Source organism: Camelus ferus, chromosome 8 (genome assembly GCF_009834535.1).
Source record: "Camelus ferus isolate YT-003-E chromosome 8, BCGSAC_Cfer_1.0, whole genome shotgun sequence".
NCBI classification, from domain to species: Eukaryota; Metazoa; Chordata; class Mammalia; order Artiodactyla; family Camelidae; genus Camelus; species Camelus ferus.
In genome coordinates, this window is record NC_045703.1 from 35,313,679 (window position 1) to 35,439,905 (window position 126,227).

Below are 126,227 nucleotides of genomic sequence, written 5' to 3' on the forward strand. Positions count from 1 at the left end.
TTAACCAGTGCCTTCATGTTCACCATCAACATCTTTAATATTTATTTTCAGTCATTCAAGAAACATCCAGACATATATTGGAATACCTACTGTACGTGGGAGTCATTACAATATCCTGATTAAGAGCTCAGTCACTGGAAACAAAGTACTGCAGTGTGGGTGGTGTATGAACAACAGAAACTCACTTCTCAGAGTTCTGGAGGCTGGGAAGTCTGCAATCAAGGCACCAACACATTCAGCGTCTGGTGAGAGCCTACTTCCTGATTCATAGATGGCTGTCTTCTCCCTGTGTCCTCACATGGTGAAAAGGGCTAGGGAGCTGGGGTCTCTTTCATAAGGACACTAATCCTGTTCATGAGGGCTCTGCCTTCATGACCTGATCATCTCCCAAGGGCCCCACCTCCAAACACCATCACATTGGGGATTAGGTTTCTGTGTATGAACGTTGGAGGGAAACAAGCATTCAGTCTACAGCCCTGGGTTGATAATTCTGGCTCAGCCTCAAGTAAGGATATGACCTTAAACATCTCTTCAAATCTCAGTTTAAGCATCTGTGAAATGTAGAATAATCATATCACTTACTCAGATGATTTTTGTGAGGATTAAGTGGGATAATGCCTAGAAAATGCTCAATAAACAGATCTTACTGTTATTCTTGTAAGGCAGTAGGCTAACTGGATTGGAGAGAAATAAGCTTTACTCCCAAGGAATTCTCAAGGAATTGGTAAGCAAATAAGTAAACCGTTAACCACAATAGGAATATGAATAAAATATAAGATAATAGAAACATAAACAAAGTGTTTTGAGAAAAGAGAGTATCAATGCTGCCTACGAACATTTGGAGACATTTCCATAAAAGAGGAAGTAGTGTATCTAAGGCTTGATAGTGAATTGGTTCTGCTCTTCAAGGAAAGACTGAAAAGTCGAGCCTACCAGAAGTATAATAACCTCCCAGGCTACGCAGAGCCTCCTGGTGAAGGCCCTTCCATTCCATTCCTACTGAACAGTGCTGCTCTAGGAATGGTACCCAGCACCAAGTCCTAAGGAGCCCACCCCGCCCTGGAGGTGCCATTTCAGGGTTTCTCCACAATAGCTTGTCCCCCAGAAGCAGTCTTTTTTAGAATTCAATCTCTTCTAGGCAATGGTAATTGTATTTGTCAATGTAATGATTTATTCAGTGTGTGTAGGATTTTTTTTTAGAAGAGTGGCACCTTAAGAATCTAATTCAAGCCAGTAGTGCTATGGAAATGAATTCTTTCAGAACTCTTCCCAGCATGTTTGCAGTGTCTGGTCACCTTTTCTCATGTATTAAACAGTGACTGTCACAAAAACCCCAATATTCACAAATATTTAATTTTGACATTCATTGTGGATCAAGGCAAACCAATTCAACACATGAATTTTGAAAGACACGTATTCAGTCCAAAGCATTGTCATTTAAAGCCCTTAAAATCTACCTGTCCCCTGCTCCATCCCACCTGTCTACCCCTATTGTTCAGTATTCTCCAATATATAATCTCTGATTTAATCTGACTTCTGACATCTTACCACACCCATTAAACAAGGTGGAAGGCTTATTCATAACTCTTTACTCGGTGATTCTCTTTTTTGTCATTATCCTAATGTGTCTGCGATTTGATTTTATCTTACTTACAAGCTAATAGCGCATTACTATATCAGGGAGGCTGGCAGAAGAAAAGAAATCTCTGGGTCAATGACAAAAATCTATATTAGTATCAGCAGAGCAGACAGCATGAGCATCGTGTTTGCATTGGTTCCCTTTGCTGCCATGTACTAGGGAGAATAACACAGAAGGCTAAGATGGTTACCTGTACACAATGTGGGTTGTGTTGCTGGAGAGAACACCAAGTTTGGGGCACCCCCATTTTAGAGGAAGTAGTAACCAAGCTGCCTTTTGTCCAAGAGGGAGATTACTTCTCTCAAGGAGGAAAACTGCAAACACAACCCTTTGAAATGACGTGGGTAAAAAGCAAGCAGAGCCTTGCATTCCTGGAATACTAGTAAGACATACAAGAGCATGACAGGCCCATGAAGGACCATCTCCCATCACACAGTATTTTCCATCTTTCAAGCCCCGTTTTGAAGCAGACTTCCTCCTCCATGTGTTCTCTGACTACATCAGTCAATAGTAACTTCTTTCCTCTGAACTCTTAAGATTTTACCTCTCAAGCTCACTGTAGCACTTGATCGTATACTTGTTCGTATCATATTAAAACTATGTGTTTTCTCTTCCCAGCATGATTTTATGCCTTCTGAAGACTTAAAAAAGAGATTATCTTGGCAGGGGAGGATACAACTCAAGTGGTAGAGCACATGCTTAGCGTGCACAGGGTCCTAGCTTCAATCCCCAGCACCTCCATTTAAATAAATAAATAAGTAAATAAATAAATAAGCCTAATTACCCCCCCAAATCCTTTATTAAAAAAAGATATTATTCTGTAAATTAAAAAAATAACAACAACAAAACATAAAAAACAAATGAGAAAGATTAAAAATCTTTATTAAGAAGAAATGAATTTAAACATCATAAATGTTTCTCAGAATTTTAAGACACAAGGCACATGACCATCCATAATATATCAATAATTAGAGGTTGCATTTAGGTAAATACATTATCATTCCTAGACTTGAAAACCATGTGTTCATAAATCGTGTGACTTTTTTAATGTTATTTGTTGGTCTTTTGTGTGTGATACTCCATTTCTTAAAGGCAGATTATAGCAAAAGAAAAACAATGCTACAAATATATTTAAAATTTCCTTGCATTTGGTAAAGAAACAATATTTAAAAGACAAAGAGGTTTTTTTTGTTTTTTGTGGAGTATCCACTAACAACTTGGGTTACTGATGGTCCACAGAACACAGTTTGGGAAACAGTACCTCAGATAATCAGAGGCAGATGGAACATCAACTGTTGTTTGGTTTACTTCACAGTATTCCCAAATCACATAGTCTATCCTAAAATAGCTACTTGAATGAACTCAAGTCTGAGACATGGTCCAGCTGTGGGGCAACATTTCAATGGCCAAGCAAGTAGATGGATACACAGGGGATTCATTAAGCCATAGTTTATTTTATGAAGACTAGATCATCATGTGTCTAGGCATCTTTAAAGGTACTTAAAAGCACTTGGAAAAAGGGCAGTGCATTAAAAAAAAAAAACAGATTTTTTTTCTCTTAAAAATCAAAACAATTCTAACCCCCTTTCTCAGCTTCCAGCTATGCTCAAGAATTCTTGATGAGACAACTGTTTGTATTCAATTCCTGTGCAATCTAAGAGGACTAACTTTTAACGAGTCCACATTCTTTTTTACATCTGCTTGCCACTGTTCATACCAACAGAATTCCAGCCTCCTAAGCACATTTATCCCAGCTAAAAGCTGCCTAACTCTTCCTGCAGATGTGTGGTGAAGCTCTCTCTATAAAAATAGTCATTTTATTTTCTAAAAATCTAAACCTTTATTCTATCCTTTATATCCTCACTCTGATTCAAGATTCAATAATTTACATTTTTAAAAAATAGTACTTGATAAATACCATCATCATTGGCACTGAAAGGCAACCAAATGAGGTTCTTCTAGTTAAAATTGTCGGTTTGAAAGTACATATTAAATCACAATCAAACCCAAGCAAAAAGATCTTTTTTTCATGTTGTAAAGCAACCAGAGAACAGGAGAGAAAAAGGCAACACAATTTCTGGAAGTTGGAAAGCAGATGGTAAATGGTGATTGTCCTACCAGACCTGAGAAATCTGAGTCCCTAGCCAGAACTGGAGAAAGATAAGCACTATGATTTGTATCACGGAATCTATACAAAAGGCTCAGGAATTAGCAGCTCCAGTCTCTGAGAATGGGGCTGGAGGCGGAGTTAAAAGCAACAGCAGTATGGCAAGCTGGGGAGTGTAAATGTGAATCTCAAAATATGTCATTTTATGGAAATCTTTTCTTTAGTAGTCACATTTGCTAGATATGTCTCTTCTGACCTACTGGCTGGAGAATATAGGCCTGAATGCCAGCGTTCTGAGAGCCAGGTTGAGGAGGAAGGCTGTGGAAATAAAAATCAGCATGTATATTTTAACTTTGATTCCCGTTTGTTCAGTATAGTGTCCCTGCCTTCAACTAGTCCATTGTTAAAGGATTCCATGCATCTGCCCTTCCGCAGCTTGAGTAGCAATCCCGACTCCTTGGTGTGCTTACAGTGCATCAATTTAAAATGCAAAATTCTTTAGCCACTGTTTTCTCTCTCCTTCTGTCTTCCCCTCCTTCTAAAGATGAGCTGTTTATCTCAGTTATCATCCCTGCCCCCTCTGAGCCCTGAGATGTAACGCCAGCACTCTTCCACAAATCCAACCTCATTGCCCGAGTGAAATGTCATTTCACAGGAATGTCCCTCACTTCAGAAGATTTTTTGAAAAACTCTCTCTAGAAGACTAAAAGCCTCTTGTTTTGCTCAGGTAGGGAAAAGCAGCTGCCCAGCTGCTTGGATTGGGGGCAGAGATCTGAGCGACCAATTCTTAAACAATCTTTCAGCCAATCCTGTTCTAAACTGTCTCCAGCTCCATTCCCAGAAGTGACTGGAGCTGCGCAAAGCGTAGCAGAGCAGCTGCCCAGGGATACTGTCCCGCCCACAGCCAGCCTGCCTGCTTGCGGGCCAAAGCCTGGGCCCAGAACAGCCACCACCACAAACCATCCTGCACCAAATAAGGATAAACTCAAGAGAGCATCCAAGCAAACAGACCTCACTGCATAGCTGCTTTCTGTGTCCCATAGGAGGGATCTGGCTTTGGGCCAAGAAACACCAGCAGAAACTATTAACACACCCCTGTTACAGCCCCATGAGCCAGATAATGTCCAGAAGCCAAGCTCTTAAGGACCCTTCCCACAGCTACCTTCCTTCCCTAACTCCCTGAAACTCAGTTGCTATTGAGAGAGTCAGAAAGTAGGGTATTTAACTCTGAAACTAGATGTCAAAGCCAGGTCAAGCCTAGTCCAGCAGGGCTGAGACAGAGTGGAACTGGAGTAGAAAGAATATACTTTGATGGACCTTGAAAATTCCTAGTTGAAAATTCACCAAGTTGGAATCTTTGGGAAAAAAAGTTCTTATTCCAATCTATACCCCACTTCCAATGAATCCTCATAAAATGATTCAGAAGAGGAGAAAATAAATTAATGGCTTCCAGGGTCTATAAATCTAAAATTATTCTAAAATTAAAAGTTTATTAAAATAAACAAACAATAAAATAAATCCCCCAATTTATCAACCTATGTTGAAGCCCACAGTCTACATGCTCCAGCAAATTTCATATTTTATTCAATATGAATGAATAACTAAGAAGCTCTAGAGATTTGATAAAAGTATGAAAGACACAAGCCAAAACAAATGAAAAAATTTATTTGGGGGAAACAGAAACTATGCACTTTTAAGAAAACTTAAAAAAAAAAAAACCCTACCATTAACGATTTTAGAGATATAAGAGGAGACATTATCTGTATGAAATGAGAATAGAATAGTATTCAAAACATTTACAGGACAAAAGAGTTCTTGGAAGTTAACAATATCATAGCAGAAATTAAAAATGTAAGAGAAGGTTTGGAAGATGGACTTGAGGAAATCTCCTAGGAAGTAAAATATTAAGATAAAGAGACAGAAAAGAGAGAAAAGTAGAAAAGTTAAAAAAAAATTAGAGAACCAGTCTAGGGGATCTAACATCCAACTAATAAGAGTCTAGGGAAAAGCAAGGAAAATGGATAGAAATAATTCAATATGTTTTCACCAAATGGAAGGTGGATTTCTAGATGGAAGAGTTCATCAGGTGGTCAGCACAGTGGAAGGACACAGATACATCATGGTGCAATTTTGGAACAATGGGGATTAAAAGACCCTAAAGTTTTGCAGAAAGATATCACACACAAAGAATCAAAAATCAAACGGCATTAAACTTCTGAAAAACATCTAGAAGTTAGACAATCATGGTTTCACAAACTTTATCCCCTATTCATCCTTTATCATGAAGCTCCTAGGGTCTGCACTCCTCCAAGAAAGGAAAGTCATAGGATCAAGGAAACAAGGGATCCCAGAGAAGACAGAGGAGAAGGGACTCTCTAAGATGATAGTAAGAGGAAAAGACAAAAATGATGGTAAAAATCAACCCCCATAACACTAGTCCTATATGGATTAGTCAAAGTTTAGAAAGTTTTATGAGTTCCTAATATTTTACTGGAAAATTACTGTGACATCTTTTAAATAGCATGTGGTATTTTTAAAGCATTGTCCATAGATTCTTTGAAACTTCTTCCTTCAGGAGATAGAGATGAATTCCCTGTCTTGATTTGGGGGCTGGACTCAGTGACTCAATTCTAGCAAATGGAAAAAAAAAAAAAAAAAAAGTGGAAGTGAAGGTATCAGTCTTCAGAACCTAGGTCGTAGAAAGAGCTGCAGCCTCTTTCTCTTTCTCTCTCCTGGGTTGCTCTCTGGTGGAATTCAATCGCCTGGTTGTGAAGGTGATGGAGCAGCCTCTAAAGAAGCCCATGTAGTGAGAAATTGAGATTTCCTGCCAACAACCATGAGTGGCCTGTCTTGGAATTAAATCCTCCAGCCCTGGAATTAGCTCTCCAGCCATCTTCAGATGGCCACAGACTTTGCTGACATCCTGACTGTAGCCTTGAGAGAAATCCTGAACCAGAACTACCCAGCTAAGCTGCTCCTAAATTCTTGGCACTTGTGAGATAATTAATTATTGTTATAAGATAATTGATTATTGTTAAATTATGGGGTGATTTGTTACACAGTGAAAAGTAATTAATTCATAGCCTTTTGGGGAGGGAGGTAACTAGGTCTTTATTTCTATTGTTTTTTAAATGGAGGTACTGGGAATTGAACCCAGAGCCTTGTGCATACTAAGCATTCAGGCTACCACTTAACCACACCTTTCCTCCTTATAACCTCTTGAAATTTGCTAACTTAGGTCTCTAAAGTCCTTCCTATCACATATTGCTGTATGACATTACATCTCATTTTCTCTGACCTGAGTGTCATAGGTTGATACTCCTGCTGGCCATGAGACAATTTTTGGAGAGCATTTTACACTGTACTCATGTGCAAAAAGGACTGTGATTTAGATGGTTAAGGAACTGGGATTTGTAAATACCCAACTACTGTCTGGTGATTTCTTCTGCCTTCCTGCACTGTAGTTCTCAGCGATGTCAAAATCTTATTGCAAATTTTGAGTCAGTTTTTCCCCACTGCAATAGCTGAGCAACAAGACAACATTAAAAGGCTTGAGAGAGACTTCTTTAAGAAGATAAATTGATACAGAGCTTAATGTGTTTGAAAATATTGAGAGGAGATTTATGCAATTGAGGGAAAGGTTTAAGGATTAGCGATAAGAATAGAGAAAACTAAGGAAATGTAAAAACTACTGTATTGTTAATTCTAAGGAAAACCAAAAGCTGTAGAGGAAAGGAAACCTACTCTTATTAGTGTGCTGCGTGGTCCAGCGTCCGGAGAGTTTACACAGCCATGTGGTGTAACCACTGAATATTGATCTAACCCTAATCACACCATACTAGAAGAGGTGGAGGTCAGGAAGTTTTCGTATGTGTGTGTGTGGTTAGGATAGAGGCTGTGTGTGAGGAAGCCTTACATTTCTTGTGTGGAAGTGAAAAAAATAATGCCTCAAGCTGAAAAACCAAGAAACAGCTATATGAGCAGTTTATGTACAAAAATGAAGTAAATGCCAGAAGAATTGGTTATGGAAGTAGAAAGGAGGTGCTAATGTGAAGCAGGAAATGGTAGAAGGCAAAAGTGGTAGGGGTCAAGGAGGGGGAGGCAGGCAGGTAATTTGCACACTTACCTGACTCCTTAAATTGTCTGTTTTTTTAAAGGTAAATTTTAAAAGAAAAGAAAAACCAGATAATCACTAAAACAATCACTGAAATGTATGGAGAGAATCTGTAAATGTCATCAATGTTACTAATAGGTGCTTGACATTTTTTGCAATGTCAATTGTAATAGAAAAGAATAAATCTGACTCCATGTTAGATCTGTTCCTTTGGCTTTGACCGCTGTGTCCTGTTGTCTAGGCTTAGTCTTGCTAGCTCTGCACTCACATAAAGATAACAAGTAGCAGAATAGAGAATAACATTAGTTTTGTTGGAGGTTTTGCAGGAGCACCATGAGCTGGCCCACGTGGACAGCCGCAAGAGCAAAGAATGCCTACACCAAGAAGTTTGCAACAACCAACCACACCTCCTCCCCCTTTTTTTTTTATATAAAAGGAGTCTCTATTCTGGCTGGGGGAGGATGGTTCTCCAGAACATCAGTCTGCCGTCCTCTCAACTGCTGGCTTTCTGAATAAAGTCGCTATTCTGTGCCTGACACCTCATCTCTCGATTTATTGGCCTGTCATGTGGCGAGTTAGGCTTGGGTAACAAGATTCTTTTCCAGGGGCCCCTCAAATATGGTCCTTACATGTACAGAAAGGAATATTTATGTGATGTTAACTTTCACTTAAGATCTTCCAGTGTTTTCTGAACTGATTTAAAAAATCCTATGACTGGAGCCAAAGTAATCTGCTTTTTGAGAAGAATATTTTTGTGTTTTGAGATGAAACAAAACTTCTAGTGACCACTTTAATCAATTCTGGAACAGAATTCCATAGACTTGGTGGCTTAAACAACAAAACACCTTTATTTCTCACAGTTCTGGAGGCTGGGAAGTCCAAGATCAAGGTGCCAGCAGATTCAGTGTCTGGTGAGAGTCTGCTTCCTGGTGTGCAGAAGGCTGCCCTCTTCTAGCCTTTCAGGGCTGGGAGAGAGAAATCTGGTGTCTCTCTTCTTCTAAGAGAATTAATCCCATCACGTGGGCCGCCCAGCAAGACCTAATCTAGCCCTATTACCTCTCAAAGGTCCCACGTACAAGTATTCTCATATTGGAGATTATGGCTTCAACATAGGACATTTGGGGAGAGACAAACATTCAGTCCATAGACCATTCTTTCTGCTACATCTGTTTTTGTTTTTTTTTTTTTTTAAGTTTGCCAGTTAAAGGATAAAGGAGACATTGTGACCTGTTGAGGAAGCAGTGTTGAGAATTCTTTTAGGATTAGACATTTGAGCATATTTTCATATTTTAGGCTTACGTATGAGAAAGAGCCAAGAGGAAGGTAGAAACAGGTGAGTGACTAGTAAGGTCCCTGAGGAGGTCATGGGAACTGGAGTGTGCCTGTGTCTCTGTAAGAATAAGCAATTCCATCGATTAGTAGTTATTTATTTAATTTGCTCTCCGCTGAGGTCTTCTTCATGACATCACTGTCAACTTTTCAGGTCTCGGTAACTATATTAATTTTTAAAAAGGAGGACACTTCAGATAATCTCCCAGATCATGTTTGGTACCAAGCTTTTATCTTTACAGCTTTTTCCATAAAATCTACCATCCCAGAGCTAGAAAGAACTTTCTGGGTTATTTCATAGTCTGTCTCCCTACTTCCAAACCAAATTTGCTGCAAACATTTTTACCTCTATTAAGGTAGCTACCAAGCATATCACTGAGACTTGGTTCAACCATGTTCAATTATATTTAAATTATAGAGTACAAATTTTTGCCAAGAGACAACTGGTCCAGTCCATGCATAGAGACACCATCTTAATCAACCACTGGGCCTGGAGAAGTTGAATTATTGGCAAAGAATTGCCTCTCGTGCTGTTTAAACTCAATCAACTAGCTTTGGGCTTCCTTTCCCCTATTCATTCATTTTGATCTGACATCCTCATGAGGGACTCCACTCAGCAGTTGTTTAGAAAAGATGCACTTCTTCACCTCTCAAAGGAATTAAAAAGTACCTTGTTTAGACCTGGAGCTATTCCATATTGTCTGAAATATCTTAGGCAACTACAAGATAGTCATAGGTTATGGTTTTTTGGGACTGCTGGCAAAGGGGGTGGGGATTCTCTTCTTTCCATTAGTTTTTAAGTGTCTCTGCAGCTGTAAAAATTATGTCCATCAACACTTTTTAGTTACTGGCTCTAGTTTTGGTGCTGCATTTCCTGGAGTGTTTTTATCAATAGTGGCGTTTGTCAGCTTTTTACAGGATTATGCATGAACCCTTGGAAAATCTTTCCCAAAAGGGAACAATACCATTTCTTTTACATTTTTGGAAAATTACCTTACAAGCTTTAGTAGTCCAGTTGTGTGGCTTTCTTTGGCTTTCCTCAGTGGGGATTCTTCTGTGTGTACCATCAGCTGTTTCAGAATGCAAGAGTACCTGGGGCAACTTTGTAGCCACAGATCTACTCACTGCCTGGAAGACTTCCTTAAGAGAGCCCACAGCCACATCTCCCAGTCTCCTTCTGAGACAGAGGGAATCCAGCTTATGATCAGTGGAGTCTCAGTGCATCCAGTCAGGATGTTGTGAACAAAAAAATTATTGCCTGCCACTTTAGGAAACAATGAATCAATGACTGTTTTCAGCCATCATCCTGGCAGCTGCTGCAGCTACCCTGGAGGGTGCGCCATGAGGGGAATTAAAGACAGAGAAAAACAGGATACTGGCCCTACACAGTTAAGATGCATATCAAAGGAAGATTTTCAATGAGTCCAGACTCTTGCATCTTCCCATACATAAAATAAGCACTGAAATCATTAACTTGAATCTGTTGTGGGTATTTTTTGTGATTAGAAGTAATCTTTTGATGTTAGACTAAGTGGCTTTGTTGTTTTGTTTGTTTTGTTTTGTTTTTTTCAGCAAAACCTCCTCTGTACCCTGGCTCCTCCTTTACCTCTTTGGACCACTTCCTCAGAGCTGAGAGGTTGTATCCTGCGCTATAGTCCTCAGTAAGGCCAATGAATGAAACATAAGTCTCAACTTCTAGGTTGTGCATTATTCCCAGTTGACAGCGTTTTCCCCGTTGTGTTGGAGTGAGGGCGGAGAATTGCTGGTTAGCGCACAGGGGAAGTAAAGGCGTTGTGTGTTCTACTTCTGGGTGTGAGTGCTGAGAGGACGGGTAGGGGCCTGCCACCAAGACCTTCAATCTTCCTTCACAGGAAAGATTGAGGCCAATGGCCATGAGCTCTATCGAGTCCTCCACTAGTGCGCCCAGGCCCACTTCTCTCTACGCCCGCTCTCACCGTCCCCACTTTTTGCCTCAGAGGAAGAGGTCGCCTTTATGCTGTCCAGAGCCAAATTTTTCTCCTATGATCTGGTCCCCTTCAACATTCTAACAACCTTGCTTCATCAATCGTCCCTCTCTCCTATATTTTCATATGCCTGCATTCTTAAAAAATTAAAAATAAAAGAGTATCTTACATCTCTTTCCATTTACAGTCAAGCAATCATCTGTTCTAGCATCTCACATTCCACTGACCCTTCAGTCCTTGGCAGTGAGGCTGCTGCCTCCGTCTTGCCCTGTAATTACTGGGAGGCAAAGACCTTCTCCTTATCAAATCCAATGTCCCTTTTCTGGACTAACTTTCTTGGCTTTTCTGTGGCATCTAATGCCTTGGCTCACTCTATTCTCCTCAAAATTCTCTCGGCCTTGGCGGCTCAGTTTCTCCCATCTCCGTCTTCCCTTGCTGCCTCTTGAATGGTGATATCTCTCGAGAGTCTAACTTTGCTCCTTGTATCTTCTGAAGTCCATGCTCTCCCTGGATGCTGCCATCCGCATCCTCTGCTTTTACTATTATTATTCCTGTACCGAAGATGCCAAAGTCCACCTTCAGTTCAGACCTCTGAGTGTCTGATGTTTGGATGTCTCAGTCACCTCCAACTCAAAATACTCAAAGCTTGTAACTTCTTTCCTAAGCTGCTTCCTTTTCCTGCGGTCCCTCTCTCAGTCTCCCAAGCTAGATACTCGGGAGACACTGCCAACTCCCTTTACTCACCAACCCCTCGTCTTAACACACTCAAAGCAGACAAATGTAGCCCCCTTTGTACATTATATCCAACCCCTTCTCTCTCTGTGTTACCACCTTCGTGCTTCACAGACTGTTATGAAATTTAAGTGACATACATCTAATTAATGTGCCTAGCAACTGATAAAAATCTTAACTGAATCCAAGAAAGCAGCATTTCCAGGTGCTTCTATTATTGGCATATACAGACGGCTGGGAGTGAGCATTTCCTCCCTTAAATCACTGCAATCTGTGTGATTCACGGGCTACACAGAAATAGAAAGTCACTAAATACAGTCTGCTGGCCTGAAAGATTCAGGCCACTGGGAGGCTCCAGAAATCAGAAAATTGTTCTGACTTTGGAATCCTCAAGTGACTCCTGATGTGATTTAAGTTTTCAGCAGGAACAATTGAAGCTAGGACCTGAAAAGGATGATTTTTTTTTCTTTTTTAAAGAGTTACCACTGATTTAAAATGTCTCCTTTCTTTCTGTGAAATCTCCCTTTTCTGGGCCCTGGGCTGTACAGATGCACACTCTAATGCTGCTTTCTGTCTTCTTTGTCCTGTAATCTTTTTCTCTTTGTGAGGAAAAGAGCTGTTGTAAATCCACATTTTATTTCATTCATGTGAAAAATGTACTAATAAACGTTTTATTCTTTGGTATTCTCCAATGTGTTGCAAATTATCTGACCTGTCACATATTATCATACAGTGAACTTCGTTGCATTACTGTAACAGAAACCCAGCTCTACTCGCTTAAAGGAAAATTGGAGTTATTGCCTCATGTAACAGGCAAGCTTTTCTTCTCTTCAACCCAGTCATCTTTGTTCCCCTCTAAGTCTGCGGAATGCCATTGGCTTAGACCTGGCTGGCAAGGGGGTGGTTTTAAGCCGGGAAAGAGCTGCTGTACCAGGTGACAGCAGTGGAGCTGGGGCTGTGGATGACTTCCCTGCAGTAGATGGTTGCCTAACAAAGCGGGGGCACCTGAACAGAAGAATGTCGTTCTTTTAGGAGAAGGGATGATACAGGCAACCAACAAATGTCCATTACATGAAGAATAATTAAAATAAAGGGAATTAAAGAGAGAATAAAAAAGAAAGTAAAGGAGTTGCAGGGAGATTTCTTTGGAAGAAAACATGAAAGACGAAACTGAAGGAAGAAAAGTAAAGAAAGATTTAATTGGGAAAGACAGAGTCTGAGTTTAAGGGAGAACAAGGAATTATCCTAGGACATTTATTTCTTAACTGTTTGTAGTGAAGGATTTCCAACTGTTGATGTGTTTTGTTTAGCTTGTCTTCTCTTAATGACACACTTGAAAAATAGTATTTTGCTGATAATTGTTGTGGCTATGGCTTGTTTTCAGTTTTAGGGTAACTACTGCTGATTGAATAAGAACTGAGTGTTTCCTTTTCAGAGCATAGATGGGTACATTACACTGGCCACATGCCTTTTCTGCTGATTATTTGCTGTAGCCACTGCTGGTTGACCTTTGGTCATGTCCAGCTAAATTTCTGGAAGGTTTGCCAGAATGAGGAAGTGCAGCAGCTGGACAGATTTTTTTAAGGAATATGCAACCAGGAGGAGTAAACAAAACCTGGCTTTCTTTTTTAAGAGGGAGTCTTTTGTGATGCCAACTTTCTGGGGCTGGGAGGTTGCTTTCACCAGGGACTCCTTCAGTGTTACTGAGGAGAAATTACCACTGCCCAGAGTCTACAGTCCCAACAGGAGAGACTCTTTTTATTAATCTCTTGATTTTTTTTTAATTCTATTTTTTATTGAAGTGTAGTTGTTGATTTACAATGTTAGTTTCAGGTGACCAGCAAAGCGATTCAGTTATACACATACGTACATATGTATTTTTTCTTTTCAGATTCTTTTCCATTATATGTTATTATAAGAAGTCGAATATAGTTCCCTGTGCTGTACAGTAGGTCTTGAAGAAACTCTTAACATTGAATAACATTATATCCTTCAGCAGTAACGACGTTACTTTAACGCTTAGCAGATCTTGGTTATAGTGGCTTCTTTGGTTACAAAAGTTTTAACGTCTTCTTCTCATTTCAAGCATCTGGTTTTCCAAATTTTTATTCTGGTCCTTCATAAACAAGAAGAGGGAACTTTCCACTTATTCAGAACAATCCATTTCAACTACTAAAGAGATCCAGGCTTCCAATAATTCATGGGTGAAACCGAGAGATTTGAGAAGGCAAAAAATGAATGTGCAGGCTGCTGAGGGTAGGCATGTCTACTTCCTGGCAGCTTTTAGTGAATAGGCACTGAGGCAGGCTCCTTCAGTAAACAGCTCAGGCAACCATCTGGTGAGGTCATTTGAATAGTACAAAACTCTCTCTCTGCCCCTAAACCTTTCCTCTCTTTTGGCTGAGCAGAAATGATAAACATCTCTACATTGCTCAAGGTTTTGGGTTCAGAGTGAAGGCTTTTATGAAATTAGAAAAAAAATCATATAACTCTGTAGTTACGCTGTACAGCTTCCATATTAGAAAGACTCAACTTTACATAAAAGCAGTGAAAATACATTTGGAGCCCAGGGGATGGTGTGCAAACTCTCTTTGCTATGAAACCTTCCTCTTTTTCTGGATCACCACTCAAGTTTGTGGAGAGAAAGCATTTCATGGATTTCTGATGATCTCTTTCCCCTGGTTTTCCTTACCTTTTCTCTTTCTTCGCATTTCCTCTTTCTCTCTGTGAACCTGGATCTTCCCCACAGGGAGGTGCAACAGATCTTTGCCTGGGAGTGCTAGACCAGTGCTGTACAGGGAGTACCTGCAGCCATGCACGGCTGCTGAATACTTACAATGTGACTAGTGTGACTGAGGAAATGCACTTTTAATCTACTTTCATTTTAATTAATTTAGATTTAAAAACTGAAGCTACTAAACAACTCTAAACACAGTTTGTTTTGGTAGGACTGCGTTTCACTGTAAGCTTTGAAAATTTAGCCTCAATTGAGATGCACTAAAAGTGTAAAATACTTTGCATTACACTAGAGTGCAAAGATTTAGTACAAAAGGAATGTAAACTGTCTATCATAATTTTTCTATTTGCTAAATATTTTGGATAATTAGTCTAAATAAAATATATTATTAAAATTAATGTTACCTTTAATTTTACTTTTTTGATTTCTTCTATTTTTAAATTTTTTGGGGGGGTAATTAGGTATTTATTTACTTATTCATTTATTTTTAATGAAGGTACTGGAAATTGAACCCAGGACTACATGCATGCTAAGCACACACTCTACCTCTGGGCTCTATCCTCCCCTCAACTTGTTAACTTTTTTTAACCTTAATTTATCTTTTTGCTTTTTTTAATGTGGCTATTAGAAAATCTATATAAGTAGCTGTCAAAATTCTAATGAACAATACTTTCTAGATTCTCACATTCTTCAAGATAGAGCACCTAGTGAATACAAATAAGACATTCTCTTGGTTATATAGATCATCTTTCATAGCGTAAGTTCAGTGCCAGGAGACTTGCTTCCTTCCCCAGGGTGAAGAAAACAGAAAAGGGATGGAGAACAAACCTCACTCTGAAGCCATCACCAGTTCCAACACTCAGCATCATGGAGAGAATTAGATAAGCTGCTTTCAAGGGTAGGGAATGAAGACATTGGGCTAAGGGAATTCTGACGGCTGGGTTGAGGGAGAAAGGAAAGGAGGCTGTAGACAGGTAGGAGAATACTCCAGGGCATGGAACATTTTCAAGACAGCTAGTTGGGTGACGACCTAAGAGGGAGGCCCATAGACATGAATATTGTGGGTTCCTGGAGGGGTGAGTGTACTATTACAGAGAAAGAGGACACTGAGCAGGAGATGGAAATATCCTGAAAGAAGCTTTGGAATGGCTTGTAGGCAAATATTTTTCTTGAAGGCATCAGTTTAAAATACATGGCATTATGATATCCCTTCTGGTATCAGATAACGTTCTTCCAGATACTACTCCTGGTATTCTGCGGAACTGGCTTGAAAATACTTCCGCTGATGCTGCAGCTGCATAAGTGATATTGTTTGGTCCTTAATACCTACCTCAGCGTCCTTTTGAAGAGACATCTGGGTAGGTGAGGAACAAACCATTTCCCCCAGTCTTCTTTCTCCTAGTTTTTTTGACATTTATTATGTCCAATCCTCTCATTTTACAGATAAATGAGACAGAGAGACAGATGGAGAGAGGCTGAGAGATGACATGCCTTGCCCTGGACCAGCCACCAGTCAGGATCAGCTGACACCACTAGAAACTGCACTGGGGCTGCATGTTCAGGCTCCCGAGTCCCAGTTGAGGTCTATCACTACTGTATCACTTATGCAAGTTTTAACTAATGGTTCCCCACTAGTTGTAACTTTTACTTGTAATCTGAGTTCTCTACTTCTGGACTGCTGTATGCTCGTGATCTGGTAAAGATTATTGTTTATTTGTCCAGTACATTTTGAATTTGAAATATGTTCTGGTTACAAACAAAATATACTTTGTATGATTTTCAGGGGATAAAAATGATACCAAAAGGTCTAACTGAATAAGCTTTGAGGTAAGAAAGTATTCTCAAAGTACATTATTTACCTCTCATTTTAGGAATTTCCTGGCCTGACCATCAGCAATATTTCATGAGAAAAGGAAAGGATTTCGTTAATATCAGCTGTCTCAAAATTAAATGAATTAAAATTAAAAGCTATTTTAAAATATTTCAGAATTAGCATATAAGTAAATAGCTTGCCTTGATAGTTATAAACTAAGAGTAGCTTCAGGAGGCTGAAGCTATAAGCCAAACCAATATGAGAAAAATCATCTATCTATAGTTTCTTAAAAATATGGAAAAGTGTTATAATGGCACTGTTTCTATGGGTAGTGCAATATACAATATCTAGAAATTGTCTTAATAGAGTGAACTTTATATTGTATCATTTCATTCTTTTTTCCACTAAGAAGGGATAAATACACCGGCTGTGTAAGTGGTAAACTTTTTTTTCTTACCGTAAGTAAGTGAAATACAGAGACACTCTTAGGACAGACTATGTAATATGTAGAATTCATGCTTGCTATCTTACAAGGAATTATTTGTACATGAAATCTTTTGGACTTGAAATTGAAAATGTGTGATTTATAAGCAAAGAGAAAAAGATTTAAATCTTAATGCTCTGCATTTCAAATTTCTAGCTGATTTATACGCCTTTTAAATTCCATGCTATTAAGCAATTCAAAATTTATATGGCTATATATGTTGAGCTAATATTAATTCCCCAACCAGCCAGCCCGTGGCATTTTGCATGCTATTCTTCATTTTTTCCGTCTGTATTTTCTCTCATCTAACTTTTTTAGAAATGTTATTCCTATTTCTGTCACACTGTCGCCTTTTAGTCTGTCTTGCAAGAATGTAACATCAGCAGCCAAATGAACCTAGGGGAAAAAAAAACAAACAAGTCTGCATCATTCAGGTTTTTAAAAAATTCTAAACTTTTCTGTCTCTTGCTTCAGCTTTATTTACCCCATAAAGAGCTGACTTTCCTTATGGAATGATAAAAAAAGAGATTGTTCTGTGGACGAAGGGCCCTTTACTCTGTGTCCTCCACTGATGGTCTGGCTGTGGTCAGCTCTGTGTGGGAGTCTGCAGAGAGAAGGGTGGACCCGGACAGGCCCAACCTGGTTGATTCTGGGGCAAGCCCAGGACATGGACCCATTTTTGCTCACAGTGCAGGTCTAAACTGTGGATCCATCCCAAGAAGAACACAAGTCCCCAGCTTAAAGATAGCCTTGCCCTGATGCCCCTCGCCAAGCAGAACCTCAAGGATAAAGGCTTCTTAAACGACTCTTCTCTAACTGACTGGCTATAAATCATTCTGTCATTAGATAAATAGCATAATCACTTCTCCTAACAACATTTAGCAATCACTATGGCTTTGAGAGCTTTGAAAGAATACCAACTAAATAAATTATAAGTATAAAATTAAAGATTGAAATTGTAGATGTGAATATTTGATACCCAGGCCTTCTTTCCCACTATAGAGCATTCCTCTTTTCCCAGACATTGAAGTAAGCCCTCAGGGCTTACTGCTCTAGTCATTAAAATACACTCACATAAGAGCAGCGTGTTGCTGAACTATCCTCAGCAGAAGGCCTGCTCAGTTATTTTAAGTCATTGGGATAAATAAGATAAATAAGCAAAAATTACCAAGTAAAAGCAAATCATAAATGGAAAAGGCTTGAGTCTAGTAGGCAATTGGTTAATAGTTATTCAGTCTTATCTGACTCACCCCCCCTTCTCACTAAAAAGTCCTCAGCCAACCAGCCTGGATTTGTTAAACCATAGACTTCGAGAAGCCAAATTATTGGCTTGTACAGGGTGCAAAAATCATGCGTTTGTGTTGCCTGCCATCCAGGAGAAGGATGTATAACGCACTCTGAAATATAGAAAAAAAAAATTCTTTTCCCGTAAGACACTTTTTGTCTTTGTTACAATTTAGCTGAAAATCAATTAAAATAACAAGAAGACTACATTGAAGTTCTTTGGGTATTTGGGGCCACCTGAGGTCTGAAACAGATTTGTCATTCAGCACGTAATCAACTGTTATCCTTGAAAGCTGGAGGCTCCTTTATCCTATTTTGAACTTGGTTTTATGGTTCGTTGCTTTGCCTAGAAGCTCCCAGAACAATTCCCTTCCCCTTTCTTGATTTCACGGCCTAAAAAAATAACAGGGTAGAAGCATGGAGGATTTGTGTGAATAATAAATTATTTTTATGATTTCACATTTTTGGCTTTAACTGTTATTATATCCTTCCCCTAATTATTACATATAAGTGAACATTATATGCATGTCTCATTATTGGGTAGGTCAACACATGTCTAGTCTTTGGCTCCCATCTGGTCTCACCATTTGTAACCAGCTAAACTTCTGGAAAAATGAGACATTGCTGGCTATCACATCTTTCTCTGCTGCCCTTGGCTCCTCAGTCTTTAAAACATCATCTTCTTCCTCTACTTTCCCAAAACACCTTTCACTAAGGTCCTTCTTGATCTTTCGGTCCTTAAGTGTTCTGACTATTTTTCAGATCCTGTTTTACATGCCTCTCTGCTACCCTTGATCTGGTGAATCACTCCCTTTTTGTGAAATGCTCTCTTCCAGTGTTTCTATCTCTGTTCTTTCCTGATCTTTCTTCTACCTCTGATTATTCCTTCTTGGTATCTTTTGCAGCCTTTGTATTCTCTCTTCAACTTACTCATTATGTTTTGTTGCCTCACAGGGCTCCATCTGTTCTTGCCCTACACACAATGCTAGGCGTTCTCTGACAGTCTCAGTGGCTCTCCAGCCCACTTCTGTGACTTCCAGACATGTTTAACAACTGCTTCCTGGATATTGCCACTGGTGTGTGTGTCACACCTCAATCCCAGCAGCTTCCGAATCGAACAGCTCTCTTCGTCTCTCCCAAACCCGGTGTGCTCCTCCTGGGTTGCTCTCTTGGTTAATAGCACAGCCATACCTACAGGTTGCTCAGAACCTAAAAATAATTCCTGGGTCTCTTTCTCAGTCTTCTCTCTTTCAGGCAACTGATGACCTAGTGTTGTCTGTTCTACCTTCTTAATGTTGTTCCAATTGGTTTCCTCCCCTCTTCTCCTTCTCTCAGCGCTTTATTCTGGCTTTTCTTAGAGTTACCATCATGGGCTTCCTAACTGCTCGCCTGCCCCCTCCAGCGTTGTACCCTCCTGTACACTTTCACTTTGTTAATGAAGTAATGAAATTCCTAAAACAGAAATTTCAAGATATCATTCCCCTATAAGCCTATAATGGGAAGCTCTGCTGCTTTCAAGATAAAAATCCAAATTCAAAGCTTGTCATATGAATCTCCCTTTAAAAAAAAAATCAGATCTCTGTAAAGAATGTAAACTTCCTTTTTTCGTGACGATACCTCTCTCGGTCTACATAGGATGCATACTGAACTAATCCAGCTTCCTTTTCCTTGAGTGAAACATTCTTTTTGTGCCTTTGGACACGGTTCTCCTTTCACCTGGAATATTATTTTCCCCTTACCCCAAGACCTTCACCTAACTGCTTTTTATCTTTCAAATGTCAGCTTAGAGTTTTCCTAGGAAGGCTTCCCTGCTCCCTCGACCCCCGCCCCATCCCAGGTCCTCTCACAGCCCTAAGCCACACTTCCTTACACATCTAACTTCTCTCCTGGACAGACGACTCTTGAAGGGCAGCAACTGTGTCCTTGTCTTTGTATGCCCAATGCAACAGATGCATTGTCTTAGTTACATCAATGAACAATTCAGGGGTGGAAGCCAGCCTCCAAAATGGCCAGCAAAGATCCCGCCTCCTATTGTTCACGCCCTAGGTAGTGCCCTCCAAGGCTGCAGCAGAGTTGGCAGCACCTGTTGGAATTAGCTCTATAAGGAGGCCTATGTAACAAGGAACTTTATGAAGCCTTTAGCCCGCTGCCAGCAAGGCATGGAGGCTGTGTGAGTGTTTGGGAGTGGGTTCCCTAGCCTTAGTCAAGTCTTCAGAGGCTGCAGCCCTGACCAGCCTCTTAACTGCATGTGCATTAAGCTGTGAAAGGCTCTGAGTCACAACGCCCTAGCAAAACTGCTCCCAGATTTCTGATCCTCAGAAACTGTGTGAGACAATAAATATTTGTTGTTTTAAGTGGCTACATTGGGGGTAATTAGTTCCACAGCACTGGATGACTGGATGATGAAGCTACTTGGCAGGATAAAGGACGAGCTTTACCATTTCCAGGGCACCTCTGATAATCCCACAGAGTAAATTGCAGTAGCACAGAGAGGATCGGCCAGCGGGGAGCTCTTCCACAAACTCTACCAGAGGATTCTTGTCTAGAATCAGGGAAAATTCATTCCTGCTGGAATTGTTACAGGTCACACTTGGTGTGATCCCCAAGTACATCTTGAAAGCAACCTAATAAAGAGGAAAAAAAAATTACAAAACTTGGTCAAGAACAAATAACTATTAGGAGGGCACCTAAATACCACATACCCAGGGAACAAGGGAAGCTCGGGGAGTCTGTAGTCAGGAAGTGTGGTTCACACTCAGCTTTGAAATTTACGGACCCTATGACTTGTGCAAATCTTAAACCCTTTCATTTTTATGGAATATCCTAAAGGACTAGTTTCCTTTGGAAGCAATATGACTTATGAAACAGCTAAGGCATTATTTCTGAAAAAAAATTTTCAAAAATAAATATCCCTTAAGTGAAATAGGTCAGATAAAGATATACGTATGTATTGCTTATGTGTGGAATCTAAAAAATATCACATAAAAGAAACAGACTCACAGATATAGAGAACAAGCTAGGGGTTACCAGTGCAGGGGGGGGGCCAGTTTGGGGTGGGGGAGCGGGAGGTACAAACTATTGGGTGTAAGACAGGCTACAAGGATGTGCTGTACAACACGGGGAATATAGCCACTATTTTGTGATAACTGTAAATGGAAAGTAACCTTTAAAATTGTATAAAATAAAAAATTAAAAAGATAAATACCCTTTAGGAGCATGAGAAACTAAAATATTACTAATCGTCAGTATACTAGCACGTTATTTGTCACATGAGCCTAGTAAAGGATAAAGTCTCGAATTAGAAGGGACCCAAGACACAGCCACCACAATAGGAAGGGGACAGAGTAGAGGACGGAGGGTGCTGTGGGAAGATTAGACCCAAGGGTGTGTTTTGGGAAGTGGAGGGAGTCATGTCACTAAGGACAAGTCCCTGCAAAGGAGTAAGGGGTAGTGGTGGGAGGCACATAGATGAGTCATAAAGTAGCTTTTCAGAAAAGCCTGCTGTTTTAAAGGGCTTAAAGAATTCTACAATGTAGAGACTGAGGAAATCCTGGAGACTTTCTTTTCTAGCTCCAGCTTCACAAATGAGGCAGCTAGGGTTCAGAGACGTAAAACGATACGGCCAAGTTTATACTAGAACTTGGTTCCTTGGCTTCTAGTCCAAAGGACTTTCTTTTCACAAAATACACAGGCCTGGAATTTAAAGTTTATTAATGGAAGTTTGTCATCCTGATTGTTGTTGTCTTTCAAGTGATTTGATTAATTTAAATTTAAAATGAAAAGCAGTGCAGGACAGAAATGGAGACAATTTCCTTAAATTATTTATAAGTAGAAGTACTAAAGGGTTCACCATGCATTCATTCATTCACTCATTCATTCAGTAGTACTCATTGAGCACCGCCTGTCCAGTAGAGTGCCTGGCACACAGTGGAGTTCAACTACTGTTTGAAAAAAAAAATATTGAGTAAGCATACATTCTGTGCTTGACATCATATTTACACCCAGAACACAAAATTTAATAAGATGTAGTTCCTGTTTTATGTGCGCTCATAGTCTAAAAGCAGTGACAGATGTTAAACAAATAACTGCAATTATGACAAGCACTGCAAGCACAATGTTATATGTTAGGAAGCAGCCCTTGAAATGTTCACAGAGGAAGAAGCTTCTACCCTGTTCATGAATACTGAGTGAGCATTTGCCAGGTGGACAAGGTCAGGTGGGGGAGGTTAGATATTCCAGGTAGAAGGAACATGTCAAGGGCATGGAATACCATGGTGAGGTTCAGGGGAAGTTGGCATCTATCAACAGGCAGTGGGGAGCCCCAAGGTGGGGGTAGGCTAGGGGGAAGACCTGGATTTCTCTTTTAGAGTGATCTCCTTCGTGTCAGCATGGAGGATGGACTGAGGGATGAGAAGGAGGGTGGGCATGAGGTCAAAGGCAGAGGACAGACTGGGAGTTTGAGATTTGTAGATACTGACAGGTATATATAGAATAGATAAACAAGTTTATACTGTATAGCACAGGGAAATATATTCAAGATCTTGTAGTAGATCACAATGAAAAAGAATATGAAAAGGAATATATGTATATTCATGTATGACTGAAAAATTGTGCTATACACCAGAAATTGACATAACATTGTAAACTGACTGTAACTCAAAAAAAAAAAAAAAAAGAAGTTACTATGATAGCTTAGGAAAGAAATAATGAGGACCCTTCTCACTGTGTCTTTTATTCAACACTCAAACTCTCTCTGAACTTTTCCAAATAAATTTCAAATGGCCCAAATCCTAAAATTTAGTTCAAGTCACTATTCAGTTAAAGAGGATATAAAGTGAATCTTCCAAATCTTAAGTTAAAGAAGCAAAAGTCTTCAGTAGCAAGAGAAAAATACCATCATGAAACTCTAGACTTGGAGACTTGATTTGGCTTTCAATCAATTGGCTGAAACCCAGTTTCTGCTAATGTTGATTCCTCTGGTTGGAAAATTCCTAGGCTATTATTATTTGTAAGAGTTGGAATTTCTTTCTGATTTTCAATCCAAGCCACATGGAAATAACATAGAAATGGAGGCTGTTCACTTTGAATTTACTCTCATTCTCAGTGTTTTGGCTCTGGTGTCATGGTCCAGTATCCACCAGGAGGAGGCATTGTCTGAGCACTGTTGGGAAACATTCATTCCTGGGGAATGACACTGCTTCCTTATCTGGCTGAAATCAGTCTGAGAAGGAGGACTGTTGTTTCTAATGAAGAAAGAGCTCCACCCTCGGCCGCTGCCACAGCTTCTCTGCCAATAAATAAGAGCAAAGCCTTTGCCCTCCAAGTACCTCCAAAATGGATGCTTTTCAGGGGATTGTAAAGTTCCTCCTCAACCAGAAGACGGTTATTGGCTACAGCTTCATGGCTCTGCTGACCGTGGGAGGTGAGCGTCTCTTTTCACTCGTGGCTTTTAAGTGTCCCTGCAGCACTGAGAACGTGGTCTACGGACTGGTTTTCCTCTTTGCTCCTGCCTGGGTGTTATTGATCCTGGGATTCTTTCTGAACAACAGGTCCTGGAAACTCTTCACAGGCTGCTGTGTGAATCCCAGGAAAATCTTCCCCAGAGGCCACAACTGCCGCTTCTTCCATGTCCTTGGCCAGATCACTCTGAGTTCATTGGTGGCTCCAGTGATGTGGCTTTCTGTGGCTTTGCTCAATGGAACTTTCTATGAATGTGCTGTGAGCGGGACCACAAGTTCAAGACTCCTGAGACTGATCTGCAAGGACAAACCCATAGAGTGCTGGAAAGAACTTCACAAAGTATCTTGTGGCAAAACCAGCATGACCCCCACAGACAACGAGGAACTGAAGCTGTCCCTGCAAGCCCAGTCTCAGGTAAGAAAGGACAAAGTGCCTTTCTCTCCCTGCAGCGTGAGCTTGATGTATTCTCTCTGTACTCCTTTAAGTCAGGGCTGAGCCTGAATCCTGCTAGAACATTTTGAAACTAAATGGAAACTGGAATGTGGTGCAGCGTTAAGACAATCTCAGGAAATGCTTTTTAGAATTTGGATGGCTAGTAAAATTGCTGATTGCATTGTCTTTTCCATTTCAGAAAAGGAAATAGCCTCTGAGTTATACATATGTAAATGCTTAAGCACTTTAAAACAATCTGTTGGGGCGGACTTTGTAAATAATGCATGAGGCTAACTCATAATAGTGTTAACAACAGAGCTGTAATTAGAAGTTACTGCCTTTTGTCAATTATTTTCAAACTGGCTTCTCAAAAGCACATGTAGCATTCATCTATTAAAATACAGCTGAGCCAACGGGGCTACCACTTTTCAAAGCTGCACATAATACAATTAGTGTAGTGATTCCCTTAATTTCTGGCAATGGCTATCTCTGTGCATAAATATTGTCAAGACTGAGAAGGATTTCCTGTACAAAGTGGGTGCTGGCAGTCTTTAAATAGACTTCAGGGAAACGGGACTATATTCTCTTGGAAGGTTGCATCCTATGCTCTCTGTACTCTACAGCGAAAGAGGTTCTTACGTTCACTTTAGAAGCTCAAGATTTGGGGCATTATTTTCTTTAAGAGAAGGAAATTGCAGCTTTAGCTGATTGACTCAAGGAAGTAGCTTGTCACCCTTCCTGGTATGTGAGCACAAATCCAGATGTGAGCCTGGCCCTGCCTCAGGAAGAGACTGAATTCTTACTTGTGAATAGTAGGAATTCATTCCCCAAACAAGCAATAAGAGTACATAAACAGATTCACAGTTTGTCAGAAATGCTATTTAAGATGAAAGGTGGTAAAAATAGTGTAATTTTACTTTTTCATCACAGACTTGCCTTTTCAACAACATAGCAAGGCAAAATCTTTTAAAATCAGACTTTCCAAAACTGGTTGACAGTATAGTCACACTCTTTTCATAAACTGAGAAACCTAAAAATGCTCCCAAACAAAAATCTTTTGTTTAATGCATAAAGCACATCTTAGATAAAAACATGCCAGGCTCCCATATGTCTTCCCTCTTTTGTTGAAGGAAGGTATTAATTACAAATGTTATGTTGTATGATTTGTGTCCTCAGGCACCAGGCTCCATTCATGTAGTGCCAGATCCAAACTCTTATCACTGTGTGAGCGTTTCTTCTTCTCTAAACACAGGTGTAAGGAAATCATGCACATCCTGTCCTAGCTTAGCCTGGGCACACTGATCTGTTTACCTTTCGGAGGAATGAAGAGGACCTGGGGGCTGATTCCTAGGGGGGGATGCATGAGGGATGTTGGCAAAGGGAGCTATATCAAGAGCAGGTGTTGACCGCAGTGCTTCAGACAGGCAGCAGCAACAAACAGTCCAGACCAACAGTTGGGTATGTGTGTGGGGGTGGAAAAAGTGCCCCATCCATAGGTGGGGCAGAAAAACAAGAATTACAGCTGGATGGCTCTCTATTCTTAAGGAAGGGAGAGTAGAGTAGTGGCAAGAACTCCATCTTGGAATTGGTCAACCTTGGGTTTGAATCCTGATTCTGCCACTCACCAGCTATGGGGCCCAGAGCTACCGGTTTGACCCCTCTGAGCCCCAGTTCCCTCATAGTTGAGGGTAATAACACCTACATTGGAGGGTTGCTGGGAAGTATAGAGTTAATGGGCATAAATGGGCATAAAGCTACTGGCACACTGTAAGTGTCCTAAATTGATGAGAAAAATGCCAGGGTTTGAAGGAGAAGACCCGTGCAGAATGGGACACTATTGAGGGCTGGGGAGGAGCATCCACCATGTCCAGTCAGATTCTGGCTGGGTACCATGAATTAGGGAAGAGCAAGAGGACAGTGTTCAGCACTCAGGTGAGACCAAGGAGAAGCTAAAGTTATCCAGTGGGGGGAAGACGAGTCTGAGCTGATCAAATAGTTTATAATTCAGAAGAATTGGTTCAGATATTGAGGTGAGATGGTCTACTGGCCTACAGGAGGATAGGCTGTGCGGGAAAAGAAAGGTAGAGGTTAGAAAGGAGGAAGATCTGAGGTAGCCAACCACGAGTGATTAAAGTAAACAGAAGGACTTTCACACGATGGGAGCTAAGCCTCATTCATGAGTCATGTCAGAAAGATGCCCTGCATTCAGTAATGCTTCTACATAGACGTGCATACGTTTGAAAAATAGCAGGAGGTGATCGTAGCTGACACTTACTGAATCCCGTATATGTCTACATCACCTCATTTTAACCCCCCCCAATTACCCTCTGAGGTGGGGAACCCCTACTTTACACATACGGAAACTGAGGCACAGAGAATACCCAGTAAAAGGGGAAAGCTGAGATTAAAACCCAGCAAGTGCTAAAGGCACACAAGTGGGGTCTGAGATCCTGTACAATGACCTCCATGGTCTGAGTCAGAGTTTGGGAACCACTGGTTTAAAGCTTTGGAGCTTATTTGTGGTTCTGTTATGGTCTGAATGGGTTCATTTGCAGATTGCTGATTCTCTGTTCAAATAGGCCTATCTGGTGAGAAATACTAAGGAACATTTAACTAACATGTTAAGAGAAATTTTGAAAGAGCTTTGCTAGTTGCCCACACATGAAAGTAACTCCATTTGTGAAAACAAAAACAAAAAAGTTTAGAAGATAAGTTGAGCTGTTTAGACTTCTGTTTTGGGAATTCAGAGGGAAAAAAAAAAAAAAAAAACCCAGCTGAGCCAGATTGTATTCAGAGAGGAATCTGTTTTTTCCAATTACCAAAATTCAGAATCAGCAATGCTGAAGATTCGGAGTGACTCTATTTTTTTCCTTCAGCTTTTATGAAGGCTTCCAATTTTTATAGCCTCAGTTTCCGTGTTGTATTATGTTTGCATTACTGTGTGATGGATAATGAGTAATGGTATTTCTCTCAGGGAGGGTCTGCTGTTCTCTGCAAACAATGTAACACGGGAAAAATCAGTTCGCTATCCATGAATATGCGTTTGTCAAGGCCTGAAAACACCTGGCTAAGGAACTGGTCATTTGCTCACATGACCACATTTACTCATGCACAGAATTCGTTCCTCTAATAGCTAGTACCATTTGAGGGCTTGGCTTGTCCAGTTCTTGGATAATCTCTATTTTTGCTCTTTTCCATTTGCCTGCATTCCTGGGTGTTTCTTTGCAAATCAGCAATGGTGGGTAGGATGGAGACTAGAGGTTAGGAAAACCATAACTTTATTTGACTGTAAAAAACTGTTGTTAATAATTAAGATGAAGGACTTCAACCAAGGTCTGGCAATGACTGTGGGATTAATTTAGCTGTACACTTTCCAATGACACCACCACCGCTCCCTGAGAAGTGACTGAGCTTTGTATGTCCTCAATGTTTCTTTCTTTCTAAGATTCTAGGATGGTTCCTGATTTGTTCAGCATCCTTCTTCTCTCTGCTCACCACTTGTGTCACTCGCTGCCGATCTAAAGTTAGCTACCTTCAGCTGGATTTTTGGAAGACATACGCACAAAAAGAGAAGGAGCAGTTGGAAAATACATTCCTGGACTATGCCAAAAAGCTGAGCGAGAGAAACCTGAAATGCTTCTTTGAAAACAAGAGGCCAGATGCCTTCCCCTTGCCCACCTTTGCAGCCTGGGAGGCTGCTTCAGAGCTGCATTCTTTCCACCAAAGCCGGCAACACTACAGCACCCTCCACAGGGTGGTGGAGGACAGTCTGGAACATAGCCCTGAGGACGATGAGACCACAATGGTGCTTGTGGGTACTGCCCACAACGTGTAGCTCATCATCACTGACTCGCAGTGTCCAACAGTACACTCATTCTGACATCTTCCCACAGTCACCAGCTACCTGAGTATCTCTGCGTTTTCTCACATTTAGTGTTTCCTTACAAGACAATTACCCAAAGGGAAGCAGGTTTACAGCTCCCACTGCAGACAGCGTCAAGTGCTCAGACTGACGCTGAATGACTGGCCAAGGGTGGTGACAAAAGTGCCTTTGCATTGGTTGGGGTTTGGGCTCAGTGGCTTCAAGTTCTAAGATTTTACGATTGACAGTGAGACTCATGCAAGAAGTTCTGCTGCTCTGTGTAAATATTGGTCATGGCATCTGGGGGCAGGTACTCTTAATAGTGAGTGAGCGAGGTACTCTTAACAGACAGCTGTACAGTGGGATCTGCAGTGTAATCACAGTGGAAATCCTTCTGTAAATCTCTCCTACTGCCTTTCAAGGATGTATGAAATTCAATGGCTTGAAATTCATTTCTTTGGAATCTGAAGACCTCGTTTCTCAAAAATAACACGTTGAAAGGATATGATACCTAAAATTCAGAGCTTTTCACATGTTTCAACTCTGTACTGAAAGTAGACCCCTATATTCAGGGCTGTATTATGATTTTTGTGGGCTCTAGGCACTTTTGCCTTCATGGACCAGTTTCTACATTAAAAAGTACATGCATACACATACACACAAGCACACACATGTATACACACACATATATTTATGACTGTATTGATATAAAGACATATACATTAATATTAATGTTAAAACTTTTTTTCAACCTTAAAGTTCATCTATTTCCTTGTGATTTTATAAGAAACTAAAAACTTTTTTGTGGGCCCCTACAGAATGCAAATTTTGCAGTCTATTATGTAATACATCCATGTTAGTTTAAATATATATATTAATTCCCTTTAAATCTCTGAGTGGAATTGATATTTAAAGAAGAGGCACCATGTTGTATGCTGTGACTCACACCTCCCGCCACAGAGAGTCCTTGCCTCCTAGTTGGAGAATCCTGGGAATGAACTCCCTATTACCATGGAACTTTATCCCAGATTGGGGGAAGGACCCTGGAGGTAAAAGACCTGGAACATGTCCTGGGGAACTTGGAGGTGCAGAGTCAGGTTGTGTGTGTAGGTGGGAGAATGGGAGATGGGGGCTGGGAGTTGCAATATTTGAAATATTACTTGGGTTTTAAACATGGTGTGTGATAAAATGTTTAACAACTGGCTCTTTGAGAAAAAAAAAAGCCCTGATTCAAAGTGTTTGCCAATTTCTGTGATGCAATTTCAAGTTACCAAGGTGATGGCACTGAAGGCAGAGTTAGGAAGAGATGCTAACCATGGACTCTATGAGCTGATATGAACTTTCTAAAAAGGTTTAACAGGTAGCATTTTTTTGCATTTATTTTGCTTCTAACCAAGCCATCTTTGGTGCATCTGGGTTTCACTGTAACAAAACCAAACCAAACCATGGTAAATGAAATATGGCTCAATGGCTCCGATTGAGAGATGGGTCTTTTTCCCTTCTCCTTGATTCTGGCTTTAACAAACCAATAGAATGAAGCAGAAGTTAAGCCAGATTGCAAAACTGTTGCAGTTAAGCCTTGGTTTCTGGCAGTGCTCAGCCTGCTGAAAGCCAGCCAGCAGACAGGAAGAGCAATTACCCTGAATTTCCCAAACTCTGAAGAAGACCAAGTTAGCCAAGTGGAGAGACAGAGTGAGGAGAGAGAGAGAGAAAAAGAGAAAGAGAGAGAGAGAGAGAGAGACAGATGGTACTTGGCCAGCCCCAACTGTTCGAGTCGTTCTAGCCTAGGTGCCAGGCATGCGAGTGAAGAAGCCATTTTGGACATTCCAGCCTCAGGAGACATGACGTGGACCAGAATCAGGGAACCCAACCAACAGCCAGAAAAAAGACCCCAGAACTACGGTTTGAGGGAAGTCACTCCAGACATCCAGACTTTTGAGCTACCCCATCTGAGGCTGCCGATGTTATTAAGGGGTCCCGGCTATGTCCTGTCCAAATCCCTGATCCAGAAAATCATGAGCTTAAATAAATGTTTGTTGTTTTAAGCCATCAAATTTTGGAGCAATATGAAGTAAGATAGCCTGAACACTAACACATGAGGATCAGAATTTATTAAAGAGAGAGATCAGAGGCAAATTGCATTGATATATAGACTTATACCAAAATTCGCCCTATGCATAGGTTTTTTCCTTACTAGTTTTTCCCTTTTGATTCCAGTAAGCAGTATCTCCTCCATGAAATGATCTGATAGATGATGAATAGGTACCTCTCCGAACTGTCTCCACCAAAGCCTGAAGTGCAATTTAAATTATTTTGGGTTAAATTTGGTTTGAGAGGAACACACTGCTGTGGGTTAAATTCAACTGAAAATAAACATATTATTTGTCATTAATGTCTAGAAAAAAATGGGAGTGGGAGGTACAAGCCAGGCTGGCCTTGAGCAAGCCAGGAACAGATGGGTCTTCCAGTCTTGCTCCTCAGTGTTGTCTTCAGACCACCAGCATAAACATCACGAGGAAGCTAGTTAGTAATGCAGAATCAGACCCTACCTAGAACTGCTGAATTGAGCCTGCAGTTTAACTAGACCTTAGGTGATTCCTGTGCAACTTAGATTTTAGAAGTGCTGGAGCAGAGGTTCTCAAACTTTAAGCCATGTCAAAATCATTCGGATGGCTTGTTAAAATGTAGATTGCTGCGTCTGACTGTCTGATTTGGTAGGTCTGGGGTGATGTGAGGGAATTTGTGTTTTTAACAAGTTCTCAGGTGCTGCTGCTGCTGTTGGGCTAGGGATCACATCTTGAGAACAACTGCTCTAAGACACAGAGCTGGCCATGCTGGGGAATGCAGGCTACAAGAAAAGCAGAATCTTGGGCCCCGCCCCAGATCTTACTGAACTACACATTATGCTGTCATCAATCTGTCTGAGAACATGGGGTGACTTTCCGTTTATTTTCCACTTACTCAACACTACCTTTCATCCTTTAGGGATATTTTAACGTTTTCCTCACATAAGTTTTGCAAGTGTGCATTTGTAGGTATTCTTTGCTGCTGGTACAAATGGTTTCATTTTTTTTGTGATATCTTCCAAGTGATGGTTACTTGAGTACCTGAAAAAACTATTACTTTCTGTGCATCAATTTTATATGCCTCTACCTTACTGATTCTTGATTATTTTATTATTTGTAGAACTTTTCAGAATTATAAAATAACAATTTTGCAACCCCTAAGGACATAATGGATCTAGACAATAAATAATAATCTCTCAACAACTTGTTGGAAGTGTGATGGGTGAGAAGCATGCAACTTGAAGCCACTTGGAATGCCACTCTGTCTTAGCATCACTAAAAATGGTACAACCGCATATTATGTGCCTCCTAATGTTATGCAGTGCAAGAGTAAATACAAAGTACCACCTGTGAAATACTGTTTCCTGAAAAAAAATTAAATCTGAATCTAATCAAGTATTTAGTTCTTGCTACTAGTTTACAGGAAGTATAGGCAAGAGAAAACAAGTTAACTAGCACCACAAGGAAGCAACCAAGTACATCTACAATATAGGACATTCTATTTGACATGTGACCCAGTTTTCCATAGACCAATGGCATTTATAAAATAGAATAAAAGAGATATAAGATATATAACAACCAGAAGCAACATGTGGGTCTTATTTGTGTCCTGTTTCAAGCAACCAACCAACATAGCATATTTTTGAAATATTTAGGGAACTATGAATGGGTATTAAATGAGTATTAGATGACATCAGGGAATTGTTCATTTTGATATTTATGATAGTAGCATGTTGGTTTACACTTTTTTTTTTTTTTTAAAAAAAAGTCCTTACCAGCTAGAGATGCATGTTGAAATATTTATATATGAATTACAATGATGTCTAGCACTTTCTTTAAAATATTTTAGCACAAAAAAGGGAAGAGCTGAAAGTTGAAATAAGATTGCCAAAATATTAATACTTATTGAAGCTCAATAGTAGGTACATGGTGCTTATTACATATTCTCTTTATATTTGTGTGTGTTTGAAAATTTTCATAATAGTTATGCAATAAAATAAATTATGTGTTCACCACAGTTCTTTTGCTGAAGCTGTGACAGTCAATCCCTGTTTGCCTGGAGTTTATTCTTTAGTATTATTCTCAGAAAAGGTTCTCAGGAATCCTAGTCCCTGAGTTTTACATATTCAAGTTATTGGCCTATTTTATACTTTAAGGACAGTTTTGCTGGTTCTCTACTTGGATATATTTTAAGTGTTACTCCATTGTCCATTGTGATTGAATATTGTTAAGGAAAAATCCAGTGCCATCTTAACTCATTACTAACATGATATTTTTGCCTCTATTCTCACAAAATTCTTTCTTCATCTTTAAAGCCCAGTAACATTACTAAATATGCCTTCAGATAGGTCTTTTGGATCAATTTTCCCTGCCACAAGCTATACTCTTATTATGGAGAAACATTTTCTGTTTCAAGAGAATGGAGTTTGTGAGTTTCCCATTATTCTCCTTGTTATACTGTAAAATTTTCAAGAAACCTTATGGTTTTGGATTCAGAACTAGGCCACTGCTATGTTCCTATTAGAATTTCATTGATTTAATAATAATTTTAAATTACAACTAAGTTATCTTGGGGTCTCAATTTTTGTATCACCTACCCCTACCCTCTCCTTCTCCTTTTCCCACTCATGCAACCAGAATAGAGTCAATACTTGACTTTTTGACATTTGTAGCCCCTCACCCATGAGGTAAATAGCAAGGAGCAGTGGATCTGTTCATGCACCTTTTATGTGGCAGCTGTGAGGGTGAAGATTTTTCTCCTTTGTGTGGTTGCTTCCTTGATCATTATCATGTATTCAACCCAATCCCATCATTGCCCAAAGTCCCCAAGGGAGCCTAGACTGCCCTGAGGAGCTGACACAAGGAAGGATCTGGCTCCAGTTTAATCATTTATAGCATTGGATTCTAACTAAATGTTAATGAAGTACAAAATGTGTGCTGGGACACTGTGAGGTTTGAGGAGAGGCAAAAGGGCAAGCTGAGCTACTGAGGCTGGACTTGAGCATGGAGAGTAACCTCAGGAGGAGGCCGCTGCTACTTGGAGGTGAGGCAAGTGCCAGGGCCTTTGTACTTATAGCTACTTGAGTAGGATTTTGGTCAAGAGCATTAGGTTAGTTTAATCCGTTTTGGAGTTTGGAATATTTTTATTACAAATATAAAATGTCACAGAAGCAACTTAAATGTCCATCGACAGATGAATGGATAAGGAAGATGTGGTGTACACACACAACACACACACACACACACACACACACACACGATGGAATACTACTCAGTCATTAAAAAGAATGAAATAATGCCATTTGCAGCAACATGGATGGACCTAGAGATGATCATATTAAATGAAGTAAGTCAGAGAGAGAAAGACAAATATCATATGGTATCACTTATATGTGATATCTAAAAAATGACCTTATTTACAAACCAGAAATAGACTCACAGACATAGAAACAAACTATGGTTACCAAAGCAGGGAGGAGAGATAAATTAGGAGTTTGAGATTAACATTTATACTCTACTATATATAAAATAGATAAATGACAAGAACTTACTGTATATAGCACTAAATATAAATAGGGAACTATATTTAATATCTTATAATAACATATAATAGAAAATAATCTGAAAAAGAATATATAAATGTATGACTGTATACATATGTATAACTGAATCGCTTTGCTGTACACCTGAAACTAACACAACATTGTAAATCAACTATACTTCAATTAAAAAAACAAATATAAAATGTTTTATTTGAGTCTGGAAAAAACCCCTGCTTTTAGGCAGCTTCAAATAATATTTTCAATGTTCAGTTTGTTAAAATTGAGCTCTGCAGAAAAAATGCTTGTCTAGCTATAAGAGAGATCATATGCTAAATTTTGCTACTCCAGTAAAGATGATAGACAATATTAAAATTTATTAACAAACTATTATGTGCTGGATACTTTGCACATGATTTACATTTAAAATCTCACAAGCATACTCACAAGCATACTGGGAAGGGGGTATTATTGTTTCCACTTTTTATGAATAACACTAAATTTCAAAAAAGTTAAGCCACAGGTAAGAGATAGAGCTTAAATCTGGACATAATTGCTGCCTCAGGTTGATGTATCCTCAAGTGTTCATTTAATCTTTAAAAAAGTTTCCTCATTTGTACTATTAGAGTGTTGGATTAGTACATGTCAGAGTTTCTTTCAATTCTGTTATCCTAAATCTCAAGGCCAGTGGCACATGAATTCCCAGTGAGCTGGCTTCGTGGTGCACTCCAGGGAGTTGATGTCTGTCTCCAAGCTTTCTGGCCTCTGTCTGAGCCCCTGGCCTCTCTTCCTTTCTGCACAGCTTTTTCACCTTTGGTTTCTAGATATTTGAGACAGTTATGTTCAAACTGTGCTTCTAGTTTACTGTATCAATGAGATCCACTTCTTATTTTATTTCCTTAGTTAAAAATGACAACTGATAAAGAAGAAATTTTCAGCAGTGGAAAGTTCAGAAAAGACAGAATAATCGCTAAACTTTAACTTTTATATCTTCTAGAGTACCTCTTTCTTTTTGACCAGCCATCATTTCGTAGTTTCAGATTTCCTGGCCCTACAGTCATACCAATGCCAGAGAAAAATCTTTGAAAGTTTTAAATTGTAATGAAAACTGAAGTTAAACTGGGGAAAATGAATTAATTCACCTAATCACATTATCTACAGCATTTCAAAAGTAGGATAAAGTATCAACTCAGATGATAATGAATGATTTTGCTTAAGAACAATACATCAAAATATACACATCCTTTGGCAGAGCACATAATCTATAAAATGAGTACTGGTTGCACTGTAACAATATTTGATTCTTAGATTTTTAACATAAAGGGATGTGTTCTGCAGTAATGACTGCTGGTGGGATTGAGACGATTTCTCCTGGAGGTTTTGTTGGTATTTGTGCCATGGAAGGACACATGAGGGCTAGTAATTAATGCTTTTAAAAAGCCTTGCTTCCTTAAACAGCTGACTAACTATGAATGGGTTTCACTGACTCTGTGTTTGAAGTAAAGCAGTTAAAGAAATATATGGTTACAAATATACAGTTACAAACTAGTGTTTGATCAATTTCCATGTTCTTTGGAGTGGAGGTCCTAGAAGACACAGCTTCTCTCCCTACCTTCCCCCCAAGACATAAGCTAGTTTTCCCAACCACTGGTGAGTTTTGTTTCAAGTCAAGACTTTCCTTGATTATATCTCTCCACTCTTTCCACTTTTTTTTTCAATGACATTTTATTTTATTTGAAACACTTAAAGGAGATAAAATAAGTGGTAATTCTGGAAGAATTGGACTCAGGGACTGGGAGTAGCAGCTCTCACATGCCACATCGTGCCTACAGCCATCACCTGAGAGCATCAAGGAACACAAAACCCTTGCTCTAAAGGAGTGATGCTCATTAAGATTGCCTGGGCAGCATTTAAAAAGTTCTGATGCCTGGGCCTTATTCCCAGAGATTACGATTTAACTGGTCAAAATGGGGGCATGGGCATCAGGATTTTGTAGGGGGAAAGCTGTGAGTGATTCTATAGGAGCAGTAAGGATTGACAACCATTACCCTGGGGCATCACTGAGAGGTCAGAGCCAGTCTGGACAAGATCCTACTTCTAACACCAACTAAGAGTCACACTAAGCAGGGATGACCCAGAGCATGGCTGGGCTTCCCAGTGTCTCTGAATCCTTAGGCACTGACAGATCTTGCTTTACCCTTTGGGATTTTGTTTCTCAGAATACTTCCTCAACAGTTTTCATCTCCTGGTAAGGAATTTCATTGTAAATAGTTAAATGAACAAAATGCTCCCAACAGTATTGCTATTTTCAATCCACACACTTAGGATTGTTTCATAAGTCAGTCTCTCGTGCACGTCATCCAAATAAGTTAAGCAATAGAAATAAAACCAAGAATCTCCAATGGAAACTTAGGACAGCCTAGATTTTCATGTACTGAGATATCTGGAAGGTTGAAATATTCTCCTGGAACATCTTTGGTAATAGTGCTGAGGAAATGAGACGCCTAGATAAAGCCAGATTTCCTGTAAGACCTGGTCATAAGCAGAAGTGGAAGATGGGCATTCTTAGGTAAGGGGAGATAACTTGCAGAATTTACTGAAAATTGAGCCTTAAGAGGTATTTTTCTCTGTGACTAAAGAAAAATGTTACACAAATGGAGTCATAATAAACGTTTAAGGGTAACTTTCCTGCAGGTGCCTTACCTTTCTACTGTAAATCTGCCCTAAGTAATTGGTGTGGTCTTCTGGGTTGTACCTAGTTAGTCTGCAGAAGCCACAGACTTGTGGTTATGCACACAAGCTTTTCCACAAAAGAAAACTTCCTCTACTTCTCTTCTTTCACCCCTCCCAGAGGTACAAAGGGGAATAGATCAAACTTGTGGGTGTTTATATAAGGCCGTTCTTGCCTACTCAGAGGGGAGAATTAAGCCTAATTGGTTGTTTGTTTAAACAAGTTTCTCATTTTAAATAATTCGTCTGTCATATTTCTGCATCAAATAATAAGAATTTTGAAAAAATTTTATGTGCTCCTTTTACTGATAATATTCATAATTTTTTTTAAATATTGTGAACTTTCAGACTATAAAGGGGTTTTTCTTTCTATTTTTTTCCACTCCCATCTTCCCTGCTTAAAAATGTTAATAAGTAGGAAAATGGCCTGACATTCAGCTAACTGTGAGGCCAGCCTCCTCAGGAATGCTGTGTGGTGCTGTGCTGCGACTTCTGTGGAATTCAATCCCTGTCTATCAAGGGCTCCCACTTATTTTAATATCATACGTTGGAAAAAGTCAGGCAATTCAACGGGCCCCTACCACTAAACTGTGAGTTAGGCTTTGAAAAATAGTAATAGTGAAGAAAGGTGTTCTATTTAGGCTTAATCTGATTAGCCTCCACTGTTTGGTTGAAGGATGAAAGGAGGCAGTGATCCTAGGAAGATGCTGGCAATGAGGCCCGGACGGTGCTTCAGCCCTGGGACTCGCCCCTGCCTGCTCTGCGCTGACAACCGCTCTCTGACCTGGTCTCCAGTCGCCACCCGGCTGGTTGTGAACCTGACCCTCCGGGTCTGCCCAGACTCTTCGGATTAACGCCGAGCGTGCCACTTGGCTTCGCTCCACCCTTTCAGCTCCCTACACGGGTCACAAGTGTGGAATGCCTGGCTCCCAAATGCAACCTAGACTCTTAAGGGCTCTACCATTCCAGGACCTGTTTCCCACTTCAACCTTTTGGGTGCGGGTGGGAAGCCCGTACCATAATGGTAGAGTCTCAAACATCTGTTCACGAATTATTCTAATGTAAAACAGTGGCAAGATGCCTAAACATTTTAGGATGGGGGCGGGGTTGTCTTTGTAACTAACAGAGTCACAGCAGTCGGCTGTCTGATGGAGGGGAAATGAGTGGGAGCCACCCTGCACCCTCTCCCCCTTCCCACCCCGCAGTGTGGGGATTCCTGGCAGGTTATCTTGATACAGCTTTGAGTTGCCTGAGGCGGAGTAGACTTCAGCTGAGTGGATGTTGGTCTCCACTAGTGTGTGTGGGGGGAGCACAGAACGGGGAGGCTGAGCCAGGGCATATTACCATCTGGTGCTGCGGCCCACTCGGCGGGGGTCGTCGTGTGCTCCCAGCCCCGAGGCGGTGAAGGCACCACGAACGAGCTACCTTTTGAGAGGAACATCACAGCAAAAAACCAGTCCTCCACCGTAGGGAGAGATTTCAGCAAAGGGCAAGCATTGCCCAGCAATAAAAATGTCCCAAGTCTCCCTCCGTTTTATGCCGTTCGGTCTGCATTTCTTGGGCTTCCCCTTAAAGTAAGTTGTGCATAAGAGGAAGGTGTGGGTGTGGGTGTGGGTGGGTGTGTGAGCGCTGTCGGGGGAGGGTGTGGGAATGGAGGCAACTTTAAAATTGATTTAAATTTTCATCCTGGTACAAGAAAAAAAATGTTCAAAGAACAGAAAAAAGCATCCCCATTTTGTGCGCCAATTATGACGTCAACACAGTCTGCGAGTCGTGCGTGGTACTGGGTGCAGTCTATTTAGGCTTATGCTCACAACTGTGAAATATGGTGACTTCTAGGGAAAGTATCTCTTTTAAAAATGTGCACGGTGAGACACTGAGAATCAGAAAAAAAAAGGAGAGAAAGTAAACACAGAAGCATAAGGAACAAAACTGTTTGCTTTGTCTTGTTCTTAAGAAAAAAGAAAACAAAACAAACCCCTAAGATACAGTGATGTCTGTGACTTGAAAAGTGGTTCAAGTTCATTTCACCTGGGCTGTTTTCCTATTCACATAAAAAAAAAAAAATCAGGTCATCTCTGGTAACATTCTCTGAAAAAACACAAAATGCCAAGAGAAAGAACTGCAAAAGATTTAGAAAAAGAGAAACAAAAGTCCCATAGGATTAGAGGACCCAAACAAACTTGTTTTTTCTTTTTATAACAAACTTTTATGATTGGTTCCTTTGTAAGAAATTCAAAAGAAAAACAATATTATCTGTTGTAGTACAACATCATTTTTCTTAGGAGAATTTGGTTATCTCCCTTCTACCAAAACATCCCTCTGACTTTCCTGTTCTGAGAAATGTCTGCCCAACTCTGGCTAATGGTCTAAGATGTTTACTTTCAACCAACAATGCAGTTTCACTTGGACTGCTTCCTAGGGGAAACATCTGCTTTTTGGAAAGGTTTGCTTACTTGATTATTACCTGCAAAATGCGTAACAATGATAATTCTCTACTTCAATACCTTATAGTTAGCATGCTAAACGGAGCCAGCTACACTATTCTGTACAGGGATTTTAGCCTCTGGACCACAGGAAAACAAACACCAGCATCAGTAAGATGAATAAAGTGAGCAGAAGTTTCATGGGTAAAGTAAGGCCTATCAATTACTGCTACTGATACTAACTACTATATAAAAAATAGACAACAAGGACCTACTGTACAGCACAGAGAACCAGCTGCAATATCTTACAACAAGTTACAATAGAAAAGAATTAGAAAAAGAATATACATGTGTGTACGTGAATCACTATGCTGTACACCAGAAATTAACACAACATTGTAAATCAACTATACTTCAATAAAAAAAAAGTCATGCCAAAAATAAAATACTGCTACTAATTTCCTAGAAAGGAAGAACAAAGTCTTTGCCAATTATTTTACCCCAGTTTGGGAAATCTCAGGATGTTTTTCATACCCAAATCCTCTTCCTGAGGGGTTCCCTATGATGGCCATGCTCTGTGTCTCGTTACCCTGTTGTTTGGCCACAGGTAATGGACTAGGATGGGCATCTGAGAGCATAGATGGTCAGTCCATAGTCTGGCTATGGGCCTGGAAGTAGCTTAGCATGAAAGCTCTACCCAGAGGAGGGGTAGGGATTGACTGCACAGGCTACAGACTCTCTTTTTGGGAATATGAATATGAGACACACAGAGAGAGTCACAGTTTGGGTGATTGGGCAGAAGACAAAAAAATACCTGGAGAAAAGACAGTAAGCAGAAATCACAAGGCAGCAAAAACTGGGAGGCAGCAGAATTACTGAGGTGAAGAGAAGATAAAGAGAAGAAAGCTATTAGTACGTAGCTGTAAGAGCATGATAATCAGAGAGTGGTTGAGTCACCAAAGTGGCCCAAGACAGAAGTAACGAACCATAAATGTCACCTGCTGGGATTACAAGATGCAGTGAATTTCTGTTCTTCCGTGAGGTCCAGCTGTTGTGTCCCAGAAAGTCCTTACAATAAACCCCTTTGACCTGCATAATCCAAATGCGAGCAACATAAAGGAGTCTACCTAACACAATTTGGCTCCATGGTAAGTTTCAGGATACATTTCACATATTTTCCATAATAAATAAAAATGACATTTAAACAATCAAGTTTGTCTTCTAGCTTCTCTTAATAATAAAACTTACCATAAGTGTGTTTGGAAAGCATGAGATATATTTTTGTGTAACTAAGGAGATGTTCTTTAGATCTCAGACCAGAGAAAGGTACAATTGTATTTTCTATTTGCCCTCATAATAAACTGGAAGAGATATGTGCCCACTAAGTAACTTAAGTGAAATATAATATTTGATGATTTGATTATCTATTTAACGTTTGCATTTTGTAATCAGAGTTGACATCAGTGTAGCAAGAATGAATCTTCCTCTTCTCCTGAAACTGTCTACACTCATATAAGTCATGGAAAAAAATAAACGTTTCAATAAAATTATAAAGATGAGTTCACTGTCTATTATTTAATGATGGTCAGTTATTTTCCTGTCCAGGGTCCTATTGTAGTTCAAATCTTGTTATTGCTGATTTGTTATTGTGAGCAACCGGACACTTTTGGAGCATTGGATTTTTCACTGTAGCAAATATTGCTTGAAATAAGGAGATTTTGCAGGTAGTGAGAATGAGGTGAGAGGGGAAGGGGTAGGAGTCTTTGCTTTGGAGATGAGTGTGGATCACTGCCCTCTTCTGGACAGAACAGGAGGAGCGACAGTGTGTCGATGTTAAAAAATCTTCAAATATTTTCTAAATTCACTTCAACAATGTTTAATGAATGTCTACAATGTGCTGGTTTGTCGTGGCACGGTGGGCCAAACCCCAGGAATGCCTGAAATTGTTCCTCCCTTTGAAAAGCTTACAGACGTGATGGGGAGATGAAATTTCCCAGAAATGAACTATAACTTCACTGGATAATACAAGAAAGTATTAAGTCAAATTTTATGTGTATTTTTGTAACTCGAGAAAATTTTATATTATTTCCGTTCTTCTTCTTAAAACATTTTTGCTTCACATGGATGGAGGATAGAAATACATACAAAAGAAGCTGGTCAGCAGCAAATTCTTGGAAGAGCAACAGGCACAAAACGCATTGTATGTGTTGTATGTCTCAGAGTGACTGAAACACTCAACTAAAATGCAGACTTACGTTGCTCTATTTTCATAATAAAGATGTTCTCAGTAAGGTTGATCATGAGTTCCCTTACCTTTCTAAGATTGTCCTGCTATGTTCACTTACTCATTTTGACTCTGCAAGTCCTGCCTCCAGCAATGCAAAGTACGTGTCACCTTTTGGCCCATGAAGACCTATGGACATTCCAGAAAACGAACCTGGTTTCTGTAAAACCTATGAGATGCTTATACAGCAAAGGAGTCAGCCTCAAGAACCTGCTATACCTTTCACTGGGTGGCAGCTGATGTTCTATCTGCCTTTGTGTCTTGCGTCTCCCTTCCTTGGACTTCCAGAGAAGCAAGCGTAAGTTATTGGCCAGCTGTATTCCAGGGTTTTTGGCCCACAATGTCATTTAGTAGCACTTAATGATAGTAATAAAATAGAGTAGATTTAATAGTTGTGTGGGAGAGAACATATATTTTGTTAAAGAGAAATTCATAGGAAAAAAAACAGTGTTCAGGGAACTATATTCAATTTCTTGTAATACCATATAGTGGAAAAGAATCTGAAAAGAAAAAATACATATGTACGTATGTGTGTAACTGAACTGCTTTGTTGTATACCTGAAACTAACATTATAAATCAACTATACTTCAAGTAAAAAAATAAAATAAAAAACCAAACAAAAACCAACCAACCAAACAAAAGAAGCAGTGGCTATATTTCATAAATTTCAGTGTTCAACAGGAAGTCTTTACTTCAGAAGAAAAGTTTTCATATAGAAAATTGTGGTTTCAGTCTATTCTGCATTTCAGTTGCAGGATGTTGGTCCCACCCTGCTAAGCTGCACTTAGAGGCAAGACTAGTTCCTGTGTGGGCAAGCAGTTTGGGTGGGGTCAAACGTAAGGCCATGGAAGTAAAAAGTGGCCCTAGAAATGTAAGGAACAGTCACAGTGGCTCATGCCTCTGTGCTGGTTGTCGGATTATTGCCTCTCAGCTCCAAACCCACTCTTCATTGCCTGGCTTGTGATGCTGGAGGTAGATCTTACACACATGGCTCCTTTGCCAGGAGAAGATTGTGTAGGGACACAGCTGAAAGAAGGGACTTCTCTTCCTTGGTTTTCTCCTGTCAGATATGGTGGCTGGCAGTGCATGGGACACCCAGTGGCACTCACTTCCCAGCTGGCTGGTTCCAGCCCATGGTTCCCTCACTGCCAGCCTCGGCCCACTTATACCCCCGTGGGGGTTTCCTGTTTACGGTTTTGATCCTTAATTCCCTGCCCACCAGTCTCAGCCTGGCAACCAAGAGGCCTTTTCTCCCATCCATGGGCTACAAGCATAGGTCTCCGAAGATACTTGAACTCCAGCCCTGGGAAGAGGGCCCGCTTCAAAATGTGTTCCTCCTTTGGGTATTCTCTCTCAGCACTACGGTATTCTTTAGCACATTTTTCCTTTCTTAGTAGCCTGTGCCTTGTAAATAATTAATAATGTTCTATATTAAACCTTTCTTGTTGGAATGATTATGTGGTTTCTGTCTCCTGACTAGCCCCTCACTAATTCACCTTCTAAGCTGTGGCACACCCCTCAGAAAATGTCTAATAAAGTTAGATTTGGATGTCCCTGCTGAAAAATTAAATCAGTGCTTCTGTGTACAGATCTGTATTGGAAATTGCAATTCTATGGCTGTGGAGCTGCCACCATTCTAAAGTGACTCCGGAGTGTTAGGCTTCAAAATATTTGAATTACTTGAGTAGAATCAGCCTTGGCAGCTTTGTGAATTCAGATCAGAAGCAGGATAAAAGAAACATGACCAGCAAATGTAATTTGCTGGAATCCTGTACAGACTCAACCCTAATCTTAAACAGACCACTTTATTGAAATAAAAATGATTTATTACTTGGGAAAAAATCCCTCTGCCATTTAGATTCCTCTCTGGATTATATTCCTAAATCTTTTGCCTTGGAATTTATGTTTATAACATCCTCCATTTAGATTTTCTTCCCTGCTTTTAGACATCTTCATTTATATTGTCTCCTATGAACATTTTCTTTCAATTATTTCATTGATTTTATATCACTCACCAGGAAAAAAATCATTGCTCACATCATTTAATTATAGTAAAATTTCAACTTATTCTGTTAAAAGGAAAAGATCTCATTTTTGCTTTCCAGAATTTCCAACAAGCACAATATATTGGGTTCTAATTTTTTAACCTAAGAATCAGAATTTCAAGTTTTAGGGGTTTTTTTTTTCTGTTTTTAATGTATTTTATATCATATTTTTTCTCTGTTTAAAAACTTCACGTTCTAGTGACAGCACCAATGATCTGATGTTTATACTGAAAACTGATAAATTTCCTGTCTACCCCTTGGAGCAACCATCATAATTGACATGGTTGACCTGATGGTAAAAAGCTTTCCCAGCTTTGATGAACAGAGCTTGTACCCAGCCAAGCAGTTGTAAACACTGTCAGTAACTGGCAGGAATGGCTGCTCTAAGGGATGCTTTGGAAGATACAACCAACACACTGAGCTATTTACGATTATAGCTCTGTGTCCAGAGTTTAGCTCGGGAAAGCAACACCTGAAAATCAGAACTACCAGTGAAAGAGGTCTCATTTGGCAGATAAGGAAATCGAGGTTTGGACAGGCTAAATGACTTGCTCAGGGTCACACACCAGGAATGTGGCTGAGCAGCATGTGGACTCAGATTTTAATCTCTACTACATTAGACTTGATTAGACTATTGCTCTGAATCTGATGAGGATCAGAGCTTCTCCTGTTTAAATTACTTTTAAAAGGTAACATTATAATACTTCTTGTCAAGCCTACCCTTTTGGATAATCTTGATTTAAATGATCAAGTTTAGCTCTAATTAGCTTCTCCTAATAATAAAACTTTTATCATAAATGTGTTTGGAAACCAAGAAATATATTTTTGTGTAACTAAGGAGGTTGTTTTTTTAGACCTTAGACCAGAGAGAAGTACGATTGTATTTTCTACTTGCTCTTATAATAAATAAAGAGATTTATGCCTGTTAAGTTACAGTTCAACTCTCTAATATTTCATTACTACAATTAAAATCAGCTATGGTAACTGTACTGCAAAATCCACATTCTCATTTTTGATCAGAACAATGATTATAATAGGAGAAAATCTTCAAAGGTATATTTTTAAAAAACAATTTTTGGAAAAAGCACTGGAATAAGGTGAGAAGAGTTAAATTCTAACTTGACTTTCTACTATGTGTGGTGACATCATCTAAATCTCATTGACATCATCAGTAAAATGGGGTTGATGACAGATGCCCTTTTCACTTCACAGGGCTCTGGTAATGGAAAAATAGATAATAGGTGGGAACTACTTTGAGCTTTTCTGAAGAAAGGCGCTGTATTACTCACGTTTCTAAATACCATATGCTGCAACATATCATGTTATGATGCTGCTGACAATCTGTATAAAATGTCTTATTTAAAATCTGAAGTTGTGCTTTGAGGCAATAACCACAAAAAGTAGACTTGTATATGACAGAATCACATTTAAAAATGGATACATTTTAATGTTGCAGGAAGATGACTTTAGAAATAGCCTATCTCTTTTTTTGTGTGTAAAATGTAAAGCTGGCAAATATTTATTGGATGAGTGAGGTTGCTTTTCATCCCAGTAGATGGCACAATTTCAGGTCCAAAGCCTGTCAAAAGAATTTGTTTTAAGCCTAGTGATAGAGTGACCGTCTGTCTGCCTTTTGGAAAAGGCAAAATGAGGAAAACAAGAGAGAGGGGAATGTTATTAATGCCTGAAGTCACATAGCTGAACCCTTTCAGAGGCAGAGGAGGGTAGGCAGGGCATAAAGTCAGGAGACCTGTTCCTCCCGCAGTCTTTCACTGGCGAGCCCTTGGGAGTCACTTCACTCAGATGGGCATATGTTCCCTCATCTAGTCAGCCCCTTTCAGATACATCCTCTTTCTCTGTTTCCCTCTCTTTCCTTCTCGAACCAGGACAGTGATCATGAGTTCTGTGGAAGCCACGGTATGTAGGTATACAGTAGGCACCGGGGAAGGATGGTAATGGTGTTCTGTGTAAGTGCGTGGTCTGAGAGGGCAGCCAAACAAAAGTCACACCGTGGGGGTCTGTCCTGATTCTGCTGTGCTCCTCGCGCAGCGTGTGACTCTGCAAACTTCCTCTGGCCTTGCCCCACTTCTCCACAACATACAGCTCTGGTTCATTATACACCTGCGTCCTCTGAGGAGAGTTTACAGGCATTAATGACATAATGCCGCCGAAGGCCAGACCTTCTAATGAAAGCTACTAATTATAAGCAAAGCGTTAGTGGGTGAGTGTGTAACTAGAGTCTGACCTGTCATCTGTGTGAAATTGCTCCTGAACTGGGTGACATCATTTTGCTGCAGAAGTGAAAATGCTTAAGAGGGAAGCAGTCAGGCCTTTGAAGGAAAGTGCAAAGGCCAGCGAGACAACCCCTCTGCCCAAGAGAAGGGCGAGGGTGACAGAATGTTCTCTTCACCAGTAAGAAAAGTCTTGCATAAGAGTGTGAGTGGATCTGGGTCTTTTCCCTGTTCACGGACAATAGGAGGAGCAGACAATTCACATGACATCAGAAAAGTGAAAAACGATACGAAAACTTTAGAAAAAAAGATTTTTGGAAAGTGTTCGCTGTAACATGTTCTTTACACCAAGCAGACCTGTTTCTTTAAAGCTTCTTTTTATTGTGATAAGTAGCATGAGATCTACCCTTCTGACACATTTTTAAGTGTACATTATTGTTAACTATAGGGACACTGCTGTACCATAAACCTCCAGGGCCCATTCACCTTGCTGGACTGAAACTTTATGCCTGCTGATTAGTAACTTTCCATGTCCCCTCCCCACCCAGGCCTTGGCAACCGTCATTCCACTCTGTGAGTCTCTGAATCTGACTATTTTAAGTACCTCACATGGGTGGAATCGTGCAGTATTTGTCATTCTGTGACTGGCTTCAACCATGTTGTTGCCTATTGCAGGATTTCCTTCTTTTTAAAGACTGGGTAATATGCCATTGTATGTGTAGACCACGTTTTCTTTATCTAGTCATCTGTTGACTAAGTTTCAGGTTGTTTTCACATCTTGGCTACAGTGAACAGTGCTATGTTGAATATATAGGAGTGCTTATATCTTCTCAAGATCCTGATTTTCTTTTGGATAAATATCCATAAGTGGGATTGGTAGATCATATGGTAATTCTATTTTTAACTTTTTGAGGAACTTCCTGACTCTTTTCCGCAGTGGCTGCACCAATTTACAATCCCACCAGCAGTGGGATTCCATTTCTCCATTTCCCCAGCAACAATTCTGTTTTTTTCTAATGGCCACATTGAAAATTGTGAGGTGACATCTTATTGTGGTTTTGGTTAGCATTTCCCTGATGATTAGTGACTTTGAGCATTTTTTCATATATCTGTTGGCCATTTGTATTTCTTCTTTGGAGAAATGTCTATTCAAACTCTTAACCTATTTCTTAATCAGGTTATTAGTTTTTCCTTAAATAGAGTTATAGGGTTCCTTATATATTTTGGAGATTAACTCCTTATCAGATCAATGGTTTGCAGATGTTTTCTCCCATTCAATAGGTTGCCTTTTCACTCTGTTGTTTATTGTGCAGATGCATTCTATTTTGTTGCAATCTCATTTGTTTATTTTATTTTTGTTGCCTATGCTTTTGGTGTCGTATCTATGAAATCACTGCCAAGACCAATGTCATGAAGCTTTCCCCCTACAGTTTGGGGTCTTATGTTTAAGTTTTTAATCCATTTGAGTTGATTTTTGTGTCTGGCGTGAGACAAGGGTCCAAGTCCATTCTTTTGCATATTTTCTTAGCACCATTTGTTGATGAGACTATCCTTTCCCCATTGACAGACTCAGTGGTGAAGCTGTCCTCTAAGATCAGGAGCAGGTAAGAATGCCTACCCTCGTCACTTCTACTCAACATAGTGCTGGGAGTCCAGGCCAGAGCAATTAGGCAAGAAAAAGAAAACCCATCCGAACTGGAAAGGAAGAAGCACAATTCTCTCTTTTCGCACATGATGTGATCTTAGATATGGAAAACCCTAAAGAATACACACACGCATGTGCTCGCGCTCACACACACGCACACACACTGTTAGAACTGATAAATGATTTCAGCAATCTTGCAGGACACGAAGTCAGAATACAAAATCAGTAGTGTTTCTTTACACTAACAGTGAACTACTCCCTTCCCCACCAAAACTCCTGAACAATTCCATTTACAAGAGCATCAAAAATGGATAACATTCCGAGGAATAAACTTAACTAAGGAGGTGAAAGGCTTGTATGCTGAAAACTACAAAATGCTGATGAAAGAAATGAAATAAGATATGAAAAAAATAGCATGTCATTCCATATTCATGAATTGGAAGACTTATTGTTAAAATGTCCATACCACTCAAAGTGATATACTGATGCAGTACAATCCTTATCAAAATCCCAATGGCATTTTAACACAACCACCTACATTTGTATACTTCAAACATTTGCTTCCCATTAAAACAAAGATTATTCTTGTAGTATTGCCCATAGAATTAGTTTAGTGAAAAATTATTTCATTTTTCAAACTACTGCTTCAGAATCTCAGTTATATTCTATATCTGTATACAAGAATATACTCCTTAGTTACATTAAAGATGGAAAGAGAATTTTTAAACTTGTTTTTGATGTAGTAAACTTATTACACTAGGACTGGAAGACCTGGATTTCACTCTCAACTACATGATTCACTAGCCATGAAATATCAAAAGTAATAATAACAATAAGTGAGAAAAATCTTTCACTTGGATTGCATTTTTGAATGTACAAAATTTCCTTCCCCATAGTATTCAACTTTTATCATATTCTTTCTGGGACTCGGTTTTCTTATCTGGAAAATGGGAACAATAACTCTTACTCTGCCTAATTCACAGAGCTACTGTAAGAATGAAAGACAAAAAATATGTACAACTGCATTTAGAATCATAAGGCATTATGTAGTAATAGTTCTACATAGTGCATGGGAAGGGTCAGTATTTCAATGTATAATAATATTGAAGATCAGGAGAGAAAAGAAGAATGAGACTGGCTTAACTGGTCAGTTGTGAGAGGCTGGAGGCAGTATACTGGACCCCATAAATATCTCATGGTCATGCATGCCTCTTAGGTTTCCCACAAATGAACAACACTAGGTTAATAACCACAGGTAAGCAGGTTAAATGAATTCCACCTAAAGATGCATTTCCCAATCTTATCTTATATCTAAGAAATTCAAGCTGGTGCTGGATGATTCAAAGTTGCTTCTCTCATGTAAGAGCTGTGAAAGTTCTTAGAGCACAGATAGTTACAGGAAGCTTAACTCTTCTCTGGGGAAAACATTGCTCCAGGAATGAAATGGCTACAACAATATTCTCTGAGATAACCAAAGATTACCTCCTTTCATGAGCTAGAAATAATGATACAAAGAAATTGGTTTGGGGTATGCATGTTATAAGGTTGTCTTTCATAACCCCTTCTGTTTGCCTTCTCAAAACATTTTTCCCAGGGTGGGACATACATTCCACACATACCATGTGGTCAGAAAAATCAATAGACATTTAAAAGCTTGGAAGCATTTATCTCTGTTCACAGTAGCTTTATCTCTGGGCTGAAATAAAATGCTTTTCATTCAGAATCTCCTGTCTTAGCACCTAAAAACAAATACAGATGGAACTTGTTCAATCAGAGCAGAAAACCACCAAACTCAGGACAAATCAGAGATTCCTGAAACATATTGCCAGAGCTAAAAGTGCATTTACCTGGGCAATTATGTCTGTAATTTCTGAATAACTATGGCATCTTCTCACACATGACCGAGCCAGAAAGTCTTCTATCAGCCGTGTTCCAATACCGTATCCCCTGCAAAGGAAGGAAAGAGTGTGCTCTGAAAATATGTGAGTAATCAGTAAAGTCTATCACTGTTTAAGAATGGATTCATCTGTTTAGCACTTGCACAAACAAATGACAAAGTAAACCTAACTTGAAAATTCAAGTGGAGACTTGGCACTTGTTATGTGTCCCACAGACCACAGAAGCAGAGAACAACCCACCCAGGAAATATTAACTAGTCTCCTGCAAGCAGAAAACGTCTGAGGAGTCAAGGCTGGCCCAAACTTGACAATGTAAATTAAAGTTAAAGGAGATAGGTGTTTGTAGCCTTGTGCTTCCCATTGGCAACTAACTTTCTCATCATTAGCTGTTGTCAGAAACAGAATGAGGTTCTGGCTAACTTGTTGTCTACTACAGGTGTGCTACCTGGATGCTCGTTTTCCTCTTGGCATAGTTATCATGGTAGGAGAGCAGGCATGTCTGGGATGTGCTCTCGAAAGAGGGAAAGAAGGAAATGGAGAAATCAATTTTTGTTGCCAGTGCAAGTTTCAGCCATTAGAACGCTGAAGTTTGGTGAAAACAAAAACAAAATAGCGAAGTTCAGAAAATTCATTTTTTATTCCAGGGAAACTGAATCAGTGGAACTTGGGAGGAGGTATTTGTATTATGTGTTAGCTCCACCCCACAGCAAACAGCTTGAGTAGCACTCAAAGTACAATTCTGAAAGCATTGTATTGAGATGTGACAACACAACGGAGCAGACACCTTTACAAGGCAGCTAAGAACTTTCAATCTAGTCAAGGAAATAAGACCTTGATGGCGGAAATAAAAAGAAAGAAGACTGCTTTTGCTAAATCACTGGCATAAAATTGGTCTTTTAATCTCACAGCTACATGTACTTGTGAAACAATTTGAATGGAGCAACAGAAGGCCCAACAAGATAAAAGACACCACAGTTTGGAAGGGCAGTATTTGCTTCATAGGGTCTAAAGTGGTGAGTGGAGGGATATTTGGTGACCCAGGGAACGGGGGGAGATGGATGTCAGAGTGCTTATTAATTTACTAAATCTATGAGATTATTCAATAATATTTCTGAGTGGATAGAAATATTCAATTGAGCTTACTTGCCTTTCACGAAAGACACTTTGTGAGTCTAGCCAGAAAGTTCACACTGAAAAGCCTTTTAAAGAACAGAACGTATACTTTATAGAAATAGTTGCACCAGGATTAAAAAAAAATGTTTCCAGTGTTTTATAATTATTATGCATATCTGTAGGCTCGGCCCCTGGGAACGGTGATGGGAAGGCAGAATTTTGTGGTCAGTGCAATATATATGCATACACACGCACACATACATATCTTGCTTTGGTCAAAGGGTATGTTTCTGCAAAGTAGATTTGTATCTATCAAATTAAAAATGTAAGATGCTCTCAGCAGAAGCTATTAAAGAACTCCAAATGTGAATTATTGTTTTTCTTAAGACAAAGCTTTTCTACAGCCTCTCAAAATATATTCTTTACCTAATATTTCATTCGTATTCGCTAAAATGTGAACCCAAGTAACTAACCAAAGGGTTTTTTTTAGTCAAATAAATGATTCTTTTCATTTTATGCTGCTGTTCCACAAAGCCATGCAAATTTAACCTAACATAAATAAAATAATGTAACTTGTGAAAATGCTTTATCATATGTTTAAGAGTGACCTAAATATAAAATGGCTTAAGAAGCTCCCACTGTTACAGTTTAACTGAGGAAGTACCCCTGGATAAGAAGAAATGAAAAAAAAAAGAAAAAAAAGAAAAAAAGGAAAAAAAAGGTATGTGAACCAAAATAAAAATAAATATAGGACAATGAAAAATAACTTTCCAGTAAAAAAGGATAAACATAGAGAGGAAACCAAGGGTTTTAAAAAAAATCTTTCAAGCTTTCCTCAATGTTGTCTTATTTCTGTATTCCAATTGAGAATACAATGAAACTTTTTAAAAAGCTATAAAACGCTTAACTAAGCTGAATGTTCCCTTCAACCTGTCTAACTAGTACAGGTACAAATCTTCTAACTAGTACAAGTTTTCCAGGTATTGCTCTGTTAGAGTCCTTTTCAGGACCCATAATTAAGATATTCAAAATATACTGGCAAATATTTTATTTTTAGGAGGTAATATGATGATCATACAATTTTTCTGAAAACTAAAGGCTGAGTTTGTACAGGAGAAATATCCATAAATAAAGGAAAATGGGCTTTATTTTAAAAGGAAGGAACGGGTTTCTCCATTTAATATATTTTTAAGTAAAGCATAGTAATGGTAAAAGTGTTCAAATAATAAACACACTTTGCAGGAAACAGTAAATCTACCTTCTTCCCATAATCCCCTGCCTCCCGGTTTTCTCGGGCAATTACCATTAGTATTTTTTCTTGTTTTCATATCCTTCCAGAGATGGTCCATGCTTGTGTAAGCTCGTGTTTACATTGGAAGAAACTGTGTTAGAACAGAAGACCTCCGAAAAGAATCAAATTTGATGATCCACCATATTGTTTAAAGAACAACTTCAGTTTTACGACATCCTTTGCTTATAGGCGACTAGCAAAGAAATGATTTCTAATGAAAAAGAAAACACTGCATGACTGACATTCCTGAAATAAAAGTCCCCTCGTATTACTTTATATTTTATGGCAACCCAAATGGCAGTTGTCAGAAATTTAAGATGTGATTCATTGAAATAGAAGAGGAGCTGGTGAAATGCAGCAAGAAAAGTGGAAAGAGGAGGGCAACACACAGAGGTTGTTAAGAAACAACTATGTTACTATGTTCCACAAGAATGGAAGACTTTTACTCACATTGTATCTAAGTATTTATTCACATCTTCATCTTTTTCATAATCCTTACAGAGTTGGGCAACCAGAGCTCCATAGGTGAGGACAAAGAGATCTTTGTTCTGAGGAAAAAGGGATAGTTTTATGTTATAGGCAAAGTGATGAACAATATACTGCTCTTTTTTTTTTTTTTTTTTTACAAAATTATCTAGTTGGAAGTAACCTTTGAGATCATCTGTTTATTTTTTCCACACTCCCCCCCACCTAATTACTACAACAATTTTCAATTTTGAGAACACACTGTACCCATATTTGGATACATTGCTCACAGGCAAAGAGCAGTGAAATTTCTTAACATGAGAACATCATTCTACACATTTGCTTGTATTATATAACTTGCAATGCATCTTTATGGAGGAAGTTTTTTAAAATACTAATTGCTGATATAAATTCTTATTGTTCTAGAATGGCCTTTGGTATATGCTGACCATGTTTTCAGTTGGAAGGAATAATTGCATGAGATGTCTCGTGAGTCTGCACAATCCCTTATGAGGGGGAGGGTATAAATCAGTGGTAGAGCACAAGTTTAGCATGCACGAGGTTCTGGGTTCAATCCCCAGTACCTCCATTAAAAATAAATAAGTAATCCATTTGCAGCAACATGGATGGACCTGGAGATCATTATTCTAAGTGAAGTAAGCCAGAAAGAGAAAGAAACATACCATATGATATCACTCATATGTGGAATCTAAACAAAACAAAACACACCACACAAATGAACTTATTTATAAAACGGAAACAGCCTTAAAGACATAGAAAACAAACTTATGGTTACCAGGGGTGAGTGGGAAGGGATAAACTGGGAGATAGAGATTTGCAGATACTAACTGCTATATATAACATAGGTAAACAACAAGTTTTTTCTGTATAGCACAGGGAACTATATTCAATCTGTAGTAACCTATAATGAAAAAGAATATGAAAACGAATACATGTATGTATATGTATGACTGAAACATTATGCTGTACACCAGAAATTGACACAACTTTGTAAACTGACTATACTTCAATAAAAAAAGAAGCAATAAAAAAATAAGTAAACCTAATTACCTCCCTCTCAGAAAAACCCACAAACAAAAAAATATGTAATACAATAAAAAAAAAATTGAAAAAAAAATTCCTAATGGGTTCCAGATCAGCCAAGGAGACCATCAGGCTGAATCCAACTATAGCAACAAATTTGTGAGTTTTTTCTTTATACTTAGAGAAAAAAGGAGAATTTGCACTTTCCACATGGATCTCCAAAATATGTCCATTTTCAGAGTGAATTAAAGATGAAAATTAAAACTGAGGATAATTTAGGTCTGGTTTAGCATAGATATGTTGAAAATATGGAAAAGAGAAAGAGCAAAGCTCAATCAATCCTTTTAAGAGCCTCACAGTTTTGCATCTTATGTTGAATACCAAGAGAAGAGGACATTACAGATAATTTGTTCCAATGCTCTCTGTCCTACTGAAGAGGAAATGAGGCTTCAGGAGGAGTGGGTGACTTGCCCAGCTAGCGACTGACAGAGCCAGAGTGGAGGGCGACCGCAGGCTCCCTCTGACAGCAACTATCTCCGAGGTGCACAAAAGAGAGCACTGTTTGGAGCAGAGGTGAATGGGAGATGGGGTAGGGAGGGGTACCACTGTTGAACATAATCTTATTTTATGCTTAATCTTGTAATCTCATGAAATGTGGATTCCAGGTTAGAAGAGGTGTCCTGACCTCTGGGCCCAGGTATCTTGGGTAGCCTAACACGGGGTGGAGGGAAGGTAAGGCCTGATAATATGTATTTAATTGTTTTTTTCTTAAATCATGAGCAGAAATAGCTCAGAAAACCAATAAAATAGTTCACTTAACAAAAGTGACTCCTATAAAATGTTACATAATTTTGATATAAATACTTCTAAAATTGGCCCAATACCACTAGTACCCACTTTCTTATGTATGGGTTTGTGTCATGACAGATATGTTTTTTTAATTGGGTAGACTATGTATTATAACTAAATAAATTTTAAGTAAACAGAATCTAAATAGTATGTGGCACATATGGACATTGTTTTGAAAAAGATAAATCAAAATGTCATAAATGTGTACAGTATATACATTAAATACATTACTTGACATTACATTAAGGACTAATATACACAATTCAGGTATGGGAAAATAATGAGAGCATTAATAGTCTTACTAGGAAACCAGGAATGTAAAGCAAGTGATTTGAACCAAAAAAATTGTTAAACAAAGCACTGAAGGGTTATCATGTAGTCAATTTTAATTCTGTTCTTTTTTGAATCTTCCAAGAATCTACTCATAAATCACAAGAAATGCCTGTAAATTAATTATATGAAATATCTGCCTAATGTATAAGGAACCACAGGAGAAGATAAATTACTTTTATGTGCCAATGCTACAGCATAAAAATAAGCAAAGGTGAAGAAAAGAGAGAGAGAGAGAGAGAGAGAAGAATAATGGTCATTGCCACTAGCAGTAAAAAGTATTTGAAAAAGAGAGAAAAGGAGATAAAATTATACCTACCTCTGTGCCATACTTCAACATTGTGCCCATTTATAGCTAAGGCTAAACTGAAATAATAGCATTTTCTTTTCTTTTCTCTCTCTCACTCTGGTGGTGGTGGTGGTGGGGTACTAACTACATTTTACTTCCAGTTGCGTTTCAAGCTCAGTGCCCATAAAGGCCAGGCTGCTTTATTCTACTTCATGGCCAAAGGCCGTACCTTGAACTGCATGTCCAGGGGGTCTCAAATCCACACGATTGATTAGAAGAAAGGTCAACAAAAATTTAGCCTCATAGTTTTAAAAACAATAAAAAGCAATCATTTTCACGTATGAAAAAGAGAACACCAGTAATTTATTTCAGGAGGTTTTGGATATACCAGGATAAAAATGTGTTTTAACTGATATATAAATCAAGTGATTTTAGGTGCAATATGAACTACGTCCAATATTTTTTGGCATTTGACAGCTCCACATAAAAATAAATAAAGAGCCCAGAATGTCAGAGGGGGCATCTGCAGGCATTCTCAACTGTGGTGCACATGGGTTAGTCATACAATTCTAAGTATTCACGTCTGAAATTACTTAATTTCATGCAATGTCCATCAGTCTTCTGAAGTAATTAACAGAGCTTTAAACTTAATGATGAGTTTTCATATCTGTAACTTCTGAATGCCTCTAAACTGTAATAAAAGATTAAAGAACAATATTTATCCAAATCTAACCTGCAACTAACTAAGTTTTAAAAATAACTCTGAACATGGAATATACAGAAAGTATAACAGCATGCAGCAAATCACAATAATAATCACTTACATTGAAGATTAGGAACTATGTTTTTAGAGGCAATCTTTTAATCCCAAGTTTTTGGATAACATATTCCTGCTTAATTTAACCAATATTTGCTATACATTTCATTTCCTATTTCTGGAAGTTTGAAATACAACAAATTACAAATATAACACACAAAGAATTGCTTAATCTTTTTCTATTTTCTGTTAGAGACAAAAGAAAAATTTGATGCTTGCATAGACATAATTAGTCAGAAAAGTGGACCTTAAAATATATATAAAGAGACGATTATTCTCTCAGTATGTAAGAGATCATTGTAACTATCCCCAGAAGTGTCATTTATGGTTCTCTCCAATAAACACTCCCCTGCTCCACTGAAAAAGTCTATTTAATAACGTCACCTTTCAAAATAAATCAGAAATCACTCAAGAAAACAGCTTCAGGGGAAAAAAATCTCTTTGAGAATATGTTTATAGAAAGAACTTACTATTTTATGGTATTCTGGTCTTCTGTGTGCAGGACGAGACATTGTATGCGACGATGAAGGAAGTGTATCAATCTCTGTCCCTTCGTGTTTGCCAGTTTCTCCTTGCTTTGAGACCGGGTGCTACCTCTGCACTCAACTGCTTTTGCTCTTTGCTGAACTGAAGAGAAAACAATCATAAATAAGACTGTCTTACAGCCATGAATCTTGCCAACAATCAAATGCTGCTTCACTTGTGGGGACGAGTCGTAATCAAGAAGCATAAAAGCTGATAGTGGAGAGTCAAAACGGCAGCACCAGCTACTGAACATTCTTTAGCCCAGGGGAGTGTAGGAGTGGTGTTTTGCTCTCGTGCCAAGGCATTGTTTTAAAATCACTAACAGAAACCTTCACAATGCAAGATAGATCTAAATGTTAGCATTATTCAGTCTTTGAATTGATTGTTGTGTGAATTCGAGATAGGATCAACAATCTGTAGGCATTGAATCCTGGGTTCAAACCTAATCAACAATTCCAATGGGTATCACCTTATCCCCTAACTAACAGATATCACAGATCACTGTATTGAGTGATTACAAAATTCAAATACATCTGGTAACTTTTTTTGCATAAGCAGCAATTTCAAGATATGACAGAATTTGGGTGGTGATATTTTCTTATAAAACTCTTGCTCAAAATGGGTGTTCTCCAGTTTAATAATGCATAACGATTCTGGCAAAGAAAGCAAGCAAGCCCTTAGCTTTTATTTGAAAGTACCCGAGATGTTAGCTATTAAAGGCTATCTTTATTTATGCAGAAGTATAGATACTTAATGTTAAAACAAGAAACCCTCTCATCTTGACAACTGCAGGGTGCAGGGGATCAAGCCTGTTCCAGAAATGGAAGCAGAACACTCAGTTTGAGAAAGCAGCTTCCTATTTCTTGCAGCTTGAGTCAATTAGCCCTATGTGTTCTGGAAAATTCTTCCTGTAAAGGACTGTATGGTCAGGCCACTTAAAGTGGCTGTTCTCTTGATCTCTGTACATCCTCTGCTTGACCAGTGCCTGCTTCACCTCCACCTACTCACATGACTGGCCTTCCTACGTACTCGCCCCAGGCTCCAGCTAGAGAGTGCTCTTATCAAAGGGGCCGTGAGGGGTGTGTCCCTCTGCTGGTTTCCCTGGTAACAAATGAGCCAACCTGACCTCAGTTCCCCCTGTAACTGCTGACGTCCCTGCTCGCCTTGGAGTGAAGACTGCCACCACGTCCTGCCCGCTGTCACCGCGCACAGGGTGTGCTCCAGGACCTTGCTTCAGATATATAAACTCTCCCTCTCCATTAAACCACTGATGTCTCTGTCCCTGACTCCAGGCTCTTTGTTCCGTCTTGAAGCAGGGTGAGTACGGGCCTGCAGGCCTGCGAGGTGCAGCCCGACACTGACAGACTAGGTGTGGTTCAAAGAGCCCAGGAGCATTTGGGAGGCTCAGGCTAAGCTGCTTGCAACCATTTACTGGCTGTGTGGCCTTGGGTCAGCTATTTTATTGCTTTGGCTCAGTTTCCACATCTGGGAAATGGCAATAATAATACTTACCTGATGGAATAATTGTGATTATCAAAGAAATAATCTGTGCTATAAAACATGATAATGCACTATATAAACACTAGTGACTAGAGACTATTTTTGTAGGTGGCTATATTGAATGGAATTCTATGTTTTATGACACCATTATCAGGAAAATCAGTTTTGTTCGGTTGGGGGTGTGGGAGGTTTTCCATACCCGATTAATAACACCTTACATTTATATAAACTTTTCAGTTTCCAACACATTTTTCCTCCCCTCCCTCCCAGTTTAATTCAACTACAATCTGTGTAATAGTCAGTACTGTAATCATGGCCATTTTCTAGGATAGGAATGTATCCCCTAAAAGTCAGAGAGGTTAAAAACGTGTTCAAGGTTAGCTGGATAGTTGGCAACAAAGAGGGATTTGGGCTAAATTTGCTGACTCCAAAGCAAAAAATGTTTGTTTTTTTTTTTCTACTGCACATACTCTAATGTGTTAGAGCAAAATCTTTTAGAAGCAGACTCACCACAGCTACTAAGGTATGGTGACAGCATGTCCCTGGGCCCAGTATGGGGTGAATTCTGGGTTCTGAATGAGAGATCCCTGAGAAAAACAGAGAAGGCCTGCGTACTTGGTGGGAAGGAAGTGATGACACAGGAATCTATTTCACTAAACTCTAGTGGCTGTGGTATGGTGATATCAGGGCCACTAAGAGAATTTGGGACATTGTGGGTTCATTAGAAAAAGCCAGCTCTTCCTCTGGAGTGATGGGTCACCCCCTCTCCCCTGCCCCTGCAGCCAGGACCACGGGGCTTTCAGAAGGAGCCCCGTGCCAAGCACCACCCAAGCAAGAGCAGGACCTGCACAGGCACAGCCGCAGGCACTGGCTGGGACTGCTGGTTTACTGGTGTTCAGACTATGAAACCTACTTGCCTGCAGCAGCTCTTCTGATCTGAGTGAACCTTGTGTCCCACAGGCTCTTCTTCTTCTTCTTTTTTTAAAATGTAAAACTGCCCTTCCTGTAAATGAAAGAAAGCACAGAGGTTATGTTTTAAACAGGTAGATGACCTATAATGTCTGCCCTGGCAGCAAACTAGGAAGAAGAGTCATTAAAAATAATGCAGAAGAGAAATTTTGCCTCTTGTATTAAGAGTTCTTTCTGTAGCCAAGGACTGAATTTGGAGCCGAGGTTGGAAAAATGACACATTCTTCAATACCAATATATCTGCACTGCAGCCAGTCAACACAAGTTAGTGGTGAACTGGGCCACTCCCCTGTTCAGGTCCTGTGGGAGGTGGCACGGCAGCTGAGTAGAGAACTGGGGAGACGCTTAAAGAGGGGGCGTTTACTGATGTGTCAGCTGTATGTGCACCATTTGGATCATCCACAAACTCCCAGGCAAGGCAAAGCCACTTTCAGTTACTATAACATCTGGTCCAGGGGCTTGTCATCCTTTTCAACTTCTTTTTCTATTTAAGGCTGCTTTTGGTGCTTATTATAAGTGAAATTCTTTACGTAGAATCAGTGTTAATTTGCTCAGCACTCCTACCCCGCTGAGGACAGCTCTAGCTGTCAGACCTGATTTCCCTGCCCCAGGTACCAGCATATACTCAGTGAATGAGCTGGTGAATCCCTGCTGAGGAATAGACATTTTATGTGTTGAATAGACAGGCAACAACAAGCTACCTTTACCAAGGAGAACATTTGGCTATAAAACCCCAAGGAAAATTGATTACTCATGGATGTAATCAGTTACTTTCATTGACAAGTTACATGCTGGTTCTGCAAATGCAGTCATTAGCTCTTTCAACAGTAAACAATAATAAAACTTTAATAAAAGCTTAAGAATTTGTCATCAACAAACTCCTTTACAGCAGACTTTGACACCTCAATAAGTGACTTCAGTCAATCAATCAATGCTCCATCCTTTCCTACATTGCTCCCTGAAAGAATGGTCTACAATTTCCTCCTCCACTTGCTTTACCCTATTAAATGAATTTTTAAAATATGAAATTATAAACATAAGGAAAATGTAGTACTTACTACCAAGCTTTACTATGTATCCTTCAGGCTTTGCTTTAAGCATTAAAGCAGTGCTGATACAGTTGAAATAGCCTGTACCTTTCTTAATCCTCTTCTTTCCTCCTCAATGGTCACCACTACCCAGAACTTGGTATTTTTTATTCCTATATATGTTTCTAAATCCTGCAGATGTTAGTAACCATAAAGAATATGGACCATTATTTTCTTTTAAGACTTTAATGTTTTAAAAGAAACATAATGTTTCATACTCCATGTTTCTTACAGCTTGCATTTTTCTTTCAAAGTTATTTAAGATGTATGTCTATCCATACCTGTCATCCTAGTTATTTTATTTTCACAGCTTTATAATAGGGAGCAGCAAATTTTTCTATAAACGGCTGGCTAATAAATATTTTAGGCTTTAAGGCCATACAGACTCTGTCACAACTACTCAGCTCTGCTGTTGTGGGGGGAAAGCAGCCATAGACAATTCAGGAACAGGCGTGGCTATGTGCCAATAAAACTTTATTTATAAACACTCAGACTTATATTTCATGTAATTTCCACAAGTCACAAAATATCAAAAAAATTTTTTCCAACCATTTTAAAATGGAAAAATCATTCTTAGCTCAAAAGGCATACAAAACAGGCAGTGGGTCAGTTTGGTCCCTGAACCATAGATTGTCAGTCCCTACTCCTTGGCATTCTATTACCATAGTTATTTAAAATCTGTTTCCTTGTTATTGGACGTTAATGCTGAAATTTACATTGTGATCTTGTACATGATCAATGCATTTTGGCAAATGACTAATGGGGAGCTTATAAATATGCTTATTCTCAATTTTTAGGGTATGGAGCACTACATCTTTATCAAAGCTTGCTAATTTGATTCTTTCACATCTTTTATATCCTTTCTAATGTTTACTTGATCAATCATTTCTGATAAAGATATGTTAAAAATATCTCTCTGACTATAAGAATTTCTCCTTATAATTTAATGTTTTTGCTTTATATATTTCAGTTATGCAGTCAAAAACATACAAGCCGACCATTGTCATATGTCATAATGGATCATTCCTTCTATTATAATGAAGTGTTCAAAATTAGCCCTTTTGATTCTTTTTGCCTTTAGTAATTTTTGCCTTATAATGATATTATTATTATTCCCAGTGAGGTATATTTCAGTACCTTTATTTTTCACACTTTGTGTGTAGTCTAGGTGTGTCACTTGAAAGCAGCATGACTCTATTTTTAATCACTCTGTAGGTGAATTTACCCCAGCTCTGGTGTGGTGGTTAAGAGCATGGCTAGTCCTGGCCTTTTCACTCCTGTCTCTATGGCCCTGTGCAATTTCCTTTATCTTGACACGCCACAGTTTTCTCATCTGTAAAAAAGCTGAGGATTGTATTAGTACCTCCTCATAGGATTATTACAGGGATCAAATAAGATGCTGTTCTTGGAACAGTGCCTGGGGTGTAGGAAGTACTTGGTAATTGTTAGCTGTTTTAAATTTTGTGTGTGTGTGGTTATTGATGTGTTGGTTTCATTTCTACTATTATTTTGTGTTTTCTTTTTACCATCCTTTTCTCTTTCTTTACTACTTCTTTTCCTGTCATTATTCTCTTTTTGTGTCATCCATTTTGAATGATCTAGGCACTGTATTTCTATTATTTAATAATTATATGTAAGATCTGTATTGCTTTATTGAGATATAATTCATGTACTGTTTGATGAGCTTTGACATATGTATACACCCCTGAAGCCATCAAATCAATCAGTGTAATTAATATTTCCATCACTGCTGTATTGACTGTGTTTCCTTTGATTCTTTGTTTTCATTCCTTAATTACAGGGCCAGACTAACAGCCAATGTATTTTATATTTCTTGTGTGATCTGGAATCCATACTGTGACTCACTTTCTTGTCTAACTCTCATACACCAAGTCAGTATTTCGTCTGTTCTAAATCAACCCAGGACCAGGCACAAGACAAGCAGCAGTAGCTGCCATGGAAGCCAAAGCCAACTAGAGTTGTTTAAATCAGACAACCCTAAGCTGTTTTCCTGGACCTGCCTTGCCTTTCCCACAGAAGCCCCAGGCTTCCCTGTGGCCTAGGCTCTCCCTCCTTTCTGCCTTCCGCCCAAACCTGGTGCTTCCCATGTGGCCCGGAGTGGCCTGGCATTCCTCCTTCTCTTGGTAAATATAAATAATAAATTCTTCTTTCGATGGCATTGGCCTTTCTGTACCATCCACCACTCAGTCACCTACATCAGTTAAAAGCTCATGATTCAAACTGATACAGTCCCCAAAGTTTTCCCACCCCCTGGCAATCCCTCTCTTCTTATTCCTCCTCCCTCACTCCCTAGGCAAGCACTGGTCTGTTTTCTATTAGTGTAGATTAATTTATACTTTTAAGAATCTATATAGTCATACAGTGTATGTTCCTTTGCCTGAATTCTTCCTTTCAGAAAGTTATTTTGAATTAATTCTTATTATTGTCTATATCAATTGTTTATTCTGTTTATTTTGCCGAGTAGTATTCCCTTATAATGGATATATAACAATTTGTTGATTCACCTGTTGATGGACATTTGTATTGTTCCAAGTTTGCAGCTGTTATAAATAAAACTGCTATGGTCATTCATACATAAGTTTTCATGTGGACATAGGCTGTCGTTTCTCTTGAGTAAATAACTAGGGGTAAGTGCCTGCATTATATGGCAGGCAAATTAAAGAAACTGTCAATTTTCCAAAGTGGTTGTTTCCATTTACATTTCCAACATCAGTCTATAAGAGTTTCAGTTGCTCTGCAATCCTTACCAATGTTTGGTAATTGGAGACCAATGGAGCATCTTTCAAGTGTCTGCCATTTTAGTAGATATGTAGTGATGTCTTATTGTAACCATGGATTACTTTAGTTGTATCTTTTGAAATCAAAAGTAGTTATTTCCACAGCTAATAATTAAAGAAACTTAATAAATACATTTGTCCCTGTCATCATTTTTGGTTCCCATGTCTTTCTTCAGTTTGTTTTTCTTCCTTGCTGAATTACATCCTTTAGCAATTCTCTTAATGAAGGTCTGTGGATGGTAAATTCCTTTCGTCTTTATGTGCCTTTATTTTACTTTATCTTGAATGATAGGTAGTTGAGCTGGTACTAAGCACTTGGAAGACTGTCTTCTAGTTTCTGTCCTTACTGCTCAGTATGCTATCAGTCTGTTGTTATTTTCTGTAGGGTATTTGTCTTTTCTTTCTGGTATCTTTTAAGACTATCTCTTTATTTTTCACAAGCTACAGTTTTACCAGGTGTCCAGATATAAACTTGTCTTTAGGTACACTGCTCTGAATATATAACACATTTCTGATGTAAGAACTTTCTTTAATTCTGCAAAAATTCTCAGTTATTTCTCTTCCAATACTGCTTCTCTGCCAGTCCCTTCATTTTCTCTTCTGGAGATCCTATTACACAGATCATAGAGATGCTTAACCTGTTTTCTGTTTTCTTTAACTGTTTTAAAAAATGTATTATTTTATTTCTTTGTCTTTTTATACCACACTTCGGGTGAAATCCTTCACATTATGTTTCAATTCCTTAATTATGTATTTAACTCTATCCAGCTGAGAGTTTATTTGAAAAGAGAAATTTACATCTTATTCAAGTTTTGTGAGCCCAAGCAAGCTTACTCCAGGGCCTTTTAATAGAAGTTATACAATAAATATTTGTTGATTAAATAAACACAGTAAACATTTCACATATTTGGCCATTTTATTTATAGATATATAACTTTATTAATTACCCAAATATTACATATTTATATGACAGAAAGATACCATATAAGCATATTTGCAGCTTAACTTTTAAAGCAACACGTTATTGTATTCTGTCAACACAAACACATTTTTATGCAAAGTTAGAATGTTTTTGTTGTGATTTGGCTTTAGGGTTACCCAAGCTTTGTCTTGGAAAAGCTTTTGGGATCTTCTGGCAGAACTCTTACGTTACAGATGCTCCAGACAGCTCTAGATTTTGGATTAATCTAGTATTTGATAATTTCCATTATTATTTATGCCATAACTTTATGGTAACAAAATCCTGGACCAGTGCAAAGGTAGGAATGTTCTTTGTTTTGCTTCCAATGCCTTATTTGCTGGTGCTGAGCATTTTGTGTCACACAAAGCAGCACATTGAAAGATGACAGCAATTTGTTTTGCAAGCAAGCCAACCTCTTTACAGTAGAAAGATACACTGAAGAAGTTTCCCCCATCACTCAGGCCAGATGAATCTCTCCTTCAGGTCCCTCCAGCTATAATCTGAGGTGCATTTATTAGCTCAGGAATCACAAAGTACACAAGATGCTAGAATCCTTTAAACATGTGAGGATGTTGGGTAGATTGACACAACCAGTTCAACCAGTAAGATCCCATAAAATGATTATAGCTGGTGGAGTCTAATGATCAGAAAGGGCTACAAGTTGATCTGAGTAAGAGCTTCTCAACGATGAGCCGAGGTCTCAACAATACTGTATCTTCTCTGCAGAGAAGTGGAACTTTGATCAATTCTCTAATTGCTGCATTGACTATTGGTGGCCAACAGCTGTTCTCCTCATTCACGTTCAAATGTCCCTGTCAGATTGGGAAAAATTTCTATTATGGTTCTGCTTTTCTAGTCATCCCTGCCTTAATACTTCTGGTTGCTGGTTATGCTCTGAGGAGCCAGACGTGGACAATTGCCGGTGAGTACTGCATCTGTGTCCCTCCACCGCGGAGAATCAGCCTCCTGGAGCGCAAGCTGGCTTGCCTTCGGTTCTTCAGCATCACTGGGAGGGCACTTGTTGCTCCTTTAACGTGGCTGGCAGTGACCTTGCTGACAGGCACCTACTACGAATGCGCAGCAAGTGAATTCGCATCTGTGGACCATTACCCAGTGTTTCACAACATCAGCGCCAGCAAACGAAAAGAGATCCTAGCAGGGTTTCCATGTTGCAAATCAGCTCCAGCGGACATAATCCTGGTGAGAGATGAAGTTACTCTTCTGCACAGATATCAGTCACAAGTAAGTTCTTGATTTTTCTTTTCTGCTCTCTCTCCCATATTAACTATAGTCGCTGGAAACATTTCACATCCCTGCTGCTTCTCATATTGTCTGATGGTAGAACACAGAGTAGACGCCATTCATCAAAGTGATTTCTACTGAGCAGTGACAAAGCTATAGTCAGAATTCTGGGCTTTGGAGTCAGCAGACCTGGGTTTGAGTTTTGCTTTGCCATTTATTAACCTGCAAAACCTTATGCAAATTATATAATTCATCCACACTTCACATTTCTGAGCTGTATAATGGATATTGGTAGGATCTACCACATAGGGTTGGAGTAATAAATGAACTAATGCATCCAGAGTGCTCAGTACTGTGTTCAGAATCTATATTAAAATGAATTTTAGATATTGTTATTAAAATTATTTTTACTATATAACTAAATTCATCTTGCTGCACATAAATATTTTAAAATATGCATTCTTATATATTAAAATCTTATCTAAAATTACAGAAAGATTAATTATGATTAAAAATAAACTCCCCCCCCAAAAAAACTCGAATGATGCTTCTAAATTTAGTATCCTTAGATAGGTTTGTATGAGGGGGTGGAGTGAAGAGGGAGGAGGCCCTAAACCTACTGCTCTTACAGGTTAAATTTAAAGATGTAAAAGTGCATTTTTGTCAGTAGAGAAAGAATCATTGGCTTTCATCAGTTTCTCCAAGGGATTGGGGGGAAAACATTTCAAATCACTGCAATGCAGTAAAAACACATTTTTTAAACTACTTATTGCAAAGGCATTTTTTGACCTGTCACTTTTCAGCTATTAAAATTTAGAAGTGCTAATGCTGTTTAGTTGAAAAAATTTGCTGTCAACATACAGAATATTGAAATGTTACATCTGGCCTAGTTTAAGGAAAATTAGAAATCTCATTAGGAAAGGGTTTGCCTCCACCTATTTACGCCAGCCTTAAAGCTCTGGCAGAGGAGCTTTGAAAAGTGAAAAAAAAATCAATGGGGCAGTTTTAACTTTAAAAAATGTCCTTGCTTGTAAAACAACTAAGATATAATACACAATGGTAAGCTGCTCCTAAGATCAAAATAAAATATCTTATTTAATGATACACACAATTCTGTGAAGAGACAGAATTTACAGCTCTGAATGCCACCAGCCAGTGGGGTTTTTGATATAGTGACAGAAAAACTAACATTTGAGATGCTTTTGACTTAGTGTATAAATATTTCATATCTTGACTCTAATCCTCATTATTTTAAGACAAAGGTATAATCAACCCCATTTGACAGACGAGGAAACCAAAGCTCACAGAGTTTATAACTTTCATAAGTTAACAGAGCTAATAAATGGCTGACTGTGATATCCAAAGATCATGATGTTTCTATTTCACCAGGCCACCTTCTGTAAATACCTTGAACTTCAATCTCATTTGAGGAATGTGTATTATCTTTATGTTGGATTATTCTGGGTTGACCACCAGATCAGATTAAGCTCAAATCCCTTCTCTGCCCCATACCTCTTTCTAAAATACCTTCCAGCCACTAATTTCACCCCCTTTCAATCTACTTTCTATACTCATGCCACAGGCATCACTCTGAGAACTGAGTGATCGGCCTCCCCCTTACCCCTCCCACCCATCTAAGTCCTTCAGTGGTTTTTCTACCAGCCTAAGCATAAATCCAGATTCTTGGCATGAGATACAATATCCTTCAATATCTGGCCCCTGACCATTTTCCTATGTGATTCCTATGACCCTGTGAATCCAAACTTTATGAGGTTATCCCAACTCTTCGCACTCTTATTTTTCTGACTTCTTCCCTCATTAGAATTCTCCTCAACCTCTTGCATCTGGTGAACTCCTCTTTAATAATTTAAGACTGAGCATCATCTCCTCTGGGAAGTGTTCCCTGACACTCTTTCCCTTAAATAAGTTATTTCTCTTCCCTTGTGCTTCCCTGGGCCTTGTATTTATTCATATCAAAAACTATCCTATTTTACCATATTTCTTGGCTTGTTAATTTGTTTCCCTTTTTAAGCTTAAAGACTGCAGAGAGAATGAATGTATCTAAAATTATTCACATATGAGTCCCAGTAACCAAGCACCATACCCAGAACATGGTGGGAGGTCAACCTGGGGCTCAATAAATGATAGCTGATGAGTTAATGGGCAACTGAGATGACCTTTCCTCTGCTATGCTGGCCTCTATTAAGTTAAATTATGATGAGTATCACTTTGTAGGTTTTAGCCTCTATAGAGTACAGCTATCCTGCTGTGCACACTGGTAACTCCAGGCCTGTTGGTGAGTCACAGCTGGGGAAGAGACCTTCACCTTCCAGACTATGGCTGCACGCTGCTGGTTTCCCTAAATCTGTGGACCTCGTCTCTCTCACCCTACATAACAACCACTAAATACTGAAAAAAGAATAATGAAAATGAAAAAAAAAAAAGGATTCTTAATGTAGAAAATAGCTGTTTATATCAGTCTTTAAGAGTGGAAGAAGTGAATAGTTGCAAATAAAATCTAGTTCCTTTTCCTTTCAAAGTGTGTTTCAAAAACAAATCATAAAACTGGCCAACAAATGATTATTTGAAGGGAGAGGAAAATGAAAAGAGAAATAATAGGTGTTACACCCTTAGGGACATGAGAGTCTGCTCACTGGCTTTCTTTGGTCACAGAAAAGAAAAGGAAGGAGCAATTCAGGAAGAAATGTCAATGAATATTTGCTGGCACATCATTGAAGACATGTAATGAGACCACCATAATTATCTACCAGACCCTCATCTTCATCACCATCACCATCACTATCAAGTATTTATTAAGTGCCCCCCAAATGCATGGACCTATACCTGATAGTTGAAAAGTAGGCTTGAGCTAAAATCAAAGAATGTAGTTTACATACCTTATACAAAGGTAGGTTATAGTGTCTGCCACTTCAAGGATGGGATTTAGAATCTATTCCATGTTAACGGGTCAAAATCCTTGGTAATCCCAAAACCAAGGTGAAATGGTTGAGCCTATACCCTATGTCATCCCTGCAACCAGGATCAAATGATTAGCACCTGTTAATATGTTAAAGATGAGAAAAACACATTTCTTACCCATATTCTAGTTCTCAGTTTTGTAGGAATCCCTCCTCCCATGGCTGTTTCTTGACTATTTGATATATGGATGCTTTCTGTTTTTTTTTTTTAATAATTATGGGAAGATGCTAGGCTGGATTTTGATCACCCTGGCAACCACTGCTGTCCTAGTCTCCTGCTGTCTGGCGAGATGCTGCTCCCCCCTCACCTCTCTGCAGCATCACTACTGGACCACCCACCTCTGCAATGAGAGAAAGCTCTTTGAACAAGCTGCAGAGCAGCACTCGCGGCTCCTCATCACGCAGCGCATCAAGAAGCTATTTGGCTTCATTCCTGGAACTGAAGATGTCAAACACATTCGTATTCCCTCGTGTCGGGACTGGAAAGATATTTCAATACCCGGTTTTCTCTGCATTGGTGATGACTTGCAAGGTCACTATAGCTTCCTGGGAGACAGGGTGGATGAGGATAATGAGGAAGGGAAATCAGGAGATACTGAGTTAAAATCTTAATTATAGAACCTTTCACAACTCAGGTTGCTTAACAGCTATTTTATTTCTATGATGATGGAGTTGCAGTGTAATCTCTTCATCTTTTTTTCTCTCTTCTGATATTTGTTTACATAAGTCCATCCTAAATGCTATTTTCAAAGTCAATTTATCTGATATCTCTTTTTGAAATTTCATTGATGGTCTGACTGGTCTAATGAAAACAATATGAAATCTGAAGTCATGTCAAAATTTGAATCTTAGTTGTTACCTTTTAGCTATGTAAAAATTTTAATATCTTTGAGTGCCATTTTGTTACCTGCACATAGTAGCTACCTCACAGAGCTCTTGTAAAGCTATATGTGCTAATTAAATGGGATAATATAAGCAAAGTACTCAGCATAGCGCCTTTCATAAAATAGGTGCCAATAAATGTTACTTTCATCTTCCTCTTTGCAGTCCCTGTCTTCTATCACTGTTTTCCCTGTCTCTAATTTCTGGGGTTTTTTTCCCCCCAATTTCTACCTCTCTATAATATCCAGGAACTTGTCACTGCTTCCTCCTCTTTTTTCAAGCTTAAATATCTGACCTTTTGGGAACTAGGATAAAAGCCCTTTCTAAACTGTTAACATGTAAAGGAGAAGCCCAGTCAAGAAGGTCTTGAGTCATCCTGCCATAATCAGGGGAAGATGATGCATAACGTATCCTCATTAGTATCATAAATGTCATTGGTAGCACCTCCAGACTAGGAGCATTTTTATAGCTTTGATATATAAAGTTTATTCTAGAAAGCTTTCCCCCTGTGCTCCACCATAGAGATACAATGTGTGCCTTTTTTTTTCTTTTTCTTTCTTTTTTTTAAATTGAAGTATAATCAGTTTACAATGTTGTGTCAATTTCTGGCGTACAGCATAATGTTTCAGTCATACATACACATACATATATTCCTTTTCATATTCTTTTTCATTATAGGTTACTACAAGATATTGAATATAGTTCCCCATGCTATATAGTATAAACTTGTTTATTTTATATATAGTAATGTGTATCTGCAAATCTCGAACTCCCAGTTTATCCCTTCCTACCCCTTTTCCCCCGTGGTAACCATAACATTTGTGCCTTTTCATTATCAAATTGCACCTTTGCACTCAAAATCCACTTTAGGAAGCAAGACTGCAACCTATATTTTCGTATGTCCATTATCTAGAACTCTAAAAAGGAAGACCTATCTAACTTTCACTTCTAATATTTGACAGTTTCCTATTTTATCTTGGTTTTTTTCTGAAATATGTAGTGTCTCATGACTGGTTTTTGACTCATTCACTTAAACAACTAATTCATTGGCCAAAATAAGCAAAATAAGGGATTTTCTTTATTTTTTAAAACCAAAATTATGGCTGCTTACTGGGCAATGGGCCAACTGGGAATAGTCAAGCTGACTTTCAAGATTCACTTTCAAGGAGACCAGAGAAATTGACTGTCTAAAATGCAATCAGTTACTATCTACTTCTACACAATCATGGAAGAGTATTTTGTGTGAAATTATGGGTCCCTCAAACTTAATGGAAACAAATAAAAATGAATTTTAAGAAAACTATCTTTTTTTTAACCAGTAAGAGACACATAGTATAGTACTTTGCTAGGACAGCAGACCTGTTCCTCCCTTCCCATTAGTTACTGGGCAAGTTGGTTAGTCTCTCTGGGACTCAACTGTTTCATGTACAAAATAGGGATAATGATATCTTACCTCCTGGAAAGGAAGGAACTGAACCAAATAAATTCTTGAGGTCCCTTCTAAATCTAATAAGATATTTATATTTATATGAATACAGGTCAAGAAGTATACAATCTTCTGGAGTGCTGGGAGGCTCAGGTTATTTCTACTGGAAGGAAAATATCACTGAGTTTGACTCTGAGCTTTCTCTAAAGACATTTGCTGCCATTCCACTTTTAAAAGAATGTTAATGTACTGATCTTTTCAAGTAGCCAAGGAAACTTTTTCCACTTTGTCATCTAATTCTATATATAGTTCAGCTATGGCATCACAAGAGGGATCTTAAAAAAATAGGAGTACGTATGGACGTAGGGCCCTCGTCTGCCCCTGCTATAAATGAGCTGTGTACTTATCAAAGGCTACCTCCACTTTGTTCTCTGTGGTCTCCTCCAGCTCCAAAATTCTATGCCTTAATTTACCTGAGACTCTGAAGTTCCTTTGTATTGGGACACACTAGTTAAATCAACATTTTATACTATGATCAGGATTATCTTACTAGTTTTCAGTGAATATACTTTGACATACAGAATAACATACAAAAACTAGAATACTCTTCAGTCAGATTTTCAGTTAGCAAAATCAGAGTGTATGAAGTTAACGCATTGCATCACCAGGAAGAAAGTAATAGTTGTTTGTATATGGACACCAGGAAATTTTCTCTCCACTAGATTCTGGAAGCCTTTTCTACATCACTCTCTTTCCGAGTATTACATACAGTTTATACTTTGAAGCACTGAATCATGGTCTTCCACTGTAGATTCCAGATTGTAAGTTTGGCTCCTCCGTGAACTTTATAGCCTCTATATGAACATTTAAATGGTAGTACACATCCTTGAGCTTTATTGTATATTATGTATTTCAAATTAATAAAGTAAATTTCCAAGTTTTTTTTTCGTCCAGCATAGACTTCTGTTCCATAGCCAATTAGACAAAACTTTTCCATTAAGAAGATTGTACTTCCTCCCCTTTGTGCTTAATAGATTTATATAATTTTAAAACATATAATTAACATCAATTATGTGCTAATACTACCTTATATTTTGCTACCAAATGCTTCTGGCCACTACATCAAATGCTGTGGTCTGGCATACGTACAGACTTACTCATTTCTTAACTTCAGCTTTGTCAGCTCCCTCATCCACCCACCACAATCCAAGTTGCCTCCTTTCCAGGAGACAAATACAATCCCAAAGTTCAGATGTGTTTTTACTCAGCGTTATGTTTTCCAAAGCTGAATTGCAGAATCACACTTATACTAATCATCTTCTTTGTCTCCTTTCTCTGTTCCAAGTCTCCAATTCTATTAAAAAATTCTAATGCATGATTGTAATAAGAAACAACAATGTGATTTTACAAAGAGTTTTCTTGCATTCTGCTTGCAGCACAAAGGGAGATAACATTAATCTTAAAACTTTGAAATATCATGGCTAACCAAAGACTCAGTAGCTATTCACTACCTCAAAATGTAAAGTTTAGAGATATAATAAGTCTAGCAAAATTTGACACTGGTCGCTAAAGAGCAGACGTTAGCAGGCTATCAGAGTAGACAGCCGCACCACTGGCTCCCAGAGGTGTGAGGCACATATCCAGAAATGTGAATTCTGGACCAAGGAGCAATGATGGTATTTCCAGAGAAACATTTTTTTATTAAATTCCTGACTTGAATTGTTTTTCTGTACTAACCACCAAGTAACAATTAAATTTCTCTAACCTCAGAACGTCGGAAAGAAGTGGATTTCGTCTTGTTTTCTCTGCTGCCCCCCCGTGGTCCAGACAGGTAGCTGCACCCATCTGTGGTGGTGGTGATATAGAAGCGGTAAAAATAATGTGTAGCGTTTACGCGTTATGCTAGCTACTTTAAACAAATGATTCCATTTACTGCTTACAACAAACTGGTAAAGAGAGTCACATATTATAAATGAGTTGCTGAAGTGACATTAAATAACATAGAGAACGTGAAGGAATTTTGTGCAAAATCCTATACAAATAAAATGCTTTCTCATTGATATAATTATTTCATTACCATAGCTAGTGAATTGCAGTTATCATTGGAATCCAGGCCTATCTGACCCCAATAAAATAAGTTCCTCCATTTTATTGGTGGGGTAACTGAGATACAGAGAAATCAAGCACTTTGCCAAAGGTCACATGCCTGTGAGTGATGGAGCCAGAATCCAGCCCCAGACGTCTGACTTCTGACACTGCATTCTGTAGCACTGTGCTGGAATGCAGCTACGGAAAGCATTACAAACTTCCTGGGGACTTGCAGGTGTTATGAGGATTCTCCTCCTACTTCTGTCCATGGATAACTAAGACATCCTGAGCTTCAACAATAAGCTGCTGTATCATGTCTGAGTCCTTCTTCTTCCACTTCCACTATATCTGCATGTATAATGGCTCACTTTCAAGGTACTGCCCTTCTTAGCAAAGTGACTTGTCCACTGTCATTGAGGCATAACTTTGGATCCGAGCTACCCAACAGCCAGTAGCCCTGATTTTATTAGCTACAGACTAACTGCAAGCTTGCCCAGCAATTTCAGGTATTCTCTTTCCTGTGCAGGGAGTGGTAGACTTCACTATAATCTGTCAACTTGTTTTCAATAGGCTGTAGTTATAAAGGGTCGACATGAGGTCAGGAAATCACACTCTGACCATTCACATGATCTCGTATAAGTCATTCTCTCTGGGACTTTAATTTTCCCTTACTAGAGATAGGGGAGGATGATCAAATTCTGGGAGTGAGTGATTAAACTACTTTAAGTCACAGGTCCCTCTGAATAGCTGTTCTGGCTTAAGTTATTTTCAAGAACTATCCAGAAACATAACACTGTGCATACGCACACAGGCTCACATACCTCAGATTTTATATGCTGTGGTGGGCTAAATACTGGCCTCTCAAAGATGTACACGTTCTAATCCCTGGAATTTGTGAATGTTACTTTATACTTTATATGGCAAAGAGACTTTGCAGCTGTGATCAAGTTAAGGCTCTTGAGATGGGGATATTACACTGATTATCCTGGAAGTCCCACTGGAGTCACAAGGGTCCTTGTAAGAGGAGGAATCACAGTCAGAGAAAAAGCAAAGTGGCAAGGGAAGAGGAGTGTCAAGGAGTGTCAGAGTGATGCCTGAGAATTCAGCCATTGTTGTCTTTAAAGATGATGAGGGTCGTAAGCCAAGGAAGGCAGGCAGCCTCGAGAAGCTGGAGGAGGAAAGAAAACGGATTCTCCCCTAGAGCCTCCAGAAGGAACACAGCCCTGCTGACACTTTGATTTTAGCCCAGAGAGACCTGTGTCTGATCTGTGTCAAACAGTAAGAAGTACATACCATTCTTACAGAACTATAAGATAATAAACTTACATTGTTCTGACTACTAAGTTTGCGGTCATTTGAAACAGCGGCAATAGAAAACAAACACACACACCAATATATTTCAGGAGTTTGTGAACCCGCAAGCCTGTCATGAATGAGACCCTCTGGATTAAGACCTCTTCAGGGTAATTTCTAAGCATTCTATGATTCTATATGCATTGATGCTCTGCCGTAGGCAAAATTGTTGCTCCTGGAAAATAAATACATACATCTGTAATATAATATTTTATAAATATAGAAAATACAATGTGGTCTCATGTTTTAAAGTGTTCTAAAGTGCAAAAAAGAACAGCTGTTTACACATTTTATGTGTTTTTTTTATAGATGTTTCAGTGTAAACCACAAATAAACATTTTTAAATATATTTTTCTTCTATAGTTGCCAGTTAGTGACATCAACAGAATTATATATTATAAGCTATTTCATAATGTGGACATAATCTAGCACTTGAAATATGGGAAAACAAAAGCCAAAGGGAAAAAGCTAATCTGGATCGATGTGGCGCTTTAGTAGTTGAGCAAATTTCTTAAATCAAGAATAATGGTCGTATTATTGACCAGTTCATGCTTGCCATTCTTTCACCTTGAGATAACATGAATTTGAGAAAGCTGCCTACAAAATAAGTACATTTTCTCCATTAACGATTAAATAGGTCGTAAGAATACCGTGAGAAAGGTGTATATTTTGCGGGAAAGATAAATCCAACAGCAAAAACCATTAGTTACTAGTGGCAGAGCTAGAATAATAAAATGTAGTTAAGAATACAGTTCCGTTCTGCCTGCGGTTAGGGTGCTCTGCGTTTTGAGCTCATTCTTGAAAATTTTCTAGGGCCCGACAGCGTGGGCGGGTTTCTTTGCTTCCGCGCACCTCCGGACCCTTTGCCCTCGGCGCGCTGAGGGCCCGTTGTTTTCCGACCAGAGAAGCCCATCTCCGTCTACAGCATCCCAGCTGGCGGGATGGCGGCAGGTCCTTATTCACCGCGCCGCGCCGCGGGCATCCAGGGTAGGCTGTGCGCGGGGTGTCCGCCCCTGATCAGCCTGGGGGTGGGTGGTAGTGGAGCGGGGCGTTATCAAGCCCTCGGAGGCTTACAGCTCGCCCTTCGGGTCCCTGTCCTCTCTGGCTGCTGACTGTGCGGTGACGCTGTGCTCTGCCGGGTGGGTCAAGCGCATTCCGGCACACTAACTGGGTGGCTCTTCTGGCTCCGCCCAAAGGCGCCTGGTCGGTCCTCCCAACTTGTGGCTCTGTGTGGAAGACAGGGTGCAGGCAGCACCCAAAGAGATCCCCGTCTAGGAATACAGTGATTATGTGCCACAGAAATCAAGAAAATACGTTTCTGGAAGATAGTGACTAGAAAAATGACCATTCCCATTTTGTTGCATGTTTTGGGTAAGAACTGCATGGATGGACTTCACCTAGAGAGCACATTCTTGGAGAAAATCATTGGAAGCCAGTGTTCAGGAGCGGCATGCTGCTGATGGAGCTTAATGAGTACTGATGTCGTCAGCATTACATAAATGGTATTAGAATCCTGCAGAGGCAAGAACTATATTGTTTCAATAGAAACTACAAAGAGCTGTGGCATTGAGAGTAGTAACAACAGTGCTACTTTTTGTTTTGTTTTTGTTTTTGTTTAGTCATTGTGGGAGATATGAATTTAGATAGCAACAATGCATTTGACAATAAAGAACATAGAGATGATACTGTTCTTCCATCTGACCAGGAAGAGACTGTGCATGGACATGGTAGAGTATCTCCATGAACACTGATTAAACAGTAAACAAATGTGCAAGTGTATCTATTATTCTAAACCTCCATCACTAAATCACTGTATCTCACATGAGCCCACGAAGTTTTAAAATACATCCTTTAATAAAATTGTTTATATAGATAAGGAATCTCCCCTGCCCCTCAACCCCACAAAATGTTTTTCCAGAACCCTGCACACCCTTAGGGTCATCCCTGACTCAACTGTCACTATATTTTTTTTTCAGGAAGCTGAAAGGGTGATTTGACTTAAATTTTAATTTTCCACTTTAACTCTCAAGTTTATTTTCCTTCCACACATTTAATAAAATTCATACTGCATTTCACTAACCCTATCTTCTTCCATAACTCTTTTGCTCCTTCATTTTCTCTCCTCCTTCCCCACCTAGTCCCTTTCAAATCCAAAGCAAAGGCAGATGTCAGAGAGGGAGGCGGTATGCAGAGAAGAGGGAGAGACAGAGAGAGACAGAGGAGAGAGAGAGGAGAGGGAAGAGGAGGAAGAGAAGAAAAAGTAAAAGAAAACAAATGATCAAAATGATCATTACTAGGGTGAGAGAAAAGGAACATGTACAAATGCTATTTCAAGTCTGTCCACCTTATACTTCATCCTTGGATGCAAGGTAATGTGGAAGTGTAGCCTACTTAAAACTCAATGTTGTCCCTACTTTGTGGTTGCTCAGAATTGAGGTCACCATCTTGCCAAACGGTTCAAGAACATTAGCATCAAGACTGTTAGGGGAGTAACAACTCCGCTCACAGACACCACTCTTGTGGTTAACACCTTGGATCAGAGGTGTTAACCACTGTCTTTGAAGTCTAGTACACAGCTATCACCAATGTAAGCAAGATCTTGAGGAATCATAGATTCTTAAATCTAGAAATTATCTCGATCATTTTTGCCTAACTCCCCCATTTCATAGATTTGGAAGCTGAGACCCATAGAGGATGCATCTTATACAAATGCATTTGGTAAGTCAACTATAAAGAAGGGCTTTAAACTAGTTTTATAACTCCCTGGTCCAGTGCGTTTAGAATCATATCATGTTAGTACTCCATTGGATTCACTCATTTATTCAGAGAATATATATTTTTTGAGTGCTTATTCTGTCCTGCTCTGCCCTATGTACTAAAGTACAACTGTATATAAAATCCCTGACCCCATGGAACTCACAGTCTAGTAGAGGGAGAGAAAGAATAAACATTATAAATAATCCCAGTGTAATTTTAAAGTGTCATGAGAAAAATATCATGGGGTAAAGGGAAAAGGAAGTACTGAGAAGGAAGTGGTTTTAATTTTAAGTAGGGTGATTGGGGTAGTCTCGTTGAACAAGTTACAGCTAAAGAAAGACATGGGCATGGCGGGGGGTGGGGTGGGGAGAGCATTCCAGGCAGAGGGAACAGCAAGCCCCTCCTTAGGGGGAGAACCTGCCTTCCATTTTTAAAGAACAGCGAGGAGGATAGTGTGGCTGAAGCACGGAATAGGTGGCAGGGTAGTAGGAAATAAGGTTAAGAGATCACAGGAGATGCAGGTGATGGTCAGGGAGTCAGATTCCATAGCGCTTATACTGTTAAATACAAGGGTCTTTAAGGGGCGGGGGGGGGGGGTCAGTTATGAGCAAAAGAGTGACATGACCTGATTTACATTGTAGCAGGTTAACTCTAGCTGCTGTGCTGAGTCAGAGTAGACTGTAGGAGATAAGCAAGGAGTGGAGGTCAGTGAGGCTTGTAGTACTGAGATTCACTTCCTCAGTTTCATTCTGCCAAACCAAAGGTTCTGAAGTATTTCTCGGAGAACTGCTACTTTTACATTGCTCATCAAAATTGTTACATCATTCACAGAAAATACGCAATCACAGACCTATTTAAATCTATGTCCAGCCGCGTTCATTTTACAGACTCAAAACGGAAGCCTAGCGATCTGAATCTAGAACCCAGACTTCCGGACTCCCATCTGATTTCTCCCCGGATTCACTCTGGCTATTCAGCAGAACAGACCCTTCCGGACCCACTGGCCTTCACACTCCCGTGGGGCCCCAAGAACGCGAAGGCTCGAGAAGCTTCACCAGGACCCCACCACTAGCCAGCACTAAGGCAAAGGCACATTTCTGAGCCTTTGGCTCAGCGTATCTGACCACCCGGCCGCCACTACAGGGTCGAAACTCGGAAACCGGAAATGACGAACTTCGCCCCCAGCGTCCAGCCACCCGCTACACCGTCACGTCCTGGCACGTGAGGCCGGCCTTAAGCCCAGACACATCGAGCGAGGATACGGCGCTGAGGGGCTTCTCCGGCTCAGGCCCTGCAAAGCCCAGAAACCGATCCTTAGGTGTCCGTGGCAAATGCCAGACCGGGCGCCTTCATCATCCGAGCAAATCAGCAAATCCCGAGCGGGCGTGGGACAGGCGGCCCACTGGCCAGGCCCAATCAGTCGAACGCGGAACTAGGGAGCAGGTGGAGGCCGGCGCCGGGCTGTTGCTCAGCAGGCCTGGCCTGGCTTTGGGTCCCGGGCCTCCCAGCCAGGGACTCTGCGCCTGCGCCCGCCTGGCCGCTGCCAGCTCTCCCGGCGCGGCCGCGGTCCCGGCTGCTGCGCGCCGCCTGGGTGTCTGGGCCATCCATGGGCTGCAGCGAGGGCCGCGATGACAGATTACGGCGAGGAGCAGCGCAACGAACTGGAGGCTCTGGAGTCCATCTACCCTGACTCCTTCACAGGTGACTTCCGCGGCCGCCGGCCCGCAGCTACCCAGGGGTGGAGTGGGACCGGCCGCAGTCGCTACGGCCCTCGGCGTCCCGGACCAGGATGGAGAAGCGAACAGCGGGGCCGCATGGCCTCTTCGCCCGCCACTCTTTCCTCTAGTTCTCGCAGAGTGTTCAGGCACTTACTAGTAACTCCACGGCTGTTTCCCCTTCTCCGTTTGTTCCCTGAAATCTGGAAGTCTGGGCGAGGCTGCGAGGGCCCTGGAGTGTCAGGCTTGTAATTCAGTCGGGGGCACTTTGGTTTCCGTGCCACTTAACGGCAGCGCGAGGTTTAGAGAATTACACGAAAATAGATACCCCAAGTGGAAGTAGTCTTTGCAGAACCGCAGAAGTGTCAGTTTTCACATTTTCACCTTTATTCAGGTAGAAAGCTATTTTTCGTACGGTGGTGTTTTAAAAGTTTATGGGATTCAGAGTTCTCGGAGTTACCCAGAATCAGTTTTGAGAGTAGCGTTGTTTCTGAAGTTTGTCGTTTTTTTCTTTTCTTTCTTTCTTTCTTCTTCTTCTTCTTCTTCTTCTTCTTTTTTTTTTTTTAAACATCCTTACATTCTGCAGAATGCCCAATGAATGAGGTGGCCCAAATTTCAGTTTCACTGTAAGACCATGCGTAATTAGACAAATGCTAGAATATCAGATTATCACCTAACCTGGCTTCCTCTTGCTACAAGCAAGGTAATGGAGGCTCAGGAAAGGTAAGTGGCTTTGCTATGGGTTGGCCAGCAAGTTAGTGGCAGGACTAGTACTCAGAGATTTGGGACTTGGGATCTAGCTGCAGCCGGGATGTGGGGGAGCAGAAGATTACTTGGTAAATTGGGCTAATATAAAATGTTATTGAGAAGTTTATTAGGTATATTTTAAAGGAAGAGAATTTTTCTGTATTAAACCATTCTTCAGATAATTTCTGAAGACGCTGCAAGATAACCATATCAATATGGTTTCTCACATTACACGCAGTTGTTGAGAGGTGATGTAATAAAGCCAATATGAGTGAGGATTGCCTAGGTTTGTGGGATTTACATTCCCTATCCCTTCCTTTGAGTGCTGTCCATCATTGATTGTCAGAATTCAGAGTGTAAGGTATGTTATTTTAACTCATAACTCCAACCCCTCTCCCTTTACATTGCTTAGCTTAGTTTTCTTAGCTCCACCTTTTGATCACTGCTTGCAACAGTAGCAAATTTTGTTCTGCTTTGCCAACAGGCAGATGTCTCTCAGCTATCCCTGTATAGCTCCAGTCCTGTTCATGTTCTCTCTCACCAGCAGCACAGCTATGCTGTGAGGATGTTAAGGGGATGAGTGAAGCGGGGTTTGAGAGTGTCATTAACTGGGTGAGTGTGTATGGAGTCTGGCTCCCTTCTCTATCCTTGCTTACATATCAATGTCTAAATAAAATAGAATATAGGGTCAGTTATTGTATTCTTAACCGAGACATTTGGTTATTTCTAGAACACTGGAAATGTTACAGGCATGAACACAGGGTAGGCAGAGTTAAGAAAGCGTAAGATGTGCTATTCTTTTCATTTCTTTGGACGTAAGGTATCACTCATTATATACTGTGCACGTAAACATTTATAAAAGTGATACATTTTTAACCCTAAAATTTTTTTTCTTTCAAATTGTGTGGTTCTTTCAAATTGTACCAGGCTCTGATATAGTTCAGTATGTGAAATTCTTGTCAGATGGAAAGTGCTTGAGGATTCTGAGCCAGGGTAACAAAAGACAATTTGTGAATCTTTGACACATCAAGTAATCTGCAGTATCAGCTGAGTCCATCTGCCTCTGATTCCTATCAGCATTCCTACAATTGCAATAAACAAATTAAAGTGAGAAGTCTTGATTTATAATACTTTAGAAACTTTGCATTACTTACAATCAGATTCTTTATGAAACCTCAAGGAAGAGGCAGGGGGCTTTGGAATAACATACTTTCATGTTTGGTCTTTTGAAATCTTGAGGATTTGCAAGGTTTACTGGTTTACAGCCTTCTTTCATGCTGATGATTTCATACTTTAATATTTTCATAGCAACTTTAAGAATGAGAGCTTGCTTGTGTCAGTTTGCCAAGGAACACTAATTGGTAGTTTTTGTATCTCATTTTGAATCACATTTAACAGTAGATTTGGTAAATGCCCAATGCTGTTGATGAAGGATGTAGATACTTTTTTTTTTTTTAAATAAATGGCTGAGTGCTGACAAAGAATCCTTTGTTAAGTGTATCGTGACCCACTTGTGGATGCTGAAGAGACACAATCCAGCCGACCATAGTCCATTTTCTACAACTGCATGGGGCTACAGCCACACCTTAGAAATGCCATCTTTAAAATTTTGGCCTCTGAAATTTCTCTTTAGTCTATAAACTTTGTAGCCCTACAGTTCTTTCATTTCCATGCTTTTACTGAACACGCCTCTCATCATGAATTCTCACAGACTGATATTTTATCAGACTCTTTCCTGTTCATCTTGCCTCCCTGTCCTGTCTGGCTTCCAAGGTTAGGCAGTTCAGTGATGTTCTTACTAGCATTCCCATGCCCTCATTTACTATATGGTTTCCTTATTTACTAAATATTTTCTGTATTTATTGTTAGGAGCTCAGTCTCTTGGGGAAAGACATCAGATAAGTAATTTACAGCACAGCGGATGATTGCTTTATGGAGATATGTGTAGAATGCAGCCTGAGCAAAGGGAGAAGGGACAATCTGAGGACTGTTTTGGAGGACTGAGGGGTGATGAGGAGTTGTGTGAATGAGACTGGGGGAAGGGGCAAGTGTGCAGAAGGGTGACTGAGAGAGCAAAGTGTGTTCAAAGGACCAGTAGCTGGGTATGGCTAGAGTTTAAAGTGAGAAGTGAGAGTCATGGAAAATGAGACCTGACAAATCAGTAAGCAGGGGCCAGATCACAGAGGGCGCTGTTAGCGACTGAGATGTGATCTTACAGGCCCTTTCCTCCCCACCCCCTGCCCCGTCCCCCAGCTACACAGACACACAGGGCATGTTGTAGACACTGCCATGTCAGACCTGGATCTCAGTACTCAGGTGGCTTCTCTTGAGTTTGTTACTACCTTTGTGGTTGCTGCTTTTCTTTTAATATCTGGCACTTTTTCCTCTTCCTACTTTTTTCCCCCAATTCAGAATGCCTTACATGGCTGAAATTGGCCCTTATTTCTCTTTATTTTCTCTGGCGACTTCATTTAGTCTAATGACTCCCAAATTAAAATCAGGCCCAACTCTCTTTAATTCCATTTGCCCATTTCTGAATGCGTACTTGATACCTTTAACTGAAAGTACTCTGTGTCCTTCAAATATATATGGGTTTTCTTTTCTGTTTCTTGTTTTTGTTTGTGGCACATTCTCTGCCTGCAAATTCAAGTTGGCATCCATCAGCATATTAGATTTTTTCCCTGTTCCCTGCTATTCCCTTTGCTACCAGCCTAGTTCAGAACCTAATTAACTTTGCCGAGATGATTTCGGTGGCTACCTAGTTTCATCCTGCCTCTAGCCTTGTTTTTCTCTTTCCATTTTATGCACTGTTGCTAGATTTATCCTCTATGTTTAGAAATAGAATTCTGACCTTATTACTGCTGCTAAAAAAAGCTATCACTGTCCACGCTAAACTTTCAATTGTATTTTCAACTTGTTTTCTTTACCACGCATACATCCACCAATGGAATAATTTCTAATTCCTTGTGTATTCCTTAAGCTTGTCCCTTGCTGCCATGTTTCTCCGACCTACAGTCCTTTTCTCCATCTATACTTACCGGTATGCCTTAATTCACTGCCTAGCTCAAATGACTTCCCTGGAATTTCTCAGCTGAAAAAAAATTTTTTTCCTTTTAAATGAAATTCTATACAGTAAATTTATTCAGTTCTGCTAGTTACTAGCCTGTATAGCTTTGGACACATTATTTAAAAGCTCTTTATCTCAGTTTCCACATCTATAAAATTGGAATGATACTATATTTAGCTGATTCTAAGATATTTTTTACATTTAAACATCTCTGAAATATGATGTTATCTTATAATCGATTGCATATCATAGTTTAGTTGGCGTTTTCCTTTTTCTTTCTTATTGGTACATAAGGTAGGGTGCATCACATACTTGATGGCGTCTTAAATTTGGTGAAATACGGTAACAGTATAAAATTAATGGTTTTAGTGTGAGAAATAAAGGATCTTTGTATAAATGCATAGAACAGTACAGGTGCAGAGTAATGCCCAATAAATGTTAGCTGTTGTTGGGTGTAGGTGACCCCTAACTTACAGCCTCATGGAGCCCTAAAAAATAATAAGTTGGAATGTCACTGGGTTGAACCCTTATGTTTATAGTTGCAATGTTTGCAGTTTATGACATGTAAATGCTAACGTTGGTCATGAAAAGAAATAAGAATGAAATATATTTACACACATTTGTTAGAAAAAGGGTAGGGCCAGTCATATTTAAAAGCTTTATTATAATTGCCTCTTAGGTATAATTACTTTTTCAGCATCGGCTGGACTGCTGAGGCCAATTAAAATATGAGTGCAGTGAGTCTTTTATCTTCCTGACAAACACCTTTCTACTAATCTTAGATGTTCGTCATTGATTCAAGTACTTTTAAACTTCCATTAAAATGAGGGCGTATCTCTTGAAAATCTGATTGATAATGAGTATTTACGAAGACTTCAGAAATTCTCAAGTAGGAAAAGCTGAGTAGTTTCCGTGGCGACTTCTTCAGGGATCCCTGTGCTCTTTCATTTCAGAAAGAGGCCGCTGAGCTGCTCCCAACCTTGACGGGGCCAGTGCTTCCTTGGCCTGGAACGAAGCACAGAGTTTTCTCGTGGGCTCAGCCACAATCACGAGTGGCTTGAGTTTTCCTTGTTTACTCTTGTAATGGTTCTAAGTACGAGTTTTCTTTGTTACTGTCTTTCTCCTTTCATTCCATTAGCTTATTAGCTCTTTCATTCAGCCAAAATTTACTGAGTTTCTCAATACTGCCAGGCACTAACCTAGGAGTTCTCAGAGTTAGTACAGTACTCTTGTGGGGGAACAGATCATAAACAGATGTATAGTATCAAATAGACATCAAGCTGTAAAATGGTATATACAGCTTTCTTATTTATGTAAATGTTGACTTACATGTCTCACTTAACAAACTGTAAGCAATTTGATGTTTGGATTCACAGATAATTTTATAATTCTGTGAAACATGGTAGAGGCTCAATAATTTGTAAGTATGAACTATGAAATTTGGTTCTAGAGATGACGTGGGAGAAAGAGATAGCTAGAAGACACAAACTCTGACAACTTAATATTCACCTTTGTCATGGAGATTCTGAATTATGCTTCAGAATATATAAGCTTAAAAATTAATGGCAATACTGAGTATTTATCAGTGGGTAGTTTCTAATGAGAAACATCAAACTTTTTTTTTGCCATTCCATTTGGGAATTTTTTTAGAATGTAGTTTTCTATATATAGGTGGAAATTTTGGATTAAAAAGTAAATTACTTAGTTATTTTAATTGATTTGGTATAACTACAAGAGTGTCTAGTATAGAGAGTTCTTTTCGGATTAAAGAAAACTGTAGATTTAAATAGAAATTGATGGACGTTTTATCACTTGATTGTTCTGTTCAGTCTGTATTTGTGGAAGGGGAAATACAGGCTAGGGATCCGTTTCCAGGACTGGATATTGATATTTTGCTCATAAACAAAAGCATGTGCCTTGGGAAGCATCTTAATAACTTTATCTCTGTGTATATTTTCTTGCAGTATTATCAGAAAATCCACCCAGCTTCACCATTACCGTGACATCTGAGGCCGGAGAAAATGATGAAAGTAAGTCTAATCAAAAATATTTGCAGTTTTCCTAAGCCTCTCAGGAATTTTATTCATCCTGCAGCCATTGTGCTGGGCCTTGCACATGTGGAATGCTAAGGTGCTGTTGAGAATCTAGTGTGAATGTTACGGGTTTCTAGTCAGTATTTACTATGTAATAATAGAGAGGAAGTCAAGAGGTGTATTGACACAGTAAACTTAATTTTTAAAAGTGAAACAAACATAACAATACAGCAGATAGAGAAAGTGCAGGAGATTTTTGTCCAAAACAAGAGTTTGGACACACACGTAATTTAGTAGTTGTGTGGTAGTCCATTGAATACCATGGATTTTTTCCTGTTTGGATATTTGAAGTGTCTACTGGATATTTGCTGTTATAAATTGGGCTGGATAAATACCAATCTGCATGTTTTCCTTTCTTTAGGGATGGATATTCTATTGTTATTTAAATACGTATATACATAAAACCAGATAAAAGCCAGTATTAACATAACTGTGGAACTAAGACAATTATACAAACTGAAATAAAGCAGCTGTAAAACTAATAAAAAAATTAAGTAAATTAATTTAAATTTGGCACGTCAGGGGAGGAATGTCTGAAGTTTGTTTCCACCTTTAGTCCAGTTCAGTTAATGTTGTAATTTGATAGACATTATATTAAGTTGGTGTTAACCCAAGGATTTTTTTTTCCCCCTGTTAAGCTAGCCAACTGAAATTCTGCCATGAGCAGTCAGTAATACCAATATTAGTGGTATCACTTGATAACTCTCAATCTGTCTTGTACAATTGAAAATGAGGTTAGCATTGAGATATTACTGAGCTCTGAATTAAAAAGATGTTGGATACAGTTATTTACATATGTTTTTATAGATGGATATTATTTATAAATATGTATATAAAATCTCAGCTATAACATGAGCATCCTTTTACATTTTGTTTAAAATGTGAATATATGCATAGAAAGATACTTTAAAGTAATCTTTAAGAAATACTTTTAAGATACTTTAAATATACCAAAATGAGAACAGTGGTCTCTCCCTGAAGATGGGATTATTATTGAGTTTATTTTTCCCTTAATATATTCCTAAGTTTTCTATAGTGTCTATTACATCATATAGTAGAATCAATAAATTTAAAAAAAAAAACCTTCTGAATGTTCTAGCAATAAAATTAGAAATGTACTAAATAAAAAAAAGAAGAAAAATGCCTTAAAGACATTGTATTTCTTACTGACCTAACACTCTTTCTTATATCCGTTGATTCATAAAATTCTTTAATCATCATACACATGAAATTCTTTGTTCATCATACACAAAATTAAAACAAAATATCAAACTGGCACATTTTAAGGTGTTTTTTTCCCCCTTCCCAAGGAGAGAAAAACCTAGATTTCAGTTAAAATCACCAAAATCAGGAGGTTTTAATAATTAAAGTATGAGTTACAGGAACGGCGAAATCTAGACAAAGGGTCATTGTGACTAATAAGTTTTAACCGAAAATGTTTAGCACTTCTACTCAGTTGCACATTGCCTGGCGAAATTGAGAATTCATCAGGCCAGGTAGCAGAGAGATACTTTGCACTAATGTGCCTGTGAAAATCTCACACCTCTACAAGTGTCAGATCTGTAAACTGGCACAGGCCAAAAGCCTGAGGGAGAACGTATGGATGAGTCAGGGTAAAAGTTTCTCAGATAACCTCTCAAACTGTCCATTGAAAACCGTGTCCTCTAGCAATGCCTGCTGTCATTGTACAGATAGAAACATGGACTCCAGGGCTGAAGTCAGATATGCTCTGGAAACTGTCTCTGGTAGGGACCTGAAAATGAGCCTAAGGAAGTACTTTTTCTGTGTGTCATACTCAGTGCCTTTTGTTCATCTGTCTCTCATTCTCTTTCTCAGACAAGCAGTATGGTGAAATCGGTGAAATACTCACGCGTAGTGAATGTACTTCATGTTAGAAGTGACTTTTAGTGTTCCTGTGATTTGTTTTCACTTATCTTTGTGGTATGTGTTGTTTGAATTAGTGATTACCTATCTGGTCTCATAGTAACCTTGTTATTTTGTAGGAAAATTGTTCGTTGACACGTCATAAAATAATTATTGGTTCAACAAATATGTTGACCTCTCTGTACTTTACATTTTATGGTATTCATATCAAGCTCTTACCTTGTGTCTTCAGCTGTCCAGGCTACCCTCAAGTTTACATACAGTGAAAAATACCCAGATGAAGCCCCCCTTTATGAAATATTCTCCCAGTTAAATCTAGAAGATACTGATGTCTCAGACATTTTGAAATTATTAGCATTACAGGTAAGGAAATAACAAGTTTTGTAATGGCATTATTTTATTGGCCTTAAATATTATATATTAATTATAAGAGTCAGAAAATGGTATTAAATATGTATAGCCCATATATTAAACAAGCAGAATTCAGGATATGAGAGAGTGTGTGTGTGTGTGTGTGTGTGTGTGTGTGTGTGTGTGTGTGTGTTTACAAAGCATTTTTATTTTTGTTCTCCACTTTAAAATTTGAGTAAGAGAAGTTCTCCCTATACCCTTGTTTGAAATTCAGTCAGCCCTGTGATTTTTGTGATAAAAAGGTGATAAAAAGTCCAGTTAGGTACTATAAATTATAAACACAGTTTTGATTTGGTTCTCAGAATGTCTAGTCCCATGTGCATTTAAAAATTCCAGCTCTTAAAAAAACCCTAAAACTCCCAACCCCTCTGACCTGCTGCAGGCTAGCTGCCTACAATCTGGTAAGAGGGGTGGTGACTGATACATTTTTCTTTCCTATCTCCCCTTCTCCCTAAGCTTCCAAACAGCAGCAGTGGTTTATAACTCCTCCAAAAGAAGATGTTGTGTGGAAAAAAAGAATGGGTATTGGAAAGTTCCTTCCTGGCTAGTTCTCTGTTGGGATGGCTCCTTACTCTGGGCATGGCAGATATGTGAAGCTCTCTCTTGTTTAGGTAGAGAATTTTTATGGATTCTTCAGAGCAGGGAGTAGGGAGGGCAACTAAAATCTTACTCCACCATCTTAAAAGCAGGAATCCTGGTTTTGTTCGTTTTTCTAAGAAGAGCTGACAGAAAACATGTCTCCGCCTTAAATGTGACTTGTATATTTCAAGGAGTAGAGGTGCTCTGAATACTGATATTTTAGAAATATCTGGAGCTGTTGGAGAATGCAGAGGGAAACATGATTTCTCAAATGTTAATTTATGCTGATCCTGGGCCTTGTTCACTCCATTACCCAGTATGAAGTTATATCATTTGGTTTAACATGCTTCATTTAAAAACGGTGGAGACAGTGTGGGACAATATACTATATTCAGTCAGTCATGTGTTAATGTAAGTTATTTGAGCTGAGTGATTTTTTTAAATATACATTTTATATTTTATTTATACTCAAGCTCCTTCCTTTCAAAAAGGAAATTTTGATTTCTTTCTGATACTTAACTGAGATCTGATGTATTGAGGGAATATATTTGTATTTTTTCTCTAAAAATAGTTGTATTAATTTTTAGTTATCAGAATAATTAATTTATATTACAAAAAACTCAGAAAATACATAAAATCTGAAGAAGAAAATAAAGATTCCTCTTAATCTCAGTAACCCAGGTGTAACTGCTTAGTAACACTTTGGTGTGATATAGTTCCAGACTTTTTTACTTATGCTTATATTTATAGTCTCCCTCCCCCACCCCAGGTTAGGTCAGCCTATACGTAGTATTTTGTGACATTCTTTTTTTCACATAACAATATATATCAGCATCTTCCCATTTTAGTAAACATATATATGGATTGTCATTTTTGATAACTTCATAGCATTTCACTGGATGTATGTGTAATTACACATGTGCTTTTTGAAACACCTTGAATTTATTTCTCATTTTTGCCTGATTTAATACATAATTCTTTGAACATTCTTATATATATCACCATTTGTAAATCTTTAGAGCGGGGTGTCTATTGAATCGCTAGTCCCTGGCACATAGTAGACACTCAAATATTTTTTGAATAAATGAAAAGAATGAATTACTGATGAGTATACTGGTGCTTTCTAGAAGTAGGATTGCCAGATTAAAGGTTATGCAGGCTTTCAATACATACTGCCAAGTCGACCCTTAAAGTGGTTGTACCAAGTTATCCTCTCACTGTAGCCATTGAGGTGTCTGCCTACTTTTGCTAGCACTAGGTATTTTCATTTAGAAAGAAAAAATGATGGTAAGATGGAAATAGTACATAATTATAATCGGAAGTTCTTTAATTACTAGTGATGTGGAAGTCTTCATATAACTTCTAGTTGTCTAGTTTTCATATGAATGCTGCTTTTTTTGCTTTTCTATTGGAATACTTAACTTTTTAAAAAGAGATCCTACTGGGATTTGTCTTTGAAATGTATCAGGGTTAAGTTAGGTGGCCAGATACCATTCCCCCTCTCACAGACTTTATACTCTGGTGAGGACATGGACCAGCAAACTGGAAATCATGATTCTCTGTGAAAAATGCTCTGATGGGTGAAGTAAAAGATTGGATGAGTGGGCATAGATTTGAGGCACTGAAGAAGCTTCCAAGGTGAAGCTGGGACTGAAGGAAAAGTTTTCAGGCAATAAAGAGAGTAGAAGAGTTTGAAGGTGGAGGAGTAAGCTTGTTACGAGGCATGGGAGACAGAGAGAGAGATCGAGATTATTTCCTTCTGGAACTTCCGGTCATTCTAAAATTACTTGATCTTAGAATTTGAGATTGGTGGTAACATGTGTTAGAACTAAAAAGGTTAATTCCCAAAGGATTTTCTAAACTGTTTAAAATGTATGGTCTTGCTCCTTACAGGTTTGGGAAGCTAATGAGGGATTTTTAAGCAAGAGACTGAATAGATGAGTTCTGTGTGTACTGAAATGTCAGAGAACTCTGTTGATGTCAGAGGTGACAAGACCAGAGATTTTAAGAAGACTGGTTAAGAGTTTCTTGTAATATTACAAACTGAAGGGGATGGTACCCTGGGTTAGGGAATAATAACAGCGTTGACGGAGAACAGTAGGTGGATTTAAATGACATTTAAGAATAGATAAGAGGTAGTGATAGAGCTTATGATGAGTTGGAGATGCTTTTATATTTGGTTTTAAACCATTTCAAATAGAAAGAAAAAAAGGTACATAAAGATAAATCATAAAAGTATCTACATTCTTTATTATTATATTAGGAAATCACTTTGCCTTCAAAATTCAGTTCATTGTCTCAGCTCTTAAAATACCCCCAAAGAACTAAAATAATGAAAACATGCTGGAGAACCAATATTGTTAGCTATTGTAGGAAAACGTTTTCTGAATTCTTCTTACATTTATGCTTATTAAGTAGAATTTATTGAAATACATATTTTAAGTTGAATATAGCAAATTATAAGACTTTAAAAATGTGAGATACTATTATTTATATACTCAATTGTTAAATGATCCAGGTGTCTGAACTTATGGTATAACTGATATATAATGATAAAATCATAATCAGTAATCATATTATAAACATATGGAGTTTAGTGATTATGCTGAAAGGTCTTTTTTTCCCATTGGTTAGTTGTTTTTATTTTTCTGAGAATTATGTTTCTTACTACAACTTTGTTTTTCTGGTTACATAGGCAGAAGAAAACCTTGGTATGGTGATGATCTTTACTTTAGTGACAGCTGTGCAAGAAAAATTAAATGAAATAGTGGATCAAATGAAAACTAGAAGAGAAGAAGAAAAGAAACAAAAAGAAAAAGAAGCAGAAGAAGCTGAAAAGGTATATTTAAAAGGCATGTTTTCTTTCATTCTTCAAATCTGTTTTTTTTTTTTGGTTGTTTGGTTTTTTGTTTTTGTTTGTTTTTGCCTTTGGAAATTTCAGTAATTTTTTGGGGAATCACAGAAATAAACAAGTAAATTTTAGCAAAGCTTTACTAAGTAAAATTTTAGAAGGTCCCTCATTTAGTAGGTGGCATGGCACAGTAATGATTAATAATCAGTAAAGAAAAGCTCATGCAGGTAAAATCAAGGAATATAAACTATTTTACTTACAGTATAGAGTTTAGAACTGTAAAGCCCTCACCAAAGTGATTTAAATAGTTACTTAATGTAAAGAAAACCTTAGATTCTGCAATGAAGTGAAAAATATAAGCTATGTTGTTAGTGCTGTGAATTGGTGTATATTTAAAACATTAATAACCGACAGCAGCAGCTTTCTTCATAACAGTGAATAGCAATGGGGATACATAGTATATTATCTTTGTTTTTTGTAATAAAAATAAAAATGACTTTTCCAGAGTAAGTTGCCAAAACTAATGAGACTAGCCAGTGCAAGCAGAAATCAGACTAAATGTTTTAAAACTTGAAGCCATTTTTCTGTGTTTTTCCTACAAGTGGCTATATTCACTTGTCTAGAAGGTCATTAGGCTTTATTTTCTAAACTGTTAATCTCGTTTTTTGGTGACATGTCTTTCTTCTTTTCTAAGCAATTATTTCATGGCACTCCAGTTACAATTGAGAATTTCTTAAATTGGAAGGCCAAGTTTGATGCAGAACTCTTGGAAATTAAAAAGAAACGAATGAAAGAAGAAGAACAAGCAGGAAAAAATAAATTAAGTGGTATGACCTGCACCCCCTCCCCATTTCCTGTTCCCCTTAAACCCTCTTATATTACTTCTTATATAGCAAGAGGATAATTTGGACAGATTCTCATAAGAAAATAATATACTTAGGCATCTAGGACAGAAATAGAAAGCATTCTCTCTGTAAGATGATGTTTCTTCACACATAATTATAATTAATTTTTGGCTTATCTTTCATTTAAATATTGCAATGGATAGATCTCAAGATACAGCTAGCATGACTTTTAGTATCATAAGCCTTAGGAGTGCTAGAGTCAAACCCACTTGTTTTCTAGGACTCTAAGGTAGGCTAAGTTTTAACTTGTTCATTTTAATGCAGATGCATTTTGTATGCTTCTTAGCTCCTTACTAAGTTCATAAATTTATTGAAATTCCCAGAAAAATAGGTTTTCAGACTTGTTTTCTTTAATTATTGTACCTTTGAAAAAGTTGTAGGGAAGATGGAAGGAAACTCTGCCATTCAAATTGAAATATATTTATTTCTTATAGGGAGACAGCTGTTTGAAACAGATCATAATCTCGACACATCTGATATCCAGTTCTTGGAAGATGGTAAGATAATATTAGAATTCCACATGTACATAATGTGCTATTTTTAATATTAAACCAGGAAAACTGGAGTGGTTACTTAATATATAATTTTTCCTCCCAGGGCTGTAAAGAAATATATTTTGAAGAATAAATTCTAATGTGTGATTATACATGAAACTATAGCAATATATTTTTTAAAGTATATTTTATCAAAGATAGCACTGGGTAAACAGTGTGGTCACATTAGCCTCTAACAACTGGTCATAAATCAACTCACTGTGACTCAGGTGACTTGGTTTCCTCAAATTTCTAGTATCACGGATCTATGGAAACTGTAATGCATAATCTGTCTTGGAGCTGTATAAAAATCTCAATCCCAGAACTCCTAGCATGCTGTCTAACCAGAAATCTTACATTTCATACCACTCTACTGTCTTTGGACGTCTAGTCCCTTATGCTTTTCTTCTCTTTTTCATCCTAACCCTTACTTACCCTCTTTTAATCTTCATTCATCCATGTCCATCCATCCACAAATACTTACTGCACCCCTGCTATAAGCCAGGCATTGTCCTGGCTGCTGAGGATACAGCAGAGAACAACTAGACAAATTCCCTGTCCTCACAGATCTTGAAGCCTGTATGTGTTTCTTAAACTGGGCTCCATACTCGGTCAGCACTCCAGCAGCACCCTGGGGTCTCCACTCCGTCATCCTTCTGTCACGCCTGTCATGCCAGTTGGGGGTCCTGTAGCATCTTGCCTTTCAGCCTCGTTCCTGGACTGTCTTCTGGAGAAGATTATAAATCAACTGTTGATGGGGCCCACTGCTGAATCATGCCTCTTAACCTGAGCTGGGCTCTTACTGACACTCAGCTTTTTTTTTTTTAATACCTTATTACATTCTTGCTCTGAAGTTTTTAGTCTCAAAAAAACCAACGAACCAAACAAACAAACAAAACCCCAAAACAAAAAACAGGGATGTCCTTATCTGTCCTCCCTCTCATTTTAGGAGGTTATTTTACTTTGTTTTGTTGAGAAATTCTGAATCCGGAAAGCTTAGGCTCATTCTCTCTTGAACTTGAAAAGTTTTACTGTCTAATCATTTTTGACGTTTTTCCCTGTCTAATGGATTATTTTTTCATATCCAATAACTTACCAAAAGTTCTCTGTTGATTCTGCCTCTGAAATGTCTTTTCAACTCTCTTTTCCTGATTTGAAAGTTTTATTGTTCTTCAACTGGACTTTTGTAATAGCTTCATAAATGAGCTCCCTGCTTCAATCTCTTCCTCCCAGGGTCTTTATCTACCCTGTTGTCACTCACTACCTCTAAGGCAGCATTTCTAAAACCCATGTGTAATCGTGACATTTCTCTCTTGAAAATGCTTTGTGATGTCTTTCTGCTCTTTAGAGGCAAAGGTTGACCTCCATAATCTTTTAGTTTGGCCTCCATCTGTGTTATCACCAGATGTCTTTCCTCAAGAATCTCTTGTTCCAGTTGGAGGTATTCAGCATCTTAGGTTTTCTCTCGGCCTCTGCATAACCTTCTACCTAAAATCACTTCATCCTGGCTCCTTTTCTTGGTGGATTCAAATTTATCATGAAAATATTTCAGATGTCATCTGCTCTTTGCGCCCCTTCACTACTTCTCCCAGATAGCGTCAGTTATTCTTTGGCTTGGACTTAACAAATTGTGTTTTTATTACTGAACTGTTCTTAGGACTCCTTATTGAGTTGAATGTCAGAGGGCTAGAGTCTGGGAAGGAAAGAGGGTGAACAAAATTTTTGGTGACTTAAGAGTACTGTAATATCCTGCTTTTATGTGCTACAGACAAACTGAAGAGTGAAGATGTTTAATGCAAAGCCAGGGTGTTGTTTCTTGTAGGGCTTAGACATTTGGAATCTAGGAAAGACATACCATTGGTTGCAGGGGAATGGGTGAGAGTGAAGACCAAGTTAGATGTGTCAATTAATTATAAGTGTAATTGAGCTTTAATGATGTGTGTTATCTCCAGTATTGGAAGAGAGAAACTCCAGGTACAGGTCTTATGGTCAGTGATAATCAACTCTGTGCAACCAGGGTGTGTCATAGTCGTCTTCAACTTACATAACATGCCAGATCATAAATAATTTGTTCTAGAAAGGTTTTTTTTTTTTTTTAATAGCTGGATTTTTAGACTCTAAACTGGAAGCATGAAGTTGCTTTTGAAGTGTGTGAGTGTTTGCTGGCCAGTACAGATGGCCGTTGGTGTGATTACAGCAGTAGTTTGGGGTTTCATTCCTTGCACCTCACGTGCACGTTGGGAGGTCTCTGGCACTGGCAGTGAGTTGTATCTTTTATTTCTGAGTATGACTGAAGGTGAAATCTTCCATCTTTTGCAGCTGGAAACAATGTGGAGGTAGATGAGTCTTTGTTCCAGGAGATGGATGACTTGGATCTGGAGGATGACGAGGATGATCCAGACTACAATCCTGCTGACCCGGAGAGTGACCTGACTGACTAATGAACTGTCCCCGGAGAGGCTTGACTGCCACAGCATCTGTGGCTATGCTGAGAGGGTGTTGATTTTCCTTTCTTTTTTCTAAGAAAAAATAATTTTCAGGAGAATATTCTTCTGATAGCTTTCATCATTGAACTTAATAAACTGATCTTAAAATTTCAAATATTAAAATCTTCCATTCCTCTTATTGGTGGGAAGAAGGTCACATATTGAAAGTCATTTAATGTTGGAGAGAGATCCTGCCTGTAACACCAAGACCAGAAGATTGGCTGCTGCTGTGCACAGGTGTGGGTTTACATACAGGGGCTGGACCAACTTGGAGCTTCTATACCGGGGACCGTGGTGGCTTTGGATTCTAAGGGTTGTCATTCATATAAGATAGAAGACTGCGGTGAACAGAATAGTGAACCTTCTGAGTTCTAGCCTTAGGGCATGATAAATTTAAGTCTTAACAAAACCAGAAGCCCATATTATAGTCAGGAATAAAATGGACTTTAGTCCTATAGTAATATTTGAATCAGAATCATTTGTGGAATTATTATAAAGTGTGTACTCCTAGGCCTTTCTCAGTTTAAATTAATAAACTAAACCTCAATCAGAATTTTAAAACTGAAATCTGCCAGTGACACAGGTGATTGTGATGGTCACCCCTGGTTAAGAACCGCTATCCTACAGTTGTCTATGAAGTACGATGTTCCCTGACTTCTAATTGACCAGGTGGAAGTGATCTGAATTCTTGGGGTTTACACTGCCTGCAAGGGTAGCACACATCCATTTTCATGTAACCTTCATAATAGTTTGAAATGATTGACCTGGGGGCTTCAAGTAGGAAAACTAGGCTTCATGCAAGTTATCCAGTCACTGCAGTTTTGGAGAAATGAATCTTAACCCTCATAGGAAATCACTTGTACTATTGCAAATAGCTGCCTCCATTCAAAAATGCATATGCTGTATACCCACAAATGCAGTAATGTCAATCCCACGTTTAGTTTTGGAGTCAGACCTTATGATCAAAATGTAGTTAAGACAAAACTATCATTGAGAAATTCAGTACCTTCACCAGTGTTGATCATGGCTAACAAAAAGGAATAGCAGTAATTTTAAATATTTTTGTGCAGAGAGAAGTCCAAAAGTTTGTTATGTGAGATTTTGCTTTTTGTAAGGAGAGATGCTTTCTGCAGTTGGTCAGGAGTTGCATAAGAACCTGAAAGAATGACTCAGTTAAGGTTAAGAAAAGCAATGGTGAGCAACATAGCACTGAGGTCAATGAGGACTTGACCTTGAAATGTCAAGAATGATTCCACTTGCGGCTCACGTAAATTTTTAAAGTCTACATTTTATACATTTTCTTCGGGGAATTGAATTTCCACCTTTGTCATTTCAGAATGTAGGCAGAATCTAATGAAATAGAAATGAAGACAACCTGTTCTAATAATACTCCCAAATATTTTCATCCAGAGTAAATATGAACTTTCCTGTTGGCTCTGTATTCTGGGAATTAACCAAGGACTCGGCTTCTCAAACCAGAGTACACATAATCCCAGGATGTATAATAGCATGACTAGCGGTATTTGGCGCAATAATTGGCCCATCTTGGATGATCAGTTTTGCTCTTGGATTTGGGGAAATTTTTGTTTTGGTTTTTCTGCTCTTACTGAGTTGTATACAGTATCACGAGGTTAAAAACAAACACAAATATGTGTATTAATTGTTGTATCCTTGGAACAATGGCACTGAAGAGGTACCTAATTGTTGAATGAATGAATTACGGAATAGAATACAAAAATCTCATGCATTTTAAAAATAGAATATGAAAGTTCAAAAAAATGTTCTATCGGCCATCTGCAGCTTTGAACAATGCTCTAGATTCTGTTACTTCACGTTCTGCCAGCAAGGATGCCTTAGGGAAAAAGTGGCTAAAAACTAATCTAAGGCAACACATCTGAAAGGTTACATGAACATTTCCTAGTTGAGGTAAAACCGAGAGAGATACCAGTAACATCTCTTACCAGTGAAGAGGATGAGATCATCAGTTGTACTGTCACAACCTCCAGAGATACATGTGCCAAGAGGTAAAGAGATGCATTCTTGGATTCAAGAAGAAAGGAGATTGTGGGTGTTCAATATTTATGTGCTAGCCCATTGTTAGGTGTTATTGAGGTGCGAACAGAATGTAGGTGAACTACAAGTAGCTCAGTGTTTGTCTTTCAGAGAATATACGTGACAGGCAACAAAGGGAGGCATCGTATGATTATAGGTCAGAATGAGTCACGAAGTTCAGAATTGTATGGAGTAATTTGAGAGATGCCATTGAGTCTAAAGTGATGGGAAGTTTTTCACAGAAGAAGTGTGAGTTCATATAAATATGTAAATGTGAATGATACTAGTTTGTTAGCTGCTTTAGGCCCTGTATCAGGGTAACAACTGGCAGAATGCTGCCGAAAACGTGTATTGTGAAGTTTGTAGGCTTCTATTTCATGTTACCTTTGTTGGGCAAACTCATCAAAGGACTTGGAAAGAAAGGAGGTAAGTTGGATGCACTGAATCCCCTTCGTTAGTAAAAGATGGGAAAATGCTGGTGAAGGTTCAAGACTATAAAGGGTCATCAAACCAAAAATTCAAATAACAGTGCTATGCAGAACTATAATGGCACCTGAGGTAAAAGGAAAAATCAGCAATTATTTAAAGTTTAGATATTTCATTTTTCATGGATATTAATTAATTTTCGTTTTCAAAAATACTGCATTAAAATATTATTTATCTTACTTACAGAGTTTTATGCATCTCCTTAAATCTTGCACCTGAGGTTAAGTGCCTCACTCACTTTACCGTCATCCTTGGTATTTCAAAAAGGCTCTCAGGGTTTCCTGGTCTCCATCCCCAAGAATATTAGGTAGAAAGACCAGGAAGAGAAACGATGTAGAGCTTTCAGGTCAAATGGGCTTCTTGGCATAAATGAAAGTGCTCAGTGGATGAACAAAATGAAGCCATGTTGTTACCAGCCCCAAGCAGATGGTTAAGGTAAAGTAGTGAAGGGCATGAAATCACAGGAGTGTGGGCTGCAACCACGTGCCCAAGACTTTAAAAAACAGGTCATTAGCCTTAATCACATCAGTCCAAACTTACTTCAATATGATATAGTCATCAGATAAAAATAAATTATACTCCAAATACGGTGGTATTTTTAATAGATTGATTTTTGTGGAACTCCTTTGACCATTTTGAAAATATAGATCTAGAATATTTTCCACCTATACTTTTGAAATAAACTTATTGATATTAATCAGGATGTATCTAGTGACATTTAAATTTTGTTTTTAAAGTATCAGACTGATTCATTTCTATTTAAAGGACTTTAAGACATTAGGATCTGTTACTAAAGGTATTTGTTTTAAAAGGTGAATACTGATGCTAATAAAGGCATGCATTTACTATCTTGTGTCTCTGATATTATGGGATTCTGTTTTGAGATCAGAAATGTGTCTGTGCATATGTATTTTTTTACATAGGGAGGTTAAGATTTCTCTCTTCCAGACCTCGGTGCTCAATTGATAATAAAGCAAGCACACTTTGAGCCAGCCCCAGGGAGCTTGCGCATGAAAGGGAAACAGTGAGGATTTAATATTTAATACTTAGTATTTTTGTTCACCACTGAAATATAACGTGTTGCTTGGTATGAAAATATCTGAGATGGTTCTGGTGAAAAAAGAGTGTGAATTGGAATAATGGGCTCGTGTGCTAATTGTGGAAGTTTGAAAAAAAATAGCATAACCTCTGATCCTCAATTATTATACTTTCTTAACATGAAGAAGTTATTAAAAAAGGAACATTAGTGACCATGATCAAAATTGGTCAGTTACCAGTGAACTTCTTCACGGGGCCTTGTCTACAAATCCCTCTCACCTTTCCCACTCCACCGTCTTTCACCTTCATAATCCAGTAATAGAAGGAGGCTCCTGAGTAGGAGGGACTTGAGACCTTAGCACAGCAAGGTCCGTGGTCACCAGCAATGGCTGCCAGTTTCATGCAACAGACCCCAGGGCTGGACGCCCAAGTGGAATGAGAAACAGCTTCCTGGAGGTCTGCAAAGCTCAAGGAGACAGAACATAGGCCAGACTAGAACCTCCCTCCACCATTATGCAGACTCTAAGCTTCTCCCGTGTCATACGTCCTTTTGGGAAGGAGGGACTATCTGCTAGGACAAGAGAAACAGCCTAACAGAGGGTGTAAAATGCCTTAATTAACTTCACCTCAAGTCCACGCTTAACACTGGAGGAGTTACATGATCTTAATTTATAGTTTACTATTTATTTATTTTTCTTGTTAATGGGAAGGAAGATTTGAGAATAAGATGAATTAGTATAGAAAATAGAAAATAATTTTTTTCACACAGGGCTTAAGGCATGGAGTGCAATTTATTTATTTTGTTGTAGGAGAATTAAATTGAGATAATATGATTAAAGCCTAGTCTTGAATTTGAATCAGTGCTAGGAGGTAGCTTCAAGGGTGCAAGTCCCTTAGCTAATAAACAAGCTAATAAACAAGCATAATACTCTTAAAAATCCCTGTGGGTATGGAAATCATTCAGGTCCTGGAGTTATGCTTCAAGAATATTAAGAGTTAGTCAAAAAGATAGCAGTGCTTGCATTGGAGCAAGTGAGATGAACTTCTTTTATTAGTTATTTATTAGTTAGTTATTCATATTTTTTATGATGGAAAAAATAAGCAAAGATAAGCACATGCCCACACTTATGTGACAGGGTTGTGAATGGGAGAAATGAAATTTGTGAGAATTTTATTCTGAATTACCACAGGATACAAATACCTTATTGCCATTTCGTAAGAAACTTTTTGTTCATAATAGAGCCCCTTTTGCTAAGCACAAGGTGTATTCCTAAGACTGCCTGTTCTAGTGAGTGTATAAATGATGTTAAATTTAAATACCTCTTTTGAGCATGAAAAGGACAGTATCTCCATTTAGCAACAAAATTGAGTAGTCTTAAAAATGCTGGGTTCACAAGTGCCACCTAGTGGTTAAAGAATCTACTGCGTTATAATCACCAGTACTGTTGGACAACAGTGGCTGGCTCCAGGGCAAAAATCAAAACTAAACAAACAAAACCCGGGAAAATATACCTTGTCATGGCCATTTATTAAGGCTTTGTGTCCCCTCCACAAAGGGTTTGTTTCCTCTTTGGTATCGTCATCTAGTTGTGGGTTTTCAATTCACTTGTCCAGAGAGTTTGTATATTTTTGAAAGATGGGCTGAAGGGGGTTATGCCACTGTCCTGGAGACAGAACTTGAGTGATAGGGTTTTGATTATAGAATTTTATGGAGCTTTGAGTAACCATGATGGGCTTTAAGCTACTCTAGATTGGATTGATCTCAGACAAAATTTTGACTCCCAGATAGGATTCTCTCTCTATTCTCGTATGTATAATATTTCTGTACAGAAAAACAGGCACCTGTAGTTGTTCTTTGGAATGTGGTCTGTCTTAGTTCCCTGCCTAAGTTTTCCTCCATCCCTGCTTTTCCAGGAAACAATTGTACTGCATTTAAACTTTACTTCAGCCCCCATTTAGAAAAAATTTCAGAAAGACAAGATTTTTTTTTTTCTATTTCTCGACCACACTCATTGGAATAAGAGAAATACAGAATGACCCAGCATCTTGGTAGCATATGATACTCCCTGTCCCCTCTCCTTTGATTTATAATTAATTGGACATCCATAACCAAAGAAAACTGTCTCTGTACAGCACACCAGGGCATCTGAGAGATCCATCCATTTGTGCCTCTGTAAGTGGGTGGAATGGACCCCAGAGGAGACAGGAGCTGAGGGATTCATGGCTGCTGTCGGGGCAGAGTGGTGGCCTCCCTATCAAAGGAGGTGGAAAGGCATAGTGTTTAGTGAAAATCTTCCTGGCTCCTCAGTTAATCTGGGGAAACCTGGATTTCTGTGAAGTGACTCTGCAACTTGGGGGAGGGAAAAGCAAGAGAAGAGACAGACAAAGAGAATAGAAGGATTACATTTCCTGCTGTCCATGCCATGATTTCAGCAAGAAGACGACCCACAGACCCATGGGACTTGAGATACCCTACGGGGCTGCGTGTACACCCAGATTCCCAGGTACTGTGTGCACACCTCCCCCACTGCCACCAGCTTGACTTTATGCCATGCTTTTTGGGTCATTCCCAACTTTAGTCACAAGTCAGCCCCAGTAAGAGAAATCTAACATTTATCCTAAGAGCCAGCTTCTGGGAAACAAAAGAAAGGTTTCTAATTGCAATCTCTTGAACTGTTGAATCAAAGCAAACAAAGCCTTCCTTAAATAAGAAAGGTGTTTGCCACTTCAAATGAGATGGTAAAGGCACCTTTTGTCACATGTAATGAAATACTACAGCAATACAGTATCACAAGAAGAAAATGGCAATCCTTCAGCAAAGGAACTGCACAGCACAGAACACTGTGTATTATATTTGTGTCAAGCTTATTGTAGAATTTGGAAAAATGCCCAGTCCTTCAAAGTAAGCCTATAACTCTTTGCAGACATGGCTATCTTTTCTAATCTCCTCAGTTTTTCACATTACCCTTAGTCTCAATCCTTTTAATAGAAAACAGCACAAAGATTTAAAGGCTCCAATAGTAGGGCTATTAAAGTAGAAACAACTCAATCTGTTGTACTCGTGATTTATGGACAGAGAGGATCATGAGTGGGACAGCAAGCAAAACCATCCTAACTTTCTGGAGTTAGTCTAAAGCACAGACTTTGAACCTTTCCCTGCACCCCTGAGTAGCATTGAGCTGGTTGATCTATTTGCCACCCATGATTTGTGGTGAATGGATTCATCATTTACACCAGGCTGTTGGAAGTTCCACTACCAGCATCAGCCTAATCCCTCCTCTTGAGTGGAGTGTTGTTTCTGGGAACACTGCTAATTTGTCAATCATCAAATATCCTTGTGAAATATTTAACTTTCATACATATCTTTCTCCATTGGCAGCAGCACAATTATTCTCACTTGCATTGTATCAGAAGGTAAGTTTTCATTTCTACTGACTCTTATGGTGAATAATCTCATTTCTGTGTAGGGGTGAAAAATTTTTCCCTTTTTTCCTTCTAGGTTCTTGGCTGGTCTAATAATTCCATTGACATAGGAGAGAGTAATAGGAGAGAAACAAGTTTAATTACATACGTATGGGAGCCCTACAGAGACATGAAGACTCAAAGACAGCCTGGCAGTTGAGGTTTATATACCATCCTGAGCTGTGGAGAAGTGGGTGTTATTCTGAGATCCCCTTGGCCATATCTTTGAAAACTTTCCCAAGAAGTTTCACAGCCAAAAGTTAAGTGGGTAGGTTGCTTCGTCTCGCTGAACCAGACTCACAGTCCTGGCAATCTGCTCATTTAGTACAGGCATTTCAGGAAGTGGTGGTGTAGGCGGGCTCACCAAGTTGGGTCTATATTGCTCAGGTAATCAGGTATTTAACAAGGCATATTTTTATGAAAACAAAAGAAAACTAATGGTTACTGTTTGGCGCAAACTGTAATACCCTTTCTGAGTCCTGAAGGTAGCTGGTTGAGAATATTTCTAGGTGTCAGATTCCAAGCATCTTCAGATGAAATGAGGGCTGGCAGTGGCTATCTGTTAGGTTTTCCTGCATTGCATTTTAAATGTCTCATGATATTTCTGGGTGGCTGTATAACATCAGGCATGAAGACTTTCCATATATGTGCTGTTATGGTGATTTCTCTGAAGTTTATATGCAGATGTCTATCTTTATCTTGCCTGACTTCAAGAAAAAGGCAGTTAGTTGTCAATGATTCTAAGTCAGAAGGATGAGAGTAATTTAGAAGCATTATATATATATAGCTACAAGCCCCTCTGGAGCTTAAAACATGATTACCCAAGTGTATCATCAGGCCCCCCCAAGATGGCTGTTCTCTTGCTCTCTGTACATTCCCTGCTCCACAGCCCGGGCTTCATCTTCATCCTCCTCACATGACTGACTTTTCCTCTTATCATAGAGCCTAGTCAGTAAATGCAGTAAGTGCCTACATGCTAGCCCCAGCTGGTGATTGTTCTAATCTTTAGATCAGAACATCTCTACTATGGTAGCTTATCAAAGGGGTAGTGAGCGGCATCCTCCTCTGCTGGTTTCCCTGGTAACTGATGTGTCAACCTGATGTCAGTTCCCGCTATAACTGGTCATCTCCCCCTCCGCCCACCACCAGTAGTGAAGATGGCAGCCATGCCCTGCCTGCTACGCACAGTGGGGTGTTGCTCCAGGACCTTGCTTTGGACATGTCAGATCCCCCTACCCATTAAACTGCTAATGTCTCTGCCGCTTGCTCTGGCTCCGGGCTTGAGCCAGGGCAGTTACAGGGCTTGCAGGCCTGCGGGGTGCAGCCGAGCCCCAGCTAACAAAAGTTTGCCCCAATTGGAGGAGAAACATCACAGTTGAGAAAGACTAGAATTAGTGGTCTAAAAGATAAAAAGCAAAATATTCAAAGTTCGGATAGCAATGGAAATCAAGAGATGAATATTTGAGAACTCTTAACTTTGAGAAGAGAGCTGTCATGATAGTTTTAATTCTAGAAGGATCAGTATTAAGTGTATGGGTTCTGTAGTCAGACAGACATAGTTTCTAAATCAGCTTGGCTCCGTATCACTTGTCTGATGGATAGTTAATCTCTGCCTAGTATTTAGTAAATCATAGTTAAATATTATAAACTCTTCACATATTTCAGGTTTTTTCCTAAAGAAAGGGTATAATTTGATGTAGTGATTGATGAAAGTCTAACAGATAAGGAAGTGGACTATAACTGTATTTTCTATATTACTGCATCCTCTGTTTGTTTCTTAGCTCTTCCCTGTGTAAGGGAAAGGGAAGTATTAAACCCCCCAGAAAACTATCATATTTAGCCTGGGTTAGAGAACAGATTAAAGTGGGTTGTAGGAAACTTTTGCCTTGAAGGTATCACCCAGGGGCTGCCATGTGCGGTCCTGCTAGGCACCATTGGAGAATGGAAACATCACTCGACTCTGGAGCAAAGTGAAAGATTTGATAGCTTATTCCATAGGAAAATGAAAGATTTTTCCTTGAAGTTCACCTGAGATATAAATGAGAAGTAGAATCAGTGCAAAAGAATCACATAAAAAAAAAATCTACTAACCAGAGAGCATACTTTAAATATACATATTAATTTATGCTGCTTACACAAATGTTAATTATACAACTTTATTAAAAAACAATGAATAAACTGTGTTTAAGTCAGTTGTCATGAGTTTGATGAACACTCTGAAATTTCAAAAATTAAAATGATCTGGGAGTTAGTGTTCATAACCTGTATCATAAAGGGATAGTCAGAAAGCATGCCACATGAATTATAAATGTCTTGAGAGAGTTTTCTGTAGTGTGTATATTTTCTTTATCTACAGTTAAATTTCAAATCAACCAAACATTAAAAATTCTTTGATTCTTTTACATAAACTTTAAGTTTTTGGTTTAAGATCATCATGAATGTCAAAATAGAGCCATCACATGTAAACATGTGCAACTATTAATAATTTACCAAATCACAAAGTTTGTAGAAAGATCAAAGCTTCAGCTATGGGTTTAACTATTTAACTATTTGGATAAAAAAAGGTCCTACCTGTAACATATTTCTCACTAAACTAATTCCACGTGTATTTAATCTTTAAAGTTTTAAGATAAAATTATTTTCGTGACTAGAAAAATATAGGTGCATCTCCATTTGCAAATGGAGAAAAATCTGTCAAGTATAAAAGCAATTGAAGCAACTTAAAAGAGAAAATTTAGTGAATTTGCAGTCATAAACATTTCAAGGCACCACCAGAATAACCAGACCAAGTTCAATTCAGGTCCAATTCAGGTCCAATTTAGGTCCAATTCAAATGACTCAGCAATACAGTCATTTAATTCAAGATTTCCACAAAGAGAAAATAACCAAAGTAGCCATTGTACAGAAATATTATTATAGAGCTATTGTAATAAAAGGGAAGCAAAAAAATACTATAAAAAAGCAATGATAGAACCTAGTATTCAAGGCCTTTGGAACGATGGTAAACAGAAGTGGCTGATGGATCCTCGTCTTCCTTCATTGTGATAATTCTTCCTGTCTCATCAAAAGGGAAAAAGGACCATTGTGAAGCATGCTATCAGGGACAGATGGAACTGTAACTGAGGGACCATATTCATGAAAGGGTGTTAATGAATACAGTCTTTTCACCCATCCCACATTTTACACGGTTTTTCTCTCTTGGTAGATAGAGGCATGGAAGTTGAAAAGTAGTCTGTAAGTTAAGGGGCAGGAAACCTGTCTCTTCTAAATAGTCAAGTTTAAAATTTACATCATGAAGTTAAAGAAAAACAACTGCCCAAAATTGAATTATATGCTCCATGTGAATCATGTAGTTCCAGATCTATGATGAAATCCACCAACCAGAGACATTGAGAAGGAAATAGGGTCACACAGAGCTGGGACTGGGAAAGAGGAGAAAATGTTTCCATCTTAGAATAGATCCAGCTGACACTATAAGATCTTTCAAGTCAACAATCCATGAGTGGGAATTCTTGGGCTCTTTAAAGCTAAGAAAGAGTGGTTTGTGCATTTAAAAATATGATATATTCCTTTAAAACTGATCAAAATATACACACATTCTTATACCTTCCCTCTCTTGGGAAATTTTTGGGGAAATGATTACTTCCCCAAACTATTTCTAGTAATATTTTCTAATGGTTATTGATGTATACATTAACATATGTTTTAAAAATCAAATAATTATAAGACATCTGATTTTGAATAAGAAACAATAAATATGTCACTATCTTGGATTTCAAAATCTTCTAGCACATCTAGGAAATTTGGGTCAAAAAGTGGACATCAAAAGTTTTAGCCTTTAAAGTATAGCACTGATTGTCAGTGTTTTGTTCTGTTCTGCTATTGTTCAATGATCTTCTACCAAAGCATAATAGTATTTTAGAAAAGGAGAGCTTAATTTATCTACCTATTCACTGTGTAATAGCTGGCCATGGAGAGTAAGAATTTATTCTTATGCCTAGACTCCAAACTATCCAACATGATAGAGAAGTGCTTAAGACCTAATGCTGCTACACAGCTAGGTTTAGCTTCCAATTTTAAATGGTTTATTAAATGATTATGTGCACTATGCAAATGCTAAACCACAAAGAGGGTACGATATGGCAAGTACATAGCTCCAAAATTGTTCTGAATGGTCAAAATACTGGAAAATAGTTTTTGTTTGTATTTACATCACATTTACTTTTATTTTTTATTGTAGTTGATTTACAATATTATATTAGTTTCAGGTGTACAGCATTGTGATTCAATATTTTAATAGATTGTATTCTATTTTAAGTTATAAATATTGGCTATATTCCCTGTGCTGTCCAATACATTCTTGTTGCTTATTTATTTTATACATATTAGTTTGTACCTTTTAGTCCCCTACTCCAACGTTGCCCCTTCCCCCCTCTCCCTACTCACTGTAAACAGTAGTTTGTTTTCTGTATCTGTAAGTCTGTTTCTGTTTATTTAGATTTATTCATTTCTTTCATTTTTTAGATTCCACATACAAGTGATAATATACAGTATTTGTCTTTCTCTGGATGATTTCTTTCACTAATACCTTCCAGGTCCACTCATGTTGTTGCAAATGGTAAAATTTCATTCTTTTTTATTTATGAGAAATATTCCACTGTACATATATTTTACATCTTCTTTATCCCCTTCATCTGTTAATGGACATTTAGGTTGCTTCCATACTTTGGCTATTGTAAATAATGCTGCTGTGAACATTGAGGTGCATGAATCTTTTCAAATGAGTGTTTTTGATATTTTCAGATATATACCCAGGATCATATGGTAGTTCTATATTTAGTATTTTGAGGAACCTCCATACTGTTTTCCATAGTAGTTGCACCAGTATATTCCTACCAACAGTGTACTAGGGTTTCCTTTTCTCCACATCCTTTCCAACATTTGTTATTTGAGGTCTTTTTGATGATAGACATTCTGACAAGTGTGAGGTGATATCTCACTGTGGTTTTGATTTGCATTTTCCTGATGATTAGCAATGTTGAGCATCTTTTCATCTGCCTGTTGGCCATCTAAATGTCTTCTTTGGAAAAATATCTATTCAGGCCCCCTACCCACTTTTCAGTCAGTTTGTTAGGTGATTTTTTTTTTGACATTGTGTTGTATGAACTGTTTATATATTTTGGATATTAATCCCCTTATCAGTCGTATAATTTGTAAATATTTTATCCCATTCTGTATGTTGTTGTTTCATTTTGTTGATGGTTTCCTTTGCTGTGCAAAAGCTTTTAAATTTGGACTGGTCTCATTTTTTAATTTTTGCTTTTGTTTTTTTTCCCTTAGGAGACAGATCCAAAAAAATATTGCTACAATTTATGTCAAAGAGTGTTAAGCCTATGTTTTTGTCCAGGAGTTTTATGGTTTCTGTCTTATGTTTCTGTCTTTAATCTATTTTGAGTTTATTTTTGTATATAGTATGAGAAAATCTTTTAAATTCATTCTTTTACATGTTCAGTTTTCTTGGCACCATTTATTGAAGTGATTATCTTTCCCCTTTTATGTATGTTTGTCTCCTATTTCATAGATTAATTTTTCATAGTGTTTATACTTATTTCTGGGCTCTCTATTTAGTTCCACTGACCTGTGTGTCTGTTTTTGTGCAGTACCATACCATTTTGATTATTGTATCTTTGCAGTTTAGTCTGAAGTCAGGGAGGGTGATACCTCCAGTTTTGTTCTTTTCTCTTTAGATTGTTTTGGCTATTTGGAGTCTTCTGTGGTTTCATATAAATTTTAGGATTATTTCTTCTAGTTCCATGAAAAATATCATGGGTATTTTGATATGGGTCACATTAAATCTGTAGATTGTTTAGGCAGTATGAACATTTCAGCAATTTTAATTTTTCTAATCCATGAACAAGAGATATCTTTCCATTTCTTCATATCATCTTCAATTTCCTTACCAATGGTTTATATTTTTCAGATTATAGGTCTTTCATCTACTTGGTTAAGTTTATTCCTAGGTATTTTATACTTTTTGATGCAATTATAAATGAAGTTGTTTCTTGTTTTCTGGTAGTTAATTATTAATGTAGAGAAAAAAAATCAGCTTTCTCTATGTTGATAAAATGAAAAATATTTTGAGACAGGACAAGAAAAATTAAACATAAAATTCTCTCTCTTTGTTTGATTGGACCTCCTCCCTCCCTTGCTCCCTAATATGCAATTTACATCTGCATTACACATTAACCTGTGCTTCTCAAAGATGGGAGTGCCTACTAGATCATAAAGATCAAAATTTTCCCCTTTCTTCTAAAGCTAGCAATGTAACCTCTTAAAAGAATAGCATTCTTTCTTAACTCTGTAGGAGGTTATGGATGGTGACTTGCTGCTCATTTTGTATTTGCTTACCTAGACTATGTATTTTTGGTGAACTTTATGTAAAATATCAATATGTCATTTTGATGTATGATCCTTTGTCTCAAAAAATTATACAAATGTGCCTTCAAATTTTAACAGGTGAAACAGTTCTCAGAGCTTTCTGAGAGTTTGCTTCCCATATTATAATCCTCAGTTTGGCTCCAAATTCTCTTTTTCCTTCTTAACTGATTGTTAATTGAATTTTCATCAACAATATTGGACTTGTATCCTGCAACTTTACTGAATTCTGTTATTAGTTCTAATAGTTTTTTAGTGGAGACTTTAGAATTTTCTATATATGGTATCATGTCATCTGCAAATTGTGGGTTTTACTTCTTTTTCCCTTTCAATTTGGGTGCCTTTATTTTTCTTATCTGATTGCTGTGGCTAGTACTTGCAATACTATGTTAAATAGAAATGGCAAGAGTGGGCATCTGTGCCTTTTTCCTGATTTTAGAGGAAAAGCTTTCTGTTTTTCACCATTGAGTATGATGTTACCTGTGGGTTTGTCATAAATGGCCTTTATATGTTGAGCTATGTTCCCCCATACCAACTTTGTTGAGTGTTTTTATCATGAATGGATGTTGAATATTGTCAAATGCTTTTTTTGCATCTATTGAGATAATCATGTGATTTTTTTTACCCTTCTTTTTTAATGTGGTGTATCACATTGATTGATTTGCAGATGTTGACCCATCTTTATATCCCTAGAATAAGTCCCACTTGATCATGGTATTTGGTCGTTCTTATTTATTGCTGTATTTGACTTGCTAATATTTTACTGAGGATTTTTACATCTATATTCATCAAAGATACTGGCCTGTAATTTTCTCTTTTTTTTGCAGTGTTTTTGCCTGGTTTTGGTATCAAGGTAATGGTGGCCTCAGAGAATTAATTTGGGAGCATTCCCTCTTCTTCAATTTTTGGACTAGTTTGAGAAGTGTACATATTAAATGTTCTTTATATATTTGGTAGAATATCCTATGGTACCATCCAGTCCTGGACTTTTGTTTGCTGGGAGTTTTAAAATTATTGATTCAATTTCAATACTAGCAGTTGGTCTGGTTATATTTTCTATTTCTTCCTGATTCAGTCTTGGAATACTGTATGTTTCTAGGAATTTATCCTTTTCTTCTAGGTTGTCCAATTTTTTGGCATAAATATTCACAGTATTCTCTTTTTTTTTTCTCTAAAATATATGAACTTTAATAGCCAGACAAAATTAAAAGAAATTTTTAAAAATCAAATTAAAAAGCTATGTTTATTTGGTACCCATAGCAGACTCAATAGCTAAACAATGCTAATGCCAACTATAGCTCATATATAACCCTAATTTCTACAATTTTATCAATTAATTATATGTAGTTTTATGAAAATTTATCCACAAATTGGTCATTTGTATATCAGGACCTTCTTATTATAGAAACGGCCTTGATATTTTTATTGGTGTCTTGATTTTCTTTTCTCATTGATTGAAATATAAACCCAAGTTCACAATGAAATAAATTACCTTTTAATGTCAGATAGTGTTTCTGATGTTCCTAATTAAAAAATGCAGAATGAAATGTCTTCAATAAGTATTATTATTGTTATTATTGTTCTTATTGTCAGCTGATTATTTATTTATTTATAATTTAATTTTTTTTATTGAGGTTCAGTGTCAGTTTCTGGTGTACAGCACAATGTCTTAGTCATACACATACATACATATATTCATTTTCATATTCTTTTTTGTGTGTATTTATTATATGCTTTTGATTTGTGGTTACTATGAAATTTAAATATATTGATCACGGTTGTTTCCATGTCTTGGCCTATATCTACTCGTTTTAAACTGATAGTTATTTAAGTTCAAACACATTTTAAAAGCCTTGCTTTTTTTCTTTAAAAAATTTTTATTTTTATTTTTTTGAAGTATAGTCAGTTTACAATGTTGTGTTAATTTTTGGTGTACAGCATAATGCTTCAGTCATACATGAACATACATATATTCATTTTCATATTCTTTTTCATTACTGGTTACTACAAGATGTTGAATATAGTTTCCTGTGCTATACAGTATAAACTTGTTGTTTATTTATTTTATATATAGTAGCCAGCATCTGCAAATTTCAAACTCCCAATTCACCCCTTCCCATCCCCTTCCTCCTCAAGTAACCATAAGTTTGTTTTCTATGACTGTGAGTCTGTTTCTGTTTTGTGAATAAGTTCATTTCTATCTTTTTTTTTTTTTTTAGATTCCACACATAAGTGATATCACATGATATTTTTCTTTCTCCCAAGTGTGTTCAGGGCCTCATGCTCAGGTGATGGTTGTCTCTACCCTGTGGCTAGCTTCACTCCCTCTCAGGGATGTGCAGGGATACGTAAGCTGACAATGGCTCTCTCTGCCCTAAGAAGAGGAAGGGCGAGGGTCTGAGCTGTCTGCATTACCTCCAAGTGTGAGCATGCTTGTTGGCAATGAGAAGATTTGGAGCAGGAGCCTGTTGTGGACTAGGAGGCATGCTCGGGCAGCCCTGGCAAGCTGGCCCAGCCAATTTTCAATCTGCTGCTTCCTCCTTGTGAGTGGAAGTAAGCAAGACTGTGAGTGCACTCATGAAGAGGAGAGTCTTACAGCCTCTGGTAAGCCCCACTGGTTTTCAAACCAGATAAGGGGTGGATCATCTTCCCAGGGTCAAATCCCTAATATGTAGCTTGAATCACTCAATCCGCAGGGAGCATCACTGAGCCTGTGATATCCCTCCTCATATTCTGTCTCACACTCTAGGGGAGTGGGTCTGACAAGATTGCTTTTCCTCCTTTCCTACCAGACTCGATGTGGATCTGTATTTACAGCCTTGGTTATAGAAGAGTTGTTCTGCTAGACCTCGGGTAGATTTCAATGAGAGTTGCAGTATATGTTGTTGTGGTTTTGATGTGTTCATGAGAGGAGGTGATCCTAGCATCTTACTACTCTATCATCTTAATCTCCCTGCCATTATAGTTTAAATTTTGTCAATAAGAAGTTGTGGAAACTGTTTCTTCTTTGTTATATGAGCACTTACATAACGTCTTTGTTTTTGCCATTTTGCTAGCAAATCTAAAACGTATAGTATCAGGCCTTTACCATGAAAGTTTGTCTACCCCTTGTTTAGACACGTGTTTTCTCATTTTGTTCAAAGAGTTATAGTTCATACTATAATTATTTATTTTAATATTCAAATTGTCCCAGAATTGGCCAGATGCAAATTCATAGCTGGATCTGGTGTCTTTTTGACATGTCTCCAGTATTCTTTGTGTAGTTCTCTTTCTGCTATAATAATATTTTTCAGGCTTGTTTGTACATTCCTTGACCCATTTTTACAACCAGTCATTTCTTCCAATTTCTCTAAACAGAAAAAGATATTTAGAAGCCAAGGTTTTGGCTTTAGTTGTGCTCATTGCTCTGATGTCTTCCTGCTTTTAGGTACCCTGCAGACAGAACTATAAAATATGATATTGTATAATTTGATGTAATATGACATGATATGCTCCTAATTATCTCATTTGTTTGGTTTTTAAATGACATAAAAAGACAAGATGAATTGATTATTTCGAGTGAGAAAGGGGAACAAGTTATTAAATCACAATTATATATGGCTTTCACATTCTTTATTCCATTTTGTTTGCAGTTAGTACTTTACACTGGATTACTGGAATAGAGCGTCCTTCCAAAATCCTTGAAAACAAAGACTTCACTAAGCATTGAAAGTTTCCATGGGGGGAAAAAAAAGATCAGAAATATTCTTAGTAGCTAGAAGTACCATATCATTGTTTGGTATGGAAAAGAGGAAACTAAAGCAGTGCCGTGGTCATGAATTTTGTACTGTCCTTTTCACTTGTGTTACTGCAGACTGATCTAGAGAGAAAAGAGGGAAAAGATCTCAAGCATCTCAAAAGGACCCTAACACACTCAGTTGAATGAAAATTCATGAAACATTATATGAAAAAACAAAAGACAAAAGAAAGACTGAATGTATAGAAAAGATGGACTGAATCTTCTGTAATATCTACTTAAAAAAACAGTAGGTGGAAGGACATCATTTAGGATGAACAAACCTGGGCATTTGAAAAATGAATTTAAATACGCAGTGAGTTTGTAAAGCCCCTGAAACGTCCCATAGAAGGTTTTACATAAGACCTAGTTTTACATAAGATGGTGCAAGGAAGACCTGAGGAATAACTACCAGCACTCGGAGATAGGTCTAAAAGATTTTACTAATCATTCTTCATGCCCAACAGTGTTTGCTATAGCCTTTGTGAATGAAAATACTGCAATATGAGTGAAAATACTGCAACCATATCAGTAAACAAAGAATGCTGAAACCAAGTCATCAGCGGCTGCCGCCACACCCCAGTGGGAACGGGCCTGCAGCCCAGCCTCTGCAGCCACTCACAATGGTGCCCTCTGAGCAGACTCAGAATAAGAAAGGACAGGGTACTGGCCCTAGATAGCTAGGTGCTTGTCAAAGGAATGAATTCAATGAGCCCAAATGTTTGCTTCCTCCCATACATAGAAAAGCACTACATTCTTTAACTTGAGATGCCTGGTTTTCTTTAGATAACAAGCAATCTTTTATTGTTCCAACTACCTGGTCTTTGTTGTAAAGCTCCTCTCTATCCTATCTGCTCCCCTGCCTCTTCAGAGCAGTCCCTCAGAGCGATCTGAGAGGCTGTCATCCCGGATGGAGTCCTCTCGCCAAATAAAACATAACTCTTAACCTTTAGGCTGTGCATTTATTTCAGTCGACAGACCCAATTAAGTCCTTACTAAACTTTTAGCGATTTACTTACTCAAGTTAAAGGCCAGATTAATTCAACTATTGAGAATTAAGGACAGAGTAAACTGGTTGATAAACCATAAAGAATGGTTTTAATAGATGATTATGGAGAGGTATTTTGACATTGGAATCACAAATTTTCTGGAAGAAATCATGGAAAACCCAGCCTATGGAATGTGGTGAAGGAGAGTTCATACTGCATAACGTTGAAGTTCACAAGTAGAAAATACAGTTACCTTTCAACGATGAACGTGTGAGGCGCTATCACACACCTCCTGACACTGCACAATGCCACCCCAAACAACTCCTAAAAAGCACCAATTTCAGAAACTCAGGATGCTGAGGAGAGAGAAGATAGTCCCAGGCAGCCCACACAAACATTCTGAAGTCACCTTTTTTCTCTTTATATGTTTACTCTCTCCTGCAAAATCTCAGGAGAGAGAAAATTAGAAGAGCTTTTTGTCACAGAAACAAGAGAAAAGAGTGGAGTGTGGTGTAGATGCATATAGGATCTCAGTCTGGGCAACTCATGCATTTTTGTATCTCCTTGATGAATACAGAAGAAAGTGCTTTTAGAAAGAGAACGGACATCTTATTGTGAAGGAAAAGTCGGGCTGGTCTAACAAGATAACTCACAAATCTAAGTATTGGAATACTGATCTGAGTTCTGCTGGACTAACTTGTAAATCTAAGTTAATTAGTGTTGGTTTGCTGTTCATGTTTTTTGCTAGCCAGCTGGGTTTTCAAAGATACATATCTGGCTTTGGAATGTTGGTTTGCTGCCTCCCCGCCTCCACTTTTGTGATAATGATGCTGCTAAAGCTTTCAATGCCTATTGGCCGAATACCCCAAGCTTGTACTTTACCCTATAAAACCTCATGCGCACGTCTTGAAGGTGCTCAGAGCTTCGGAGCAGAAGCCCCTCTTGAGCCAGCCGGCGTAATACATCTGAGTACTCCAACCCTCTGAGTGGTGCTTGTTTCTTGGCTGGCCTATCGTTTCCGTGACAGAGTCTGCCATTGTATCTGTATGACCTACTTTTCAAAATCTATTTGTGCATTCATATCCAGCTCAGTAAATATTAGCTCAGTATTATCTGCTTTGTACTATGTCCTTGTCAATGACATTGTCTTGTACCACGTCCTGATCAGAGATTTTAACTCAGTAATACCCAATCTTACGAAATTTTAAAGTGCCTCTGTAAAATACAATAATATTAGCCCAGAACAAAATAGTTACCTAGTTTGTAGTAATTTTCTTTTTTCCAGGTGGCTGACAGCTGAGTATATGGGCTAATTATATCTAATTATTGTAAATTTGCAATGATAAGTTTGTTTACCTGTTTGTCACAAAGTGGGTGAGTGAAGAGTCATGACCATGTGGTGGAGTAACTGGGAACTAAATGGGGAGAAATAGAAAAATGAGAAAACTATTGTTTCTCCTCACACTATGATTTCATGCCCCTTTCCACCCCTAAAACTTCACTGAAGCAATTTCTTTGATTTTTACCCACAGGTACCATTGGAGGCTGGAAAAAACACATGACTGTGGAGCAGAATAAAGTTTCACAATATTTCCCAAAAGAAGATAAAAGTCTCCCTTGTAGTTCATTTGGGATATAAAAGAATAATAGAATTTTAACCTCAGCACAAAAAATATCCTAAGAAAACATTTTCAGAAGATAATACATGTAATTGCACATTTTAATCTTTGACTGCCTTTGGATAGTTACTGAAAGATCTCAGTTATTAATAAATGTTAATATAGTACCTTTCCATCATCTGGCCTGTTTTCCGTTTCTAGGGATTCCTCAGTTTCTCATCAAAAGAGGCTTCCTCTCCTTTTTTTGCATATTATTATGAAATAGGTTCTTTTAAGTTTACTTTCAGTAATTCCTAAGTTCTTGAGCAAAAGGAGAAAATCATAACATGTGATCCATTTGCTATCTCGAAATGGAAGGCTTGTCATTCAAAAATACTTTATATTGCTTTTTTCACATTTCAGATTTTAATTTTTCTGTAATCAAGTGAATCAACCTTTTATTTTATGGCTTCTAGGTGTTGTATTTAACTTAAGAAGGTCTCTATCCCAAATATTTTCAAGTATTCACAAATCATATCTTTATTTAATTTGGATATTATTCTTATGTTAAGATAACTCTATTTTTTTCAAATATATAACAAATTGAAACATCACTATTTATAGTCCATCATTTTCTTACTGATAAAAAGAAACATTATCATGTTCTAAATAATTATAGGTACAGGAGTTGACTCACACATAATGACATATTTTGCTGATACACTTTTTCTATTAAAGAAATTGACATTTTAATTTAAAATAAATTCATAAACTCTCATTAAAAATTACATTGGAATTTTATTAACATTGCTTTACACTTAAAAAATAATTTAAAGTCTGACATTACAAATTGAGTTTCCCCTCCAGAAATATTGTATGCTTACCATTTATTTGTGTTTTCTTTCAGGTTATTTGGTAAAGAATGGCCATGGTCCTTATAAAAGCCTTGCTCATTTCTCTTTAAGTTTATTCCTAAGCATGTATAGATAGTATTTGTAGCTACTGTGAGTAGGATATTACTACGTTTTCTAACTGCTTACCTATAACCTGGGTTTCTGGTATTGTCTGGCTGCAGTGTGAAGCGATGCAGTGAGTCTGCGGCCAGCAGTAGAGTGGATGCTGCCACCTCCATCCATCAGATTCTGCACCCACTGGTATCTCTCTGCTGATTCTTGTCCAGCATAAGGTTGCCAACTGCCTCATTTGCTTTCATTTCATTCTGCTCATCAGTCTGTTCATCTTTCTAAGAAACACACATTACTCCTTTCATAAGCTGCTTTTTTAAAACAAGAATGTAACAGACTCTGATCCTTGCATTAGGAGAGGATTTCTCATTTCTCGTGCCCCACCCTGGGTCACCACCTCCTGCCTCTCTGAACTCTTTTGCTCTCTGGGTCCATAACTTCCATTAGGTGTGGGCTTCAGAGAAACGTGTATCCAGATAGGAACAGTCCTTTTCTTCTCCTTTCTCCTTTCTTCTCCAGCAAGGGCTTGGGTTAGTAGTGGGGGAGAAATTTTGTGCTTTAAAAATGTAAATATTGGTACTCTCTGCATGCAAGAATTGAATTTAAAATTTTATGTGCTTTATCTCCTTTATTAACAAAAATCACAGGAGATAGGTGCTATTTCATAAATGAGAGAACAAGAGGTGTAGAGAGCGAAACTAAATTTTAAAAGGCAAATGTTTAGTAAATGTTAGCTCAGTGACTCAGATCCTGTTCTATCCGACTCTAGTACTGAAAACTCCTTAATACTCTTCGATTAGCTTTTGGTTTCCAATTAGGGATTGAGTTGTTTTGAGACTGAGTTATTACTTGATATAATTCAATTCTACCTCTAGTTAATCCCCATTCCACTGAGAATCCAGGAGATCTCTTTTTCCTTTGGCCTTGAAAGTTAAAGTATTTAGTTCTTCTCTTTGAAGTGTTGGTTTTAGTTCTTTAATCTCCTGCCCTAAGGTTTCAAACTCTTGCCTAAACCCAGAACTGGGAAATGTGCTCAGGAAAGAGAATCAAAGATATTTCACCTCAAAAAGAGCTCTTTCAAAAAAAAAAAAAAAAAAAAAAAAAAAAAAAGAGCTCTTTCGTCTCTGAAGCTTTAGCTAACGCAGTACTTAGTTTTTCCAGAGAACTAAGGTTATTAAAAATGTAATTTTTGTAACTAACTTTTTTTTTTAACCTGGTTTTCACTGTGGGAGCATTGGCATCTCATGACCTACTGTATCTTTTCTACTCAAAAGAGGTAACTGTAAGCCAATTTTTAATGATGATTTTTATTAAAATTTCTCACCATAACTACTCATCTAGCTGCTGTAATTGACCTCCAATTCTCAAGAGTTCAGCTTGTCTGTCTTTCAATTGTAGCAATAATACCAACTGACACTTAGGTGGAAATCTCACTTGGTATTTTTAACCCTCAAATATCTTTGCAGGACAGCATTGTCCTTAGGTGAGAGCGCAGCGTCTAAGTCAATTATCTAGTCCAAGAGCATGACTCTATTAACAGCACAACTTACGGACCCACAGATTCCCCAAATGCAGCAAACTTTGTCATATAAAACCATTCCTCTGAACATGCTCCCTGAGTGTGCTTCAGTTGTCTTATCACCATAAAAAGCCCTTTTACATGCAACTTTATTTAACTGTCATGCATTCCAAGAAGAGAGATGAACCTAAATTTATCTGCAGAAAAACCACTTTTCTGACATGTAACCTGGAAAAACAGCTTTTTTATAGCTTAACTGATTTAACTAGCTTAAATTACTTCACAATACATATAGATCTCCTGTCTACATAAAAACATATTTCTTATTTTATTTTACACAAATCCATCCCCAAATTTACCTTCCCTGAGCTGAGGTAAAGGTTTTTTTCCAAATGAGATACACATTTACTGTGACAGTAGTTATTTTGAACTTTAAAGTATATAGAAATTTCCTGGTTTGTGTGTTGAAATATAGATTTCAAGGTCTTACCCCTTAGAGATTCTGATTGCTCAGAGTTTGGGTGAAGTCCTGAAGTCTAAGATTTAGGGCTAATCTGCAGCCACACTTTGTGAGGTTGATCGACGGCTTCTTTATGTTTATCAGAGGAGCTATCTGGGGTGGGTGTGTGAGTGTGTGTGTGTGTGTTTGTACCTATGGCTCTTTCTTTTTTCTCTCTTAGTAATTATCAATCAAATGCCATATATCATGTATGAAGCATTATAGCAAATGAGAATTAGTTTACCTGTCTTCAAAGAACTTTCCGTCTTTTCTCTGGTAACCCATTACAACACAGTCAATTTGTAGACTTTATAAGGCTTGCTCTTTCTCTGTTCCTGCCCCAACCAGGTGGGCTCTTAATTAGGAGCTGGGACGTTTGTTGGTGGTCAACTTCCTAGAGGGGTACTGAGTTCTTATTTTTAATATTCTCAGCCCTGTGAATAGGCTTAAAACTCTACTCTGTTTTTATTAAATTTCTGTTAGTCTTCTCAGCTTTTCACCCAATGCAGCTGAGGATTTTGCCTACTGTGTTAAGGGGAAAACCAGTGAGTGTTCTGCTCGTATCTTTAACTCTTTGTCTCTCAAGTGTTCTTGGCCCCACAAGGATGAAGTGTTTTGACAAACACAAAATCTAGTCTACCTCTCAGCTTTGTGGGACTTTGAAAACCTGATGGTTTCTCTTTATTTCAGTCGCGATTTTCTGCCTGAATTTTCAGTCTCTCCCACCAGTAACAATCAGCACATCCTCTAAGGACTCAGTAAGGAGAAAGTCTGCTCATTTCTTTGAAAATCCCTTATCTCCAGGACCTTGGTCTTTCCTATTCTGCCTGCTCCATAACTTCACCTATAGCCTCAAAATGCATGTGAGTGCGGGGTGTGGAGGGGGAGCTGGAGAGGAGGCAGTGTTATTTGGCTTTCCTATGTGTTTTTTAAATTGAAGTATAGTCAGTTTACGATGTGTCAATTTCTGGCGTACAGCATAAAGTTTCAATCATACATATATATACGTATATTCGTTTTCATATTCTTTTTCAGTATAGGTTACTACGAGATATTGAATGTAGTTTCCTGTGCTATACAGAAGAAACTTGTTGTTTGTCTATTTTATATACAGTAGTATTTGCAAATTTCAAACTCCCAATTTATCCTTTCCCACTGCTTTCCCCTCTTGGTAACCTTAAGTTTGTTTTCTATGTCTGTGAGTCTGTTTCTGTCTTGTAAATAAGTACATTTGTCTTTTTTTTTTTTAGATTCCACCTATAAATGATATAATATGACATTTTTCTTTCTCTTTCTGGCTTCATTTAGAATGACAGTCTCCAGGTCCATCCATAATTGCTGTAAATGGCATTATTTTATTCTTTTTATGGCTGAGTAGTATTCCATTGTGTTGATATACTACAACTTCTTTATCCAGGCATCTGTTGATGGACATTTAGGCTGTTTCCATGTCTTGGTTATTGTAAATAGAGCTGCTATGAACATTAGGGTGCACATATCTTTTTGAATTAAAGTTCCCTCTGGATATATGCCCAGGAGTGGGATTGCTGGATCATATGGTAAGTCTGTTTTTAGTCTTTTGAAGAATCTCCATACAGTTTTTCCATAACAGCTGCACCAAACTACATTCCCAACAGTGTAGGAGGGTCCCCTTTTCTTCACAGCCTCTCCAGCATTTATTGTTTGTGGACTTTTGAATGATGGCCATTCTGAGTGGTGTGAGGTGATACCTCATTATAGTGCTGATTTGCATTTCTCTGATATTAGTGATATTGAGCATTTTTTTCAAGGTGGGAGTATTTTTTTTCAGTTTACTAAAAATGATAAAATCATAGACAGAAGGGGAGGTTGCAGTATACATTTTCTCTTAAATTATTAGTATATTTAAACTACATTTCTATCAAATTGTTTCTAATATTATTTTTCCTTGATAAGCTGATGAAAAATGTTGGCTAAGAAATTTTACTTCTGACTTTCTACATCTTTCTCTTAGCCATTAACAATTACTTATTTAAAATCCCTAATTTAATAGGAGTCAGATAAACCTGTGCATCAATCTTACATACTTTTATATTTATGGTCAATTAATTTCTAAAAAGTTGCCAAAAGTTGCATATATTTACATATAAATTTCATATACCATCTTTTTTCTTATTCCTTACTCACAGGAAGATCATCTGAGGTTTTCATATAAAAATTCCAGTTGGGTAACCAAAGGAGACTTTTAAAACTTATATATATATATATATATATATATATATATATATATATATATATATATATATATATATATATATATATCTTTTTAAGGGATATAACCGTTTTTTTTTTTTCTAATTTTCCCTGTGTTTCTTATTCTGGTTGCTGAGGTTTCTTACATAAGGATGAGATCAGATATTGGAAAGTGTTATAGTGATTAATTCTGTGGACTAGTGGTGTGTCATTTCAGGTTATTTATGATGTCTGTTAGTGAATGGAAATTTTACATATTTGATAATCATATATATCAATTTTTTCATTTACGGTATTTAGATTAGCTGTCTTGCTCAAAAAAGTCTAACCTACCCTTAAAATACCACAAAAGTATGATATAATTGCTTCCATTACCTTTGCAGTTATATTTTTTCAATTTTAGATATTCAGCCTATCAGGAATATTATTTTCATAATTAATAATAGCAGTATAGGTTAATTTCCTTTCAGGTGCATTCATTATTCCATCATTTTATGAATACATCTCCTTGTGATTTGAAGTCACATGTTATTGTCACATATGTTCTAAGACTCTAGATTTTCATCTATTTTTGTACTAGTGCTACACAATATTGATTATACTTGTTTGATGGTATTTTAACATGTAGTAGGACATGTTACCTGTTCTCCTTCAACCCACATACGCTAATAATTACTCATTTTGAAAATAAGTCTAAGAACATTTTTTAATGTTTACTTCAAATTAAATTTTTCAAAAAGCTTATTGGGTTTCTTTTGGCAATTTACTTATGTTCTCCCTGTCTTAGTTTCCTTATCAGTTACATCCATTTAAAAAAGACTTAGCTCAAAGGTTTGTTGTGAGGATTAAATTTCATTATATGTTAAAGTATTAAATATCTGGTCTATATTAATCAAACAATAAATGTTATTTCCTTTTTTCTCTTTATTCTGTCCTTTGCTAGTGATGTAATGTAATAATGGATAACCAAAAGATGGAAAGTGGGAAACGATAGGAAAATACCAAAACTGCAGACATGAACAATTGAGATTTGACAGTAAGTGCCAACACAATTATGGAATTCAGGTTTCTTTCATAGTTTATCATTTTTGCTTTTACATAAGGGTATATGATTCATTCTGAGACAATTTTTGTGTTTGTGATAAAGATCAACTCCATCTTTAGCCAATTTAGGGTATGAGACAGACTTCTGCTAAACTTACAGAGATACGCAGTTGTGATGACAAATAGAAGCTGAGAGAGGGAAAGACAAGAAAAGAAACACTGAGTTTATAAGCACACTGAACTGAAAATAAACTACTGAAACAAACTGAAACCCTGAACAAACTGAAAATACAGACCAAAAAAAATAGTGCAGGAATGAAAAAGCCAATGCAAATGACTTTCAGGCAGGTAACATCAAAGAGAGAAGTGTTTGTGTATCTGCAAAATAAACATTCAGGGTGATGCATCATTTCCACAAGGAAATTTTGCTCACTATTACTTTTCTTATCAATTTCAGTCTCTCGTTTGCAGGTATTTTAAAAGACATAGGAACACAGAAAATTTTCTTTTTTCAAAGGAAAACAAAGTGCAGGAATATTGGCAGTTGACAAACGCCTTAGCATCTAGAACCCAGTAGGGTGTGCGTGGGACACATGGTAAAGGGTATATCCCCTGTTCATTTTGGCTTTGTGTTACCAGTGCTTCGTATTTTTCAAGAGAAAGTAGAAAGATATACCTCAGTTGAAGAGAAATACTAACTTAGAGAAATCAAAGCCAACATTTATTACTACTTAGCATAGAGACACACAACCTTATAATAAAGGCAAAATCTATGTCTTTAATTCTATAATACACAGTTTCCATGTCCTATTTAGAAAATTAAAAAAAATATGTTAGAATGATTGTATAAAATAATAAAAAATGTTCTCATATGTTTAATTTTATTAGTTGTATGAAGAGAAATGCAAGACTTATACACTCAAAATTGCATAACATTGCTGAGGAAAATTAAAGGAAATCCAAATAAAAAGAGAAGATTTCCATATTCATGGGACTGAAAAAATAATGACTGTTGTTGGCATTGATACCAAAAATTTTATGGAAATGCACAGAATCCAAAACAGAAAAAAAAAACTTTGAAACATAACAATAAAGGGGAAGGATTTACTCTTCCTGAATTCAAAACTTTCTGTAAAAGTACAGTAATAAAGACAGTGCAGTGCAAGTATAAAGGTAGACATATATGTAAATGGAATAGAATTAGTTGCATAAAAGATAAAAAAAAGAAAATGTTCAAATCACAGATAGAGCCACCTTGGTGTTAATTGTTGTGTTATTTCTTGAATGGTTGTGCCCTGCCCCTCCTTTTCCTGTACTATCTCCATCTTTGGAGACAGATAAGGATGCTCCTTTCTTTCAGCTCAGCACATGCATGTCCACCAGGAATGTAAGTGGGAATGTAGTTTGGTGCAGCCATTATGGAAAACAGTATAGAGATTCCTCAAAAGATTAAAAATAGACTTAACATATGACCCAGGAATCCCACTCCTGGGCATTTATCCAGAGGGAACTTTAATTCAAAAAAATTCATGCACCCCAATGTTCATAGCAGCACAATTTACAATAGCCAAGACATGGAAACAACCTAAATGTTCATTGATAGATGACTGGATAAAGAAGCTGTGGTATGTTTATACAATTGAATACAACTCAGCCATAAAAAATAATAAAATAATGCCATTTGCAACAACATGAATGGATCTGGAGATTGTCATTCTAAGTGAAGTAAGCCAGAAAGAGAAAGAAAAGTACCATATGATATCACTTATATGTGGAATCTGGAAAAAAAAAAAGGACAAACTTATTTATAAGACAGAAACAGACTCACAGACATAGAAAACAAACTTATGGTTACCAGAAAGAAAGAGGGTGGGAAGGGATAAATTGGGAGTTTGAGATTTGCAGATACTAACTAATATATATAAAATAGATAAACAAATTCATATTATATGGCACGTGGAACTATGTTTAATACCTTGTAGTAACTTATGGTTAAAAAGAATATGAAAATGAATATATGTATGTTCATGTATGACTGAAGCATTATGCTGTACACCAGAAATTGGCACAACATTGTAAATTGACTATACTTTAATAAAACACATATGTGTATATATATCACAGATAGAAATAGAAATCAAGCGATGAAGATCTGACACTTTAAAATTTTGAGATTAGTTCCAGGAGAGCTGCTGAGATAGTAGTAATTCTAGAAGGAGCAGTATTATAAGCATGAATCCAGTAGTCAGACAGATCCAGTTTCTAAGCCAGCTCAGCCTCATATCCGTTGTCAGACTGATAGTCTTTGGATACCTCACTTTTAATGGTGACATTGGCGATACCTAAATCACTGAACCATGCTGATGGTTAAATACAGTGGGTATTAGTTTTATATTGCAGCATAACACATTACCACAAGTTTACGGTTTAAAATATCACCCAATTATTATCTTAGAGTTCTATAATCAAGGGGTTGGCAGAACTGCACTCTTTTTTGAATGCTCTGGGAAAGACTCCACTGCCAAGTGCATTCAGGCTGTTAGAAGAATTTAGTTACTTGTAGTTGCAAAACAGGTCCCTGTTTACTTGACATGAGGTCCCCTCCATCTTTGAGCAAGCCGTGGCCTTGGAAGACTTCACGTGCTTCAAATCTCTGACTTTCCTTGTGCCTTCCTCTTCTGCCTCACAGGTTCATGGATCATGTTGGGTCCAACTGGATAAGCCAGGACAGTCTCCCAACTTTGACATCAACTAACTAGTAATCTTAATTACATCTGCAGCATCCATTTTGCTATGTAAGGCAACACATGCACAGTTGTGCGTTGTGCAGAATAGGAAACTTCTTGGGAGAGGAGTGCATAACTCTGCCTACCCTAGAATGTATGATTTGAGCCACATGTTTAACACATGGCAAGGGCTAATCATTTTCTGTGCAGTAGTAAGACAGCAGTATGTTCACTCTCCTCTGCCTTTTAAAGGGATGACTAGAGAAGGAAGTGGGGGAAGTTCTCTTCTTAATCAAACTGTCTTTTTCTCCATTCTGAAACTTTGAACTCTCGGAGCAGTGGAGTCTAGGAAGGCAGTAGGTGACGTATGAAAAAGTAGTCCACTAGCGTCAATTCCAGAAAGAGGAACGGTGGAAAAATGCAGACCTCACAACTAAGAATGGCATGTCTTCCTTTAAAGATGGACCTTAGTGACTCTTAAAGATGGACTTCAGTAAATGATTTCTTTGCAATAAAAAACACAGAAAAGAAGCACTTGAATGAAAAGCAGGAGGCTAGTCGGAAAGGGACAGTCTGGCCAAGGGAGCACAGTGGGCCTGTGAGCTCAGATGACCAGTGACATCATCAATAATCTGGACTACTGAATAGTTACTACACCTTATATGTTATGTTCCCAAGCGAGAAACCGGGCCTCTCACCTGCACCCTCAATTGTCACCAGTAGGAAAGAACCCAGGAGGCTGGTGGTGTGTTAAGAATTGGGATTAAAATGGTAACAGAGAATACAAGATTGCCTTTTTACTATTTTATTTGGAATACAAAAATAATCGGTAACTCTATAATGAGCAATGTACCTACCAACTAGTTTAGAAATAAGACATTACCCAACCCCGATTGCATTCCCCTCCCCAGTCCCCACTCCCCCAGAGAAGATAACGACTTTACTGCCATTGGCTCTTTGATATGTTTTTCAGCCAGATCAAATATTGTCAAATTGCTCTCTGAATTGATTGTACTCAATTTTATTTCCACCAGTAATACTTGAGAGTTTCTATTGTTCCATATCCTCTTCTACACTTAGTATCATCACTTACTTTCTGCCAATCTATGGGTATAAAGTAGTTTTAATTAGTATTTCCATGATCAGTAGCAAATAGAACATTTAAAAATACTTTTAAATGGGATTATGGTGAAATTTTATATTTTATATAATTTCAGACTTAAAAGTTACAGAAAAGTGCAAGAAATCTTTGTGTACCCTTTACCATAATCCCTAGTTGTTTATATTTTGCCCCAGGTGTTTTGCCATTCTCTCTCTCTCTCATTTTGTGAAATCATGTCCCTTTTTTCTTACTTTTTCTTTTTTTTTAAACATTTTTTATTGATTTATAATCATTTTACAATGTTGTGTCAAATTCCAGTGGAGAGCACAATTTTTCAGTTATACATGAACATATATATATATTCATTCCCACATTTTTTTTCTTTGTGAGCTACCATAAGATCTTGTATATGTTTCCCTGTGCTATACAATATAATCTTGTTTATCTATTCTATGATTTTGTGCTTACTTTTTTCTTAATTACTTACTTCTTTATTTCCTGAGAATAAAGACAGTCTCTTACAAACACACAGTATAGTTAACAAAAACCAGGAAATGTGATATTAATACAATACTATTATATAACCCAAAATTCATATTCAAAAATTTTCAATTGTCACAGCAATTTTCATACCCTTTTGTTTTGTTCTGTTTTTCTCCTGGGACAGAGTCAAATTCAGGATTATGCTCTGCATTTACTTGCCTTATCTTTTTAGTCTCCTTTAATCTGGGATAGTTTCTTTCCTTTCTGGGGTTAGTTGATCTCAGTATTTCTGAATGGTACATGCCAGAATGTTGTTCGAGTCTGCCTGACGTCTCCTCATGATAGATTAAGGCTGAACATTGTGACAAGAACATCCTGAAGTATGTGTCCTCAGTGATCATAATAGGAGACACACCAGGTTGCTCTACATCAGTATCAGTGATGCTAGCTTTGATAACTTGATTAAGTGGTATCTGCCAGGGTTTTATGCTGGGAATTTTTGCTTTTGTTATTAACCAATTAATAACTTGTAGGGGTATACTTTGAGAATATGTAAATATACTACTCTGCATTCAACTTTTTACTTACTTGTTTTAACATAGCTAGATGATTTTTCCCTTCATTTCATCTATGTGTACTATCTGGTATTCTAGTCCAAGGAAACTATTTCCCTTTACATTCATTCATCATTCACTCATTCGTATCAGTATAGATCAGGGATTGTCAAGCTACAGCTGTAAACCAAATCAAGCTAGTCACCTGTGCTTTTTTTTTTTTTTTTTTTTTTTTTTATGGCTTGTGACCTAATGGTGGTTTTATAAATTTCAATGATTGAAAAATAATTAAATGAAGAATATTTTGTGGGGCATGCAAATTATATGATATTCAAATTTCAGCTTATATGTATGAATTTTTATTGGCACATGTTCATTCATTTATATATGTCTATGGCTGTTTTTGTACTACAATGGCCAGGTTGAAACATTGTGACAGAAATGATACTTGGCCCTGAACATGCTCCTTGCTTAGTGCCGTTGCTTGTCCCACTACAGGTCACAGTGATGTCTTTATAAGGCAACATCGTTTCACGTGCCTCTATATGGTCATAATCAGATATTTTCTTTCTCTGTTACCCAGGTATACCTATCACATGAATACAAGTAAAGAAAAGTAAACTTTGAATGTCAAGTTTTTAAGGCACAGTGGATTATGGATTACTTTTATTAAAGAAATTCGTAAAGCATTATGTTTATTATACAACGACCCTACAGCTGTGTTAAAAGAATTTAATATCCATTAATATTACCAGATTAAGCCCTCATCAGAGTATTTCCAACTCACAAGGGAGAAACGGCCAGAAACAGTTTAAAATTTTCAACAGAATATCTCATCATAGAAGAATTGCTTCATAAGAATTAAAAATGAAAATGAAAGTGAAACTGCTTTCAAAATAATTGTGTCAGTGATTCATTTGTTAACCAAGCACAGTAGTAATTTATTGATATTGAGTTAATTAAAGTGATATTCAGTAAATCATCTGAAGAAATATGTCCAGAGAAAATAAACTTGCTTAAGACTGTAAATCAACCCTTGCCCATGAGTCTATTCTCATCTTTAGTAGACCTGTATTACAAAAAATAATTTGTATAGACGGGATTTCAAAATTGTAGAATAGATAAACAAGATTATACTCTATAGCACAGGGAATTATACACAAGATCTTATGGTAGCTCACAGAGAAAAAAATGTGACAATGAATATATATATGTTCATGTATAACTGAAAAATTGTGCTCTCCACTGGAATTTGACACAACATTGTAAAATGATTATAAATCAATAAAAAATGTTAAAAAATTGTAAGTTATTATTATTATTTTGTTAACAAAATTAACTAACTTTATTTTTGTTAATAAAATGTTGTGGAAATTTCTCCTGTGTTACATAAGCACTTTCATACTATCTTTGTTCTTACCTCTCAGCCTACAAAGCTAAAATATTTAGTATCTGGACCTTTACCAAAAACGTTTGTCTACCCCATTTTAGAAATAGATTTTCTTATTCTGTTCAAAAGTTGTAGCCCATGCTATCATTAGTAATTTTAATTTTGAAATTGTTCTAGAAGTGGTCAGTTGCAATATTTCAAGGTAGGCTCTGGTGTCCTTTTAAATATCTCCAGGATGTTGGTGTACTTCTTTACTTTCTGGTATAACAAGATGTTTCAGACTCATTAGTACTTTCTTTGCTCCATCTCTGTGATTAGTCATTTCTCCTGAGTCCTCTTCATAGAAAATGGTATTTAGAAACCAAGAACTTGGCTTTATTTGTGCTCACTGCTCTGACTTCTCATTGCTTTTATGTCCCCCAGCAGACAGACATAGGAAATATAATATGGTACAATTTGATGTGATAAGATATGATGTGTTCCCAATTACCTTAATGCTATAAGTTCTTAAAAGACATAAGAAGACAAGATAAATTGATTACTTAGAGTGAGGAAGATGAACTAGTTATTTTATCACAAATATACACGGCTTTCTAAATTCTTTCTTCCATTTTGCCTTTGCTTAATACTTTGGACGGACAATTATTGGAATAGGGACCATTCAAAACCTTAAAAAACCAAGATTTCACTAAGCTTTGGAAAGTTCCATGGAAAAAAGACTACTAATATTATTAGTTGCTACATATACCATATCACTTTTTGGTATATAAATGAGAAAGCTAAAACAATGCCTTCGATAACTGATGCAGTACTGTTTTTTTTTTTTTTTTAACTTGTGTTCCTACAGACTAATCTAGAGAGAAAGAATGGAGGAAAGATCTCAGAGCATCTCAAAAGACCCCTAGAGAGTTTAGTTCAATGAAAATTCATGTTATGAATTCAGAAATTCTTAGCTGAGCTATTAATTTAAATAAATATTCTATTACCATCGATTTCTACATTTCAGGCTATGCCACTCTC

General features: G+C 38.0%; 4 protein-coding genes and 1 long non-coding RNA gene across 5 annotated transcripts; 3 read left to right on the forward strand and 2 right to left on the reverse strand.

Moving 5' to 3' along the window:
* Nucleotides 1–13,780: 13,780 nt before the first annotated feature.
* TRAPPC3L (trafficking protein particle complex 3 like) lies at nucleotides 13,781–55,822 on the reverse strand. Its single transcript, XM_032484751.1, has 5 exons — nucleotides 55,491–55,822; nucleotides 51,677–51,774; nucleotides 48,772–48,871; nucleotides 20,642–20,827; nucleotides 13,781–17,315 (listed from the first exon to the last, which is right to left on the reverse strand). The coding sequence occupies exons 1-5, from the start codon at nucleotides 55,530–55,532 to the stop codon at nucleotides 17,196–17,198; spliced, it is 546 nt and encodes a 181-aa protein (XP_032340642.1). The 5' UTR covers nucleotides 55,533–55,822; the 3' UTR covers nucleotides 13,781–17,195.
* On the forward strand, nucleotides 23,373–31,418 carry CALHM5 (calcium homeostasis modulator family member 5). Its single transcript, XM_006193089.3, has 2 exons — nucleotides 23,373–24,077; nucleotides 27,541–31,418. The coding sequence occupies exons 1-2, from the start codon at nucleotides 23,538–23,540 to the stop codon at nucleotides 27,928–27,930; spliced, it is 930 nt and encodes a 309-aa protein (XP_006193151.2). The 5' UTR covers nucleotides 23,373–23,537; the 3' UTR covers nucleotides 27,931–31,418.
* A 7,615-nt stretch (nucleotides 55,823–63,437) lies between the features above and the next one.
* On the forward strand, nucleotides 63,438–68,615 carry CALHM4 (calcium homeostasis modulator family member 4). Its single transcript, XM_032484752.1, has 2 exons — nucleotides 63,438–64,103; nucleotides 67,307–68,615. The coding sequence occupies exons 1-2, from the start codon at nucleotides 63,549–63,551 to the stop codon at nucleotides 67,691–67,693; spliced, it is 942 nt and encodes a 313-aa protein (XP_032340643.1). The 5' UTR covers nucleotides 63,438–63,548; the 3' UTR covers nucleotides 67,694–68,615.
* An 8,387-nt stretch (nucleotides 68,616–77,002) lies between these two features.
* RWDD1 (RWD domain containing 1) lies at nucleotides 77,003–92,981 on the forward strand. The gene is made up of 7 exons (XM_032484753.1): nucleotides 77,003–77,288; nucleotides 83,081–83,146; nucleotides 85,326–85,456; nucleotides 88,779–88,922; nucleotides 89,629–89,761; nucleotides 90,274–90,336; nucleotides 92,692–92,981. The coding sequence occupies exons 1-7, from the start codon at nucleotides 77,216–77,218 to the stop codon at nucleotides 92,811–92,813; spliced, it is 732 nt and encodes a 243-aa protein (XP_032340644.1). The 5' UTR covers nucleotides 77,003–77,215; the 3' UTR covers nucleotides 92,814–92,981.
* Nucleotides 92,982–109,814: 16,833 nt separating this feature from the next.
* Nucleotides 109,815–114,159, reverse strand: LOC116665524. Its single transcript, XR_004322196.1, has 4 exons — nucleotides 113,734–114,159; nucleotides 112,883–113,014; nucleotides 112,452–112,510; nucleotides 109,815–110,190 (listed from the first exon to the last, which is right to left on the reverse strand). It is a non-coding gene; the product is annotated as an uncharacterized LOC116665524 (long non-coding RNA).
* Between the last annotated feature and the right edge of the window lie 12,068 nt (nucleotides 114,160–126,227).

Coding starts and splice junctions, on each gene's coding strand:
- CALHM5 (XM_006193089.3), top strand. CDS start 23,538: ATGGATGCTTTTCAGGGGATTGTAAAGTTCCTCCTCAACCAGAAGACG. Junction 24,078..27,540: donor CCCTGCAAGCCCAGTCTCAG/GTAAGAAAGGAC, acceptor TTTCTTTCTAAG/ATTCTAGGATGGTTCCTGAT.
- TRAPPC3L (XM_032484751.1), bottom strand. CDS start 55,532: ATGTCTCGTCCTGCACACAGAAGACCAGAATACCATAAAATA. Junction 48,872..51,676: donor AATAAATACTTAGATACAAT/GTGAGTAAAAGT, acceptor CTTCCTTTGCAG/GGGATACGGTATTGGAACAC. Junction 17,316..20,641: donor TCAGAGGTGCCCTGGAAATG/GTAAAGCTCGTC, acceptor TTTTTCCCCTAG/GTTCATTTGGCTGCTGATGT.
- RWDD1 (XM_032484753.1), top strand. CDS start 77,216: ATGACAGATTACGGCGAGGAGCAGCGCAACGAACTGGAGGCTCTGGAG. Junction 83,147..85,325: donor GGCCGGAGAAAATGATGAAA/GTAAGTCTAATC, acceptor TTGTGTCTTCAG/CTGTCCAGGCTACCCTCAAG. Junction 88,923..89,628: donor AAGCAGAAGAAGCTGAAAAG/GTATATTTAAAA, acceptor TTCTTTTCTAAG/CAATTATTTCATGGCACTCC.
- CALHM4 (XM_032484752.1), top strand. CDS start 63,549: ATGAGCCGAGGTCTCAACAATACTGTATCTTCTCTGCAGAGAAGTGGA. Junction 64,104..67,306: donor TGCACAGATATCAGTCACAA/GTAAGTTCTTGA, acceptor AATTATGGGAAG/ATGCTAGGCTGGATTTTGAT.